Raw genomic sequence first — 144,179 nt, forward strand, 5'->3', positions numbered from 1 at the left:
GGAGCTCAGAGTCCTGAAATAAGACCTTCGGCACCTCCCGAACTTTACGCATAATCGCCTCCTTCAACTGGTATCTGTGCACCCTGCAAATAACATCACGGGGCCTATTGTCATCAGGAGGGCCCGCACCCAAGGAGCGGTGCGCGCGGTCAAGTTCGATGGGTGAGTCCAGAGGGGCCCCCAAAATCGAATTAAAGATGATGCGCAAGGTGGCGTCCAGGTGCTGAGACTCAACAGATTCAGGCAGTCCTCTCACCCTTATGTTATTACGTCGATTGCGATTCTCCAGGTCATCCAACATATCAGATAAGAACCGCAGCTGCCGAGTATGAGAGGCAATGGTCGCCTCCAGGTTAGAAAGCTGGGAATCATGGGAGGCAGAGGACGCTTCGAGGGAATCCACTCTGGTCTCTAGTTGTTGTACAGAGGAACGGACCGCAGACAGCTCCGATTTGTAAGACTGCTCAAGTCGAATCACATACTCCTCCATATCAGACTTAGTGGGAACCGCCGCCAGATGAGCGCTAAGGCGACGTAGTTCAGCCAGGGTATCAGAAACAGAAGCAGATGAAACGACAGTTCCAGCAGAATCAGAAGCAACACACAGACGTGGTCCACCAACCACAGCAGCAGTAGGAGAGTCCAGGGGGATTGGCAGGGAGGTAGCAGCAGCCTGGCGACCTTGAGGAGGCCGGGAGGGAGCAGCAGAGGGGGGGGGCAGACCCCGAGGGGGAGGCAGAAGATGGGGCAGAAAGTCCATGGGCCGCATGGATGGCACAGTCAGGAGCCAGGGGGCTCGGGGGCACAGACAGCACATTCAGAGTCTCAGGTACAGGGCATGAGGGAGACGTTGGAGCCACTCTAGGGGAAGAGGGCTCAGGGGAGTACCAGCCATGTCCTCCCTCCCCCCAAGCAACAGACCCAGAGGAGGCATTCATGGGCTCCAGGGAGGGGGACATCAGTGGGGCAGCAGGAGAAGGCGGCAGGGATGGCCACTCACCATCCAACCCAGGAGCAGGTAGTAGAGAGGGCGAGGCAGATTCACAGCCTACCTGCCCATCATCCATCAGGCCGGAGGAGATAAGGGGGGGGCCGCCGGAGGTATGCGCCGGCGGACGGACATCCCCGGCATGCAGCTTGTCCGGACCGCCGGAGGAGGGAGAGCACGGCCGCGTGTCCTCAGGATCCCCAGTACCGTGGAGGGCAGCAGATGAGAGGCGCACGTCGCTGGAGGCAGCCGGGGAGAGCACCGCAGCTACAGCAGGCCGGCCACGTGGAGCGGCCACAGGAACAGGCGCCATCTTAGATCCGGCCGGAGTAGAGGAGTCCCCACAGCGCGGCACCCGGAGGAAGCGGGAGATAGAAGACGAGCCAGAAGTCCCCGGAGGAGTTGAAGAGGACCGCTGAGAGGGTCTGCGATTCTTCCCCATCACCAGGCAGGTAAGTTCAAACGTGGTCAGCCGTATAAGGTGTCTCTACCAGGAGCCAGGGACGGAGCAGAGACAGCACACAACCTCACTCCGCCATGGCCAAGCCACGCCCCCTGCTAATTCATGTTAATGCTATAATTCCCTCCATAGGACAAGGATTCCCTGCTCCTCCAGGCAAGCAGCAACCATATCCAGACTGAAATGAATGGGAAAGTAGCGTCATGCCCTTCTTGTTTTAGGTCTACAGGAGTCAGCCATAGCCCTGCAGAAATGCTATAGATCTTACATGCTAGAATCTCTATAATGTGCGTTTCCTCTGATGTGGTAATGCTATAGATTGACCACAACACTAAATCTTCATGTGACTGTGACCTATAGCAGTCTGAAAATGTACAGCTGCTACTCGGAGATCAGAAAAACAAGTCAACACTTATGTGCCAAATATATTCTTACCTATCAATCACTGTAGACATCAGGGTGGCATGGGCAACCAAAAGGCTTGTTGTCACCACTCACTGCCCATTATAGTAGTACTGATGACAATGAAATAAAGGGAACTGGCATATAATGTATGCAGAATAACGGGAAATGTATTCAAGTCTAAGCACAAAACATAAGCAGAAAGTAATCACGTTACCCAAGTGGTCCGGCATGAAATATCTGGATTGCATCCTAACATTCTGCAGACAGTCTGAATGTCATCTGCTCCTACGTGCCAATACTTCTACTTGTCAGCACCTGGCATATTTGTGGCATCTCACACACATATTCAGAGAACTTGGACAGAGAAGAATGGGACAGGTTCCACATGTCACAATATGATCCCTGTGGCAAGTTCTTATGCATATTATTTCCATTCTAATGATATTTATTAACAAGAAACTGTAACAGATAAATGTGATGTGAACCAGATTTATAATAATCAAACATGCAGCCAAATAACATGGAATGAATCATCGGCCTCCCCAGTGACACATGGTTGGGTGCACGCAGGGCATCTGAGTAGCTATTCGTGTACATTGTTCTTACATGTAAATAAAGGAGCAGTCGGTTGTAAACCTACATTGCAACATGAATTCCTATTCACATACTGTATTGGAGCATGACCTATTCCTGGAATGTCTGTAGCATTCTTCCATTGTCTTCAATAGGACATAGAATTACAGCACACTTTAAGTCCTTGCACAATGTCACCCACAGTGTGAGGATTGGAGCTTTGATTATAGATAATATATTGCCAATTTTTTACATTTATTTTATATAAGCAGGTATTGAAATACAAGGAAACCTCTTGAGACAAACCCTTTGAGAAGACTCCCTCTCAAAGACTGTTTTTTTTGTCCCATTGTGCTCTATGGAAGCTGCCTCTCTACAAGCAGACGACCTCCTTCCCCAACAAAAGATCATGCTTTTGAGCAAATTTTTAACCTTGAAAGGACCACACATTGGACTTACACTTTGAGACCAATATGGCCCCAGCTCTGCACTGTTCCACATCATTAAACGGCAGCAAACAAGAGACTTTCAAGGGACATCTGGGGAAACAAGGATCCCAGTATCTCATTGGAGTAGAGCAGGGGTGCTCACACTTTTTCAACGTGTGAGCTACTTTTTAGCTGACCAAGTCAGAAGAACTACCAGGGCGGGGGCGGGCCTGTGGGTGGGGCAGGTGTGTCTGTGGGCGTGGCCAGGTAATTGGGAGGGGCCAGGCGGATCGTGACAGCAGGAGACAGCGGAGTTCTGTGGCTGCCCAGGGATCCCCGCTGTCTGCTTCTTCACAGCACAGGCTGAGAGTTATCTCTGGACACTGGCAGGCCGGGGCTGCGGCAGCCCCGCCTGCCAGTGTCCGGAGATGACTCTCAGCCTGCACTGTGAACAAGCAGACATCGGGGATCCCTGCATCCCGCGATCGACCCATACGTCCTTTGCGATCTACCAGTAGATCGCGATCGACGTATTGGGCACCCCTGGAGTAGAGAGTCGCTGCCATAGTCAATGTCATCTGGTACTGAGGGGCTGTTCACATATGACAACAATAACAATTTTGCAAGGACAATCTTGGGAACTAGGCCACAAAAAGGATGAGTTTTATGTATACTTCCCTAAAACAAGCAGTCTTAGCGTGTTCTCAAGTGGCCATTGAAGTTCTAGTTTTTGGCCTATGAAATGTAATCTAGTATTGTCAAAGTTAGCAAAGAAGGGGGAAAACGGAAAGAGGAGCCATAGGGCTAGTTCACACGGCGTAAAACTTTTCCGCTGACGGCTTTTTCGTGAGACTAGCTGCGACAGGATGCCAATGAAGTGTATCAGCATTCCGTTGTGACATCCCGCTCTTGATTAGGCCTAATCAGGAGAGAGTCTTGAGCCGCAGATTCCACCTGAAGATAGGGCATGTTGCTTTTTTTTCCCACTAGTGGAAAAAACTGCTAGTGACTCCCATTGAAATGAGTGGAAGGTGGTTTTTCATGCAGATTCTGCGTCAAAATCCGCCTGCAAAACCCTATGTGTGAACATACCCATATTAGGCAATAATAAGAAACAGGGGAGCAATACTAACATAGTGGTAAGAGGGGTAGCCATGCTGGGGTCCAGAAGAGGCACAAGGAATGAGAGGGAAAGGGATATTGTGCTGGGACAAGGAATGAGAGGGAAACCATGCTAAAGACCACAATTTAAAGGGATACTGTGCGAGTAGGGTCACTTGGAGCGAGTAGAAAGTCATACCGGGGACCAAGTTTTATAAAGATGCCATGCTGGAGACCAAGAATAATAGGGTCATCTTGAAGTAATAAATGTGCAGGCCACCAGGGAAGTACATGAGAGTTGGAGCTCTTATGGTTATGTGTGTGGGTTAGGGTGTCTTTTGTATAGTAATATGACTGTTTTTTTAGTCCACGTCTAGGTCTGGTTCTGTGTAGTATACTGATGTGATACCCGGTTCTCTGTAAAATGCGGAAACAAAAAATACATGATTCTTATCTCTTATATCATTATTGGAGGGTTTGGGTGCTTGCACTTGCTTTCTGACACCATTAGACACTTTAACCTGCATTCTTTATACCTTTTTCTTTGTTTTTATTTTCTGACTAGATTTTTTTATTCCATTTTTCTGTACGTGATTTGGGGGCTGCCATAGTAGAGTTCTTCCTCGGCTTTATTTTTAGCGATACGCTTTGCAACACAGTTGTGGCAATAGGCAACAAGAGAAAGGAGCTGATTCACTGAGGTTTAAGGGAGAGTTTTCTAGACATGGAGGGAAAGTAGATACACGGTGACATCATCTATTGTACATAGTGAATGCAATAATGGGTCAGTGATGTTATCTATAGAGGTGTTATCCAGTCCTGTCTATAATGTAAATCAGGTGACTGCAGCAAAGATAAAGCCTATACAACTGGCAATTCATTAGTCTTAGGCTGTATTCACACAGAGTAACGCCAGGCGTTTTTTGTGTGTTTTTTGCACATAGCGCCGCGTTAACGCCGCGTGTATACGCGGCGTTAACGCGGCGCTATGTGCAAAAAACACACAAAAAACGCCTGGTGTTACTCTGTGTGAATACAGCCTTAGTGTCCAAAGTGAACATTGCATGGTTATTTAATATAGATAGTGACATGGAAAAGTCATCAAAATCTTCATAATTATCACAAATATGTTTAACATAAAAACCTGGTTTAAAGAAATAAGCAATTTTTGATGATACATTCCCTACAGGAGACCCATCAGAGGAAAAATCTAGAAATTAACTGAATATTGTTTTTAATACGGAACCTCTATGCTACAATGTTATTTATTGGTCAGAGAAAAAAACAGGCAATGAAAATAATACTGTTCATATATAAACAATAAATCCACAAAGCCTTGCTATAGTGATAAAATGATATTTTGCATAAACTTGTGATATACATATCAGGCCAAGGCAGTATTTGATGGGCAAGATGGAGACATGCAGTATGCGCTTCACTTTCTTTACTGATGAAACCACAGACTGATGCTTTACTATCACACATTCTGAGTTTTTAATATTTCACAGAGAACAAAAAAGAAATAAATTGATGAATACTTCAAAAGACATGTAGAAAAACAGACATTAAGCCAGGCCTGTACAAAGTGCCAGTGACTCCAATGTGCATGCACCCCATTCATTGTTTACCAGGCACAGCTCTGTGCTTTTGGTAGTACTCTACCTGGTATAGCAGCTCTAGGCACCTCAGTCCCAGAGAACTACATTGTCTTCAATCAGCCGACTGGCAGGGGTGCAGGGTGTCAGACCCTTGGCCAATCCTATATTGATGACCTATTCCATAGGTAGGCAGTCAAACTTGTAGCCTCAGATAAGGATTCTGTACTTCAGTTAATATCCCTGAATAGATTTTACGCTGATAATAAAGACTCTTTTTATCACATAATGTCATTTCTGTTTCTTGCTATGCGGCTTGCTCTGGGGTTGTCATAGCGGTGTCAAAACTTCTGTGAGTGAACGTACTGTCACGTGACCTCCACTCCTATAATTGTGGAGTAAGAAGAATGACCACATGGCAGAAGGTCTGGGCACAAAATTTTTTGACATTACATGGAAACCCCAGAACAAGAGTAATGTAAGTTACATTAACATTACTGTAGCAGCTAGGGGATCAACAGAGAAAACAAGACAAGGTGCATATGTATGTATATTAGAGACAGTAAAGGGTTTGGTAGACCTGAAATGGAAAACAATCTCTGTACGGTAATAAGTCAGTCTATTTTACAACATCCAGGAAGTTGGTGTACAACATTTACTCATATGAAATCCATTATTAAAATAACTATTCAGGTGGCATTAGAGAACAGCGTGACGTCCTCCATAACTAAGAAACATCATATAAAAAGTTACAAAGGTTGTACCTAATCAATATTAAATACTCTGTAGTACACAAACTTCTCAGTATTTGCAATGATACTTTACTTTGATACTTTAGTATCTCCTTTTTGTTTAAAAAAAAAGGACAGTAAAATAAGTAAACTATACATATATACAATAAAACAGGGCCAAATTAATCTGGATCAATTAAAAAAAATAATAATAGTAGCAGATACTGCACAATAAATGTGTTGCAGGATCCCGAATCCCGTGGATATCCAAGAGACTACTGCAAAATTGTCCCTGAGAAACAAAGTAGTAGAGTTGATATTATTCACACGTTGTCATAGGGCACTGCCAGGCCAATGTTGTAATTGTACCCAGTCACTTCATTATAAGAGGAGCGGCAGATTGGAAGGATGCTCTCTACAGATGTCTGATCCACAGAGAATTCATATACATTGATGGTGCCTCGATGTCTGAAATGAGAAAGAGAAGTCATGCCTGACCATTTAGAAAGCTTAGGCTTTTCTTATAATTTGGTCACTTAGCAAGTATGCCATCTAGTGGTGGATTGTTTTCTTACACATGTGAAACAAATGTATATACTGTAGATACTGAATTTTATACTGGACACTGTAATGACAATTATAGGGCAAAAATATCAAAAATATCAAAACCATCTGTACTTGGAAACAGTGGGGGTCCCAGTGATCATATCCCCACTGCTCAACAATTTATGAGCCATCCAGAGTATAGCCTGGTTTAGTGGCACAACCCCTTCGAAATGCTGATCACTGGAAGTCACAGTACTAGGACACCCTGAGATAAGTTTTTCCTGGGGGACCCATCTAACACAATGGGATTGTACAAAATAGACAAAGACTTTCCATGTACACAATTTCTGCATTGAATTTTCTGTCTGTAGTTTGGATTTGGACATTGGATTTATTGCAGATGTTCCTGCAGATATACTGCAGAATTCAACCACACCACATGTTTGTCCCATATGGACATACTCTTAACTAGTATGTCTACCACTGTCTGCAGGAAGGAAGCGTCTGTGTACAGACCCTGGGGGATTACACACAGATTGACACACACACTAGGAATAAGGATACTACTCCAAGAGGTGAAGTTTTCCAGTATCATTAGTATTACCTATTTCATTTCACACTATTATAAAATAAGGGGATGTTAACAACGTGTAAAGAGGAATTTGAGTCAGTCTTCTCACTGGCTTTCCTCTCACATTGGCTTTCCACCATGGGTTTACTTGCCAATTAGATTTACAAACACTGAGGCTAATCCGCTTTGGTTCTGTGGCTGAACCAACTGAGACATTTGCGATGAAATCAGGTAGAATGTCCTAAAAAAGAAGTGTTCGCCACTATTTCCTATTGAAAACATTGGGAGGCATCTTCAGGTTGGAATTCAGAGCTGTGTGGACATTCCCTAATTGTCCCTGCTGTTTGCTAACCAACAATATAAATAGGATTGGGTCCTCAGCTAGCAAAAAAGTCTGTTCTGTCTGGGTTTGGGGCCAATTTCTAAGGTGTTAAGAGATATGCATTGGTTACATTATCACCTGCACCTTTTCAAAGGTAGGTGAAAGGTGACAATGAAGTCTCATAGTGTCACATTTAGGAACTGAGCAGGTAAATCCAAGAGACAGTGACAGCAGTTCTGAAGAGCAGCAAAAATCTTGCTAACTGCCTATTAAGACTCATTCTAAAATCAACTGTTGAAAAGGTAAGCCAGGGTACAACATACTGTAATAGTACTACATGGCATAGAAATTATTATGGAAGAGATCTTTATTGCATAGGTACAAGTCACGAGATGAAAGAATACAGATGGGAAGCGTTAGACTACCTTCTGTGAGCGGTAAGGTCATCATCCATAATGCTGGCCCCTCGTGGATGCTTCTCATCAGGAATGTTTGCAGTGATCAGACTCTGGTGGTTAAACCAGATATAGCGGACTGGGTGTCTGCAATGAGATAGATACATTTGCACAGTAATATTTAGATATAGTTAGCAAGAGAAATGAAAAAAATGCATAATAATCCCAATAAAATAACAATAATATATGTAATTTATTTTATAAAAACCTCATGATTTAAAGCTCTTTAATAAAAGTTGATTTTTGAAGTAGTGTGTGATCCTGTGTGTATAAATAACATGCACGCAGCACCATCTAGTGTTATAGAAGTAGAATGCAGCAGGAATACACATGAATAATGCTCAGAGAATAGTTCCCCCACATAAGCAGTGCTGTTGTAGTAGATTAGACAGGTTTTGCACCTATCTTTTATTGAAATGTGGTCGATAAGAAAGAAAGCCTTCCTGCTACGCCTTCTTGCCTATTCTTTGTCCTCATTTAGTTGATGTTCTTTCATCTAAATACAAACTGAGCCAGGGTTAATGTGTTTAGATGTGCATTGTTTGGGCAGCACAGTGGCTCAGTGGTTAGCACTGTAGCCTTGCAGCGCTGGAGTCCTGGGTTCAAATCCTGCCAAGGGCAACATCTGCAAGGAGTTTGTATGTTCTCCCTGTGTTTGCGTGGGCTTCCTCTGGGTACTCCGGTTTCCTCCCACACACCAAAGACATACTGATAGGGACTGTAGATTGTGAGCCCTATATGGGACAGGGACTGACAATATCTGTAAGGCGCTGCAGAATATGATGGCGCTATATAAGTAAGCATAATAAATAATAAAATAAATAAACTGTGGACGTATATCTGGGGCAGAAACCAGAGATTTAATTTATCACCTCTGACTGACATCTATGCCGTGTCGTAGCTGGCATAGTTCTCAGCCATTATTTACATCAGAAAACTAGAGTAAACAATGATGTAACTGATGATATATTTTATAGGGTCACACCAGAGCATGTGGTAAAAACGCTATTGCGCCAATGGTGTTTAAAAAGTCACAGCCTGGTATTTTACTGCTTATTTACAGCAGAAAAGATTGAAGAAAGATGAGAAATATTCGTCATATCTCTAAAAATCTGTTTACTGTATTCACTGCTAGCTGTGGACAAAGCCTTTTCTAGATCTGTTCTTCTGCCGTATACTGTCTGCTCCAAACACCACTTATGTTACCTGATCCTGCAGCTTCTCATTTACTTACTGTCACTTTAGTTAGTAAGCTTTCACTAGTAGGGTCCTCTCTGCCTTTGTCTCAATATAAATGTTCACTGGTTCTCATTACTAGTCAGGTTATTGTATCATTACTGGTGTAGTACTGTGCCCCCCTGTAAACAATCTAAGGAGAGGTACTGTATAATCTCTCTCCTGCTGAGAACTTGGGACTTACTAATAAATTTAAGTATCAATATTAATAATGGAAATAGTCAGTAGAATATATTATACGTTTCCCAGACATGGATACAGCAGCTAATACAATACAATCATACAGTACCTTGCATGCATCTCCCACAATTTCGTACCCATCCTTTGATCCCATGTGCAGGTTAAACCCTCCTCTCCTCCAGAAACCACCTTCCAGTCATCCATTTGCACTGCAGACACTCCCAGTTGATGGGCATAGAAGGAACAGAGAGATTTTTTACATCGCAGGTCATATACACGCACCCTAGAAAAAAGAAAATCATATGTTCACACAGGTACATAGAGGAAAATACATGCACTGAAAACTCAAAGCGGTTTGTGCCATCAACACTACATCTTAAACCATGAAAAAAAGACCTCAAGCACATCCATCCGCTGCTTACTATTATGAGATCCACTACTGATGAACTCTATGGACTGATATGAAAAAGCAAAAATCCAGAAACACTGGCTGACATCTACTAAGAAGTTTACATCATTTATCCATATTGTACTTACTTATCTTCGAGTACACTGATACCTTAGTTGGTAAACGCAGAGCATTTAAGCCCTCCCCAACTGTGAGAGTACTGCTCTTCCTACTCTGCGTAATACAGAAAAAAAGAGAAAAAAAAAAAAAAACCTACTCACCTGTCCTCAAAGCTTCATTTACATCCCAGGGCGGTCCAGTCCTACAGCTCAGCTGCCTTTTTCCTGTGGAATTCCTGTGACATCCAGGTTTCCCATCTTGAGGTCACTTATTGGCTTCAGCGGCCACGTGTAGCAGATACTTCCAACAGAAGACATCAAAGAAGCTGCAGGACCGGACTGCACAGTAAAGTACCAGAGCAATGGGGACATGCAAATATGGTATTCTTTTATTTTGTTCACCACCCCCAGCTTAATTAACAAATAAAATTTTAGCCTGGACAATCCCTTTAACCTATACCTGTAACAAGAAACCCACCTCCACCTCAGAGCCACAGCTCAGGACAGGGCATGACTTTCATTAACTACTTTTGCTTTTGCGTTGTGGAACAGGATTATTATATAAGGCACCATTAGGACTGGCACTGCAGTGTCTGTGTCACATTAGCTATATCTATGAATTGCATCAATCACGGGGCACTGCTATGTCAGGCACTACCGGTATTATTGGGTACTGATAATGTACACAGCTTCTACTGGTGCTATAAGTTCAACTATCTGCCATAATTCAAGGCTTTACATTTCATGGCCAGTCTAGCTGAGATATGCTAAGTGTGCCCAAAGGGTAAGTGTGATTTTGTTACTGTCAGGAGATTCAGGGGTTAATAATATAATAGACTTATGAGGCAGCACAACTTTTGTTTGTCTTTCCCGTGCCTATGCCCTATCCCTGTGCAATTGTGAATGGAAAAATATATAACTGGATTAAAACCTTGTCATCTATGAACTCTGTAGTCATAACTTTACATTATACCCATCCAGGGAAACAGTCAAAGTGCCAGCAGCAGGGACTGTAAATAGCACATTATATGAGATCATATGAGTGAATGTCCCTCAGGTGAGAAGCTCAAACATTTCCAAAATGAACGTCTTCCAGCATCCTTTTAGCTGATTAGCAAATGTCTTCCCGTAAACATTAACCTCACCCCTCGGGTGCCGTCTACAATCCTTCACCAGAACGTCCTAGCATACACACTTTACTGTCCACATGGTCACAGAACTTTTCTTCAGATCCTTTACTCATCTTGCCTTCTCTTTGTGTCTCACATGGCTCTGTTTTATGACACCTACTCTTTATACCTTCGGCCTGGGACAGCCTAAAGAGTTCCACTTTTAGTACTGCTTTCAGGGATGACACTCAAATACATCCCAGATGTTACCTCTCTCAAATACATCCCTCTGGCCCAGATGTTACCTCTCTGCTCTTCAGTGTTTCTCAGTTACAGTCTTCTCCAGCTTTTTAAAACTCAACATGGAGGGAAAAAAAAACTAAAAATGTGTAATCTTCACCCACCCTACATCAAGAGACCTATCAATCACACTCTACCCAGTCTTACAAGTCCACTGCCTCAGGATAACCATTGTCCTTCAAACCACATAAACCCTAACCCTTAACATGTGCTGCTGTTCACAACTTAAACTTATTTGGAAAAGCCACTCTTTCTTTAACCTTCAGTTATGAAGAATTCTAGCGCATGCCCTCATCAAATCCCGCCTGGATTATTGCAACATCCTTCTTTGTATCCTCTCATCTAATAATCTTGCTCCCGTCCAACCCACTCTTAACTCTACTATCTGACTAATTCACTTCTCCCTTGTTTGCCTTTGCTTCCTCAATCTCTCCTTCACTAGCTACCTATTGCCCAGTGAATCCAGTATATATTATGACACACAAGGCTGTGAATAAACTGTCCCCTCCATACATCTTAACCCTAACCAGGTACCTCCCCACATGCAATCCCTCTGTCTACTGGCCACGGTGACAGTCACGCTAGGGCTATAGTGCAGCCACAATTTATAGGCCTTATGTGATTGTGACATAGTGAGCCATTGTGATGTTTATCCTTATGACACATTCTTCTTCATCTGGCACAGCGGTGTAGTGAGGGGTTAGAGTGAAAGCAATGGAACCCCTCAGGTATTGTGGTCACATCTGACCATGGTACCTGAAGGGTTAAGACATCTTTGATCGCAGGCACTGCCGCCTGGTCTCTACTGTGTGAAACAGCAGAGGTCCCATGGCTATGGCACCTGCTCAGCTCACACTCAAGGCGCGGGTGCTATGTTTAAAGCCTGGCGGATTTTGGGAAAATCTAATTAGAGGATTCTGTTAAAAATAGAATTGTCTTAATTCAAATTACTTGAATTAATTTAATTCATTGCCCAGCTCGAAGTGCATGTATGATGCATGTTGTATGTACAGAGTGTGTATACCGTGTGTATAATGTATAGAGTGGGGGAAATTTTCTACGAATTTTAGCATATATGCACCAAAAAATTGTCAAACCTGACACGTCTAAAAATTTTGGCATATTTTTTCTGGTGTAAATTAAGTAATCTAATAGGAGGTGTAAAGTAGGATCAGAAAGTCTGCAGTGCATTCATTCGGCATTCAGTCACAGCTACCCGTATTTTGGATCGGAACCTGCGGCAGCCTCCGCCTCAGGTTGTGGTCCAAAATACCCCATGTGATCTTACCCTTAGGGTCCAGTCACACGGAGTAATGTGTCACGTGATGTGGCACGTATACGGCGTGTGAGACTTTGCTCGCCGTAAATGCTCCCATTGATTTCAATGGGAGTTCGGATCGTATATGCTGCGTTATTTTGCGGCCGTGATTTTGCAGCCGCAAAATCACGGCCGCAAAATCACGGGGCGTATACGATCCAGGCTCCCATTGAAATCAATGGGAGCGTTTACGGCGCGCAAAGTCTCACACGCAGTATACGTGCCACATCACGCGGCATGTTGCTCTGTGTGAACTCCCCCTTAGACTGTCTCCTTCAGCTTGTTAAAGACTTGATTAGACTTGATTAAAGACAGACCAGAACATCTTCGTTCACTGCTCTATATAGGTGCTCTCACACTATACAGCCCCATACACATCACACATTTCTATCATGACCAATTTGCACAGTAATTTGCGCTACAGTTTCTCTTATGTGGAATCAGACCACACTGGCTAGCTATTACCGCCCACACACATAAAAGTATTAGAAAGTGAAGTCAATAGTGTGTTTCAATATAACACTGTACAAAAAAATATATCCCAGAAGGCTGCATATGTCTAGCCATGCAATCTGTGGAAGCATATCCAGTGGTCATTACAAACCCAGTGTCGCAAAGAACTGGAAAAGTGCACATTTAGAATATAAAGATTGTAACCTGTCATCCTTGGAGGGCTGAACTTATTTTAGAGACCTCTGAACAAGAATCTGGTTCTATCCTTTGCTGACAGGCAATGAATTTGGCAGATCTTATAATGCTATTGTAATTCCTAATCTACATTTTAGCTAAAAGTAACTTACCATTCATTTCATTGCCAAATATCTGGTTGCAGGCTGCGTCCATTGAAACCAATAGGACTGATATATCAAGACTGGTGTTTTGCATGCTTGTCTTGATAACCCCTGTCCTGGCAGATGTTGTGTCTCATTTATGATGAGATAAATCCTCCGTTCATGCGCCTAAACAGAAATTTACCCCAGTTCCTTGCTGGCCTAGACTTGTGGCATAATTTACACAAGAGAACTGGTGTAAATGATGATAAATCTAACACGGCCAATAGCCCCGTCTCCTTTAAGCAAAGTGACAGGTGGGGTACAAAACATAAAAGACACAATAATTTTGCTATTTTGTACATTAATTATTTGACTCTCAACCTATAATAAAATATCCTAAAATGTGTCACTAAACATCCTCGAAAAACCTAAGTACAATTCTTTTCTCCAAAATCTGTTGTATGCAATATCCCAAAACCCAGCCAAGAACTCATCACTGTGAGAACAAAACTGAAATAGCGGTTTCTTATAAATGTAAGAAAATATGATTATGGAAAGCTTGTTCTGTTATCTTGGGGATATAATTAATGTAGCCATGACATATACAGTCCTGAATATGCTACTTATCAATCTGGTAAATCCATGTTTTGGAAGGGAACGTGGACTGAAATGAGAAGAATAATTTATCAAGTATGTCACGATCCAGTGCACTGAAATAACAAGCTCTGGCTGAAGTCCAGAACTCTGTGGCATCTTTCCTCCTGTGATCCTGAGGATTGGGGAAGGGTGCAGGTGCCTGGAAAGGGAAGGTGGTAAGTGTCTGCTTGAAAAGGCGAGACACGGCTTTTCCAAATCCCTCTTTCAGAAGAGGAAGAGCAGGAGTAGATTGCCAAAAAAGTCATCTGGCAACGCGTTCTGCTGCTTTACTGCCCACGCAGTTTAGACCTGTTGTGAAACCTTGAAGTAGTAGAAGCTGAAGATATCTCCTGCTCTACTGTAGAGAGGCAACATTTCTACAATTTTTAGTTTAAAAATGGAAAAATTCCATATCCATCTATGAATGTTTTATGACATGTTACCAGTTATTCCCTGTCCCTCCCATTCATTCCGATGAAGAGTAACTTCCACTCGTGAATGTTTTATGATATATACTAAAAAAAACTCTTCACTATATAAACCTGGAGAATAGCATACAATAAGAACTTCCTTGAAGGAGTAAAAGCATTAACATCTCCGGTTTATACCACCTAAGTGACCATCTTATGAAGGTGTGCGCTGCCTTTAGAGGAGGTTTTCAGAGATGGGTTCATTATGGAATAACTATTATGGAGATAAGATAGAAAGATGCTATATACTGAGATGTGACAACATCAGACTTTGTGGTATTTGGACTGCAGTTTAGTTTTATGTTCTATAAGCCTATGCTGGAGAGAAATGCTGCAGTAACAGTACATGACACACAAGCAGACCATAAATGCCCGGCTACCCAGTGAAGAGGTGTGAACTGCAGCCATTCATGCCTTTTGTTGGCATATTGTAATGTACCGTAGTTTTGTATTTGCTTCATAAAAAAAACTGGAGTCCTACTTTGGGTAAACGGAACCACCTCCTAGTCCCCTTGTTGCTCTTCTTCCTCCCTCCCTCCTCTGTTTTCAAATGTACTTACATGTGCTATACTGCACTTCACTATAGTCTGCCAGTCGCAATAGCACAGGTAAACTACAGAGGAGGCAGAGCAATTTGGGGCCTGGTGCTGGTTCCGATCACATGACCGGGAAACCAGCCTGGAACCCCCATGTCCAGCATGAAGCAGAAGCTCTCCTGCCAATGTCCACCAGGCTCCGGTGTTGTAATTGTTGAACGCCAAAGGCAGTCCATAAGATTAGGAAAAGTCAGATAACGTCAGATCTTCAGTCTACTAAACTAAACCTTACAAATTAATACAATGAATTTTATGTATGTGTACAAGCATTTCAAATGAAAAAAATACAGAAGTCAGGAGAATACAAAAAACTCAAGAGATGTAATGTGAATAAGCCTCTAACTTACCTTCTGTCCCTATTTCCAGTTACCAAAAAATGAGGAGGGCTGTCTTTCAGATTGATGCAAGTGAAGTCCCCAGTAGAGTTACCCAAGGTTGTGAGGCACTGACCAGTTTGAAGGTTGTATACATGAATCTGTGAATATATTGAAAGATGGATATGGTAAGTACAGTGTGTACTCGAGTAACACTAGTAATTGGGTCTGGAGTGCTTACTGTAAATTAAGAACAGTGGGGCAAATTTATTAAGACTGACACTAGTCTTAATAAAGGCCCTGACAAGCGCAGGAAACCTCTTCACAAACCAGCCAGCAGAATTCTACATCAGTTAAGAACTGGCATAGATCTCCATATACGCCAGAAAACTGGCATGAGGTATAATGTTAGTCCGAGGGCATTCTCACACCTACCCCGCTCACATTCGCACAATGTGGTGATGGCATGGAATGGAGGTTGTGGTGCACATTTAGTGCAAGTAAGGACCATTAACTTCTATAAAGCAAGTCCTTAAAGAGGACCTTTCATCAGATTGGGCACATGCAGTTTTATATACTGCTGGAAAGCTGACAGTGCGCTGAATTCAGCGCACTGCTGGCTTTCCCGATCTGTGCCCCGGGTAAAGCACTATCGGTCCCGGTACCATAGCGCTTTACAGTCAGAAGGGCGTTTCTGACAGTTAGTCAGGTACGTCCTTCTGCCCAGCAGTGCCTATCGCGCTGTACTGTGGAGCGGGGAGGAACTCCCCCCTCCCCTCCTGATAATACTCGTCTATGGACGAGCACTGTGAGCAGAGGGAGGAGGCGTTCCTCCCCGCTCACACAGTAAAGCGCTATAGGCGCTGCTGGGCAGAAGGACGTACCTGACTAACTGTTAGAAACGCCCTTCTGACTATAAAGCGCTACGGTACTGGGACCATATATATATACAGTCCTATGAAAAAGTTTGGGCACCCCTATCTTAATCATTTTTAGTTCTAAATATTTTGGTGTTTGCAACAGCCATTTCAGTTTGATATATCTAATAACTGATGGACACAGTAATATTTCAAGATTGAAATGAGGTTTATTGTACTAACAGAAAATGCGCAATATGCATTAAACCAAAATTTGACCGATGCAAAAATATGGGCACCTCAACAGAAAAGTGACATTAATATTTAGTAGATCCTCCTTTTGCAAAGATAACAGCCTCTAGTTGCTTCCTGTAGCTTTTAATCAGTTCTTGGATCCTGGATGAAGGTATTTTGGACCATTTCTTTCTACAAAACAATTCAAGTTCAGTTAAGTTTGATGGTCGCCGAACATGGACAGCCCGCTCTCAAATGATCTGAAAACAAAGATTGTTCAACATAGTTGTTCAGGGGAAGGATACAAAACGTTGTCTCAGAGATTTAACCTGTCAGTTTCCACTGTGAGGAACATAGTAAGGAAATGGAAGACCACAGGGACAGTTCTTGTTAAGCCCAGAAGTGGCAGGCCAAGAAAAATATCAGAAAGGCAGAGAAGAAGAATGGTGAGAACAGTTAAGGACAATCTACAGACCACCTCCAAAGAGCTGCAGCATCATCTTGCTGCAGATGGTGTCACTGTGCATCGGTCAACTATACAGCGCACTTTGCACAAATAGAAGCTGTATGGGAGAGTGATGAGAAAGAAGCCGTTTCTGCACGTACGCCACAAATAGAGTTGCCTGAGGTATGAAAAAGCACATTTGGACAAGGCAGCTTCATTTTGGAAACAAAAATTGAGTTGTTTGGTTATAAAAAAGGCGTTATGCATGGCGTCCAAAAAGAAACAGCATTCCAAGAAAAACACATGCTACCCACTGTAAAATTTGGTGGAGGTTCCATCATGCTTTGGGGCTGTGTGGCCAATGCCGGCATCGGGAATCTTGTTAAAGTTGAGAGTCGCATGGATTCCACTCAGTATCAGCAGATTCTTGAGAATAATGTTCAAGAATCAGTGACGAAGTTGAAGTTACGCCGGGGATGGATATTTCAGCAAGACAATGATCCAAAACACCGCTCCAAATCCTCAGGCATTCATGCAGAGGAACAATTACAATGTTCTGGAATGGCCATCCCAGTCCCCAGACCTGAATATCATTGAACATCTGTGGGATGATTTGAAGCGGGCTGTCCATGCTCGGCGACCATCTAACTTAACTGAACTTGAATTGTTTGTCCAAAATACCTTTATCCAGGATCCAGGAACTGATTAAAAGCTACAGGAAGCGACTAGAGGCTGTTATCTTTGCAAAAGGAGGATGTACTAAATATTAATGTCACTTTTCTGTTGAGGTGCCCATACTTTTGCACCGGTCAAATTTTGGTTTAATGCATATTGCACATTTTCTGTTAGTACAATAAACCTCATTTCAATCCTGAAATATTACTGTGTCCATCAGTTATTAGATATATCAGACTGAAATGGCTGTTGCAAATACCAAAATATTTAGAACTAAAAATGATTAAGATTAATAGGGGTGCCCAAACTTTTTCATAGGACTGTATATATATATATATATATATATAAATATATATAGTAAATCTATCTATGATTTGAACAGAGAACATAAAGATCTCTATTGTACAGATATATCATGTGGTGCATGTAGACTTTATAGGCAGTCTCTCTGTATAACTGTATCTCTGCATACCTCTGATTTATACATAGAGAATTATGGCATGTTTCAGAAGCAGTGTGTCTAACAACAAACGGAGTGTCTACTGACTCGTGTGCCACCATAGGCATTAACCTAACACGGTTTCAAGGCTAGAGCTGAGAAAGTAGATGCATACCAGTTAACATTCCACATTAAAGCATGGCTATTGAAATGATGTTTTATGTTACACATATTAAACTTGTAGCAACAAAAAATGTTTATGATACATGAATAATAGATGGTGAATGTAAAAAGCTGCTTGCTACAATCTGATGTCATTTTTGACAATGAGCCAGAGTGGCTTTGGGGCCACTTTGAAGCAGATATAAAATATTGGGCTTGCTAACAAAGACAGAATTGACTCAAAGGTGATACAGAGCTGGCAACAATAAACTTTCTAATCCACTGCACTTAGATGGCTGCTATGATCACAAGAATAGGCCTCGTGAGGGTAATATCTGGTGTTCTTACTGCGGCACCATCATGTCAGGATGCCTAATTACCTTCTTAAGGGTAAAGTTATACAGGGAGAAATAGCATGGCTTGGCTTACCTGTATAATAAATTGCCACGCAATCAATAGGAAATTCTTTATGTGTTTTACCATAAGTGAGATGAAAGGTTTCATCATACCCCTCTTCCCAATCTAATGCATTGTGTTAGCAGAGAAAACTTCTCTACATGCATTTCACCTTCAGTCACATATGCCACACACATTTTTAATTAATCAAGTGCAAAAAAAAAAGTTTATTACAATCTATTAAAATAATTTCTGTGCAAAACTTGCCAAGACTTTCACATTGGGCAACATGTTTCTGGATGGCTCAGGGCCATTTCATTACTTTAGTGGCCCTCTTCAAATGTATGTCCCCTCAAGTGGAACTGACATAATGCCCCCTATCCACTCAAATTGCCTCCACATAATATCCACTACCTCTCTCTTGTATATTGTATACAAAACTAAAAAAAAAAAAGTTCTATTCACCAAGCCCCATTTTCCATGGAGTTTCAGGCAGGCTCTGGCTGTGGTGATGTGTGCGGCTCAGCACTCACTGCGCCTCCCTTCAGAAGACATCATCAACTGAAGTCTGGATGGTGGACCATAGGTAGTTTGCCATCTGTAACGGCAGGACAGCACCCAAAATGTGATACTGTCCCACTCAATCTGGGTTGGCCGAAGAGGCCCACGTTACGATAGGGCACGATGCAGATGCACTAAAATGGTTGGAAACTAGGACATAGCCTTTCACTAAACACTGTAACCAGAATGTAACCTTGCAAGTTGATAATAGACAGTAATGTGCAGCAGGTAAAGACTGGAGTCTCATAAACCACTCAATGGTGGAATTTTGTCTAGACTAGTGTAGGAAACCCCAGTCTTTACCCTGTGTATGCCATGAGTGTACATGTGGTGAATTTATTAAAGGCATTTTATGGCTAGGAATCTGTTGGCGCTCCACTGGTTAGACTACGTGTCCCTGTCAACTACTGTGTTAAAGACTAAAATAAATGATATTATCCAGCAAGAACGTGGTCCTAGGTGCCCTATGGGAGTTTGGCTTAAGACTCTTGGTCCCCCTTCTGTAGGTCTCTCATCGGATAGTGTGTTCTCTCCAGGCCTTACAACACTGTTCCGCATTCAGTATGATTCCCAAGAATCATCATAGATAGACAATAGAAATACAATTGAAAAGATAGGAAACTTCTAGGCACACAAACAAATCTTGGGATTTGTCCAGATCTGGTATGTAAGATACTTTATTTAATACCACACAAATGAGTACTGAATGATTTTTCACTATGCCTCTCAATGTTTCCCTGATATTAGCTTTTTCCATTTAACAGGACGATATTCTGCAGTGCAGTCAATATCATAAAGCTTGGAGTGCTAATGAGTGTTGTCGCTGCCATCGGATGCACATTACTCACAAGTGACATAAAGCTAGTGAGATTCAACATGACAGACTTATGATCAAAGAGAAAAGATGTAAAATTATTCATTACTAATTATTTCAAAAAAATATTTCCAAACGCAAGATGAACGTGAATATGGGAAAGGTCCAATCGCAAAGCTCCCTTCCACTTCAGTGTGCAGAGAGTAATCATTGTAAGAGGCGCAACCTGATTGATTTGCAGGGTGATGTCAGCTGGGAAAGCCGTGCCAAGCACCAGTCCCCTGCACCTAGCACACTGCAGCCATCTGGATTACTTCATTTCTGTGGCTATGATTCGTTTACACACTAATGATTATCTTAACCCATTCAGTGTAATTCATTACAGCAGCTATTGTAACTAAATACTCATCTTGGCAACAGGTTTTATCTCTGTGCATTATAAAATGAGAACAAAGCCTATACAAAAGAGCGGCTCATATATCACGGCGTTATTGATGTAATACAACGACTTTATGTGTGCCGCAAATATACTCCTATATGATTGTATCAGTTAGACTTCTACAGTTTATGACCAGACATTTCGGACAGAAGCAGAGACGGGGATGTGAACCAAGCCTGAGCATCTCCATTAGAATTTTTTTTTTTTACCTTATTGCCATTATGAGTGACCCATCCATAACTTTTTACTCCAAATGCAGCCTGATGTGTTGAAACATCCAAGCAGGTGACCGGTTGACCATATGTAGAGTGCAGAATGTTTTCAGGCACATCTGGCTTTAGGAGGTAAACCATTTCCTCAGCGGCTGCTACAGTGATAGGAGATCCTGCAGAGTCATGAACCAAATGAAGAAAATTCACCTAAAACAAAGAAAAGAAAAGCACTATAACAAAACATCACTATTAATGGAGAACTCAGATGCATTATATAGCAATTTTTTTATGATGTTTTTTTTCTTCTATGAATTTTACCCATGGAAAAAATCCACTACAACACTATTATTCGTGCTGCTTACAGTGGCATGCAAAAGTTTGGACATCCCTGGTTAAAATGACTGTTATAGTGAACAGTTACACAAGTTGAAGATGAAATTATCTTTATAAGGTATAACATTAAAGATTAAACACACTCTATAATGTTAAAGAGGACCTTTCATGGGTTTGGGCACAGGCAGTTCTATATACCGCTGAATTCAGCGCACTGTCGGCTTTCACGATCTGTGCCCTGGGTGAAGAGCTATCGGTGCCGATACCGTATCTCTTCACAGTCAGAAGGGTGTTCCTGACAGCAGCGCCAATAGCGCTGTACTGTGACAGCAGTGAGGAACGCCTCCCCCAGTACTCATCCATAGACGAGTATTATCAGGAGGGGAGGGGGCGTTCCTCCTCGCTCTCTCAGTACAGTGCTATTGGCACTGCTGTGAAGAAGGACGTTCCTGACAGACTGTCAGGAACGCCCTTCTGACTGTGAAGAGAAACGGTACTGGTACAGATAGTTCTTCACCCGGGGGCACAGATCATGAAAGTCGCACTGTCGGCTTTCCAGCAGTATATAAAACTGCCTGTGCCCAAACCCTTGAAAGGTCCTCTTTAAGCAATATCAGGGTATTATTATTTTATGACTACAATTTTAGAGTGAACAAGGGAAAGAAGTACCTTGCAAAATTTTGGAAACTTTTGTAGATTTGTGTGCTCAGATAAGTTTGACCAAGGTCTCAGACCTTATTTAGCCAGTTAGGGTTATGGCTTGTTCACTATCATTTGGCCCCCTAAATTTGTGCCAAAATACAGCAGCCATGAGTTCTTTTAAGCACTCTGAATATGAAAATGGTGGAGGCCCACAAAGTAGAAGAAGGCTATGAGAAGATAGCAAAGCGTTTTCAAGTTATCCATTCCTCAGTTTGAAATGTAAATAAGAAAAGGCAGTTACAGGAACATTGGAAGTCAAGATAAGGTCTGGAAGACCAAGAAACATTTCAGAGACAGCTGCTTGTAGGGTTGCCCGAGAGGCAAACCAGAACCACTGCTTCACTGCAAAAGACCTTCAGGAAGATTTGCAGACTCTGGAGTTGTGGTGCACTGTTGTACTCTTCAGCGATACCTGCATAAATATGGCCTTCATGGAAGACTCATCAGAAGAAAACCTCTCCTACGTCCTCACCATAAAATTCAACGCAAGAAGTTTGCAAAAGAACATCTAAAGAAGCCTGATACATTTTGGAAACAAGTCCTGTGGATCGATGAGGATAAAATAGAAGTCTTTGGCCACAATGATTAAAGGTAATGTAAAGCACCATGGAATTAATGGTGCTATATAAATAAACAATAATAATAATAATAATAATAATAATAATAATAATAATAAAAAAGGTATATTTGGAGGAAAAAAAGGGCACAGAATTTCAGGAAAAGAACCTCTCTCCAACCATTAAGCATGGGGTTGGATCAATCATGCTTTGGGGTTGTCTTGCAGCCACGGGGGACGGGGAACATTTCACAGGTAAAGGGAAGAATTATTTCAATGAAATTTCAGCAAATTCTTGAAACAAACCTATCATCTGTAAAAAAGCTGAAACTGAAAAGAAGATGACTTCTACAAATGGATAATGATCCTAAACACTCATCAAAATCCAACACAGACTACCTAAAAAGGTGCAAGCTGAAGGTATTACCATGGTCCTCACAGTCCCCTGATCTGAACATCATTGAAAATCTGTGGCTAGACCTCAAAACACCTCAAGACAACCCAGGAATCTCACAGAACTGGAAGTCTTTTATAATGGATGAAAATCCCTTAAACAAGAATTGAAAGACTCTTGGCTGGCTACAAAGAGCGTTTACAAGATGTGATACTTGCCAAAGAGGGTACTACTAACCATGCAGGGTGTCCAAACATTTGCATTGGCCTTTTTAATTTTTTGTTATTTTGAAAAGGTAAAATATGAAAATAAATTATTTTTTTTCTCCAAAAAATACAATGTGTGGTTTTTAATTTTATGTCTTTTCAAGATCATTTTATCCTCAACTTGCATAACTCTTCACAATAACAGTCATTTTGACCAGGGGTGTTCAAATTTTTACACGCCACTGTATGTGAAAATCTATAGCATGCCTTAAAACATGGAACAGTCTGCACATCTATAAGGAGCGTATATACTTGGGATGCCCACTGCATAGTATACAATAGCTACAGATTTTTCAGTAGGTTATTTGCTAATGCAGCAGTTTCAGACACATTAGACATAAGACATGCCAGCAGACTCCTCCTTTCTTATGGATGCAATATTCTTGCCAATTCAATCTATGTTCATCTAGCGGCAATTTATCATTCCCATACAATTTACTGCTGTGATACTTTAATTCGGAGCAATGAATTTATCTTTATGGGGCCACAGTGCACACTATTGCTGTCGGCTTTTAACACGTTAGTCCCACAATTCCCAGTTTAACACAATTTAATACACTCCTCTTCTGGACACTAATAATTTAACGTCCATAACTAAGCTTATGTATCTAAGTGTAAGGGTATGTGCAGTAGGATTCCCTTAAAGTGACACTCCGACATATATTTTTTTAGCTATGCACGGAAGTCACCAATGTAGATTCAAAATATGCTATTACAAAAATTTGCTATTGTAAAACACTACAAAACTAATACTGAAATATACTTTCAGGACTTCATACTGTGAGGATGAAGTCATCAAAGGTCCTTCAAGATGCACCAACTATTGCTGATAACAGGGGACGGTAATGGGGTCATGGTGACCTGACTGTGACAATGAGGGCAAACTATGAGCAGTATGTCAGACAGTGGGCTATAGGAATCAGACTACGTGAGCAGGAAGGAGGCATTTTGACAGAAGAGGTAAAACACAAGAACAAGGGATGGAGCACATGGTAACTCTTAATACTATATAGGGAGCAGAGCGAGATCTCATGTTTATATCCATGCTAGAAAAAAATAAAGGTCACATTCTGATCACGCAACTTATTAAAAGCAAGATAAGGAAAGATACTGTGAGTACTATTACTATTGAGGGGATAGTCTTTCAGACAATATCATTAGTAAAAACAAAACAAAAAACAAAACACTGGACCTTCCCTAAAAAAAAGCTCACCAATAAGACCTGATACTGCATAAGTCACATGTATATGGAGAGAACATTCTGGTATACAATGGGAGCAGACAAATAAACTGAAATTCCTTTACCATGGGCATATCCTGATGATTGAGGCACCACTGAAAAGAGGGTTCTCCAGAAGGACGCTGTAGAAATGGTTATACATGTGAGAGCTCAAAGTCCTGCTTGTCTGACTTTGTGTCCATGCAAAAAAATGGTTTCACAGCAGAGAGGCTGCATATGGACACTGTTGATTTGCTTTAAAAACCCATTGAAATTAATCGTTTTTTAAACTGACTGCCATTAATCTGTCCCCAAGCGGCATTCCTGGGATTTAGACGGAATCACGATGGACAGGTACATGGTACAAGTGTGAACGTCCCTTTAGTTGGCTTTTTCCATCCTTAAAGCAACAAAGGTCAAAACCACTACAGACGATTTTGGCTTGTTCTGGTTAGACATGAAAGTCGAAACTCGATCTCATCTTAACCTATCTATCTAAAATGTAATTTCCAATCTGTATTTACAATATAAATTCCAATAAAATGTTTTCCTCAGGAATGCTGAAGGATATTCCAAACTATTGGGCGCCAACAGTATATGCATGTGTACTATATACTCTATGTAACTGGTCTCTACTAAAAGTAATGGGATACCACAATGAAATCTGTGAAGCTGCCACTTGTACTAGAGCCAGCACCAGCATGACGTCACTGTCATCTGCAGGTAGGTCTATGCTTGTGTTAGCCCAGCACAGGACTGTTTTTTGCCATATTATCAGCGAGGTATAATTGGACTGCATTATGTCAGATTAAATACATGTTACCCAGGGCTAAAAAGCCATACACTGTAGAATGGCTGTGTTTGGCATAGCAGCTCAGCCCCATTCACATGAATGGACTGAGCTGCAAAGAAGCCACGTTTAAGATGAATGTGACATCTCTGGCCTGTAAACAGAAGCAGTGTTCATGGGTGGACCGCTGCCGCTTACGATTAGCTAATCTGTTGTAGGGGTTGCTTATGTTGGACCCCTTCCAGCTAAGATCATCAATATTTTTAGTCCTAAAAGGTCTAAATAAAGAATTCATTTTAATACAGGTCAGTTATAACTTTCCATTAAAAAAAACATACCAATTTCTGGGTCTGGAAATTGCAGCTTGTTCTCCAATATCCTTTATCATCAGGACTTTCCACTCTGATTTGGAAACTAGATGCTGTTGCTATAGCAGCTGTTTCTGGGCACAGAGCAAGCGCTTGGATCTTTTGGTTGTGTTGATAATGATGGATAGGTTCTCGTCCAACCAGAAGGCTCCAAACATCAATGGTACCTGCACAAGAACAACAAAATCCTTGTTACTGCACCGAAGACAAAGCACGGCTCTTCTCTTTCAGTTACCTTTTAACACATTTCATTTATTCTACTTGCTTTATTAAAGTGTCAACCTACATTACATAAAAAATCCATACTAACCCCCATATACTCAGCATTTAATAGGCACAGGCACATTTATGTAGTTTTGATTCAAAGAGTACAGGTGTGATGCAAACATAACATTAAATGTACCCTGCTCCGTTTATCAATAGAAGGTCTATTGGGTCTAATCTGTCTGGGTTTTTGCCAGAAACTTTACAATAGTTACAACCTAGCATTATATTATGTATTGTTAAGGGTAGAACATTTTAAAGGGTGGGGGCTACTGAGGATAGCATTATAAATGATAGGGCCATGGGGGAGAGCATTATATAAATTGGGGTCAACTGGGAAGAGCATTATAAAAGGTGAGGACCACTAGGGACTGAATTATAAAGAGTGTGGGCCACTGGCGTGAGCATTATATAGAGAGGTGGCCACTAGAAAGCGCATTATGAAGGAGGGTACTGTGGACAGCATTACAAAGGGTAATGCCCACTGGAGAGGACATCATTCATTTAATGTGGAGCAGACCACTATACTGGGTGGTGGGGAACCCTGTACTGGGTTGAGTGCACTGGGGAGAACATTATACTGTGTGTGGTCCACTGGCGAGCATTATACAGTTTGGGACTAAAGAATGGTTCCTAGGTATTTTTTATTTTTTTGTTACTCAACAGCAAACAACCTGACGATTGCAGTTGTCTTGAGAAGCTCCTGACAGCTATGTCCACCTATGTGTAACTATGAACCAAACACATATTATTTAAATTGCACATACATTTATGCCCAAAACTCACATCAAAAGTATACACTCAAAAAACTATGAAAACATAATGGGCCACTGTGAACAAGGTTGATCTATATGCCATAAGCATCAACATCAACAAGAGCTTGTACTGCTAGAAAAACTGAAACAGAAGCCATGCAATATTCGGCTGTCACCTACAAATGAGTTAGAAAATATATACTACACACCAAAAACAGCTACTATCAAACAACCAAACTCTATTTTTTTCCTTAGAGTGACGGCATACTATGTATAAAAATACAACCACAATAGTTAATGCATCAGACAGTGATTATATGGAACTAAAGTGCATACTCAAGCAGACCACTTAAACAAACAAGATGTACTCTCCCAAAAATTTTAAAATGTAAGGAAATCCTATATACCACATGTGTACATTCATACTTACATTTGCAGGGTAATTTGTATATCAGTTATTGTCAAATTTTTTCATACTACACTTCTACTCCTTCCAAAATAACTTTTTTAGTTTTCTGTTGACAGAGCTAAAAGGGACTTTTTCTTTACGTTAAAAAATGTACTTTCATTTGGCACAACTTTAGGATACATATAATTGGCTAACTTTTGTTAACGTTTTTTTTTTTTTTTTTTTGGGGGGGGGGGGACTCACAATTCTATCCTTATTTTTTGCATTTTGTTCCTACGACATTCACCATTAAAAATGTCAGGGCAAACTGGTCATTATGATTATGGCGATACTATATTTCTATTGGGTTTTATTAGGTTTACTAATAAAACATCATTTTTTTGAAAATGAACATTCTCCTGGGTTCTGACGACTAGAACCTTTTAGTTGATGGAAATATGTCAGGGCACGGACAGGAAAAGCACTTTCACTATTAGGCTGCATTCACACAGAGTAACGCCTGGCGTTTTTTGTGTGTTTTTTGCACATAGCGCCGCGTTTACGCCGCGTAGCGTCGCGTTAACGCCGCGTATACGCCGCGTTAACGCCGCGCTATTTAGCGGTGGCGTTGCCCGGCGTTAACGCGGCGTAAACGCGGCGTTAACGCGACGCTACGCGGCGTAAACGCTGCGCTATGTGCAAAAAACACACAAAAAACGCCAGGCGTTACTCTGTGTGAATGCAGCCTTACTGTAGCACAGGGTTCAGGAACCTGTTTGCACTGCGTGTTTTGTAAACCTAACCCTTCCCAGCAGGCACACTTCCTCCGCTGTTCTTGGAAGTTCCTTCGACTGATGTTTATCTAGAGGGGTGAGTCTTAGCAAGGGTAAGGGTTTAGCGATATTTTTATCCCGCTGCAGACAAGGAAGGGCAATGAGGCTCCTGCTGCAGCCAGTTATCTTACAGCCAGGCAAAAGATGGAGGGAACGTGGTTGAGCTCTGAGACACATAGACAAGATGTCCTTAAATATCTCTCAGTTTGTAATATTAAAAAAAGTTAGGTCACAGGAAAGATGAAGAGAGGAAATTCTGGCACGGAAAATTAATAAATAATAAATAAATAATTCTTTCAATGCATTTTCTGTTTTAAATGTCCCCTTAAATCTACATTGCTGAAAATAAAAGTCTTCCTTGTAAGCATTAGAAAAAAGAATACACAATGTACAGATATCATGGTGTTTTATTATTATGATAACCTAGTCTGCTTACACATCCATTTGCAAATAAATATGACAAATGGTAATTTTTGACCAACTTTTAAAAGACCAATATGACATATGAAAGAAGAATATAGAAGATACATTAGCATTTTATTGAACCTAGAAAAGTAAGAAAATGTGATAAAATACGACATAAAACACTAGATTCAGCTGTTGGCCCATGCTCCTTGTCAACCATCTCGGCAGAAATCATACTCCATCAATTCTCCCCAACCAGACGCCTGTTCCAAATACCCTCCAGCCCCTCCTTCCTGTCCCTATTATAAGGCAGAAGAGAGGACATAAATCATTCTTTCTAGAGCTGTACCTTTAAAATGTGGCAAATTAGAACTTAAAAAGCATCATAACTGTAAAAATCTCGTTATGTGCCAACTTAATTAATGGAGAGGTTTTAATAGGATCTCGATCTTTTCTGAAACCAGTTAGACAATTATTTACCTTTTAAGCAATTAATGCAATTACAATTTTGCGAAGAAGTTATCCAGGAGCAGTTCTGCTGAAAGCGTCAAATCTCCTTGGGGACCCTTTAGACTTGGGGCTCATCTTTAGACGGAGGACTAATTGCATCTTTGGCTTTGTGCTCTCAATACGAGGCAGCTAATTGTTTAGGTAAATAGCAGATTAATTTAAATATGCATTGCTAATAATAAAAGCAAATGGCCTCCATTACGTTTGTCGCTCCCAGGCCGATTGCTATAAATCTTCCACCCAAGAGCCATTAGGTTGGCGGGGGAGGCGTGGATGGTCCGCATTACTTCACAGCAGTAGCACTTTCTAGACATCAAACAGCACTTTTTGAGAGCGAGCATAAATCAGCTTAAACTCATTAGGTACCATTTGCGCTGCTTACTGTTTCATTATTGCTCTCCTTAGGGAGAAGCAGCTGGCATCTCTACCCGATCCATAAAGATTTTTTTTTTCAAAACGGTGAACTTTAAAAAGGGTGAGATATTGGTGATGGATAGTTATGAAGGATCTTTTTTTTTTTTTGTCCAACCAAAAATGTCTGGAGCAAAGTTCAATACGTGCCCTAAGTGAGATATTGCTGATGCTTTGTCCAACATGGTGAATGTGTCGTGAAATTTCACATTGGTGCAAAGTAAAACTATTTACATAATCTAGAATGGGGAACAGGTTGCAGTAAAGATATCAAACTCTAGTAAAGTCGCAACAGCCAGGGCTCCTAAAGTCACGTTGCAGCAATGCTATGGATACCTTTCAATACTTAGCAAATTAAACATTAAACCGGAGGAACAGAAGGCACCGCAAATACTGGACTGCTTCACTCAAGAGCTGTCATATACAGTGTTGGAAGCCTGTGGTGGTACATATCAGCATAGAGAAAAAACTTCTAAAAAGGGGCCATGTCCCCCCTCATATCCAATCTGCGACACATGGAATGAGGTGTGATGTATGAAAGCTACAGGCTGCTTTAGTTCCCTCTGATGTGGCCAGCAGCCAAACAGAGCCAAGCCTGGCAGCAGATGGGGTCTTGGCATCGCCCTACCAGTCCCTGCATTAGCAGCATCTGCTCATTACCTGGCACGACGCACGCTTCCATCCACCTCCCCCTCCTGCTTCCTGCCCACCCTACGAACCCCAATCAAAGCAGCTATGAACTACATTTCAATTTTATTATCTGGGGTGAACAAAAGTATATTCCCCAAAAAAATGGAAAAAAAAAAAAAACATCAACAAGTGTCAGAAACACTACTTCATACTATAGGTAGAATGCTAGAAAATATCAATGCAATAATGTGAGAGCACTATATACTTTTCTGTACTATTTATATGTTTTATTTTAACAAATAGACTCTCATAGTGTATTAATAGTTATATTATTATTATTAGTTATATTATTATTATTATTATTATTATTAATAGTTATTATATTATTATTATTATAATTCTTGCATTGAATGCAAAAATGGAACCCTGCTAAAACGCTTACACACAGTCACAAAATAATTTTTATTTATCCAGAACTATTGTAGCATGTAAACATGTATCTATGTACTGTAGAAAAGATATCCAGTAACGCTATACCTATAGTGACACTATGGTATAGGAAGTGAAAGACTGTTGTAAGTAATTATCACAATAAGCGTTACTGTGTCTATTTATGTTGGTAAAGTTCCAAGCCTAAATATGGGTATTACAAGACACACGTTCATAGATATAGATATGTATATATATATATATATATATATATATATATATATATATATATATATATGTGTGTGTGTGTGTATTGTGTATACATCAATTGGATTAAAGATTATATGATTAAAGTGTCCCAGTTGGAAATATTGACAGGGTTAATATTTTGCCATTTATTACCAGACAATGTTGGCTGCAGAACATACCTGGCACCACAGAGCCTCAAAGCTCTAAGCCTCAGAAGAATTGAAAACGAGTTTAATGGGTGCTGTGCTTGTGTGCTTTTCTAATGCACATGAAAAAAAATAGACATGGCAGCCAACGCGGCCACTCAGAGTAAAAAGAGTGTTCTTGTGTGCATAGCGCAAAGCAAGACACAGCTGTTTTATTGTCCTCACTAAAAGACCTTCATCCTACTATAAAATTAACCTCTTAGTATTAAACACATGAAACAGTTTTAAGTTGATACTTGTAAAGGACGAGCAGAACATGAAAAAGGTTTCTAAAACCATTGTACGGCCTGACACAGTGCTATCTGTGCAGGTGCACAATATGGGCACGCTATAGTGTCTATAACTGTCTATGGCGTTTTCTCTTTATCAGCTTTTTAAGAGGTTTTCTTGTAAGGTCATGTGACATATACAGTAAATCATCTGCTTTATTAGGATGTTCTGCACTTCTGTTCCCAGTAACCTGAGGTTCCCAAATCTCAGCATTCCTTGCAAGGGCGTAACTACCATAGAGGCAGTGGAGGCGGCTGCCACAGGGCCCGGGCCATTAGGGGGCCCGGTGACAGAGGCCACTATTGGGGATAATACTGTGTGCAGGGGCCACTATAGGGGATAATACTGTGTGTAGGGGCCACTAATGGACATAATACTGTTTGCAGGGCTTACTAAGGGACATAATAGAGTGTGGAGGAGGGGGTCGGTCGAGTTCTTCGGTGTCGGTTGGGGGGGGGGGGCATGTCAAAAGTTTGCCACGGGGCCCCATGCCAAAAGTTCGCCACGGGGCCCCGCCATTCCTATTTACGCCACTGATTCCTTGTATCATATCGCAACCATACCACACTTCCAGTGAGCAGCCTTATATTTCTCTGACAACTATTCTCAAATCCTAAAACAACTATCTTCTGGATCCTAACAGTGAAAGGTTTGCAGATACATTTCACTTTATCACAAGGAAGTTCTTTTTGATTCCCGGGGAGTAATATATTTATTAATTTTGCTTTAGGTCATTAAAGGGGGTTTCTGGGTTCAGGATAGGTCAACAATGCCAGATTGGTAGAGGTTCAAATGGTAACGGTAAAAAGAAGCGACATGCCCTATCCGGCCATGGATTCTGAGTCAGCTGTGGTGTCCGCGGCATGAGACTCCCTCCTGATTAGCCCCATTCATTCGGTCCTAATCAGGAGCAGGATGCTGCGACAGGATGCTGATGCACTGCATTGGCATCCCGTTGCGACTAGCTGCACAGAGAATTTACACGGCGGAAAAGGTTTCCGCCGTTTGAACATACCCTAAATGAAATGAATGGGTGTGTGGAGGGCACAAACGACACAGACATGTGCCGTTCAAGTCATTTTACCACGAGCCCATTGTGGGTGTACATGTAGCCACAGGCTTTCAGCTTCTATCTCTTTCTGACTGTGCTCACTTCTCCCCCTTCCCCTCTCCACAGAGTTCTATAAGCATGTAATCTGAGTCATGTGACCTGCAGTCTGTTTTGAAATGGAGATAGCAGTGAATTTCAGAATTAAAGTCATTTTAGCAGATGGAGGGGGAGCAGGAAACAGTCTGATAAAAGGAGGAAGAAGCAGTTTTCTTTGTTAAGATATATCAAAAAGTTTATTATAATCTTCTGTACTATTGAATGATGTAAAACCTGTTGCACCATTAGTGCCTTTTTACTGAATAACTACTGAAAACTCAAAAATCATTTAAAGTTGATGGGAGAGATGTAAATTGATCAGAAAGAAAAAAGAACTAACAATTTTTTTCAGTAGATATCTTTTTCAATGATATCATTAACAATTTTCACTAATGACATGCACGTTATTATCTCTTTTATAACCAGATTAAACTCTGCCAAAAAAAAACAACAAAATACTAAATGTGTGTGATATTTACTAATACCCCCATGTTTATGTTTTCCTATAAGAACTAAGTATACCCTATTCAGCCTCTAAACTGAGATAAGCTGAATTCTGCCCTAACAGTAATATAACTGGCAGAGTAGTTATCCAGGGACGTAGAATAACTGTTCTAATAACAGGAATTCTGAGTATCGGATAATCTGAGCACATGAAATCCTGATTGTTTATTAATTAGCATCAAGGACATGTGATAAAACCATAGCACTGGCCAGCTTGTGCACTCTTTGTCAGTAAATTATTGATCAAGATCGTCATTTTTAAAAACATTACCTGGCCCATTTTGCGTGAATTTTAAAATAATTTTGAATTAATTTTTTTGGCCTGTTGGCTTAACAAAGTTATACTTTGGCCCTTTCTTAAAGTTGATGTCCTATCCAATTTTAAATCAGCAGGGACCCTTGCAGATCAGCTGCGGGTGGCAGTGCTCACTTGCGGTACTGTTGAATAGTATTGTGGTTGTCCCATTTAAGTGTATGAGACAACTGCTGTAGTGCTCACTATGGAAGTATGGCAATCAGCTGATCTGCAGGGATCCTAGCAGTTAGAGCCCTGCGTATTCAAATCTGATGTCCTATCTATGGATCTGAGATACAATTTTTAAAAGCTGCATAATCCCTTTATATGTCTTTAGATAATGTTAGTGTTCCATCTTAAAGAGGACCTTTCATCAGATCGGGCACATGCAGTTTTATATACTGCTGGAAAGCTGACAGTGCGCTGAATTCAGCGCACTGTCGGCTTTCCCGATCTGTGCCCGGTGTAAAGCGCTATCGGTCCCGGTACCGTAGGGCTTTACAGTCAGAAGGGCGTTTCTGACACTTAGCCAGGAACGTCCTTCTGCCTCGCGTCGCCTATCGCGCTGTACAGTGTGAGCGGGGAGGAACGTCCCCTCCCTCTCCTGATAATACTCGTCTATGGACGAGCTGTGTAAGCAGAGGGAGAGGGCGTTCCTCCCCGCTCCACAGTACAGCGCTATAGGCGCCGCAAGGCAGAAGGACGTTCCTGGCTAACAGTCAGAAACGCCCTTCTGACACCAAAGCGCTACGGTCCTGGGACCGATAGTGCTTTACACCGGGCACAGATCGGGAAAGTCGATAGTGCGCTGAATTCAGCGCACTGTCAGCTTTCCAGCAGTATATAAAACTGCATGTGCTCGATCTGATGAAAGGTCCTCTTTAAACAGAAATGATGCTTCACATATTTTATTGTTTATTGCTAATAATAGAATAATAATAGACAAAGAAATATTACAATTTAATGCAATCTTAAGAGGGTATCAGATTGGGTCAATTAGTCCCGATTAGGTATTTCAGCCGCCGGAAACCATATACCAGGTAAACGGCGGTTAACAGCCCTGCTTCATTGTACAGACCAAAACCTGTATACATTGTTCAGAGCTAAATTCTCTATAGTGGTGGCACATTCACTTGAATAGGAGCAGGGCAGCTTCTGACTGTATATGTCGTATATGGCTTCCAGCAAACAAAACATTTGATTGGGACAGGGTCCAAGTATCGGACCCTACCCAATCTGGTAGTGATAATCTATTATGTTGATAAGTCATCAGTATCAATTACCTTCAGGTCCTGGACAACCCCTTTAACCCCTTCCCGCCGATGGCATTTTTTGATTTTCGTTTTTCGTTTTTGACTCCCCTCCTTCTAAACCCCATAACTTTTTTATTTCTCCGCTCCCAGAGTCATATGAGGTCTTAATTTTTGTGGGACAATTTTTTCTTCATGATGCCACCATTAATTATTCTATATAATGTACTGGGAAGCAGGAATAAAATTCAGAATGGGGTGGATTTGAAGAAAAAATGCATTTCTGCGACTTTCTTACGGGCTTTGGTTTTACGGCGTTCACTGTGCAGCCAAAATGACATGTCTCCTATATTCTGTGTTTCGGTACGGTTCCAGGGATACCAAATATATATGGTTTTATTTACATTTTGACCCCTAAAAAAAATTCCAAAACGGTGTTAAAAAATTTTTTTTCTAAAAGTCGCCATATTCCGACGGCCGTAACTTTTTTATACATAGGTGAACGGGGATGCATAGGGCGTCTTTTTTTGCGGGGCCGGGTGTACTTTTTAGTTCTACCATTTTCGGGAAATGTTATTGCTTTGATCACTTTTTATTCAAATTTTTATCAGAATCAAAACAGTGAAAAAACGGCGGTTTGGCACTTTTGACTATTTTTCCTGCTACGGCGTTTACCGAACAGGAAAAATATTTTTATAGATTTGTAGAGCGGGCGATTTCGGACGCGGGGATACCTAACATGTATATGTTTCACAATTTTTAACTACTTTTATATTTGTTCTAGGGAAAGGGGGTGATTTGAACTTTTAATACTTTTTATATTTTTTTTTTTTGCATTTATTAGACCCCCTAGGGGTGCTGAACCCCAGGGGGTCTGATCACTAATGCAATGCATTACAATGCTAATGCATTGCAAAAAATCATCATCTCTTTTGCAGGCTGTATACACCAGCCTGCAAAAGAGAGAATTTGCAGACCGGCTGGGAGCCTTTAACAAGGCTCCCGGCTGTCATGGGAACGTGATGTCGGCCCTGGAGCATGCTCCAGGAGCCGGCGATCCCTGCCAAAATGGCGCCTCCGGCGCCTTTGACAGCAGCGCCGGAGGTGGTTAATGCCTCCGATCGGTCCGGGGACCGATCAGAGGCATTAGAGCCGGTTGTCTACTGCTTAAAGCAGTAGACACCCGGCGGCTATGACGGCCGCCCGGCTCCCGGGCAGTTGCCATAGTTACAGACCCGACACGCGCCGTACTATTACGGCGCATGTCGGGAAGGGGTTAAAACTAAACCTGATCTTATACCTAACAATTAAATAAACCTACACAGTCTATAGAAAAAATGTTTAAAAATATACTACCATTGTCATACGCGGCCACAGCTAAAGACTTGCTTATCTGTACGAATGATACATGGTGGTTTACGCCAGATTCATCAGATGCATTTGAGGTTACCAGAAAAGATTCAGCAAGACTTGAGGTTCGCGTATCCCACAGACGAACATCTCCAGAGGTGTATCTAGAAATTAAGAACGATGAATAAGTGTAATGCAAAATTTTGTATTAAGTAGCTATAAGAAAATGAAAAAATACATCTAAAAAAAAAAAAAATCAATAAATCTAGTAATTAGTAATAATACTTTACACACAACATCTGGGGTGTTATGATATACCGTATATACTCGAGTATAAGCCGACTTTTAATTTTTTTAATTTTTTTTTTTTTTGGGGGGGGGGGTCTATGACCAGCCGCAATAGTAATGTATAGAATCTCCCATAAAATAGTGGGGAAAAAAAGAAGCTTAAAAAAAAATAAAAATAAAGTAAATAAAAGTTATAAATCCCTCCTTTCCCTAAAATACATATAAATGTAGAAAATGACTGTGAAACACATACACATTAGGTATCCCTGTGTCTCAAAATGCCCAGTCTACTGAATATAGAGTATCTGCAGTGCACCTGTTCCGTCGGGAAGGGGTTAATAGCAGCACTGCAGATACCCTATATTCAACCAGGCTGAATTCCAAGTGGGGGGAAAGAAAACTCAGTCCTCAAGCTCCGGGAAGGGGCAGACAGACAACCAAAACACCCCCTCCCCTTCCCCAGCACCTACTGCACCCAAAAACTCCGACCATTTTAATTTTTGAAATTTTTCGGTAGCTTCTGCATTCCCCCCCCCCCAGGCTTATACTCGAGTCAATAAGTTTTCCCAGTTTTTAGTGGTAAAATTAGGGGCCTCGGCTTATATTCGGGTCGGCTTATACTCGAGTACATACGGTAATATTTTCTCAACTTTGAAGCATCTAAATAAAATTTAAATGCTAATAATCTGGAATAAAATTATTCTAATTTTTTTGCTTATACAGCTCTAGTGAAGATCTATGTGTCTCCATGGTTACAGACAACAAAAGGCACTAAGAAAAAAAAAGGTTATAAAGGTGAATTGTTGTGTTCCAGCCCTATTCACATCTGCATTCAGGTTTCTGTTCAGGGAGTCCTTTTGGGGACCCCCGAATGGAAACCTATGTGCATAAAAAAGCAGTTACCTAAGGAAACCCGCGGACCTCATGAACTATAATGGGATCTGTGTGGTTTCCGCACAAAACATGCTGAGGGAAAAGTTCTACTTGCAGTACTTTTCTCTCCACATGTATAGTGCGTATAGTGCGGAAATAGAGCGGAAACCACACGGACCCCATTATAGTCTATGGGGTCTGCGGGTTTCCTTAAGTAACTGCTTTTTTATGCACATAGATTTCCGTTTGGGAGGGGGTTCCCAAGATAACTTCCCGAATGGAAACCCGAAACAAAAAATATGAATAGGACCTTAGATACTGTCATCCCTAGCCATGAACAGAAGAGGTGGAACATTATTTGGCAGATGACAACAACCTGCTAGTACAATTCTCTTACTAGGCTATTAAGAAAAATAAATTATTGAAATAATGAGGTAAACTATGCAAAAAATAGTGCTTTTATAACAGACGACCAGAAGGATTCATCATCAGGACATGTTGCAGAATTCTTGAGGAAAAATAACCTACACCTTGAAAACAGACTCAAAAGTAATTGTCTTACAGGACCTCCAGAACGAGATTTAAAGAATTCTTTTTGGACACCACAAAAATATTGGATGAGACCTTATACCAAAGTGGTTCAGAGCTCTTCCGTTTGCATCACAGTGATGCCCCTTTTAATGCAAATACAAAATCCCTATTGAAACTGGTGGATGTGCCTAGAACATGTATACTGGTGCAGTGGAAGGTAGTGACAGATACCTTTGAATGACAGAAAATGTGGGTAAATTGGAAAATATTTTAAAACTCCATAGATTATCAGGCCGGTCTACTGGGTTTAGATTAGGAGGGTGAAAGGGGGTTCCCCCATATAATTTATTTATTTATTATTTCTTTATCTTTTTGCTTCTTTTATGTATTTTTTTTATTTAAAATCTCAGGGAATATTATATTTGGATTATAATTGAAATATTTTGTAACCCTATTTGTGCTTTTTGAAAAAAAGGAAACTTAAAGGGGCTCTATCATTGGGAAAAGTAATTTTTAAGTAATCACATACATGCATAGCCTTTAGAAAGTCTATTCCACACCTACCTTTTGTATGTAAATTGCTTCAGTGGTTTTTGAATAAGTCAGTTTTTATTCATATGCGAATGAGCTTCCAGTCAGCACAGGAAGTTCCCAGCAGCACTCATCTCTGTTATTATCTCCTTTGTTTGTGTGCAAACAGGAAGCTGAGTCATCAGCAGCAGCAGCCTGTGCTGTATACACCCATGGGAAACAATAGCAAAGAGGGTGCACGTTGCATCGTGCACCAGTCTATTTATCATATGAATAAAAACTGACTTATTCAGAAACCACTGAGGCAATTTACATACTAAATGTAGGTGTGGAATAGCCTTTCTAAAAGCTATGCAAGGATGTGATTAGTTAAAAATTACTTTTCCCAATGATAGAGCCCCTTTAAAAGGCTTATTCCCATCTTGACAAATCTCTGCCAAAATTGGAAAAACCATCTGCAAGTCCTGATTACCAGGACTTGCAGATGGATTTAGGAAAACATGCAAGGGGCACTGCTCTACGTTGTTTCCATAACTAGAGGTGAACTACATAACAGCGTAGCTAAGCTGTGCTACATGGCTTTAGTAGCTCCCACTCACCTCTATAAGAGTCACATAAGCAGCATAGAGCAGCACCAGTCACCTGTTTCTGTAAGCCCTGCCTTGGAGGTTGGGAAACTGTTGGCTGAATTGGGAATATCTGGGAATTGGGAATTTCTCTCCAGATTAGGCCCAAATGAATGGGCCTAGTCGGGTGGGAGGCGTTGCGCCGCAGGCACTGTGGTGTATTTTGCCGCGGAATCCGCGGCAAGAAAGGGCAGGTCGCTTCTTTTTTTGCGAGTGACACAAAACCGCTAGTGGAAAAAAGAAGTGAACGGCTCCCACTGAAGTCAATGGGAGGTGTTTTTTTGGACCGGTTTCTGAGACGGATTCCGCATCAAAATATGGTCCAAAAATCCCTGTGTGAACCCAGCCTTAGATCCTACTCATGGGTTTAGCACTAAGCCAGATCCATTGCTACCCAGTGGGTCTGCAACGTTCCTGCTGAGCCTTGCTACAATTTTGTTCCATATCCACAAAAATAATCATACTAACAGGAAAATTACTTTTTTTTTTTTTTTTAATTAGTCACTACAAATGACAAAAAAATGACCAATATCACAATAGACAGGATCATTCAGCATTATTTAGATGCACACAGAACCCAAGTTTGCAGAGACTAAGGTCACACCTGGTTCACATCTACCTACCACATTTCACTCTATGTTAGCTAAATAATTACTCAAAAAAAACCTGGAATTAAAGAGCCCGGGCTGAGATGTGACATGGCACAGTTGCTGATATTTTTTTAGCATGCCTCATTAGGAGACAGTGTGGTTGTGCTTTTGTACACATATAGCAGCTGAGTAGCTGGTGACAGCTGAGGAGTATAGTAGCGTAATCTGTCTAATGCATTTCCTGGAACTAGTAGGTCACACTGGCAATGTCCCCTTTATGTCCCATGCTTCCAAAGTGAGATAAAGCTTGACCAACAAAGTAATGGTAAAGAGGAGAAATATATAAAAAAAAGTTTCCATTAAATCTGGCATGTATTGCAGTAGTGAGCTGGATTGTATACCTAATGAAGTGGCATTGAAAAAGCAAAGAGGAAGTGTCCAGGACAGGAAAAATTTAATGCCAGCTTTTAAGCCAGCCTGGCTAACATACAGACAGATATCATCCAGTACAAAGAGGTCCAGCGGTGGGAGAAAAATAGCCGCAATCTCCCTCCAGGGCCCCAGATGTCTTCATCGAGGTCTCATGCCAACCACAATCAAATGATGGAGAAATGGTGCTGACAGGCCGGCTAATTGTCAGCCGTTGGGCACTCAATTTTGGCCTACACATTTTTAGCCATTTTAGCATTTACTGCTAACAACACCTTAAAGGTACCATAACCAAACATAGTAGTATAATGGTGCAATAGTATACAAGTCGCTAAATCAACAGTAATGTATAAGCTTTCCAAAGTTAGGGTAAGTATTCTATAACAAAGAGCCTTGTTCCATATAGAAGACACTAAATCAAATGTGTACACTAGGTGGTAGACCACAAGATAATAAAAAACACTTAAATTATAGACACATATGCATAATAACAAGAGGAAGAGTTAACTAAAAGCAGATTGAGAAATTTCAAATTTTTCATATTCCCCAACCTATTTTTTTTTTTTTTTTTCAAGATTTCCACTAAAAACTTAAAATAGCCTTACTTTAGTAAAAGAAATGTTAAAATGGACAAATTTGGAAGAATCTTACAATATATTGTTTGTGACCCGCCAAAATAAATGGAGCTGATGACTTTTGCCATACACATTAGAATAATGGCGGCAGAACCCATTCACCATCTAATGTGTATCGTGGCTTTGAAAAATAATGAGGATGTAGACAAGGTCCAAAAATATAAAGTTTGGCATATGGTATGTAAAGTTAGCATGGTAAGTTATATGGTGTCCTAAATAAAGTGAATAGAGATGAGCGTACACTGTTCGGATAGAAATGAATGGAAGCACCTGTGACGCTGACTTTGCTGGCGGCAGGCGGGCGGCGTCACAGGTGCTTCCATTCATTTCTATGGGGGCGTGCTGTTCGGATCAGCTGATCCGAACAGTGTTCGCTCATCTCTAAAAGTGAACTGAAACCCAACAAAATGTTATAAAATAAAAACTCCGACATTATGGTATCACAGCCTCTACATTTTGACAACGGACTAACCAGGCCGTGCAGACAACTTTATGTCATTTATAAGGGCAGTAGGTAACTACGTGCCAAGGTAACTTTTACATAGAGATTGTAATTGTAAACATGGACCTTGTTGAGGTAACCGGCATCTCACATTACTAAACCCCCAAGACACTTAAAAGCTCCTTTGAAAGAGATAGCAAAGGGGTCAGGTGCGATGAGACGACTGGCTTCTGTAAGGATATCTTCCCATCTCTGAGCCTCTACTATGCTTCAGGGTGAAGTTGTCAGCATTCACTGAACACTTACTGTAACTGGAGCCTATTCTTTGTTTAGTAATATGATCTTCTAATGGTGATGTCATGTCTTTCGATAAGAAAAGAAGACGACAAGCATGTAGAAAGATGCATCTGGTGCAAGAAAGCCACTACTAAACAAATAGGTAGGTGGTTGGGATATCACTGGATAACTTTCTTATCATGCACTCTTATAAGGATGTAATAATAATAATACATTTTATTTATATATGGCCAACATATTCCACAATACAATTTGTAGGGTTCAAATACAGACAGAAAGATACATTACAAAGAAAGTCATTTCACAGAATGGGACTGAGGGCCCTGCTCGCAAGAGCTTACAATCTATGAGGTAGAGGGGGTGACACAAGAGGTAGCAGGGGCGGCATTGCTTATACAGAGGTCAGACAATATTGTAATAGAGGTGACTGTCATTACATAAACATAAAACTTTATGAGCCGTCACCAGTCGTGTCCTTTAACATGTGGATGGAGCTTGGACCTATAAAGTTAGCCTGAAATGGCATCATATCATGTGGGGTAATGTGGAAGCAGGGACAGAGGAGGGTTAAATTTTGGGGATTCTAGGGTGCAACACGGTGGCTCTGTGGTTAGCACTGCAGTCTTGCAGCAATGGAGTCCTGGGTTCGAATCCCGCCAGGAACAACATCTGCAAGGAGTTTGTATGTTCTCCCCATGTTTGCGTGGATTTCCTCCCATTCTACAAAGACATACTTAAATGAAAAATAAATAAATGTACACTGTAATCCCTATATGGGGCTCACAGTCTACATTAAAAAAAGGGGATTCTAATTATAGTACGGAAGGGTTTACATTAGGAATTGTGATAGGCCTGTCTGAAAAGATGTGTCTTTAGGTTGTGCTTGAAGCTGTAGAAATTGGGAGTTAATCTGATTGTCCGGGGTAGAGTATTCCAGAGAAGTGGTGCAGCTCGGGAGAAGTCTTGTATACGAGCGTAGGAGGTTCTGATAATGGAGGGTGTAAGTGTTACGTCATTGAGTGAACGGAGAACATGGGTTGGGCGGTAGACAGAGATGAGGGATGATGTATTTATATTCTAATAAACTACAATGACATAGAAACAAGTGTGACAATATAAAGCCAAGAAAATTAATACATAACCTTTCAGCATTATACAAAGTCTTTATATCATATGCGTCAATACTTTATCTGTGCAGTTTTTCAGGGGTTGACCTAAACCCTTTAGTTCCAGGGATGGAAAATCTTAATACTTTAGCATACCAAGTCATTTTGTACTAGGCCTTCCCAGAAGAGTGGAAGCTGTTTTATCAGCCAAAGGGAAACCAACTCCATATTGATTCCTATCTATGCTCCTGTAGCTGTCCCTATATTTTTGTCCATTTAGTGTATGCAACATAAAACAAAAAAACAAGTACAATAAATGTAGACAGAATGAGTGATACACTGCTATAGAAGGTATAAACTGTTAAAACTGAGGGCTTACAGTCTACAAGGGGAAAGTGGAATGGAGACAATAGGTGAGGGTAAAAGCTGCTCAGATGACAATGGGCTCTCAGCAGGGTTATTGTACGTTGTATTCTTTTCTGAGAGGTGGATTTTCGGGTTGCTTTTAAAAGCTTCATTCATGGAGCATAGTCTGATGTGGCAGAGTAATGAAATCCAAAGTATGAAAGAGGTACAAGAAAGAACTCGGAGAACATTATGTCACAGTACAGCAGAGAAGATGGACTTGTGAGGATCAGAGATTAGGCTAAAGTTGTACAGGGGGACAGGTTGTGGATGGCCTTATACTGAATGTCATTGTTAGTATTTTGAACTGAGATTTTTGGGTAATGGGTAACCAGTGGCAGAACTGTCAGAGAAGAAAGCTGAGGTAATATTAGGGGATGAAGTGGGCAATAATGCCGAATGGAGAGGTGCAAGACAGTTAGATGGGAAGAGAGCCACAGAGAATGATGTTGGTCATCTACGTGGGTAAGGACTAGCATTTTTGTTGACCTGATGCTAAAGAAAAAGTTAATTAAAGAAATGTTTATCAGTCAAGTTTAACAGCAGGAGGTGATAAGGAATTGGATGTCTGGCAGGATAGAATCAAAGAATATTTCAAGGCAGCAGACCTGTGAGACCTTGAAAGATGTCTAGTAAGGGGAAAGGGGTTTGGTAAGATGGGGAAAGAGGATGAATTCAATGTTCTGCAGTGGCAACATCTGGGCCAATGAGTTAAATTTGAGTGCCAGCATTAAAGTGGTACTAAAAGTTATGTAACGACTGTATATGAGCTGTCCAAACACAGGCCAAACATATAGATAGAGAGCAGCAGGAGTCCTAAGATGGACACCAACAGAGAGCAGATGAGACGAAGAGGTGATGTGTGAACCGGAGATACTAAATGTTTAGCTGGTAAGATATAAGGAGATCCAGGAACGAGTCAAGTCTGTGATGTCTAGGAATGAGAGTTTGTAAAAGGTGGGAGTGTTGGACTGTGTGAAAGGCAGAAGTGAGATCTAGAAGGAGCTGTATTGAGCAATGACATTTGGCAAACAGCAGACCACTAGCAACTTTGGTTTGGGTGGTTTCAAGTGAGGTGGATGGGAAGTCACACTGCAGTTGGTCAAAGAAAGAAGTAAATTAGAAGTGGAAAGACAGTTCGAGGTGGATATGTTGTTCAAAGAGATTTGTGGCAAATGGGAGTAATGAGATAACTGGGGTGATAACTGAGCGAAGGGGATGAGACAAGGGACTGCTTATGATAGACGAATGTTTATAAGAAGAAGTGGAGACACCAATTGTTAGTGAAGGGTTGATAAGGTGGGTCACGGTGAATACTATTATCTAAAGTATTTACTAAAAGCGAAATAGAAAAGTTGACATATTGTCTTCAAGTACTATATAAAGGCCATTCATTCTGGTAATGCAAGATTACATCTTCTAAGTTGTATCTGTGAAACATCAGAAGATATTTTTGATTTAATCTTGCCATTAAATCCCTTACTAAGGCTGATTCCCCCACTAAATGTGTGTAACTCCCTGATGTGCTCTTCTTACTGGCAGGTTAGTAACAGGGATTTTTAGAATTATTCAGCTTTTTCTGTCAAAGAAACCATCTCTCCATGCACTGATGTACTGAGGAGAAAGAACTGCAGGGGTAAAGCAGCAGTCTGAGCCATTGGTAAGACAGGGGGTGTATCTAAGGCCCTCGCTGTCCGCACGAATCATGCAGAGAGAAAAGTACTGCATGACCGGAAACCACACGGACCCCATTATAGTATATAGGGTCCATGTGATTTGTTAGCTAACCGCTTTTTAATGTGTTTGGCATTCCGTTCAGGCGTCCCCACGCAGATGTGAACCAGGCCTGGGACTATTTTGGACTCCCTGTAGGGGCTGTAGCTAAAATGTAGTAGAAATCACACTTTTTCCTTACAGGAACATAAGTGGAAATATCTGAGAAAAATCCATAGCAGGTACTTATCACTTGAAGGTACATACGGAGAATAGGGGTATGGCATATTAATAGTACAAATAGCAGGAGAAGGATGCGAGTCCAGTCATTATGCACAATGCAAAATATATAGCAATTTGACGGAATATCACAGCATACGTGACACCTACAGTAGGGAGTAAAAAACTCATGTCCCAAAGTGAACTCATACAAAAAGGTATCATGTTCTCCGAATAAAAGACAGAAAGCCCTGTGGCTTTAAGAAGCTCCTGCGGGAGATGTAACTGTAGAACGGCCAGTGTATACAACATTGATTGGGAGTGAGGTAACCGCAGCCAACTGTGTCTCAAATGAAAAGGGATTGGAGGTCTGACCCAGAAAACAAGCATCGTAACCGCCTGATAAAACTTTAATGATCAACACAAGATTCTCCTTCTCTCAGCCTCTCCGTACAAACACATTACTCTTATATCCATGCCTTGCACAGACGATAATCTCAAGAGGAGAAGATTCTGAAAAATGTGCACAACTGTATAAAATCAATAAGTAAATCAGCACTTCTGAGGATTCTTTATCTTACTCCTAATAAATGAATATTATGGATGAGAAAATGAAAAATTGCAGTATATAAGCTTTGTGCAGGCTACATATTTCGGCAAAATTTCTCCTCTGTTGTTATCTGTACCTTGTTTTGGTTCTTGGTTTTAATAAGAAAAGGGACTTAGCAATGTCTTTTACAATTTCATGGTATTATCATTGAATTATTATTAGTTTTCTTTTTATACATACAAATGAAAACATATCTATTGCAAGTGACCTGGCCATCCACATTCTCTCCCAGTCCCCCCATATACAGCACTGGGCTATATTCGGCAGTCCTATTGTGTTGAATGGAGCCCCAGCATACAGGCATCACCACTGCAGCATTCACACGGCAGAGAGGAGAGCCCCATTCTCGTGATCAAGTCTTGGAACAACCCCTTTAATAATACACATATTTTTCGCCATAATGACCATTAAATGACAATGGCTTATAAATTATTTTCTACCGAATAACTTTTTTACATTTTGTTATTTATACAATTTGTTGGATTTTAATGCAGTTGTCATGTAATGTGATCAAACAGAGCTGGAGGCACTACCAATACCTTTATTGTATTCCTAGTGTGTGACTAGATTTTATTATAATTTTTTTATAGCATTCTAAGCTTTAATGGGATTTTCCTACTAATGACATTTATCCGCTATCCACGAGAAAGGGTATAGGTATCCGATTGCTGTGGTCTGACCACTAAGACCCCCAGCAATTATGTTAACAGAGGTCCACAAGTACTTATGTACTGCCAATCCATTCACCTCTTTGTGACTGCCCCAATGTCTAACAAGTCACAGAGAAGTGGATGGAGTACAGGCTGAGCATGTGCACCAGTATTCCACTCACAAAGGGTTGGACTCCCACTGATCAGACACATATCTCTTATCCTTTGATAGGGAAGGATTGTGTATATAATGGGAAAACCCCTTTAAATGTGCTTGCACCCACTGGTGGCAACTATTTTACATCACTACTACAAGTAATCTGAACAAGAGGCAATGTATAGAAACACAATAATGACTTCTTCTGATCCCCCTTTCCTCTGCATAATACAGAATAAATGTTTTTGTGGCAAGTTAATTGAAAATCAGTTAGATGACTTGAAAACCAAGTAACCCATTCCCTGCCTCAACTTGTAGCTATAATGTGAACTAGAAATATGAAATGGCCAAAATAATGAGTTTATTCTGTATCTGTTTAGTAGTGTTTTGCTTTTAGTCTTAGCTCTTACCCTGCAAGGACCACACCATCATATGCATGAACGTCACATAGCACCTTCCCCAGCTCATACTGCAGTTGGCTAACAGCTCCATTACGGTTCTAAAATAGAAAAAAACAAAACCATATTGTTTAATCATTTTCTCTACAATTCTATAAAGCATTACAACTAGAAGGGAAGCTGCAAATACTGAGAAAAAAACAACTATCTTATCCTTTAGAGTATGTTCACACAACTGACTTTGCAGCTAATTTTAGGGCAGAATCCGCTTTAAAATCATTTCCGAGTTCCAGCTAGTCAAGTGTTTCTTTTTTACAGGACACTGAAGAAAGAATCATCCTGCTCTGTATTCCCATGGAAAGCTCAGGTTAAGCAAAGTAGAAGAGACCACTGCAGGATCCACAGGGCCAGAAGATCACCTCAAATTCCTCTCCAAATTCTGCCATGTGAACATACAGTGGCTTGCAAAAGTATTCATACCCTTTGAACTTTTTCACATTTTGTCACCATACAACCACAAACTTAAATGTAATCTATTGAGATTGTAGGTGATAGACCAACAAATAATTTTTGTAATAAAAGCTGTACAATTTTCCAAAATATGTTGTGTATCAATTCCCCAGTTTTCTAGATCTCTGCTTGTTGGCATTCATTCTGATTACCTCCAGTTGATGAATTTCTGACTATGTTAATGTGATATACAGTCCATGGTCATGTGATATACAGTCCATGGTCATGTGATATACAGTCCATGGTCATGTGATATACAGTCCATGGTCATGTGATATACAGTCCATGGTCATGTGATGAACACACAGGTGCCGCTTGTTATAGTCACAGCACAGTAATCAGATATCTGCCTGTTAACGAGCTGTGCACCTGTGTCCTCATCACATGACCATGGATGTCACCATATAAAACCCCAGTTTTTGGCAGCTTTCAGATGGGTATAACAGCGGGTGTTTGTTTTTTCTTCCAACCATAATACAAAAAAAACACCTGGACGTCCACTAGGTCATCAGATCTAGAATTAGGACTTCCCAACAGCAGTAATGATGAACCGCAGGAACTTCAGAGGTTGTGTCTATAATATGTGAGCAATAAAGCAGTCTTGTTACGCCATTCTGAAACCGGTCCTAGTTATCACATTAGTTAGGTATAGAGATTATAATTATTCATTAGAGTTACAATTTTTATAGGGGGGATAGAAAATTATATTCTTATGTAAATTCCTATTTAATTTGCATGCACAAAATTGGTTGGTGCATTTCTGAGATATTGGTGTTTCTATAACACCGCACCTGTAAATATAGATATGGGTGGTATGTATGAATGCCTCACATATTGCAGTTTTTTGGAATGTACATTTTGTTTGTAAAAAAGGATTGCTTGATTTTGCACTTTAGTGGCAAATTAGAATTTTTGTGCAATTTTTGTTTGTAATATCTGTTTGCTACAAAGTTGCACGAACATGGTTGTATATATGAAATAATAAGTTGTGTTTTTATATACCGTATGCTGTGCAGTCTCAAAAAAGTTAGGTTTTGGTATCAGTTACAGTTTGCTATTTGCAGTATAAATTTTTAACATAATGTATTAGTGAATAGAAGCAAAATATTGCTTGTTTTTTGTATTAGTGTTTTTGAGAGTCCAAGCTCTTGTAGTTGATGTTTGTGAGATATATATATATATATATATATATATATATATATATATATATATATTGTATACACCTTGATCTATCTATTATTTTATATGTATGTTGTGTGTGAATGTAAGACTGCATAGGAGTTTTAGGTGCAAATATATGTTTTAGTGCGTTTTTTCAAAAAATTATTTGTATTTGTCACAAAGTTACATGAAGGTGGACATGGCTATTGATAGAGACATTTGTAATTTTCAGGTTGTCATATATATATATTATATATATAGTTCAAAGGTGTAATTGCTTTTCGAGGTATGTAATCCCTACATTTTATAGGATGATACATTTTTAACATTTTCAGTTTCAAAACAGATTTTTGTTTCTTCCAATTCTGGTGATTTAATGAAGATATTTGCATTCAAGTGTAGGCCTTTGTGATACGAATGAACTCTGAATCACTGTACAGTAATATAGAATATGTATCTCCTTTATGTAAAAATAAATAAATAAATACATTAATGCTTCTAATATAGAAATATAAAGTGAATAAAATGTAAACCCTGCACACCACCATCTTCACAGAGAATACATTGTGCAGGGGGAAAAAAAGCAAAGGTATGAAAGATGAATAACATTTCTCTCCCTGTAACTAGAGGGCGGTGAATGACTTTGGAAAAAGCTTAAGTATTGAATTTAATCCTGAAGCCTAGGAAGTTATTGATTATATTTTATATTATATGTTTTGATATTTATATCACTTTCTCTATGTCCAAAAATCCAATAAAGAATAGATATTTCTTTATAATCAAAGATGCTACCCAAGCATGGCTGTTTAGTAAACAGTGCTGTGGACTGGAGCTGAAATTATAATCCTATACATATACAGTATATAATGGCTTGAAATCCAAGGCCCCATTTGCCACAAACTATAATATAGTTGATATTGTAGTGGTGATAGAAAGTTGGTTATCACGTCTCATTTATTCTCTCCTCTCTCATTTAGCCTAAGAATCTTCATCTGACTGTTCCAAATCTGTGCAGCACATGCTCAGTAGTAATTATTATTAAACAAATATCAGAAATGTATATATTTTTTTTAATATGGTAAATCTCAACTAAAATCTGAAGCGTTTGTTTTTTGGTTGGTTTTTTTTTGCTATTGCAACTTGCAGAGCATCATGTTGCCGAATTTAGCCATGGAAAATTCTTCAATGTGTTTGTCCTATATGTCTCTGACCTAATAGGATGAACGTGAGACTGCGGCATTTATTTAAAGGCATTGACCAGATATTTGAGCGACTGCTGCAGAGGCTTGGGCAGGTGTTAAAATATACTCAGATCAGCTGGTGTCCAATCTGCCTCATGTCGGTGCATTGTTGCCGGAAGTTCTAAGCGTCACATGACTGCTGAGACCAAACAGTGGCCTTAACCCCTTCCCGCTGATGGCATTGTTTGATTTTCGTTTTTCGTTTTTGACTCCCCTCCTTCTAAACCCCATAACTTTTTTTATTTCTCCGCTCCCAGAGCCATATGAGGTCTTAATTTTTGCAGGACAAATTTTTCTTCATGATGCTACCATTAATTATTCTATATAATGTATTGGGAAGCAGGAAAAAAAATCAGAATGAGGTGGATTTGAAGAAAAAATGCATTTCTGCGACTTTCTTACGGGCTTTGGTTTTACGGCGTTCACTGTACAGCCAAAATGACATGTCCCCTATATTCTGTGTTTCGGTACGGTTCCAGGGATACCAAATTTATATGGTTTTATTTACATTTTGACCCCTAAAAAAAATTCCAAAACGGTGTTAAAAATTTTTTTTTTCTAAAAGTCGCCATATTCCGACGGCCGTAACTTTTTTATACGTAAGTGTACGGGGATGCATAGGGCGTCTTTTTTTGCAGGGCCGGGTGTACTTTTTAGTTCTACCATTTTCGGGAAATGTTATTGCTTTGATCACTTTTTATTCAAATTTTTATCAGAATCAAAACAGTGGAAAAAATGGCGGTTTGGCACTTTCGACTATTTTTCCCGCTACAGCGTTTACCGAACAGGAAAAATATTTTTATAGATTTGTAGAGCGGGCGATTTCGGACGCGGGGATACCTAACATGTATATGTTTCACAGTTTTTAACTACTTTTATATGTGTTCTAGGGAAAGGGGGGTGATTTGAACTTTTTATATTGTACAAGGTTCCCAGCTGTCATGGCAACGGGACGTTAGCCCTGGAGCATGCTGCAGGAGCCGGCCAAAATGGCGCCTCCGGCGCCTTTGACCGCGGCGCCGGAGGGGTTAATGCCTCCGATTGGTCCGGGGACCGATCGGAGGCATTAGAGCCAGTTGTCTACTGCTTAAAGCAGTAGACACCCGGCTGCTATGGCGGCCGCCCGGCTCCCGGGCGGTCGCCATACTTACAGACCCGACATGCGCCGTACTATTCCGGCGCATGTCGGGAAGGGGTTAAAGGGATATTCCCACAAACATAATTTTTAAATTTATAGATAATTAAAATCTAAAAGTTAAACATTTTTGCAAATATAAGTAATTAAACATTTTGCAGCGTTTTAAAGATTTTCTCTAAGTATCTTGTGGTCACAGTCTGTTGTATTCATCAATTGCCAATGGATATGACTAGAGATGAGCGAACAATATTCAAAACAGCGGTTTCAAATAGCACTCTTCCATAGAAATGAAGGGACGCAGCTAGAATGCGGGGGGTTAAGCGGCCGGCCGCCGGCAAGGTCTGCGTGCCGGCCGCTTCCATTCATTTCTATGGGAGCGTGCTATTCGAAACCGCTGTTTCGAATAGTGTTCGCTCATCTCTAGATATGACCATGAATGCAGGACCCTTCTAAGGTCAGAAAATCATACGTGATTTCCTTATTGTGGCCTGAAATCTTCTGATACATGTAGCGTTTCTGCATGATATCCCAGCTACAATAAGAAATCATAGCTGGGTTCCTGACAAGTCCCCGACCATAGAAAGTTTCTGTATTTGTGGTCGTATCCATTAGCAACTGAACAAGACATTAGACTGTCATCACTAATACGGTTAAAGAAAATCTTTAAAACTCTGCCGAATTTTTAACTACTTACGGTATATTTTCAAAAAATGTTTACTTTTAATTATCTACAAATATAGATCTGATTATGTTCATGGAAATACCGCTTTAATAGTCGTTGGTAAGACAATGTGATAATAGTGACAACAAGGCACCGTCACCAGTGTGATTGGACACCATGGGCAGATAAAGGAGCACCAGGGATAGGTGAATATGCTTACTTTTCTATCTAGTATAAGGAAAATGTCTGTTCTCGTACCGTGTTAGCCAGTGGGTAGGAAGTATAAAAAAAAAAAAAAAAACCTTGATAGTCTTCAGTAGTTGATACCTTTTTAATGGCTAACTAATAATGATGACAGATTTACAACGTTTCGGAACTCTAGGCTCTCTGCAATGAGGATCATAATATCACCGATCACATGAAAATTTTGTTTTTTAGAGGGAATTTCAAATCAAAGAAAGAACGACGGATTTATGAATGTAAATTTATGACCCTGCTTCAAACACTAGACAAGGGGCTAAATCTGTCACATGGTTTTATGTCAATTTACAGAAATCACTGACCTGAGACCCTGAGAACTGATAAAAACCTGGAATGTTTACATTGTTTCTACCAATGACTAATAACCCTCTACCCCCCTTCCTCCTGGAATTCTATCCCTATGTGTCCTTTTGTACATAAATATGCATCCTTCAGAAATGGTTTTTAAATTTACTTGAGAAAGGAGCCTATATGTTCCGAAACGTCGTAATCTGTCATCATTATTAGTTAGCCATTAAAAAGTTATAACTACTGAAGACTATCAAGTTTTTTGTTTTTTTAATATTTCCTACTTTTCTATCTTACAACTCCCCACAGGGGTTGCTCCAATTCCTGGACAATCCCTTTAAGTAGAAATAATCTTGTTACTTCAGGTCAGGTATAATATTTAATCTCACAGTATCCATGTGCTCCCTAAATCCATCTATTTCGTATATCAATGTGAAACTTTCACTGAGCGGGAAGTGTAAGTTGACAATGAATGAAATGGACAGATACATGGAATCATATCAGCAATTTGCAGATATTCCGTGAATGCTGCCATTTCTTCATATTACCAGATGCTATGAAGCGGTTTGCATTGCTGGTACACGCCATTTAATTGAAATAATTGATTTTAAAATTCAACTTTCCATAATCTCTTTAAAGCCCCTTAGCAACTTGAGGCAGAATTCACACAATATAAGCATGCTTCCTATCCAACCTGCTGTTAAAACATATGTGAACAAAACAGTAATAAGGGATCTCTAGTTCTGATCTTTCACAAAATAATTACCAACATCAAAGCTGAATCAGACTGAAAAATATTCCTCAGAGCGATCCTCTGAAAAGTCAGGGAAAAAAAAGAAACCTTCATAAAATTTTAATGAAATATTAATAAAGTCTCGCTAATACATCACATGTCCCTAGGGAGTGGCTAGAAATTGGCAACACTTGATGTGGGATATGCTTAATGCTTCATTGGGAACAAAATCACATTATGCAGAACATGTGTTAGGTTCTGCCAATTTCAGGAGGTCCCTGCGGGTGGGAAATATGTTGGAGAAAGTGCAGTTGTTTGCTTATTATAAAACTTTCAACACAAAGTGCTCTGGACAGGGATGTAACAAACGACTACATCTAACTTCTACAAGGTACACTATCACATTTAAAGGAGCTTTACCACCCTTTAAAACTCCATTTCTGGTCCCCTCACTAAGCTTGAGCTTTTCAGGAATTGTTTCCAGCCACTTGGTTGTGCAAGGAGGTGCAGCTGGCTCCAAAGACTTGAATGGGACTGTATTACATTTCCCTGCACAGTGGGCAGCTGGGGCACCACTGTGCAGCGAAAGCAGTAAGGGCGAGTTCACACCTGTACCCAGTCCCCACTTTGTGGGTTTCCGTCTTCTGTCCAAGAAACTGAGTGTCTTGTGCTTCTCCGTGGCGAACCCGGTTCTTTTAACCGGACACAAAGTCCTGCATGTCCGACTTTGTGTCCGGTTAAAAAAAAAGTTTTCGCCGCGGACAGGCACATAACACTCACGGGCGATCACTTTGAAAACCCATTCAAGTGAATAGGCTTGAAAACTAACTGCTGGCTCCGTCTCCTGTCCAGTTTCTCGGGCAGAAGATGGAAACCTGCAAAGCGGAGACCGGGCGCAAGTGTGAACCCACCCTAAATGGGGCTGCACCAGTAGAGTCGGGGGCCCAGAGACTGAACAACCAGCAATTATGAAGTGATGGTATACTCTAGTTTAAATCTTAAGATCGGAATACCCCCTTTAATACTGTCCTTTGACAGGTAAAGAGCAATCTATGAATAAGCAAATTATTTCAACAATAAGAATATTCTGATCTTGAGAAACCTTAGTGCCATTATGAGGTGGAAATATAGACAGGGCTACAAACCATGTGTTATGGTAGAACTTCACTATGACCCCAACTCATTGTCTGTGAGCATTCAATTCTTAAGTAACCAGAAGACAGATACGACAGACAGATAGACACATGATGTATGGCTAGATTGGCTCCCACAGCAATCCCTTTATTTATAGTGCCAGGACTTACAGTTCAGACTAGGTGACATCATATCCAATCAGAATTGTGATACAATATCAGATGTGCACACAATAACCATTTAATGCTTACTTATAGATTAGATAAGTGATAAATACTGTGACCTACACAAAACGCTATAATTCACACTTCACTGTGAACAACAAAAATAGCCGTCAGTGATTGATCACAACATATGCAACTGTCTAAAATAAACCAAGGATCTACACAGTAAACTTTATGTCTAACCCTTTTAGGGGGTGTTCCCAAATCAGCAGCAGATTTTGCCTACCATTTTGTTCATTTGTGTCATTAATAAAATTTGTAATATTATTAATAAATTTTGTGTAAGGATTGGAGTCAGGGTCAGGCAGGCAAAGTGACACAGCTGGGAAAGCAACACTGTGCAACTAAGGACAAAAGGGGTCGTAGGCCCTGCGGCTATGACTATGCTGTAATATCTGAGATTAGGCAGACCAATGCACTTCCTAATTGAAGTGCACCTGCCACGACTCCTTACACTTCTATCCGGCGGCTAGGATAAGGGGAGAGGAGGCCCTGAAAGTCCTAGGGACTGGAGTCACGGGGTCACACCTAAACAGAAAGCACAGTGTAACTGCAATGCAAAACAAAAGACTAAACAGCATGGAACCAGGGAGGACCACAAGTCCCAGCAAGACACAGAAGAGAAATCGAGGTCAGACGAGCAAGAGGTCGAGCCAGGAGATATAATAAAGGTACCGAATCAAAACACAAGGGATAGTCAAAAATACAAGCCGAGTATACAAACCAAGAAACAGACTGAATACAAACAGACAGGGAATCAGACTGAGCAGGGGACCAGGAAACCCAAAGTGAATGGCTGGCAAGGATCCATGCCTGGGTGGGGTTTAAATAGCAGCAGAGAACACACCTGATGGCTAACGGCATGGAGACTGAGAGCAAGGAAAAGATTAACCCTTAATGACCTAAGCACACCCAATAGAACTCCTAACACGTCTCCCAGGGAGACGCCGCGCAGCAAGGAGACCACGGCGACTCCGTATCCTGACATTTTGGTTCCTTTCTGTGTTATCCTGCACTTTTTTATTTCACATTTATATGTTGGGCATTATAAAACATATAAAACTTTTGGTGTGATATGAAAGGGGGAATTCTCATATTTTATATGATACTAAGGATGCAGTTCTATCCATATTATTTACAGAGATATAACTGGTTGAAAAAACAGTCAAGAGTAAGGGCTAGTTCACACGGGGACATGGACGCTGATTTTGACAGCTGATTTCGCAGCCAAATCAGCCTCCATAAAATGTAGCCCTATGTGAATTGCTAGCTTTTTTTTTTCTGCTAGCTTGCTAGCAGAAAAAGAAGCGACATGACCTTTCTTCAGGCGTTTAACGCCTGGAAAAATGAATAGGAGTCTATGGGGCGCTGAAAAAACCGCTAGCGGTTTTTGGTCGCTTATTTTTTGCAGCTGTTTTGGCAAAAACAGCGACTGAAACCGCTAGCGGTTTTTTATCATGTACTTTTTTTGTAATGCAAAAAAAAAAAGCTTCAAAAAAACAGCGACTGAAAAAGCGTCAAAAACAGTGTCAAAAACAGCGTCCAATGCAAAAAACAGTGTCCAAAAAAAGCGACGCTGAAAAATCAGTGACAAAATCAGCTAGGCTTTTAGGGTAAGTTCACACAGGGTTTTTTGGTCCGAAGTCTTTGCAGACTTTGCAGACCCCCCCCAAGTATAATGATCGGCGGACCGGGAGAGGTAAGGGAACGTAAAAAACATGTTAATTACCTCTCCACGATCCTGCCAGGCCTCCTTCCTACTTGTCTGACGTTTCTGACGTCACATGAACCCGGCCTGCTTCCCGGGTCATGTGACGTCCGACGTCATAGAAGAAGGACGGTAGTGGAGAAGACAGAGTAGGAGCTGGGGGACAGGTAAGAAACAGTAATTTTTTATGTTTTATTCTCCCGGGTCTCCGATTATTATACTCTGGGGTCTGAAACCCCACAGTATAATAATTGTTTATGGGTGTCCACTATGGGCTATAATACTGTGTGCAGGGGACACTATGGGCTATAATACTGTGTGCAGGGGACACTATGGGGGATAATACTGTGTGCAGGGGACACTATGGGGGATAATACTGTGTGCAGGGGCCACTATGGGGATAATACTGTGAGCAGGGGCCACTAAGGGACATAATACTGTGTGCAGGGGCCACTAAGGGACATAATACTGTGTGCAGGGGCCACTAAGGGACATAATACTGTGTGCAGGGGCCACTAAGGGACATAATACTGTGTGCAGGGGCCACTAAGGGACATAATACTGTGTGCAGGGGCCACTATTGGGGATGATACTGTGTGCAGGGGCCACTATGGGGGATAATACTGTGTGCAGGGGCCACTAATGGACATAATACTGTGTGCAGGGGCCACTAATGGACATGATACTGTGTGCAGGGCTTACTAAGGGACATAATAGAGTGCGGATGAGGGGTCGGTCGAGGTCTTCGGTGTCGGTTGGGGGGGAAGGCATGTCAAAAGTTCGCCACGGGGCCCCGCCATTCCTAGCTACGCCACTGGAGTACACTATACATGGCATTTTGACCAACTGCATTGCCACCTTCAATACACCAAGATTGCAAGCTGTGGGCACACCTCTTGTTTCTCCATTTCACAGATTGTGAAATCCTACTAAAGCCAATGACACAACGGAGGGGAGTGGGGGGGAGGGGGGGGTGTTTGGGGGGGGGGATTTACGAGTCTATGTCAGTTTTTTTTGCATGATTTCCTTACTGTGGGCAGGTTATCAGGCAGAGGCACTACATACACAGTAACATAATCCAGCCTCAAGAAGGAAATGATCACTGCGTTTCAAGTACAGAAAGTTCTTGCATTCATGGTAGTATCCATTGGCAATTGATCAAGACAACAGAATTTCACCAGTTAGTTGGAGAAAATCTTTAAAACTTTGCTAAATTTTTAATTAATTATATTTGCCAAAATGTTTAACTTTTAATTAGCTACAAATCTAAATATTGTTATGTTTATGGGGAAAACCCTTTAAGGCACATCTTGCGCTAGCAAGAGAAAAGATTAAGATCCAACCAGTACGTCAAGAAAATCCAACATTTCATGGGTTCACACTCAAGTCAGTATTTGACTTTATATAAAAAGTTTCAAAAGTTGAAGAATTGCTTCCAGAAGTCACTAAGCTACCGCAAACATGTAAAATGCTAAGCGAATAACAATGGGTATTGGGTTCACAAGAAGTTGATCTACTCTAGTCACTACCTGCTTTATGTCTGACTCCAGGACATTGCAATTTTTTTTTTACTAAATTAATAGCGATGTTTTAAGAAGCTACATATTCAGAGATAATCACGTCTTCATTACCAAGTTAAACTTTAACACTTAAAGCAAATATATCCATATCCTTGGAAAATGAGCGGAGTGTTAAACTCTATGAAGTGAATGAAAATGTACAAATTTCAGATAACAATAAGGCTTTTAAGGCGGTTATTTAATCCAGTGATATCAGCAGGCTTAGCTGTTCAGCTCAGCAAGAGATTTGTTTGGAGCGTGTAATGTTGTTACAGAATTGTGCACACAGAGTGGGGCAAGCTACCTTCCAGTTCGTCCTCAGCATGCTCTCCCGAGTGCGTCTTTCTTTCAGAGCTTCCTTCCAAGACGAGCGTGCTGTAACTTGTGTGTCAGTCAGGTACCCTTCCCGTTGGCACATACGGTACCACAACATCTCATCTTCAGCAAGAACCCTCCAAGCCTTGCTCACCTAAAGAGAATCAAAATGATAAGGCACAGAAAACATACTTGGCTTATTATTTTGATCACATAGCAATGATAAATAATGCAAGTCTTACAACTCATCTCATTCCAAAGAGTGTTCAACCTTCTTTCTAATCCATGAGACATAAAGAGATGATACGACTTTGTCTGCAGTGTACAATCTGTATTTAATTTGGAGTTAAAACTCTTCTGACTTGTTACTATCAGAAAGTCAATCCTAGCAGATTCTAGAAAATTGTCCATATATAGTAATCAAATTACAGTGAAATGGAGGCATTGTGACAATCTGTATGGGAAGTTTCACTTGCTTGTAATGTTGCTACAACACTTTTACCCTGTTCTAGTGAACCAAATTTGGTCTAATATAGATTGTCTATTCTATGGATAGGTAATCCATAGTGACATCCAAAAAAAACGAAAAAAATCCCTTTGCATAAGTTGACGGGGCCAGTTTTTAAAGGGTCAGAATGACAAAAAAAAAAAAAAATGAAGTGTAATATTCAAAGTCTCCGCTGGTCTCCTGGTCCTCCCCAACATGCAGGCAGTAATCAGTGTGGGGAGGGTAACTCGGTAGAAGCAGCAGTGCGGACCCAACCAGTCAGAGACAGGAACAGAAAGTCTGTAGCAGTCAGGTTTAGTTAGAAAAAACAGGAAAAATAAATAAACCTTCACTTCAGGCACACTAGAAGCAAAATAAAATACAGCCTTAACATCAGACAAATGGCAAAACAAAACTCCTGCTCGTCTGAGCACTAACTAGTCAATAAGTACTAACTGTACGGGTAGCTTATTACCAGCCAAACGAATCAACAAAAAGAGTGCGATACTGTCTTACCAGACTCATATTGTCAGGACAGACCCAGGCACCTCTTTTCTCTCCAAGGATCTGCCTTGAAGTGCAGGCTCTGCAGACTTTTATGGCCCAGTAATGAGCCTGGGACCTACATTTGGGGTGAGACCTATTCAAGACCCGAACTGGACCACACATGTCGGGAATCTGGGGGAGGTATACCGTGACTCCAGCACTCTGCCTGTCACCTTCTCACATCAGTTAGCCAATTACTGATTGAGGTAGTCACAGCTGAGGCCAGTGAATTTCCTGTGTCTTAGAGGGACAATGAGACCAGTCAGGACTCAGGAAGTGTTCAAACGGAAATGTTGTGGAATCGGTAAGATGTCAACTTTTTGTTTGGTTTTATGCCATTCCCCTTCAGGACAACCCCCTTTTGGTCTGTCTTTTTTCTGGCCTTACACCAATCATGTGCATATATCCATTAAGTGAATCTTGTAGCCGAAAACGGAAAACTATCCTTTCCATTTTTTAAACTTTCCTTACCATGAGTTTGCATTCACCTTGGGCAGGATTTCCCCCACACTGGATCTCTAAATTAGGACTATGGAAGAAACAGGGAGTAGTCCAGTGCGAGCTGAGGTTTCCCCAAGACAGAGGTCTTGTTTTCACTTTAATAATACACTGTGTTTGCATATCAGCAAAGCATACATATTAGCCTGGCAAAGAATCATTAAACTCAGGAAAAAGTGAAGCATGTATGATGTTCTGACCCAAGAGAATTATGGGTATTTCTATAATATAAAGCAGAAAAACAGAGGAATGAGAAAACTTTTTGCCGTTTGCATACTATGGATTTTCAATCAAGGCAATAAAGTCCCAGAGGGAGTGGACGTAGTAACCATTACATAATCTTTCCGAGAAGCTTGGGTAGAAGAGTTAACCAGCAAAACCCTGATGTATGTTGGTTATAACTTAATGCACAAGAATTGGCAGGGAGCTGCCCTGTAAGGGCCTTGCAGAGCCAGGCTCAGCTGTATGAAGTCTCTAATAAAACCCTCTTCAGCATTTTAGTTCATGGCACCACTGAGACTTCATGTGTAGAAGGTATAAAAAGCCACTGGCATCCTGTCAGATTTATCAGCTTCCTGAGACACTTGGAGGTTCATGTAAGGCTTCATGTGGAACAACAATGATTTCATCCCGCACAAATCTAATATCCTCTAAATAAGCCTTTGTGTATTTGGAATATAAAAGATTTTCTTCATAAAAGAAATATAAGCCAATCTGGATTAAAAAAACACCAGGAGCATATTAATAGCAATATTACTGCAATGTCTCGCTTCGTGAACCGCAGCAACTTTTTATGAGCTGTAAGTGGCCACTTTGCTAATAAAACCTAGGCTATGTCTCGCCTGCAAACAGTGGTCAGCCAATCCTTATCCCCACGCTAAACGTCAGGTCCCTGTAGCTCCCGATCTTGTCCGCCTGCCAGTATCAGCTCTCCCTCCAGAAGATTCTCTTGTATAGGAGGGAGAGAGAACAAACATGGTGAAAAAAAAAATTATCTACCTAAAAAAATAAGACTAAAAAGGCTGCCTGCACAAATAAGGTAGATTTATTTTTATTATAATACATTTTCTTTAAAATGGTATTCCTGATGCAGGGGGGAGAATCAAAATTATTAAAACGTCAGCATTAGCTGTCAATGAGGTGGTGACAAGGTGACCGGCTGCAGAGACCTTCAGCGATTATCTATGGAGCCACCGCAGGGAAATGACACATTACACAGATCACATATTATATCTGACATGGAAATCACAAGTCTGGGGAAAAAATCCAAAGCTTGCAACTCTGTATTTGTGGATATGCCCCAGTTCTGTACTACAGTTTAGCCACACTGTTGTTCAACGGGGATGCTCTGTGACTTTTCTAAGCAGACTATGAGAAGAACAAGCATGCCCATTCTTCTAGCAAATTTTTTAATCCAAGGCGTAGACAAAAATCTAAACAGATTTTCTTCCACAGTGTATGAGTTGGGTAAAAAAATACTTCCCTCACATTGGATGAGGAATGTTAGTGGATATGGTGAGTATATAGGCACATGATCCGCAGCTAAATCCTGAATGTCTAAATCTTAATGCATGGACAGGCCAAGACATACTGATTGTAGCCACTGTAACCAGGATAATAGAGATGTCCTGACATGTGACCACCTTATAACAACTCAATATCAACAGAACTCCTAACAATCCATTTAAACTGAGTCTTGAAATTATTTTCCTATTACAGTGGAGAAAAAAAAAGTATTTGTCAGCCACCAATTGTGCAAATTCTCCCACTTAAAAAGATGAGGTCGGCCTGTAATGGACATCATAGGTAGACCTTAACTATGAGAGACAAAATGAGAAAACCAATACAGAAAATCACATTGTCTGATATGGAAAGAATTTATTTGCAAATTATGGTGGAAAATAAGTATTTGGTCAATAAGAAAAGTTCATCTCAATACTTTGTTATATCTCCTTTGTTGGCAATGACAGAGGTCAGACGTTTTCTGTAAGTCTTCACAAGGTTGGCACACACTGTTGTTGGTATGTTGGCCCATTCCTCCATGCAGATCTCCTCTAGAGCAGTGATGTTTTGGGGCTGTCGCTTGGCAACACGGAATTTCAACTCCCTCCAAAGGTTTTCTATAGGGTTGAGATCTGGAGACTGGCTAGGCCACTCCAGGACCTTGAAATGCTTCTTACAAAGCCACTCCTTCGTTGCTGTGATGGTGTGCTTGGAATCATTGCCATGCTGAAAGAAACAGCCATGTTTCATCTTCAATGTCCTTGCTGATGGAAGGAGGTTTGCACTCAGAATTTCACGATACATGGCCCCATTCACTGTTTCATGTACCCGGATCAGTCGTCCTGGCCCCTTTACAGAGAAACAGCCCCAAAAAGCATGATGTTGCCACCCCCATGCTTCACAATAGGTATGGTATTCTTCGGATGCAACTCAGCATTCTTTCTCCTCTAAACACGATGTTTCTACCAAACAATTCTACTTTCGTTTAATTTGACCATATGACATTCTCCCAATGCTCTTCTGGATCATCCAAATGCTCTCTAGAAAACTTCAGACGGGCCCGGACATGTACTGGCTTAAGCAGTGGGACACGTCTGGCACTGCAGGATCTGAGTCCCTGGCGGCGTAGTGTGTTACTGATGGTAGGCTTTGTTACATTGGTCCCAGCTCTCTGCAGTTCATTCACTAGGTCCCCCCGCGTGCTTCTGGGATTTTTGCTCACGGTTCTTGTGATCATTTTGACCCCACGGGGTGAGATCTTGCGTGGAGCCCCAGATCGAGGGAGATTATCAGTGGTCTTGTATGTCTTCCATTTTCTAATTATTGCTCCCACGATCGATTTCTTCACACCAATCTGCTTGCCTATTGCAGATTCAGCCTTCCCAGCCTGATGCAGGGCTAAAATTTTGTTTCTGGTGTCCTTCAACAGCTCTTTGGTCTTCACCATAGTGGAGTTTGGAGTGTGAGTTTTGAGGTTGTGGACATGTTATCAGTATAAAAGACACAAGTTTAAACAGGAGCCATTACTACAGGTAATGAGTGGAGGACAGAGGAACCTCTTAAAAAAGAAGTTACAGGTATGTGAGTGCCAGAAATCTTGCTTGTTTGTAGATGACCAAATACTAATTTTCCACCATAATTTGCCAATAAATTCTTTCCAAATCAAACAATGTGATTTTCTGGATTTGTTTTCTCATTTTGTCTCTCATAGTTGAGGTCTACCTATGACATCAATTACAAGCCGACCTCATCTTTTTAAGTGGGAGAACTTGCACAATTGGGGGCTGACTAAATAAAAAAAATTTTCACTGTAGCTGCTGGCCTATGGACTACTGAATTCCCATATGCCTATATTGCAGAAGATGGGAGGGCAAAATTTCTGATTTTAATTTATCCCCCTTCTCAAAAAACGAATACAAGCTAATTCACAAGTTGCATGTACCTAAAATGATACCACAAGTTATACTGATAAAGACAAGTCGGGTGATAGGAAAAATGTTATAGCATTTAAAGGAACATTAAACGCTGAAAAAAAATAAAATCTGTCAGCCCTATCTCCATTAATCTTCTACTTACACTTTGTTCTTTTTTGCTTCATGTTATGTGACTGTCTGTTATACAAGTGAAAGTTATAGGAGTTTCCATTATATACCATGTACAGCTTACGAAGCCCCACCTCATTAATTATGCCCCGCCTCCTCTGATGGTCTGTGCCTAAAGATGGAGCAGCTTAGCAAGAGATGAACACTTCTGTTCACGGCAGGTTTTCTTTAAGATTGTTTGTGTGAGGATCACCAAGAACATTTTTCAGGCTAACAATAGTTAGGGCTACTATATTCCTTAGCTTTTAATTCTGAGTTTAGTGTTCCTTTAAATGTTGTGATATTATTCTTGTGCAAGAGCTGGAAAAAAAAATAAAAATACTATATATAAATTTGGTATTGTTGTAATCTTAATGAACCATAGAATAAAGTTTGCAAAAATACTGCATGATGACTGCCATAAACACAGATCCCAGAAACAACAGGGGAGTTAAAAACTAATAAAAAATTATTCAATGCAGTATATAAAAAAGTGTCATTAAGGCCAAGACCTCAAGTGGCGACCCGCATCGCAGTTCCGCCCGCAACACTTTACACAGAAAGTTCAAAGAGGTTTCCTCTACGGACTTTCTGTTTCAATTATACTTATGGGGAAACCGTTGGCATTTCCGTAGGTATAATTGAGATGCTGCGATTCCCATAACTGCGCCTTTTTTCAAAATGCCATGTATCCGCAGTGTGGTTTTTACCACAAAGTGGGCATGAGATTCGCTAGAATCCCATCCACTTTACGCTAACTGTAAAATGCCACAAATTTTTCTTTGCCGTTTATGCCATGTGGGTCCCCGGCCTAAAAGTGAAACTTATTTTGCAAAAAACAAGCCCCAATACTGCTATTTTTTTTATATTAAAAGGTTATGGCTTTTAGAATATAAAAAAAAAACTATGTTCTTTAGAGTTTTCCCCCACCTACAGGATGCGACTTAAATGTCTGATTGATTGGATTACAACCTCTAGGACACAAACTTATACCATGTTAAGGCAGCAGTCACATCCAGGCATGTTTGGGGTTCCTTTTAGAGGCAAGGTGTCATTAGAAAATTACCTATTTTTCAAACAAATTTTATGTTAAATATACAGTGCCTACAAGTAGTATTCAACCCCCTGCAGATTTAGCAGGTTTGATAAGATGCAAATAAGTTAGAGCCTTCAAACTTCAAACAAGAGCAGGATTTATTAACAGATGCATAAATCTTACAAAGTTATGTTGCTCAATTAAATTTTAATAAATTTTAAACATAAAAGTGTGGGTCAATTATTATTCAACCCCTAGGTTTAATAATTTGTGGAATAACCCTTGTTACCAATTACAGCTAATAATCGTCTTTTATAAGACCTGATCAGGCCGGCACAGGTCTCTGGAGTTATCTTGGCCCACTCCTCCATGCAGATCTTCTCCAAGTTATCTAGGTTCTTTGGGTGTCTCATGTGGACTTTAATCTTGAGCTCCTTCCACAAGATTTCAATCGGGTTAAGGTCAGGAGACTGACTAGGCCACTGCAACACCTTGATTTTTTCCCTCTTGAACCAGGCCTTGGTTTTCTTGGCTGTGTGCTTTGGGTCGTTGTCTTGTTGGAAGATGAAATGACGACCCATCTTAAGATCCTTGATGGAGGAGCGGAGGTTCTTGGCCAAAATCTCCAGGTAGGCCGTGCTATCCATCTTCCCATGGATGTGGACCAGATGGCCAGGCCCCTTGGCTGAGAAGCAGCCCCACAGCATGATGCTGCCACCACCATGCTTGACTGTAGGGATGGTATTCTTGGGGTCGTATGCAGTGCCATCCAGTCTCCAAATGTCACGTGTGTGGTTGGCACCAAAGATCTCGATCTTGGTCTCATCAGACCAGAGAACCTTGAACCAGTCTGTCTCAGAGTCCTCCAAGTGATCATGAGCAAACTGTAGACGAGCCTTGACATGACGCTTTGAAAGTAAAGGTACCTTACGGGCTCGTCTGGAACGGAGACCATTGCGGTGGAGTACATTACTTATGGTATTGACTGAAACCAATGTCCCCACTGCCATGAGATCTTCCCGGAGCTCCTTCCTTGTTGTCCTTGGGTTAGCCTTGACTCTTCGGACAAGCCTGGCCTCGACACGGGAGGAAACTTTCAAAGGCTGTCCAGGCCGTGGAAGGCTAACAGTAGTTCCATAAGCCTTCCACTTCCGGATGATGCTCCCAACAGTGGAGACAGGTAGGCCCAACTCCTTGGAAAGGGTTTTGTACCCCTTGGCAGCCTTGTGACCCTCCACGATCTTGTCTCTGATGGCCTTGGAATGCTCCTTTGTCTTTCCCATGTTGACCATGTATAAGTGCTGTTCACAAGTTTGGGGAGGGTCTTAAATAGTCAGAAAAGGCTGGAAAAAGAGATAATGAATCCAAACATGTGAAGCTCATTGTTCTTTGTGCCTGAACTACTTCTTAATACTTTAGGGGAACCAAACAGAATTCTGGTGGTTTGAGGGGTTGAATAATAAATGACCCTCTGAATAAACTTTTCACAATTTTAAAAAAAATTACACAAAGAAATAACATTCTTTTTTGCTGCAGTGCATTTCACACTTCCAGGCTGATCTACAGTCCAAATGTCACAATGCCAAGTTAATTCCGAATGTGTAAACCTGCTAAATCTGCAGGGGGTTGAATACTACTTGTAGGCACTGTATTTTTAAATAATTTTTGGTGAGGTTTTTAAAATTTTTCCATGTTATTATTGGTATTTAAAAAAATAAATAAATCCTAAAAAAGCTGCAGTTCTGATTTTGCCCACTAGGCAATATTATATGCTGAAACTTTTTGTTATTTGTAGGAGATTTATTTGCAGCAGCCAAGATAAGACAATGACCTCACCATAGATTTCACAGCTTATCTACTCCCCTCTGTGTGCAATGACCTCTGCCCAATGGAGAGTTTTCTAGGTGACAGAGAATGCCTAGAAAACTCTCCATTGTGTCTATGGGCCATGGTTCTTCTTTAGGAAACAGAAAGTCATAGAATGTTTTTTACTTTAATGGCAAAATTTGGAATTGCAAGACTTTTATTGATTTATTTATTTTTATCATTGGGAAAATCTATCATTGGGAAAAGCCATTTTTAACTTATTCAAAAACCACTGAGGCAATTTACATACTAAAGGTAGGTGTGGAATAGCCTTTCTAAAGGCTATGCAAGGATGTGATTAGTTAAAAATGCCTTTTCCCAATGATAGAGACCCTTTAAATATAGATATTAATTTGGAAACATCACCAAAATTTCCTAAAAAATAAGCTTAATATAACAATGTGACACATTCCCTTTAAAACTCAACATAATGATCTAATTTTCCTGAGCCAAAAATCGGTCCATTGAGGGTGTTGACTACTTTTGATGTGGAAATTAAAAGAAAAAAAAAAGGAAAATAATAATCTATCTTATTTTACTTGTGTTGCCACCGGCATAGGTGAAAGGTCTAAGAACAAGGAGATGTCTCCCCAACAGTGAGTTTGAGGAAAACATCTGGTCGTCCTTGGGCGTCTTAGTACCTATGTTACAGAAAACCTATGACTATAATGGTAAAAATGTATTTTACTACTAAAAATCAGAGAAATAAAAGATGCTGCTAAATGTTGAATCTGGCTGATACTAGATCTCCATATCCATAATACACTCAGCTGCCCTTCAGAAAAGTCAACCTGCTAAGAAGTTAAAGTTAATGCATCAGAAGAAAAACAATTATTCCAAACATTTGCAGTCATTATGTATAGACAGATGGCGGAGGAACATTGTCATTACATTACAGCAAATCAGGATGCTCCCATCTCAGTAGGTTTATTTTGCCTTGAGGAAACTGTCATACCTGTCTCTGCATGTTAACCCTTAACATATACACTAAAGCCGCTCACTTCGCACTGAAAGACGCTAGACTGCTTTGCAAAATGCTGCCACAGATAACCCCCTGGGAGGAAGAAAAGAAAGGCATTGAAAATGGAAAAGGATGCAAGTTTGTTGGGTGTGAGGACTGAAGTGTGATTAAGCCTGAAAAGGATCCCTGCCATCTCTTTGCTTTACTGTTTTTCGAGAGAGAAATTTGGCGAGATAGCTAACTAAGCAGGCAGGTCCCCTCCAAGGCCACTAGTACAGCTTAGGATGCCAACTCCTCAAAACTGGCCCAGTCTTTTTTTTGCTCCCAAGGCCCCTTCATCTGAAATCTCTTGTAGTAAACACTCAAAAAGCAGCGGGGCATTCAGCTGAACAGAAGCGCTTTCGGCTTCTGATAAATATAGAAAAAAAGACAAACACAGAGACGGGAACAATGTTTTTGTGCTGGTTTCTTGTGTTGCTACTTTATTACTTGTTGTATGAAAAGCAGCACGATGAATAATTTGTAGAAAACAAGATGGAGAGAAAGAGAATGTTATCACGTCGGCTAAATACCGAGCACAAGCATCTGAAGGCTTAGAAAGTGTGGCTGCATTTTCATTGTATTAGGTGATACTCACCATACAGGGGGCGTTACACTACAGAAACACATAAAACATATCATACAACATAATAAATAGGGAATGTTACAATGACCGCTCTTTAATGCTCATGTTATGTAAGCTGCAGTGACAGGTGACTTACTCTAGCACCATAGTGCAGAGCAGATGTGCTAAACCTGTCTAATTTATAGAAAGTGCTAACTTACACTAGACAGTGTTAAAATATGCCATATTTATCACAGTGACTGATACTGTGTGATCAATCTGGACAAGGTGAAAATGTCTAAAATGCAGAATAAATCACAGACAGGTCACATGCGAATCCTCAGTCATTCATGCCCTATATTGTGCTCTATGAGTGCAAAGCAAAGCGTGTAACCCCCTATGACACACACACATATGTAGCCCTAGGATAATGTAAATCTCTTTAGGTGAATCTGATCAAAGAATGATATTGAATTAATTTAATAATTTATTTTCCTGCTGGATTTTTTTTTTTATTTTGTCAGTCTTCCTGAGTCATTTTAGAATATATTAACTCATTTCTTTCTGCTAAAGAAAGTGTGAGAAGTAGCGCTATCGTAGGTCCTTCCTCCCAACCACGATCAGGCTACATAATCTACATCAGACCAAGCGAAGATCACTCCACACAGAGAACTAAATTACTTTGAATTCTTCCTTCTTTCTTCTCTTACTCACTACGGACTCCTAGTATATCTTCTTTTTCTCAGCATATGCGTGTCTACTTCTGTAATATATTGCTGTGTATTATCCTGTATCTATATTACTATGCTGCTGTTAGGCTGCATGCACACGGAGTTACGCCGGGCTCGTAAAAATACTCATTCACAGCCGTACACGCGAGCGCAGCGGACGGCTCCCGAACACTTCCCATTCACTTCAATGGGAGCACTCGTAATGTCGGCGTTACGAGCGCTCCCTTTAAAGTGAATGGGAGTTCGGGAGCCGTCCGCTGCGCTCGCGTGTACGGCTGTGAATGAGTATTTTTACAAGCCTGGCGTAACTCCGTGTGCATGCAGCCTAACAGTGAAATTTCCCCACTGTGGGACTATTAAAGGATTATCTTATCTTAAAGAGTATAATAAAAAAAATTGCTGGGAAATCTCTTGAAAATGATTCTTGTCAACATGGACAACTCTATAGAAAAAAAAAAGTCTTCCTACAAATCGTATATAAAGTGTATTCTTTATATGCTGCTTTTTTTAAAATCTGAAAAGCAAAAGGCTACATATTGTCCCATTCATATGAATAAAATAAAGATATAATATAATGAACAACTGCTATACAGTGCATAGTGCTAAGGGCCAGTTCACATCTGCAAATGGGTTTCCATTTGGGGAATCTGCTTGAGGACCCCCGAAACGGAAATCTAATCCGTATAGAAAACGGTTACCTTAGGAAACCAGTGGATCCCTAGACTATTATGGAGTCTGTGTGATTTCTACTCGGTTTCCATGTGAAAAATGTGGAGAGAAAAGTGCTGCTTTTCATGTGGAGAGGCGGACGGAATGGCCCGAATGCAGATGTGAACGGGGCCTAAGCTTGATAAGTAGCGCTTCCCAAATCACTTTTTTTTTTTTTTTTGCTGTGGCCCGCTACATGGGTTTTCCAAGCCCAATTTTTTTCATCCTGATAATCTATCCACAGGACAGGTCATCACTGGTAATCTGTGGGGAACCCCATATAGATCAGTTGTTCCAGGAGCCTCCAAGTGCCAGACGCTGATGCAGTGGATAGGGAGCGTATGCAAGCTGATACTATCCAAGTAATAAGAGATGCGCTACAATTCCCGGGAACCACTGCTATGGAGTGGACAGGGCTGCAGCACTTCTCCTATTACATGAACATCCTGTGGATAGGTCCTTAAGCATAAAAATTTATTTGAACCCCTAAAACCCCTTTAGAGGGATGCTGGTAAAGAACCAGAAAAGTCTTTTGACCAAAGTAAAAACACTGGTGGGTTCATTCAATTTTGCAAAATTGGAAAGAAAAGAAAATAGCAATGAAAGAAAATCCATCCATCATGTAGTTTGTGCAATCCAATAACTTCATAAAATATAACATACATACCTGTGCACATCTGCCAAGCTCTGTCATGCCCAAGTACTGAAAGATTTGTAGGGCGATTTCATAAGGCAGCTGGATATCAAAGAATGGAATCTCATTTATTTCATTCTGGAGGAAAGCAAAAAAAAATAATAAAAGTAAATGGAAATTTGTTCTAATATCTATGTTTTTATCTGTTATTCCTATATCAGCTTTCACTGACATCCAGAAAAAGTGTTTACTGTCTCTGGCGTCCTTACATAGATGTTCTTTATGAGCACATATGCGCAAACAATTCTGAGTGATAGAATATATCGGACATGGAGTCCATTGGAGCATAACACAAAGAAACCCTTTGTATTAATGTCTATGAAATCAAAGGCATAAAGAGATAGAGTAGACCCCAAATGGACCTCCATATACAAAACTGAGCCTTAATACAACCTAAGTACTAAGACTACTTGGAAACATCTACTGTTGGTCCATCACTACACCACTTTGCAATGCTGCCTATAGATTTAACCCGCTTCTTGTGCTACACAATATGGCCTGGAAAATTGTGAACCTGTTAAATTCTGGCGAAATTCCTCTGTGGTGCTTCAGGTTTTACACTAAGAGCTCTTTTATACCGGTGATAGCCATTTATCTCAATATATTTGAAGGGTTCCAAGATACTGCGAATGGGGATTGATATGCATTCACAATACAGATCGATAGAAGCTGCCATAATAATATTAATAGCCATATTGACTTTTTCCATTGCACGTGCAAGTCTATGGATGTCAAAGTGTATTCAGGTGGATTCAGCAGAAGTGAATGGAGAGCGTCGCTTATCCAGCTATTTTCTTCTTGGATGTGCAAGCTGACAGATGCCATTTCAGATGGGAAGGGGGATCGAGGGAACCCTTGTTCTGGAGAAAGTGCGGGTCTCATGAGGTCGAACCTTCATTTATCAGATATTTATGGAACATTAGGTGGATATGCCATTATAGGAACAAAAAAATAGAAATCCCGTGGGGGATGAAACTATCACATGAGGAAAACAAACAGATCCCTTTGGACTCCATAGATACTAATAGGGTCCCAATGGGTTATCTGTTATGTTGTCAGTCATTTTGCTGATCGGCAAAACACATAACCTTACAAGGAAAGGAAATGAATTACAGACTATTATACACTTTAATAAGACAACAACAATATTCTGGGAGAAAAACAAAAAAGCAGCAGCATCTGGAGAATTACTGTGATTCTTACTTCATAGGAAAGTTTAACCTTCGCTTCATCTGCCTCAACTATCAACCATGTTTCCCCCTTTCTAAAAACATATACCAGATGATATCTGCGCCTTTTATCTCTATTGTGTAGCAGTCTGCTTTTTTCTGAATATAAAATTTGTAGTAAAACAATGATCCTTTCATATCCAACTCCACTAACCTTTAAAAGGTGCCTCATAGACAAAGCTCTGTGATTTTATTATATTATATTTACATTTTTAGAGCCTTGCACTGCTGGAGTCCTAAGATCGAATCCCACCAAGGCTAACATCTGTTCTCCCCATGTTTGCGAGGTCTTTCTCCGGGTACTCTGGTTTCCTCCAGTGTTTATATCACTGTTGAGGAATTTCAAAGGGCATTAAGTTACATATAACGTGAGCACTGTATAACGGCACCATTATATGAGCACTGTGAACGTCTGTATACATATATATGTATAACATATATAGAAATATTAGGTGGCCACACTGACTAGGTATGGACACTGTGTAGCTGGGACCACTGTAGAGATACATGTTGGCAATTGTTTTGTTAACAAATATGGGGATCAAATACATAAATTTCTATGGGCTCATATACACAGCCGTAATTTTTGTAGCTGTGTGTCTGGGCCATAAAATATGGAGCAGGACCTATACCTATCTGGATTTGCGGTTCGGACTATTCAATTCAATCAATGGGTCAGTGAAAAGCACAGATGACACATGGAATGGTATATTTATAGGCTCTTACGCTGCACATAGTTGTGTGAAAGAGGCCTAACTGTCTTCCAAGAAATGGCACTTAGGACAACCTCTTATTGGTAAATGTTGTGTGGTCTGTCAACTATCAGACTTTTATAAGGGGTCGAATTGACATGGCATAAAACACACTATGAAGGATGTCCTGGGACAACTCATGTACTTCACATTAGGAGAGTAGCAGTGTTATGTAGCTGCACCAGAGTCAAAGGACCACAAGACATAAAGCACAATAAACTAACTAGTCAAGTTTAATAACATTTCCTCCCTAGTGGAAAGAAGCACAAAAGTAAGTACCATAGAAACATATGTGTATTAACAGGAGCAAAAGAAGGTGCTTATGCTTTACTTTTACTGATAGGACCCTGGTTAATAAGTGCTTCACTAGTTCCCTGTGTGAACGATGTCTATTCACACAAGCATTTTGAGGTCATGTTAACAAGCTATAAATTTCAACCCAAGAATCACACATACATACATACATACATACATACATACATACACAGCCCTTAGAGCGTTTCTAAAGCTTTTATTAATTCCATACAGTAAGTCCATAGAGCAGGAGTTGGCAGTAAATATTTTAACAAACAGATGAAGTGAAGGTAACCTGAACTTCTGCAATTGGGTAAACTGCTGCAGTGTGATATCTTATCAGAGGAGATAACAAAAAACAATGAAAATTAGAAAATGTTTTTCTGCAACATTTATATGTTATTTAAAGAATACCTTTCCCCCATCGCAATCAATTCTAGTTCTCAATATCTCTGAATCATCGGCGCTCCACTGATTTCAGTACAGTTGGAATTTTCTCTCTAGCCTCCACCATTCCTGAGCAACAAGCGCAGTTAGTTTTGGTTCCTGATGTGCTATTTAAGCTCTTTAATGTTATAAAGGCAGTGTCAGGGGGAGGGGGGCATCATTCAGAGCTACAATCAGAGGCAGCCAGTATCCGAGCTCAGAATCGCACCTCTTTCCTGCTACTGCCTGACACCGCCCTCTTGACAGTACAGAGAGTAAATAGCATATCAGGCACCAAAGCTAAAAACATTGATTGCTCAGGAATGGTGCGAGCTAGAGAAAAAAACTCTACCAGAATCAGTGAAGCAGCGCCTTTAGTTTAATCCAATATTATGTAAAGAGCTGGACTTTTTCAGGGTGGTGAAAGGTCTGTTATTTCCCTGCCCTTTAACTGTACTGATCAGTGCTCTTTACTCCCTAATCTTACCCGTACCCCAGCAGTCCATCCACAGAGAGCAGAAAGTTAAGGAGTGGTGGCTAAATCTTAGAATGACTTAAAGGGGAAAGAGGGGTCGCAAGAGTGAGCTAACATAGAAAATAGTGATATTCACCTACCTCCGGTCCTCTGTTTCGGTACTAAGTCTCCCATTTCATTCTACACCTGCACTGGCTGGCCCATATGTGGGGTAGCTCAGTCGACTGTTACAGCTAACCAATGGCCTAAGTGGTCACATGTTAGATACCAAAGACATTATCTAAAACATATTGTAGATTAGTGATGTCACCATCACCCTACAAATGACTGTGGAGTTCAGTGAATGGCTGCAGTGGTCACCTGAGCTGCTCTATTTCTAGCATGACCAATGCAGATACAGAATGTATCGGGGGATCCGACATTAGAACTGAAGAACGGCAGTGAGTATCACTACTTCTTTTTTTTATTATTTTAGCCCCCACCTCAGGTTTTATACCTCACCTGGAAAACCTTTAATTGAGCCTTCACACTGAGTTTACACTCCGCTCATTCAGACATGTAAATATTAGAGATGAGCGAACAGTGTTCTATCGAACTCATGTTCGATCGGATATTAGGCTGTTCGGCATGTTCGAATCGAATCGAACACTGCATGGTAAAGTGCGCCATTACTCGATTCCCCTCCCACCTTCCCTGGCGCCTTTTTTGCTCCAATAACAGCGCAGGGTAGGTGGGACAGGAACTACGACACCGGTGACGTTGAAAAAAGTAGGCAAAACCCATTGGCTGCCGAAAACATGTGACCTCTAATTTAAAAGAACAGCGCCGCCCAGCTTTGCGTCATTCTGAGCTTGCAATTCACCGGGGACGGAGGTTTCCGTCCAGTTAGCTAGGGGTTAGATTCTGGGTAGGCAGGGACAGGCTAGGATAGGAAGGAGAAGACAACCAACAGCTCTTATAAGAGCTAAATTCCAGGGAGAAGCTTGTCAGTGTAACGTGGCACTGACGGGCTCAATCGCCGCAACCCAGCTTTCCCAGGATCCTGAATGGAATACACTGTCAGTGTATTCCCGTATACCCGATATATACCCCCGATACCCGTTCCAACGGTGTGCCCCCCCACCTTCACCCCAGAAATACCCTGCAAGTCCCCTAGCAATAGGATTGGGGCTATATACACCCACTATTTTTGCTACTGCCATATGGTGCCATTGTCTCACTGGGAATTCAAAGAATATATTGGGCTTACATATAACTTCAATTCCAGGGAGAAGCTTGTCAGTGTAACGTGGCACTGACGGGCTCAATCGCCGCAACCCAGCTTTCCCAGGATCCTGAATGGAACACACTGACAGTGTATTCCCGTATACCCCATATATACACCCCAAATCCCCGTTCCAACGGTGTGCCCCCCCACCTTCACCTCAGAAATACCCTGCAAGTCCCCTAGCAATAGAATTGGGGCTATATACACCCACAATTTTTGCTACTGGTATATAGTGCCATTGTCTGACTGGGAATTCAAAGAATATATTGGGGTGACGTGCACCCACAATTTTTGCTACTGCTATACAGTGCCATTGTCTGACTGGGAATTCAAAGAATATATTGGGGTTATGTGCACCCACAATTTTTAATACTGGTATACAGTGCCATTGTCTGACTGGGAATTCAAAGAATATATGGGGGTTACGTGCACCCACAATTTTTGCTACTGCTATACAGTTCCATTGTCTCACTGGGAATTCAAAGAATATATGGGGGTTATGTGCACCCACAATTTTTACTACTGGTATATAGTGCCATTGTCTCACTGGGAATTCAAAGAATATATTGGGGTTATGTGCACCCACAATTTTTACTACTGGTATATAGTGCCATTGTCTGACTGGGAATTCAAAGAATATATTGGGGTTATAAATACCCTCATTTCTTGCTACTGCCATATAGTGCCAGTTTCTGACTGGTAATTCAAAGAATATATTGGGGTTACGTGCACCCACAATTTTTACTACTGGTATACAGTGCCATTGTCTGACTGGGAATTCAAAGAATATATGGGGGTTATGTGCACCCACAATTTTTAATACTGGTATACAGTGCCATTGTCTCACTGGGAATTCAAAGAATATATTGGGGTTATGTGCACCCACAATTTTTACTACTGGTATACAGTGCCATTGTCTGACTGGGAATTCAAAGAATATATGGGGGTTATGTGCACCCACAATTTTTAATACTGGTATACAGTGCCATTGTCTGACTGGGAATTCAAAGAATATATTGGGGTTATGTGCACCCACAATTTTTACTACTGGTATACAGTGCCATTGTCTGACTGGGAATTCAAAGAATATATGGGGGTTATGTGCACCCACAATTTTTAATACTGGTATACAGTGCCATTGTCTGACTGGGAATTCAAAGAATATATGGGGGTTATGTGCACCCACAATTTTTACTACTGGTATATAGTGCCATTGTCTGACTGGGAATTCAAAGAATATATGGGGGTTATGTGCACCCACAATTTTTAATACTGGTATACAGTGCCATTGTCTGACTGGGAATTCAAAGAATATATTGGGGTTATGTGCACCCACAATTTTTACTACTGGTATACAGTGCCATTGTCTGACTGGGAATTCAAAGAATATATGGGGGTTATGTGCACCCACAATTTTTAATACTGGTATACAGTGCCATTGTCTGACTGGGAATTCAAAGAATATATTGGGGTTATGTGCACCCACAATTTTTACTACTGGTATACAGTGCCATTGTCTGACTGGGAATTCAAAGAATATATGGGGGTTATGTGCACCCACAATTTTTAATACTGGTATACAGTGCCATTGTCTCACTGGGAATTCAAAGAATATATTGGGGTTATGTGCACCCACAATTTTTACTACTGGTATACAGTGCCATTGTCTGACTGGGAATTCAAAGAATATATGGGGGTTATGTGCACCCACAATTTTTAATACTGGTATACAGTGCCATTGTCTGACTGGGAATTCAAAGAATATATTGGGGTTATGTGCACCCACAATTTTTACTACTGGTATACAGTGCCATTGTCTGACTGGGAATTCAAAGAATATATGGGGGTTACGTGCACCCACAATTTTTGCTACTACTATACAGTTCCATTGTCTCACTGGGAATTCAAAGAATATATGGGGGTTATGCGCACCCACAATTTTTAATACTGGTATACAGTGCCATTGTCTGACTGGGAATTCAAAGAATATATGGGGGTTATGTGCACCCACAATTTTTACTACTGGTATACAGTGCCATTGTCTGACTGGGAATTCAAAGAATATATGGGGGTTATGTGCACCCACAATTTTTAATACTGGTATACAGTGCCATTGTCTGACTGGGAATTCAAAGAATATATGGGGGTTATGTGCACCCACAATTTTTAATACTGGTATACAGTGCCATTGTCTCACTGGGAATTCAAAGAATATATTGGGGTTATGTGCACCCACAATTTTTACTACTGGTATACAGTGCCATTGTCTGACTGGGAATTCAAAGAATATATGGGGGTTATGTGCACCCACAATTTTTAATACTGGTATACAGTGCCATTGTCTGACTGGGAATTCAAAGAATATATGGGGGTTACGTGCACCCACAATTTTTGCTACTGCTATACAGTTCCATTGTCTCACTGGGAATTCAAAGAATATATGGGGGTTATGTGCACCCACAATTTTTAATACTGGTATACAGTGCCATTGTCTGACTGGGAATTCAAAGAACATATGGGGGTTATGTGCACCCACAATTTTTACTACTGGTATATAGTGCCATTGTCTCACTGGGAATTCAAAGAATATATTGGGGTTATGTGCACCCACAATTTTTACTACTGGTATACAGTGCCATTGTCTGACTGGGAATTCAAAGAATATATGGGGGTTATGTGCACCCACAATTTTTAATACTGGTATACAGTGCCATTGTCTGACTGGGAATTCAAAGAATATATTGGGGTTATGTGCACCCACAATTTTTACTACTGGTATATAGTGCCATTGTCTGACTGGGAATTCAAAGAATATATGGGGGTTACGTGCACCCACAATTTTTACTACTGGTATACAGTGCCATTGTCTGACTGGGAATTCAAAGAATATATGGGGGTTATGTGCACCCACAATTTTTAATACTGGTATACAGTGCCATTGTCTCACTGGGAATTCCACAAATAATTTGGGGATTCATTCACCCTACATCTCAGGCTCTTGCCATATTCACCCAGGTTGTCAGTGCTGCACCAGCTCGTTCCCAGACAGCTCGTCCCGAAAAACACGTTACCTATATAGAGGATTTGGACAATGAAGACAACATGTTCTAAATCTAATGTCTGCACCTTCTCCAGAATTAAAATAAAGGCAGCGTTTAACTTTCAAATAGCACTGCACAAAGGAAGAGCTTATCAGCTTGTCTCATGACATGCTACTGAAAAGTTTCATTTGTGTATCTTAATGTAAATATAGTTGTATAAGCTTTTTGGGTTTTAGGCACTGCCAAGTTATTTATTACCACCCGCTCCCTTATAATGATGATGACGCCAAAGTCACTGTGGGTGTTCAAAGCTCACAGCTTTGGGTGACATTTGTCTTGCTCTCTGTCGGTACCAGCTGTCTTTTTGGATACCGTAAAGTTATGTTGACTTTATTAACAGCTATAGAAGCTTTAGCCAGGTTGTGACGGTGTGTAACCCTAACAACACTAAGTGGGATACACATTAATAGTCAGTCTATGTACGCTAAACGTATCACTGAAGTAATTTTTTTTCCCTCTCCCCTAATATAAGAAAGGAACAGACATTAGACCTAGACCGGGGTTCGAGGCTTGAAAAAATCCAGTATTATTTGTTCTTCATGATGTGAAATATGTGTTGAAAAGCAACCCAAGATGAAGTCATCCATGTGTGCCAGTGTGTTACTTGGCATGCCTTTGCTGGCCCCAACTGTAAGGGTCACTCTCCATTTCCTCCATTTTCCACTCCCCTTCACACCATTTGTGGTGAAGCAATGGGATGCACTGAAGTGCACCCTCTGGCCTCGTGTGGGATAGGGACATCAGATGCCACTCCAACCCCCTCGTCTTCCTCCGCCAGCCAACGGTGCGAAGATGAGAGGAGTGTGCTCTGAATGTTTTCTGCCTAGCAGAGGCTAGTTCTCACTTACGAAAATGGCCCCACTTTGACCTGTATATCAGGCACAATGGTGTAGGTTTCAAAGAAACATGGCACCAACAAGTTGGAAAACGTGGGCCATGCGTGGACCGTGTTTGAGTCTGGCAAGCTCCAGATCTGCTACCAGGTTCCAGCCATTATCACAGGCGCAAAAATGCCAGGCCCCAGGTGTAGCAGGGAAAAAAAAATGCCATCTCAGCCAGGATGGCATCCCTGACCTCGGAGGCACTGTGCTGTCTGTCCCCCAAGCTGATCAGTTTCAGCACGGCCTGCTGACATCTCCCCATGCCAGTGTTACAGTGTTTTCCGCTAGTAGCTGGGGTGGAGGTTGCAGCTTCGTAGGGTTTCAGTCTACTCCTGCCATGAATTTTGGCCTGGGAGAGGAGATAGGCCACCCCAGTTTGCACCCGGGGAACAGACTCCACCACATTCACCCTGCCTGTCATTAAAGATAAGCACTGCAGCATCCCTGACCACAGGCGCTTGTCCATGTGTCGGTGGTCAAGTGGACCTTGCAGCAAAGCGCAGAGCTCTGGGCCCGACTGATGTTATGGGACACATGCAGGCGCAAGGCAGAGACAGCACACCAAGAGAAGTAGTAACGGCTAGGCCCAGCATAGGGAGGTGCCCCAGCTGCCATCTGCTGACGGAAGGCCTGGGTCTCCAGAAGCATAAACAAACACCAACATCTCCAGGGCCAGCAGTTTATCGATGAGGCTGTTACAGGCTTGGGCATGGGGGTGGGTTGTATTGTACTTCTGCCTGCAATGAAAAGCTTGGGAAATGTGGAGTGGCTGGGAAGAGGCGCATGATGGTGCAGGCCAAAAGGGCGCATGAGGGTGAACTCCCCAATGTGTCAGAGATAGGTGTGTAGGTGTCCTTGCATCATATACTTGCACCATATTTGGCTTTGGAAGTTAATTTTGTGCCAAAAAGTGGTTAAGACAGCGATCCCTCAGCTACTCCCGTTACACTGTCTATTGAAGTTACCATCTGTGGAAGTGGACCACCATTTCTAAGATCCCAAAGGAAGCAGGCAAGAGATGTGCAGTTCAGAAAAAAAGATGAGAAAATAAGTTTAGGCTGTAGAGCACAGAGGGATCGGAGAGGACAGAGCTGGTGTCGGCCAGGTATTCCCACAACATGCGCCTATACTTGTCCCTCCTGGTGACACTAGGCCCCTGAGTGGCAGTAATTTGTCCAGGGGGGCCATTAACGTGTTCCAGACCTAGGAATAAGTCTTCCAACAGGGTAGAGTTTTGCATGCCTTTGCTTCTACCCACTGTTTTTGCTGCTTAGCTTCCCTCCACATCTACTCTGCTTTCACCCCTAAACATCACCCCAGTTTATGCCTTTGCTTCTACCCAGGTTTTTTGTTGATTTAGCTTCCCTCTACATCTACACTGCTTTAGCCCCTAGACATCACCCCTGTCCATGTGGGGTCGGTGGCCTCGTCATCCACCAACTCCTCTTCCAATTGCGCACTGCCCCCTTACTGCAAACCGCACATGACCACAGCTTGCCTTGATGGCAACTGTGTCTCATGATCCCCACTTAGGTCCAGACAAGTCGGTGGCGGGTCCAAAACCCCAAAATTGGAAGGAAATGGCAGATGCTGCAGTATTTCTAACACCTGTTCCTGGTGCTCGGGCCTGGTCTGTGTTGTACCCTGCACCCTGCTTAACGCATCTGCCATATCCGAAGTTGTGCTGAGCGCATGCTAATGTTTCGTGTCCAGTGCAATGGATGGGATGGGATTTCACATAAGTCTGCCACCCATGGCCACTCATGGTTGAGCAACTGAGGGAGTTGACTTTGACGAACCCGAGGGTTTTGGAGTTGGAACTACATCAAAGGTCTGTGCTGCTCACACACTCTGCTCAACACATGATATGTTTAGTGCCAGCAGTGTGGAGACGTCGCACAACAGCCGTTGTTCCAGCAGGTACAGGCGTTGTAGGAGTGCATAGAGGCTAGCAGTGGCAACTATACACTTTAAAAACTATCCGCACAAGCGCCACACTTTCACCAGTAGCTCAGGAACATTGGGGTACCTTTTTCAAAAGATTAGCAGCAATGAGTTAAAAACGTGGCCCAGGCATGGAATATGTTGCAGGCTGCCAAGCTACGGAGCCAATCCCAGGTTACGGCCATTATCACACATGACAACATGCCTGGGCCCAGGTGCAGTGGCAAAAACCACATTGCCGTCTCATCGAGGATGGCATGACTCACTTTGTAGGCAGTGTGCTGTCTGGCCCCCAAGCTGATGAGCTTCAGCACGGCCCGCTGACGTCTCCCCACACCAGTGTTGCAGCGTTTCCAGCTCGTAGCTGGGGTCAATTTAACAGCGGAGGAGGGTGGTGTTTCAGCCCTCCTCCCAGGAATGTTGTGTGGGGAGACAAGTCAGGCCACCACATTTTGCGACCCGGTCCACGCCTCAACTACATTCAACCACTGTGCCCAAATTGAAAGGTAGCGTCCCTGTCCGCATGCACTTGTCCATTCGTAACTGGTCACATGGAACTTTAGGGCTAAGCGCTGAATTTAGGGACCGCCTCATGTTTGGGGGAAAGTGCTGGTGTGGACGGCACAGTGCGGTGGCGCAGTAGACACTCTGCCCAAAAAGGGCAGAGTGTCCCCCAGCCGGGATTCCAACATCTCCTGGGCCAGATTTCTTGAGATGAGGCCGTTGAAGCCTTGGGCATGTGGGTGGGTTGCGCTGTACTTTAGCATGAAATGAAAGGCTTGGGAGATGGGGAGTTGCTGGGAAGAGGCGCATGATGGCGCGGGCAAAAGGAGAAATGGCAGGAAAAGGTGAGGATAAGGGTGAACTCCCCAAAGTGTCAGAGGCAGATGTGGAGGTGTCCTGGCTCCTGGTCTGGACTGCAGCGCCAGCCCTGTCAACAGTGGAAGAGGCAGTGGCCGCCAGGCCAAACGACGATTATCCTGCGCTTGCTCTCACCCACTGAGCCCAGGGCTTGCCTTCCAAATGATGGCACCCGCAAGAGGTGGTGAGATTCCTCTCCGCAGATCTCCAAACCATCTTGGACTTGCAAATTGCACTAAATTTGTCATGTAACTGACATGTATATGATGAGTCTATCCATTGTCTGTTCATTTTGGTGAAAGTCAGCCTGTCAGCTGACAGACAGCTGTGCTTGTCAGTGATGATGTCACCGGCTGCTTGTACCCCCAGTTTTTGCTGCTTAGCTTGCCTCCACATCCACACTGCTTTTGCCCCTACACATCACCCCTATCCATGCCTGTGCCTCTAGCCATAAGTCTGCCACCCATGGAAACTCATGGTGCAGAAAGTGAGGGAGCTGACTCTGAGGAACTCTTGGGTTTTGTAGCTGGTACTCCATCAAAGGTCTCTGCTGCTCACACACCCTGCTGAACATACGGTATCTAGGGTTAGAGCGTGTGGTGACCTCGCACAACAGTAGGTGCTTCAGGCAGATGTAGGCCTTGCTGGAGTGTATTGCGGCTAGCTCCAGGTACTGTAGACTTGGGAAAGTGGGTGTCCAAGTGCCGCACTTTCACCCTTAGCTCAGCTAATTTGGGGTATGTTTTTAAAAATCATTGCACCACTACATTGAACATGTGAGCCAGGCATGGAACGTGTTGGAGGCTGGCAAGCTCCAGAGCCCTCCAACAAGCTAAAAAACCTGGCCCCAGGGGCAGCGGGGATAAACAAATTGCCATCTCATCCAGGATGGCATCCCTGACCTCAGAGGCAGTGTGCTGTCCGTCTCCCAAGCTGATGAGCTTCAGCCCAGCCTGCTGACGTCTCCCCACACCAGTGTTGCAGCGTTTTCAGCTCGTAGTTGGGGTCAATCTAACAGCGGAGGAGGAGGAGGGTGGTGTTTCAGCCCTCCTCCCAGGAATGTTTTGTGGGGAAACAAGTCAGGAAAATTCTTGAAACGGGAGAGTTTTGCATCTTTGCCCTTGCTGCCTATGGACATCCCTTTGTCTCTAGCCACCATTTTCCCTGCTTTGCTTGCCTCCACATCCACACTGCTTTTGCCCCTAGACATCACCCCAGTCCATGCCTTAGCTTGTACCCCCAGTTTTTCCTGCTTAGCTTGCCTCCACATCCACACTGCTTTTGCCCCTAGACATCACCCCAGTCCATGCCTTAGCTTGTACCCCCAGTTTTTCCTGCTTAGCTTGCCTCCACATCCACACTGCTTTTGCCCCTAGACATCACCCCAGTCCATGCCTTAGCTTGTACCCCCAGTTTTTCCTGCTTAGCTTGCCTCCACATCCACACTGCTTTTGCCCCTAGACATCATCCCTATCCATGCCTCTTCCCCTAGCCATAACTCTGCCACCCCTGGAAACTCATGGTGCAGAAACTTTGGTTGCTGACTTTGAGGAACCCTTGGGTTTTGTAGATGGAACTCCATCAAAGGTCTGTGCAGCTCACACACCCTGCTCAAGATATGGTATTGTAGGGTTTCAGCGTGTGTGAATGACGGACAACAGCCTGTGTTTGGACAGATGTAGGCCTTGCTAGAGTGTTTTTAGGCTAGCAGCGACTCCTGTGCACTTGCAAAAGTGGGCGCACAAGCGCCGCATTTTCAACAGTAGCTTCGGTACATTTGGGTATGTTTTTAAAAAACTTTGCACCACTAGGTTAGACGTGGGCCAAACATGGAACGTGTTGGAGGCTGGCAAGCTCCAGAGCCGCTACCAGGTTCCAGCCATTATCACAGGCGTAAAAATGCCAGGCCCCAGGTGTAGCAGGGAAAAAAAAATGCCATCTCAGCCAGGATGGCATCCCTGACCTCGGAGGCACTGTGCTGTCTGTCCCCCAAGCTGATGAGCTTCAGCACCGCCTGCTGACGTCTCCCCACACCAGTGTTTTAGCGTTTGCCGCTAGTAGCTGTGGTGGAGGTTGCAGCGTCGTAGGGTTTCAGTCTACTCCTGCCATGAATTTTGGCCTGGGAGAGGAGATAGGCCACCCCAGTTTGCACCCGGGGAACAGACTCCACCACATTCACCCTGCCTGTCATTAAAGATAAGCACTGCAGCATCCCTGACCACAGGCGCTTGTCCAAGTGTCGGTGGTCAAGTGGACCTTGCAGCAAAGCGCGGAACTAAGGGCCCACCTGATGTTGAGTGACACGTGCTGGTGCAAGGCGGGGACGCCACACCGGGAGAAGTTGAGACGGCTAGGGACGGCATAGTGAGGTGCCACAGTTGCCATCAGGTCCGGGAAGGCGGGAGTTTCAACAAGCCGGAACGCCAACCTCTCCTGGGCCAGCAGTTTAGCGATGTTGGCGTTCTAGGCTTGCGTGGGTGGGTGGTTAGCGGTGTATTTCTGCCGGCGCTCCAATGTCTGAGAGATGGTGGGTTGTTGTAAAGAAGCGCCTGATGGTGCCTTTGATGGTGCAGGAGAAGGAGATAAGACAGAAACAGGGGAGGATGAGGGAGAAGTCAACAAAGTGGCGGAGGCAGATGAAGTGATGTCCTGGCTCGTCCTCTGGAGTGCATCGCCAGCACTGTGAGCAGAGGCAGTGGCATGAACGGCGGGCGACGTTTGTCCTGCCGTTGCTGCCTGCCACTGATTCCATTGCTTGGATTCCAAATGACGGTGCATTGAAGTGGTGGACAGGTTGCTCTTCTCAGGGCCCCTACTCGATTTCGAGAGGCAAATTGTGTAGACGACACTATATCTGTCCTCGGCGCATTCCTTGAAAAAACTCTACACCTTCAAGAAACGTGCCCTCGATGGGGGAGTTTTTCTGGGCTGGGTACAAAAGGGAACATCTTCGGACATTCCGGGTCTGGCCTGGCTTCGGCAAAGCAGCTGACCTCTGCCTCTGGACATGTCTCTGCCTCTAGCTACCCTTTTTGGTGCTGCACCTGCCTCAACATCCACACTACTTTCCCAGCTTGACATCTGCCTTGTCCAGGTGGGGTCGGTGTCCTCGTCGTCCACCACCTCCTCTTCCAACTCCTGTCTCGCCTCCTCCTCCTGCACAATGCGCATGTCAACTGGCTGCCCTGACAGCAACTGCGTCTCATCGTCGTCGATGAGGGTGGGTTGCTGGTCATCCGCCACCAAATCGACCGGAGATGGAATGGAGGAGACTCTAGTGTTTGAGCATCTGGACACAGATACTCGTCTGTTAGGTCCGTGGAATCGCGAAATGGAGGGGCAGGTTGCGGTACAGTCAAAGGAAGGGAGAACAGCTCTGGGGAGCAGGGACAGTTGGGGTTATTGTTCTGGGAAGATTGGGAATTTTGGGTGGAAGGAGGACAAGACTGTTGGGTAAGAGGAGGTAGAGGCTGCCTGGCTGGTGGACAATGTGCTTTAAGCGTTATCCGACAGCCATTGCAAGACCTGTTCCTGGTTCTCGGGCCTACTAATCTTTGTACCATTCAGCCTAGTTAATGTGGAACTTTTGTGCAAAGCGCAGAACTTAGGGCCCGCCTGATGTTAAGGGACACACGCTGGTACAAGGCTCAACTCACCCTAAGTGCCAAAAACACTGCTGGTGCAAGGCTCTACTCATGCCAAGGGCCTCAATCTCTGCTGGTAGCTCAGCTTAAGGTCATGTAACTTTGTTTGGAAGGGCTCATGTTAAGGGCTAGAAAAGTGAATTTTGGAAGGTCTTACCACATCACACACACACACACACACACACACACACACACACACACTCAAAATGACAGTTAAGGGTGAGGGCTTTTGGAATTCCCATTGCCTATTCCATTTGTGGTTGTCATGGGGAACGTGATTTAAAGGGGTGGTTGTTACTGTTTGTTGAGCTTAAATTGGGGTTTGTGTCCATCCATTTGGGGAGTAAAGAAGGTTTCCAGGTATTTTCCCACTTTGATAGAGGTTTTTTTGAATGTGGAAAGTGTGTAGTTGTTAGGCAGTGATGTTGGGGTAATAGAGGGTCTTTGGTGTGTTAGATGCCCCCAGACATGCTTCCCCTGCTGTCCCAGTGTCATTCCAGAGGTGTTGGCATCATTTCCTGGGGTGTCATAGTGGACTTGGTGACCCTCCAGACACGGATTTGGGTTTCCCCCTTAACGAGTATCTGTTCCCCATAGACTATAATGGGGTTCGAAACCCATTCGAACACACGAACATTGAGCGGCTGTTCGAATCGAATTTCGAACCTCGAACATTTTAGTGTTCGCTCATCTCTAGTAAATATGTGTCAAAGTGCCCGCTGTAAAACACAATCCCATAGACTTCAATGTGTGCCGGTCTTACGCGCACTACACATTAAAGTCAATGGGTTTAAAAGCTTCCCATTGATTTCAATGTGTAGCGCGCAAGACCAACACACATTGAAGTCTATGGGATTGTGTTTTACAGCGGTCACTTTGACACGTGTTTACGTGTCTGAATGAGCGGAGTGTAAACTCCGTGTGAAGGCTCCCTAATTCCTTACATGTTTGGTTAATGTTTCTCCTGAAACTCTGTAATAAGTCAAGTCTATCACTTGAAGATTGAACCAGCTCTCTTTATTCATCTGTACAAATTTCATCCAGATACATTCCGCTGCACACTGGGCCCAACATAAGAAGCACACTCGATTGTGTGCATGGGGTCTTCGCTCAACACGTAAAATGTGACACAAAGAGTTAATAGTGTCTCTAGATTTCATTCACCATGTTTTCTTTTCATGGCAATAATCAGCATTACTCAAACTTTAGTGAAGGTTCCAGAACTCTGACAGTCATCGCACGAGCTGGCATGAGCTTCAGAGGGAGGGTAAGTTATGCCACCGATTTGGTATAGTGCCGCCACTCACTACTCTGTTGTCCTTATGAGTTATATGTGGTTTGAAACAAAGGGATGACCAACCATGGGTCCCATAAATTAGTATGAAATGAGAAATAGTTTGGCCGCTTTGTTTTTAGGTCCTGCCATTCAAGCACAGCAAGCGAGCACTCTGTGCAGCCGAATCTAAGCACAGACGTTTGTTATCCATTTAAGAAAGCAAATGGGAGCCGGCTCAAATTAACTGCTTAATTTATGTAATCAAAGCCTGTTGACTTGGCGATTAGAAGGCTTCTCCGCTGTTAGTTTCCGAGGCTGGCTAAATGACTCTTTAGCGTTGCCAGGCCAATTAGGAGCGCACAGACAAACATTAAAATATTAATTTTAGATTCTAGTTAATGATGTGGCTCTTTGGAAAGTCACATTTGAGAATCTTTTGTCCACTGAAAGATGGAAAACTGCACACAGTGCAAGCCAATGCAATGATATTATTAAGAGAATAGCTCTGCCTACTGAAATTACTTCCATGAAGTCAAGCATTTCCAAATCCTGCCTATATTTACTGTCGTATAGAACGTTGTCATTTAGCTGCACTTAAAAAGTTATTAGAAATGAAAGTATCACCTTTTTTTAATAATAATTTGTAATCAGATGTGAAATATATTACTTTTTTCTCGTCTGTTTTATTAGTCTTAGTAGCTAAAGTGAAAATTGCAGGATTTTAGTTGTTAGTTCTTTTTTATAAATAAAGATATTGACAGAAAAATACAAAAAAAAATTAAAATATGTTTAAAAATGAGTTTAAATTAAAAAGTTGGTTTAAAATGTAGATCATAGGAGATTTTCTTGCTACATATTCCTTTTAAAATCTTTTTCATTTGGGTTATTCCTTTATAAACCATGGCAAGGCAGAAAACGTAAAACAAATCATGGAGTATGAAGGTACATTTACACAATCAGGTTAAGTGCAGTTTTTTTTTGCTATTTGAACTATAATATTAAAAAAGAAAAATAACTACATTAAAACCAAATACTTTTTTGGCAAAAGTTTCAACTGCACCCAACCTGACCATCTGAATGCACCGAGGCTAAAACCCCAATTTGTGGAAACATAGCTTTTTTTGTTGCAGATTTTGTTGCGTTTTTTTGAGCCAAGGCCAGTGGTAGATTGAGAAAAAGGTAGAACTCTATATTTCCCATTCCTTTTGTAAGAAAACAGAAGAGAGAGCACCGCGCGGCACCTTGTGCATTACCCTTTTAAAGTGATTCCACAAAGTATTATTCAACATATAATCACCTTTAAGCGCTGTGAAGTGATCACAGCACTCAAATATCACTTCATAGACAAAATGGCTAGTAGCTGGCAGATCTTAACCGTGAAAACACGTATGCATGGTACTATACAGAAAAGGACCTATTGTCCTTTGTGCACCTGAAGAAGAAACCAGCTTCCGGTTTCGAAACGCGTTGTGTGTGAGGCTTTAATAAACAAATGCAACAAGAACTACGGTTGGTAAGCGCGGATCCTTTTATCCATTTGATACTTCTGTAGAAGTTGGTTGGATAGGTCCTTTTCTGTATAGTACCATTCCTTTTGTAGCCATTCTTGGCTTTGACTTAAAAAAAAAAAAAGCAACAAAATCTCCAACAAAAAAAAGCTACGATTCTGCAAAGTGGGGTCTTAGCCTAAGACTTAGGCTGAAGCCCCACATTGCGGAAACACAGCTTTTTTTGTTGCAGATTTTGTTGGGGCGTTTTGGAGCCAAAGCCAGGAGTGGATTGAGCAGAAGGTAGAAGTATAAGAATTCCCTATATATTTCCCATTCCTTTTGTAGCCATTCTTGGCTTTGGCTCAATAAAACGCAGCAAAATCTACAACAACAAAAAAAAGCTGTGTTTCCGCAATGTGGGCCCTCAGCCTTACTGCCTCAAATGCACTTTGGAGCTGTGTTTGATATATGTCTCATGACATCCAATTAAACCAATTATATCCTTCAGCATTTTATGGGAAAATTAGTATAAAGAAATAGAAAAAAAAAAAACCATTGGAAAAGGATGGACATGTATTTCATTTAATTGACTAAAACTCTCCCACTATATACGACAGAGATATGCTACACTGACTACTCCTTCCACGGTATAAGGCGCAGCCACTGTATTGCATATGTCTGTCCTATACACAGGGAAATACGGGACTAAAATCCATTGGCCATATTTTCAGCTTAAACCCACTCTGAAGGTCTAGACTCCATGTGTGATCTATGATGGTAGACGTTTCTGCCTCCCCTAGGATCTAATGTCCCACACTATAGACAGAACAAAACAGCGAAGCCATGGTGAGGCAGGGACTCCTCTCATTATCAATCATGCAGACAGTTTCAGTCGAGGAATTACAAGCAATATATATTCTGGATTTTCACGTCTGCAGGGGCCATAGAAAATCAGGATTCCAAAAAATTGCCAGATGTATCCAGAAGCAGCACCACACATGTCTATGGTTTGTGCCTGGTATTGGATCCCCAGCTCCAATAAAGTAAATAGGGATGATCTGCAGTACCACACATAACCTGTGGACAGATGTGGCACTGTTTATGGAAGAAAGCACCCATATTTACATATTAATATTATGCTGTATATGGGGAGAACCAGAAAACTACGTTTATGAACCATTTTTTTCTGACATATAACAATGTGTCAGGGAAAGCATCTGACGCTTTACAGTTGTGCCAGGTCACTCTGCCATTTTGATTAACAGGGCAGACACCTTGCTGCTAAAGCTGGCACTCACTGCTCTAAGGGAGAGGCAGGGCGCATGGTGGCGCAGTGGTTAGCACTGTAGCTTTGCAGGAGATGAAAGCTGCTATGCAATGGGTTCCTACAGGCAACTAAAACAGCTTTCATAAGGTCTACCACAATAAATATGCTCCGAGCCACCAATCAGCGAGCTTATATCATTTTGTAAACCACTGTGGTAAGATGACAGCTGTAATCTAATTGGTTGCTAGACAGTCAAACATCCGGCTATGTGACGTCACATCCCCCGCCCCGTGCACAGTATTTACCAGGTCACTGATGAGCTGCTCCACCAGGCTGGGCAGTGCGGGCGGCCTCTGGGGAGATCCCGGTCTAGCAGCTGCGGGCACCGGCCTCTCCTGCAGCAGGCTCTCCGCCAGTTCTAGGTACCTATTCTCCGCTGCCTCCGTATCTGGAGGCGGTGACCCGGGGAGACGTCTCCAGGCCACATCCCCTTCACAGGGAAGCTCGGGCTCCGGACTGGATGCAGAGCGTCGGCGCTTCGGAGGCGCAGGGGCTGCGATTCTTCCCCGGATCTCTGCCCTCCAGCGAGTGCGGAACTCTTCCAGGGAGGTGTCCAGCGACATCGTGCCCAGCGGCCGGGACCCTCACTCAGCACCGCCGGCTATGGCCATCACGGACAGCTGGCACGGCGGGGTGCTGGGGCGCAGGAAAAGTTACATTGCTAGGGTAACAGCGAGCCCCTCTGTGCCTGCTGCACGACCCGGTGCAGTCTGTAGCGTCTTCCGGCCGGGAAGTGTGGGCCGAAATATTGGTTCCTAGGCTGATGTTCACATCTAGTTAGTGTGCGCTGTCCACTAAGGTTGTAGTAGTAAGAAGGCCGAGATTCCGGAGCTATTCTAGTAATGTCTGCGGAGCGTTAGAAATGTCTCGGGTTAGGATAGATATGTTACCCCTCGTGGGCACAGCAGGTCTTGCTTCTTTATTTGCATACTCTCAACTATATATATATATAATATATACATAATATTCACTGATGTGCCGTTCTGCCTGTCTCCTATGTGATAAAGGATGTAGAAGATGGTGTGCTGGAAGCAGAAGGCACCATGTAGCTGTGCTGGGTACTGTAATGCTGCTCCTATTGGAGTGAATAGATGCAGAACTGCAGCACATCCTCTTTATAGCAATGGTGCCTTCTGCTCCTGGCACCAACCCTTCTATAGCTTTCAAGGTGCAGAGGCAACAGGATCAGTAGATAGGTCAGTGTGGGGTCCAGGCATCGGACCACCACTGATCAGATACAGATGGCCTGTCCTAAAGAAAGGTTGTCCGTATGAAAGCTATCTGGGTGGGCCTGGAAAGTTCCTTTTATCATTCTCTTTGACTGATGATGTATCTTCAATAAAGTTGAATAAATATGTGCATTTATTATTTATTTATTTTTAATATTTGTTGTATATGCGTTGAATCCCAGGAATCACACTGCTAAATGTTCTGTTATTCACACTCTACAGATTTTTGGATTGAATCCAAAATATGAAAGAGATGCAGATCTTTATACTTTTTTTTTTATTTTTAAAATTTGTTTGGTCTTTGTGTGTTACACTTCTAGTTTTCACTGATATAATACTACTGCATGAAATTGGCTTGAGACTGGGGCCCCACGTTGCGAAAACGCCATGATTTTTGCCATGGCTGAAACAACCGCAGTGTTTTACAGTACCTGCATAGTGGATGGGATTATGGCTAATCCCATCCACACATTGCAGAAAAATATCTGCAGCAGAAATGCAGTGATTTTCAAAAACCGTTGTATTTTTGTAAATTGCAGCATCTTAATGAAACACTGGCGGTTTTCATGTAGGTATAATAGGAACAGAAAGTCTGCAAAGAAATACTCTGCAAATTATCTGTGAAAGTGTTGCGGAAAAAAAAAAGCAATGCGTTTCCGCTGTGGTTTATGGCTGCAGCTCGCTGCATGGGAGCATTCTGTTGTTTCTAGTCATGATACTTTTATTTTAATGATATTTTTACTACATTGAGGTTTTTTTTGTTGAACTGTAGTTTGCAGTAAGTGGGAACGTCAGTAAACCCTTAAGGATATAATGACTGACATTGAAGATTTTTTGATCCCACTTAGCAACATGGCTGCAGAATCAGAAAAAAGTTACTTACAAATTAGATTATATATTTTTCTTTTACATTTTTTAGCATTGTATAATTAGATGTATAGTTTGTTACATATTTTTTTAAAGGAATTCAGTGATTTTTAATGAATTAGTGGATTTTTACTGCTTCTGATTGACCAGGTGTCAGATGGGGCTGTGGAAAAATGGAGGAGTTCTTGGTTTGGCCTACCAACGCCACAGCCCATTGCAGATGTTGCTTACAGCTGTGCTCCTTAAATTGAATAGTATGTGTCCCTTACTGAGCTTTAACTTGTGCCCTCTTTCACACTTGTGTATTTAAAGTAGGTCAGTATTTCTATGCTAGAACAAGCAATGGATCCTATACACAGTGTACTGTTTAAAGAGGACCTTTCACCATATCTGGGCACAGGCAGTGTTATATACTGCCAGAAAGCTGACAGTGCGCTGAATTCAGCGCACTGTCGGCTTTCCCGATCCGTGCCCGGTGTAAAGCGCTATCGGTCCCGGTACCGTAGCGCTTTACAGTCAGAAGGGCGTTTCTGACCATTAGCCAGAGACGTCCTTCTGCCTCGCGGCGCCAATCGCGCTGTGCTGTGGAGCCGGGAGGAACTCCCCCTCCCTCTCCTGATAATGCTAGTCTACAGACAAGCTGTGTGAGCAGAGGGAGGGGGCGTTCCTCCCCGCTCCACAGCACAGCGCGATAGGCGCCGCGAGGCAGAAGGACGTTCCTGGCTAATGGTCAGAAACGCCCTTCTGACCATAGAAGAGCTACGGTACCGGGCCGTAAGCTCTTCACACCGGGCACAGATCGGGAAAGCCGACAGTGCGCTGAATTCAGCGCACTGTCAGCTTTCTGGCAGTATATAACACTGCATGTGCCCAGATATGGTGAAAGGTCCTCTTTAATATTAGCACCTCTTCTGTGTTTTGGACTCAAAGATTTTGTCTCTCAGATACTGATACAAACCACATACTTGATGCTTCCCCATATTACGTATACATGGACAACATGTGTAATATGGAGCAATGTCCTAGTGGGCAGCTGCAGGTAACGAATCACAGACCTAGATCTCTGTTGTAAGTCAAGATACTACCTTTTATGGCTATATGTCAGATTACTGTTCCCTTGTGGTATTGTAAGTGTACAAATATTTTAATGGCTTAGAATTCTGACAAAGTAAGTGACTGAAACATTTCAATCTGGAAAGATAAGAGGTAAAGACAGGACACTTTTATTTAGTAAAGTATATTGCAAAGTTTGTGCCGCTCACCTGCACTATTGATTTATGAAACACTTAAGGTAAGTTCACACATAGTTTTTTTTGGTCAGGATTTTGAGGCTGTATCCGCCTCAAAATCCTGACCAAAAAGATGGCTCCCATAGAAATCAAAAAGAAGCGAGATTATACCGTAGATTATTTTTTTTTCTGCTTCCAAAAAAGCTCTGAAACTATAAATGAACAATTGCCAGATGCTAGGTTCACACCAGTGTCAACTCTCTGTTGTCAGGGTCCGTAATGGACTCCAAACAATTGGGAGGTAGACCTCTAGAACAGTCTGGCTGGCCCAATTGAATGTAATGGCGTCTGTCATTTTTAAGCTGAAACCATTGGAGGATAAAGTTCCTCTGTACAGGACTTCTATCTTTACTGTTCTTTGGCAAACACTGTGACAGAGTCTGCAACAGAACCTCTGGTACAAATGCGAATATAACCTATTTCCTCTCCATATATCTGAGTTGGATTGTTTCTACAATATACACATGGATTCAAGCAAACCCAATTCATATGAAAGGGACCTAAAAACTTCTACCTGAAATCTGTGTGCCAATTTATCCTAATCCTGAATCTCTACCCAATGAAATTTACAAAAACCACTTGTGTGAAAAAATGTGTGGGCCTAAAGAATGTGGGGCAAGGTTGAGAAGTTTATTAAAATTTTTAGCTGGGTGCGGATGGGAGGATGTGGCCAGTGTGGCTCCGGCCCCCTCATATGTAGATCTAAACAAATAAAATATATTATTTTTATTTCTGCAAATAGTACTTTGTTTACCAAAATGAAACATTTGATGCAAAATGATGATGCATTAAGCAGACTAAAAAATATGTAGAATCTTTCCTAATGTATCTTTGGTTTTTATAACAGTAAATTATTTTTACAGTTAATCTACAGCCTAAAAATCCATAATGTATATTCTCGGATATGAGATCACATAATGTTGGCATTGAATACCAGGACAGAAGCCAGATACTAGTATCTGCAGCAAAAATGGCTTGATCATGATCTGCAATGCTGAAAGATGAGATTAGAAATATGTGCTGTAATATAATATTAGCATTGATTGTCCCTAATGACCCCACCCCAAGTGCCATGTATTACTGACTGCACAGTTAGCAATATTCTAATGTACAGCAAATCAAAATGGCAACTAATGCATATGTCACTGTAAAGGGTTTTTATAACCTATTATTTTTTTACAAAAAATTTAGGTACCCCCGTTTTACTGACCAGCACATGGAACCCTCATAGGGTTAATGGGACGTCCTATTTTTTGACAGTCCATTAAAGTGGCCCATCAAAGAAAAAAAAAGTCATGTAAATGGATTAATTGAATTCCACTATTTTTAATGCAGCCATTTGATGACCGTTATAAACAGATGTGACTGATGTTCTTTTGAATGTAGACTAAGGCCGGGGTCCCACAGGCCAGAATCGCCACACTAAAGCGCTGCGGGAACAACCGCGGCAGGAATGCATTGTGGTTCTTCCCGCAGCGCTTTGAACAGAAAGTTCACAGAGTTTTCCTCTGCGGCATTTCCGTAGATATAATTGACATGCTGCAATTTTGGAAATTGCCTTGTGTCTGTGCTGCGGCTTTAAACACAAAGTGGGCATGGGATTCGCATGAATCCCATCCACTTTGCAGTTACTGTATAACACCGCAGTTTTTCCCCGCGGCCTAAGACCCCATGTTGCAGAAACATAGCTTTTTTGTTGTTGTTGCAGATTTTGCTATGTTTTTTTTGAGCCAAGAATAGCTACAAAAGGAATGGGAAATATATAGGAAGCTCTTATATTGCTCCCTTTTGCTCAATCCACTCCTGGCTTTGGCCAAAAAAAACGTTGTGTTTCTACAACGTGGGTCCTCAGCCTAATAGAGCCAGTTGAACTGGTCACTGCATGACTTGGCTTGTACTCTTGCTACCCAAACAGGTCCCCTACAGTATGTACCAAATATATGCTATGAATATCCCAGCTCTTCTGGCGCTCAGAGCCTTTTAAAATGAAGGCAGCTGCATCATAAGACAACTGCAATTCAGATTTTTGGCTTTTTTTTTCAGTGTACCTTCCCAGAATGACCAGGGCTAATAACAGCCCTGGGCCAGGGAATAGTCATTTTACATATCACTAATTGATATACAGAACTACAATATACAATTTGTATGTTGAGTAGGCTTGAGAGCTTTTTTTTTTTTTTTTTTTTTTGAGGCATGAGGGTACAAGGGCTATGGTAAAGCAGACCTCTTAAAGTTAGGTATGTTCCACTTTGCATAAATGAATGGTGCATGACTATATGACAATGACAAACATTTGTAATGTGCTTTCACGCAAGAGACTAAAATAGCAGGGAGTGTTGTGCAGTAAGGGAGTCAGTGGCTTCCATAGTGGCACTGCTTTCCAAGGGTAGTTCTTTTATGGGGATTTTTTTTTTTTTTTTTTGCTCTGTGGGTCATGTCTGCAAAAACAGCCAAATTTGAGACTTTTCTTTTTGGTACTACTGAGGATTGTTTATCTTACTTTCAAGTCTTACAAGGCCAAGATGACTATATTGTGTTTCATGCTTGATGTGAAGTTTTCCTTGAAGGCATTGAAAACTGATGCCTGCTGGAGAGCCAAAAGACAATGAGGAGTCTTGGTTAACCTGGCTCATAAAAGACACAAGGTAATGGACGCTGTTACCCACGGGTGGTTCTACAGAGCCTCAGCAAGGGAAGGGGGATGCGTTACACCACTTTCATCTATAGTGTAACAGGAAAATATCAGCCACAAAGCATGGTCCATGTCAGATGGAGGAGTACAGCACATTATACTGGATGAGCATGGATCTTGGTTGGTGGAGAATATCTAACAATAAAGGTCCAGCTGCTAGGTGGCACATCCATCACTTTGTAATCCCAGGCAGTGGAGAAGCCTGAACTAATAGTGGTACCCATAAAAAGAGTATTGATGCTGAAGTATTGAAGTACACCGCATAATTGTGTTTGACTTGCACTGTATATTTACCCTGTGTACATGTTGACACCCAAGGAGGGTCTGGAAAAAGGAGGTGATGTTACTAAGTGGGCAGACATATGCGACAGTGCACAAGTGTAGGGTTGGCCCTGTGTTAGGGGTTAGTGGGTTTTTACTGGGTTCCTGGTTTTGTCAATATATAAATGATGAACAGGACATGAAGCATTGGAGTTTTACACACTTGCTGCTATGTCACATTTTACTAGGTAGAAGAGGTATTACTGGGTTGAGGTAGCCCTAGGTGATCATGTTGATCCTAATGATATAAGTTGATCTATGTTATTTTATATTAAGTGAGGTATAGGGGTGATGGAACCAACCTTAAAGGCTGTTTTTACCTTTAAGTAGATAGATAGATATTTCTCTGGGTTACTATACCCGTGAAGCTCTCTGACCCCAATGGCACTTTGTTATAATGGTGTTGAATTATATTATGCATGTGCCTGCTTACAGATACATATATGAAATAGTTACTGTTATACTGGCTTTATAGTAGTGCTCCACAGTACAACTGTGCATAGTTGGTCTATATAGTAGTACAGACACACTATATATACTGGTGCCGTGAGCTTCTTTTGAGTACTTTTGCTTTCGAGGTGTATCAATACCACCATGCCTTATTTTGAAGTACAACCTTGACGCATCATCAAGATATTGATGTTTCCCATACTTTCCATTGAACTGCTGTGTTGATCTATTTCATGGACTACGCCTTCCATAGGCCTTGCCCTGCCCAATGAGAACTTGGAACTAAATGACGAAACTGAGCCGCAAATTCTTAACAGATAGCTACAGTTGTTTAGCAGAATCCTTTATCCCAGGAGGTTTGAACAAGCCTTTTCTGTGTTTTTGTCATAGACGCTAGTGCTAGATTCAGCAGAGCCAAAGGATGGAAACTCAACCGCTAGTGTGAACCTATGTGCAGTGACTATGAGCTGTTTGAGTTAAATGAACACTGAGAGACTTTTTGTACTTGTAAGAGACCATGTTACCATGATTTATGCTGCTCCTAAGATGATATGTACCTGACTGAACTTGTTTAAATAAACTACTACTTCCGATTGTGACAAGTGTGTCAGAATGTTTTTCCTGGTTGACATAATACCCAGTTATATCGTATACCACACAATTCACAATGAGATTGCGGGGATTGGGTAAGGGCAACCCAAGGAGCACCACTATAGAACATATTTATAAAATTTAAATAAATAATACTTAGGTTAAATGGGTTGTCTGGAATTATAAAAATGTGAAAAAATAGAGAATATTTTAAATTAAAAAAAAAAAAAGATATTTACCTGGTAATTCCCTCATGTTCCACCATTACCTCTCCATGTTGTGCATAGACTTTACCTCTGTAACCAATCATTTGCGTCAGGAGTGATGCCAGCTTGGCAAATGATCACTGAGGTTAGTGTTTGGTTGTAGCTTTCATGTACATGTAGGCCAGCAGGGACCTCCAGGGTAGAGGCGCTTGAGCGGTGAGGGACTGAATAAGTGAGTACAATTTTATTTGTTCCAATAAATGTTATCACAGTATCTGCTTTTTGCCTTATTTATTTGATTAAGGTCTCCATATAGTGTCCTTTTACAGATATAATAATATAAGGTCACTGTAAAGAAGTATTTTCTAGACATAACAATTGTAATAGTTACAAATTCACTGCTAACTATAGTAAAAGTTCCGCTGCCACAATGATAATTTGGAAAGTGCACTGTTCTCTGTAAGATAATAGGCTGACATTATGAGAAGACCACATTATTAGAAACCCCAGTGCAGAAATTATATATCTGGCATTTTTTGTTCTCAGACGCCACAATGAACCTCTCTTGCTTAATTTATTAAGAATGTAATTTCCTTGTTTCTTAGTTTCTTTCTTATTAATAAACCATTGAGATGTGTGATATTAACCGGACTAAGCACTTTTGTAAGATTTGCGCTGCTATTAATACGGCAACCCCATGGACTGACTCTGTACATTAATGAGGGATTGATGATAGTCTTGCTGGAAACTGTTGATCACTTAATTAAAACTTGATCTCCATGACTCCATCTACTGGAGTATGTTGTCTTCGCCAATTGTTAAGAAGTTTTGGGTAATGACTCCCTAAAGATATGTCTTTAGTCATTCTTTATACATCTCACCTACTAGTCATCACGGTTAATGACTACACTTGCTCTTTAATATGTTTAATACAATACTTGACTGTTGTAAGTACTTACATGTGTGCCTTCTAAGCTTCTAAATGCTAGCCTAAATGCAGTATATCTGATCATAAAGTTCACTTATTCAGAAAAATAAACTTCATTTTTAGCAGTTTCTTAAATCTGAAATAATAATATTATCATTATTATTCAATGTCTCAGCTTTCTGTCAGTGGCGTATAGGTGAAGTTTTCACTGCCATGTCCCACATGATGGTACTGTAGGTTCACTGATAATAATATTCATATTATTATTGTTAAAACTTAAATACTATTATTTACCATCTGCACTAGGACTTTTGCATAGCTTATACTTGGAGTATTACTCTGTAACAAAGATAATGCAGTACAGACAAAAAAATGTGTGTGTAAGGTACGTTAGGTTGGACCCGTGCCCCAATGAGCATACAATCTATATAAGAAATTTGGAATAGACACAAGAGGTAAGGGGGAAGGTGTAAGAATTCAGTTCCTTTACAATAAACCAGCTGGAAGCAACATTGAAATATAGGAAAGTGGAAATTAATTTATTTATAAGCAGTATTGTACTTTAAAACTGTAGGATAAAATCTCATTTACTGTGTTTTCCTTTAACTAACACAAATAGCAATGTGATTTGGTCGAGAAAATGTTGGAAAATGTAATATACTGCTAAATAAATGATAAACAAAATTTTATATTTTGCACTGCCCAGCTCACTAAGTCAATAAATCTCACAGTGGGGTCTTGGTGTAAAAGAGGAACATACACAGAAATTTTATTGCTGCGCATAAATAACAGATCACTGTCACATAAAATCAGCTGCTGAAGGAGCTCACCCTGTGTTTTAGATTAAATTCTCTGTGAATAGCAATTTATAAAAACTGATATATAATGATATTTTAGCAATTGAGGTTCTTCAGCAGTTTAACACCTTTGAAGACATTGTACATTTTGATATGGCACCAAAAATGTCACATTTCACTGACTTTTGATTGCTATCGTGGATGGAATTTGACAACAATACACACCACAACGGTTATAATGTATGTGTTAGTTTCATCATTTTTATATAGATTTTCATATTTTTATACACCTATAATCAGGGTCTGGTTTTAGATAATGTGCGGCTTTGGACAAAATGAAAAGTAGAGCCCCAAATGCTGAAACAGTATACCAACAACACCATCATATTCAGAAGGAAGTGCAGCATTTCCAGAGGCAACTCTTTTTTATAATGCCTCCAAAAAATTGCCCCCAAAACAGTAATAACAACCTCTGTTTTTTCCCCACACACAATTCAGACGACCACCCCACCATTGCACTGGTTAATAGATTTTTGTACCTCCTTATTGGTTATTATAGTCCCTTCTTATAAATAATACAATGACAAGAAAAAACACGGCACTGAGCCAATCCTAGCGTAGTAACCTTGGTAATGGAATGGCAATACAGGTGACTGCTCACCAATGTGGATGGAGAGGGTAGCTGCTTGTATCACATCACAGGACAAATGGAACAAAGGACCAGCCTATGGGGGGACCCTCAGTGAACAGCGCTCACCCAAATAGTAGAGAAGACGACCTTTTTATTTGGCACGACGCGTTCCGGGCAATATAGCCCTTTCTCAAGTGCAATAAAAAATACACATTGAACTTATTTTCAGCATAAAATACAGATACACAGCATATACAAACACATATAGAAACATTCCTAACATGGAAACGACCCTAAACAACAACAGGTAAGTTGAGGTAGGCTTTGTTACCAAACAACTTGTGGATTCTCACACAGTGGAGTGATAGTAATGAATAAATAAACATAATACAATTCAAAACTACATCTTCATAAATAATAGGACGGAACGTCATTCAATTTTGACCAGTTTACAATATATATCCTAGATATTAAATAAATGACACTTGAGTAATGAATGCAATAACAATACTGGTGTATCCTCTCACATGAACTAGTGTATGTATGAGGGGGGCTGGGTAATCCCCAAATATACTGGACCATGATGATAATAAAATAAGGTGCCATCCCAGCCCCCCTCATATGTGCACTAGTTTAGGTGAGAGGATGGTTCATAATGGTACCATTTATTATTCTGTACAATGTACAGGGAGCTGGAAAAAATAAACAGAATTGGGTGGAATTGGAGAAAAAGTGCATTTGTGCGTTTTTGTTTTTTTTTGTTTTTTTTTACAGACTTTGTAGCTAAAATAACATGTCACCTGTATTATATGTTTCTGTAGTATTCCAGGGATACCAAATGTATATAGTTGTATTTACATTTAAACCCCTTAACAAAAAATTCAAACTTCAAAAAATTTTTTTTTCTAAAAGTCGCCATATTCTGAGAACTTTAACTTTTTTTTAAATATTTCGTAGTACAGGAATTTTTGTGGCGCCGAGTGTACTTATTAGTTATGCCATTTTTAGTAATGTCTATTGCTTTGCTCACTTTATTTTTTCAAATTTTTATCACAGGCAAAACGGTAAAAATTTGGCACTTTGGATTTTTTTTCCAGGGATGGTATTCACAGTACGGGAAAAATATTTTTATGGGTTTGGAGATCAGGCATTTTTGGACACAGAAATAACTAATAAATATATGTGTGTATGTATGTGTAGGGAAAGGTGGGGAGGGGGAGAAAAGCTGATATAATATCTTTTATTTTTTTTATTTTTCTTGTAATGTTAATTAGAACCACAAGGTGTCTTGCACCCCAGTTGGTCTGATCATTAATGCAATGCATTGCAAAATATCAGTACTTCTATTGCAGGCTGCATAAAGCAACCTGCAATACAAGATAATGACAGACAGGCCTGGGAGCCTTCAAAAGGCTCCTGGCTGTCATGGTAATGGGACGTCGGCCCCGGAGCTTGCTCTGGGTGCCATCAATCCCCGGCAAAATGAATGGTGCCTCGGTTGTCTTTGACGAAGGTGCCAGAGGGGTTTATGGCTGCGATCAGTGTGCTGGGTTTCTGCTGTATAATACCCATTCTATTATTGCAGATGTTGGGAAGGAGTTAATGGAGCTATCTGTACAAGATGGCACTAGTGAGATAACTCTCCACAATGATAATAGTTGACTACCGGTAGTACAGGGCTCTCACACATAGATTGGGTAGTCCCGCTAGCATCACAGCTAGGAGTATAAGTCTAACAACACTGTTTTTCACATTGACCTCCTTCCATGCTGGTCTTGGTTTCACCTCTGATTAACCTCTACTATACATAACTCAAAGGAAATGTGTCAGCTGTTATACAATTAGGCATTATTGGAGACTTATTGAGGGACAAAAACCCAGAATATTGGCTCTATATGCAGGATATTGACAAGAGAATGATATGCACGAGGCGACTAAGTAAGAGTTAGTCACATGGCTATCAATGAATCCGCTTTTAAGACTTAAATGGAAATACAATGGCCATGTCTTTATGTGGAAACCTGTTATAGTGATTACAGGGGAGATTAGTTGGCTAGTGAGCCCATTTTTAAATAATTACCAATAAAGGTGTTTTTAAGGTTCCTAGTCAGGTACTAAATATATATTCAGGTGTGGAGACTGAATCTATTGGCTTGTTGCTTTGCCCCCCCCCCCTCATAAATAATAGTGCTCCCTTATAAATAGTTCCCCTCTTAGAATTCATAGATCCCCCTTACATATAATACTAGTAGAATACCCGTGGCTTCGATCGCAAAAAATATGTTAAATTGTTGGTCATGCAAGCTAATGTAAAATTTTTAGTGTCACACTGAAATTGACATTTTCAGAGCGCTACAGTAAATCTTTATTTCCCACTTAAAATTTTTATTATTTTGGCATTTTACTAATTTGTCGTAACATTGATATGAACAACAACTTTTTTTAAAAAAAATTTCAACATTTTTATTCATTTTATATATTCAGTACATATTATGTAGTATAAACTATGACTAGAGATGAGCGAACAGTGAAATATTCGAGATTCGATATTCGTTTCGAGTAGAGCCTCAATATTCAACTACTCGATCGACTATCGAATCCCATTATAGTCTATGGGAAAAAACGCTCATTTCAGGGGAAACCATTATTCGACTAAAGGAGAGTCACCAAGTCCATGATGAATAGCTGGAGGAGAGTGTTTAGGAGGCGCGCTGTGCAGTTAAAGCACACAGACCTATTATAGTCTATGGGATCTGTGCCCTTTAACTGCACAGCGCTTGCAGTTGCGCTGATAAAAAGTAAGCTTCCTCGTAACAGCAAGCTGCCATCTCTCCCGACTAGCAAGGACGAGCCTGCTGCAGAACCAGCGTTGATTTGCCGAATGCTATACACTGTATAGCATTCGGCCAATCAACGCTAGCTCTGAATTGAATATTTACTGTGAATAGCTAGTAGTATTCGATCGAGTAGAAATATTTCGAATACTGTAGTATTTGATCGAATACCTACACTATCGAATACTACTCGCTCATCTCTAATTATGACCCTTTAGTATTCACCAGACACTGATAAGAGATGGAATAGGATGAATAGTAAATACAGAGCAGCCCTCACACAGTGTTACTAGGACCTGAAAGAGCTCAAATCTCAGCAATGAAAACCGCCTCACAGGCTGAGGCCCCACATTGCGTAAAAGCAGCTTTTTTTTGTTGCAGATTTTGTTGCAGTTTTTTGTGCCAAAGCCAAGAATGGCTACAAAAGGAATGGGAAATATATAGGAAGTTCTTATACTTCTACTTTCTGCTCAATCCACTCCTGATTTTTACTCAAAAAACTGCAGCAAAATCTGCAACAAAAAAAGCTGCGTTTCCGCAATGTGGGGCTTTAGCCACAAGCAGACTTGTGTATTTGCCCATAGCAACCAATCAGAGCTCAGCTTTCACTTTACCTCAGCAGCTTCAGTGATGAAAGCTCCCTGTATAGTAAGCAATACTGACAATCTTACTATGGGGCAGTTTTCACCTGACCAATATTGCTACTTAGTAAGGCTGCTTGCACACTACAGAGTTTTTCATAAGTCTCCAGGCTGTGGATTCTACAGCTCAATAGACTTCTATGGAGCCTGAAAAATTCTAAGCTTTGTGCACAAAGAAGTCTATGGAACCGCCAAATCCATGGCCCAGAGGCCCGTGAAAAATACTGCAGTGTGCAAGCAGTCACTAAGAATACCAGACGTGTTTTGTCAGTGCGTGCATGTACTTGTGTGTGTACACGCGTGTGAGCCATATGTATGTATGCATGTTTGCATGCACGTGTGGTCCGTGTATATGTATGCGTGTGATCCATGTGTTTGTGCGTGCGCAGTGCAAGTGTCCATGCGTGTGTTAGTTGCGTGTGAGTGTATGTGTTCTGTTCGCCTATGTGTGTAGTGCGCATCCATCTGAGTGTGTTTGTGTGTTGTTTGTGTGGTGTTTTGTGGCATTTGTGTGATGTTGTGCTTGTGTGTTGGTGTATGTGTGCTGTCTATGTGATGTTTATATGGTGTTTGTGAAATGTTTGTGTGTTGTAGGGTGGTGTGGCTCCTTTAGCAACGACTCTTTGGCGCCGTCACTATAATCCGTCCCTGTCAGTTACAACTGTTGTCTTCCCCTCAGCACTTTCATTTTCACATTTTCCCATTATATGTATAGGGCCTAACTTTAGGGGTCCCAATCTCATGACGGGGGGACGCTAGTGAGATTTAACATGCACAGTATTCTGCTCCTGTGGGAGGAGAAGGGGCATGCCAAATTTCACCCAAATTGAGCAAGAACTGTGGATTTGTATAGAGCGGGATACTACAGATTTTGAGTTTTATATACAGTGCCTTGCAAAAGTATTCGGCCCCTTGAACTTTTCAACTTTTTGCCACATTTTGGGCTTCAAACATAAAGCTATCAAGTGGGAAGAATCAACAACACGTGGGACACAATTATGAAATAGAATTAAATTTATTGGATATTTGGATATTTTAAACTTTTTTGACAAATAAAAAACTGAAAGGAGGGGCGTGCAATATTATTCGGCCCCCTTGTGTTAATACTTTGTAGCGCCACCTTTTGCTGCAATTACAGCTACAAGTCGCTTGGGGTATGTCTCTATCAGTTTTGCACATCGAGAGACTGAAATTCTTGCCCATTGTTCCTTGCAAAACAGCTGGAGCTCAGTGAGGTTGGATGGAGACGTTTGTGAACAGCAGTTTTCAGCTCTTTCCCCAGATTCTTGATTGGATTCAGGTCTGGACTTTGTCTTGGCCATTCTAACGCCTGGATACGTTTATTTGTGAACCATTCCATTGTAGATTTTGCTTTATGTTTTGGTTCATTGTCTTGTTGGAAGATAAATCTGTGTCCCAGTCTCAGATCTTTTGCAGACTACAACAGGTTTTCTTCCAGAATGGTCCTGTATTTGGCTCCATCCATCTTCGCATCAATTTTAACCATCTTCCCAGTTCCTGCTGAAGAAAAGTAGACCCAAACCATGATGCTGCCACCACCATGTGTGACAGTGGGGATGGTGTGTTCAGGGTAATGAGCTGTGTTGCTTTTACGCCAAACATATTGTTTTGTATTGTGGCCAAAAAGTTGGATTTTGGTTTCATCTGACCAGAGCACCTTCTTCCACGTTTGGTGTCTCTCAGGTGGCTTGTGGCAAACTTTAAACAAGACTTTTTATGGATATCTTTGAGAAATGGCTTTCTTATTGCCACTCTTCCATAAAGGCCAGATTTGTTCAGTGTACAACTGATTGTTGTCCTATGGACAGATGCTCCCACCTCAGCTGTAGATCTCTGCAGTTCATCCAGAGTGATCATGGGCCTCTTGGCTGCATCTCTGCTCATTCTTCTCCTTGTTTGAGATGAAAGTTTAGAGGGACGGCCGGGTCTTGGTAGACTTGCAGTGGTCTGATACTCCTTCCATTTCAATATGATTGCTTGCACAGTGCTCCTTGGGATGTTTAAAGCTTGGGAAATCATTTTGTATCCAAATCTGGCTTTAAATTTCTCCACAACAGTATCTCGGTCCTACCTGGTGTGTTCCTTGGTCTTCATGATGCTCTCTGCACTTTAAACAAAACCCTGAGCCTATCACAGAGCAGGTGCATTTATACGGAGACTTGGTTACACACAGGTGGATTCTATTTATCATCATCAGTCATTTAGAACAACATTGGATCATTCAGAGATCCTCACTGAACTTCTGAGTTTGCTCCACTGAAAGTAAAGGGGCTAAATAATATTGCACGCCCCACTTTTCAGTTTTTTATTTGTTAAAAAAGTTTAAAATATCCAATAAATTTGGTTCTACCTCACAATTGTGTCCCACTTGTTGTTGATTCTTCCCCAAAAATTTAAATTTGATATCTTTATGTTTGAAGCCTGAAATGTGGCAAAAGATTGTAAAGTTCAAGGGGGCTGAATACTTTCGCAAGGCACTGTACATAGATAATAGATCCCCCTTATATATAATAGTCCTTCCTCTATTATAAGGGGGCTGTTAAGAAAGAATTCATTATTTATAAGAAAGGGTCTATAATATATATAATCAGAGGACTATTATAAAGGGGAATTGTTTTATATATCTATATATATGAATATATATATATATATATATATATATATATATATATATATAGTGAATGTGTGTGTATATATATATATTGTAAGCCGATGGCTGGTCAGGTAATGGAGGGGGTGCACATCTCACCCAGACTACTCAGGTGGGGGAGATGAAAAACTCCAAAAAGACTGGTTCTCAGCAGATAACTTTTGTCTGCTGGGTGTTATTTCAAGTTCTCTCTATTGGGCTGGATTTTTAGGAGTGGCAGGTAGGTTGGTAGTGGGACCTGTCATTCCAACCCGCTCTGCAGTGTGTCAGCTCCTGTGAATTGTCCTCATCAGTGAGGTTAAAAAGGTCAGCTCCAGCAGCAAGACTTTGGACAGAGCTTGGCTGGAGAGCCAGCAGGAAGATCAGACTGTTGGTATTTATTTTTGTATTGTTTCCTTTTGTTGCTGCACTACCCTTTTGAGTGAAAATAAAACTCTACCTTTGTTTTGGACTAAAGAAACTGGACTTGTGTGTCTATGCCACCCCACCTAGCAACCCCAGACCCTGACAATATACATACATATATACTGTGTATATATATATATATATATATATATATATATATATATATATGTACACTCACCGGCCACTTTATTAGGTACACCTGTCCAACTGCTCGTTAACACTTAATTTCTAATCAGCCAATCACATGGCGGCAACTCAGTGCATTTAGGCATGTAAACATGGTCAAGACAATCTCCTGCAGTTCAAACCGAGCATCAGTATGGGGAAGAAAGGTGATTTGAGTGCCTTTGAACGTGGCATGGTTGTTGGTGCCAGAAGGGCTGGTCTGAGTATTTTAGAAACTGCTGATCTACTGGGATTTTCACGCACAACCATCTCTAGGGTTTACAGAGAATGGTCCGAAAAAGAAAAAACATCCAGTGAGCGGCAGTTCTGTGGGCGGAATTGCGTTGTTGATGCCAGAGGTCAGAGGAGAATGGCCAGACTGGTTCAAGCTGATAGAAAGGCAACAGTGACTCAAATAGCCACCCGTTACAACCAAGGTAGCCAGAAGAGCATCTCTGAACGCACAGTACGTCGAACTTTGAGGCAGATGGGCTACAGCAGCAGAAGACCACACCGGGTGCCACTCCTTTCAGCTAAGAACAGGAAACTGAGGCTACAATTTGCACAAGCTCATCGAAATTGGACAATTGAAGATTGGAAAAACGTTGCCTGGTCTGATGAGTCTCGATTTCTGCTGCGACATTCGGATGGTAGGGTCAGAATTTGGCATCAACAACATGAAAGCATGGATCCATCCTGCCTTGTATCAACGGTTCAGGCTGGTGGTGGTGGTGTCATGGTGTAGGGAATATTTTCTTGGCACTCTTTGGGCCCCTTGGTACCAATTGAGCATCGTTGCAACGCCAAAGCCTACTTGAGTATTGTTGCTGACCATGTCCATCCCTTTATGACCACAATGTACCCAACATCTGATGGATACTTTCAGCAGGATAATGCGCCATGTCATAAAGCTGGAATCATCTCAGACTGGTTTCTTGAACATGACAATGAGTTCACTGTACTCCAATGACCTCCACAGTCACCAGATCTCAATCCAATAGAGCATCTTTGGGATGTGGTGGAACGGGAGATTCGCATCATGGATGTGCAGCCGACAAATCTGCGGCAACTGTGTGATGCCATCATGTCAATATGGACCAAAATCTCTGAGGAATGCTTCCAGCACCTTGTTGAATCTATGCCACGAAGAATTGAGGCAGTTCTGAAGGCAAAAGGGGGTCCAACCCGTTACTAGCATGGTGTACCAAATAAAGTGGCCGGTGAGTGTATATATATATATATATATATATATATATATATATTACCCTATATTTGTGTATATATTGTGGAGAAGGTAGCTCGGTAGAAGCAGTGGTACGGACCTAAACAGTCAGAGACAGGGGCACAAATCTTGCAGCAAAGACTGGTTTATTTAGAAAACAGCAAAATAAATAAACCTTTATGTCAGGCAAAGGATAAGCAAAAATAAAATAAAGCCTTAACTTTAGGCAAAAAGGCAAAACAAAACCTGTTCGTCTGAGCGCTAACTAAACAGAAAATACTAACTGTATCTGTGGCTTACTACCAGCCACATGAATCAACCAAAACAATAAACAATACAGTATCGTCTCACCAGACTCTCAGGGTTTCAAGACAGACCCTGCCACTTCCTCTCCTCCCAGGATCTGCCCTGAAGTGCAGGCTCTGCAGCCTTTTATGACCCAGTAATGAGCCTGGGACCCAAACCTGGGCTGTAGCTTATTCAAAATCCACCCTGGACCACACATATGTCAGGAATCTGGGGTAGATATACCGTGACTCCAGCAATCTGTATCCTGTGGTTTCCTCTTATATATAACAGCCTCTTTACATATAATAGTTCCTCCCTTTTAAATAGTTGCACAATTATTTATGCAGATGTATTGTATAGGGCATCTTTTTGGCGGCGCCAGATGTACTTTTTAGGTTTTCCATTTCTATTGCTTTGATCACTTTTTTTCAAAGTGAAATGGCGGAACAAACAGAGGTTCGGCACTTTTGACAAGTTTGTAGACCAGGCATTTTCGGACACAGGGATACCTATGTGTTTCACAGTAACTTTAAAATTTTATATGTATTCTATGGAAAGGGGGGTGATTTGAACTTTTAATTATTATTTTTTTTTTTTAGACATTTTTTCTATTACAGCAGAGACCCGGCAGCTATGGCAGCTGCTCAGCTCCTGAGTGGCCACCATATTTAAATACCTGACATATTACAGCAGATGTCAGGTTAACCACTTCAGTACCGGGCCAATTTCTGGTCCACGACCAGACACATTTTAGGTTTTTTTTTGTATGTGCAGTTTTGAGGGCTGTAACATTTTTCTCATATGTCTCATTCAACTAATTTCTGCATCTTTTTTCGGTGACACATAGGGCTTTATTTTTATGTTGTTTTTATATTTGCATGTGTCTTTATATCTGGGAAATATAAACAAAATAGGAGGGAAGTGTTAGGCTCCGTTCCCACGGAGTAATGCACCGCTCATTCTGACACGTAAACACGTGTCAGAGTGAGCGCTGTAAAACAGAATCCCATTAACTTCAATGGGTGCCGTCTTACGCGCGCTACACATTGAAATCAATGGGTTAAAAAGCCTCCCATTGATTTCAATGTGTAGCGCGTGTAAGACGGCACCCATTGAAGTCAATGGGATTCTGTTTTACAGCGCTCACTCTGACACGGGTTTACGTGTAACAATGAGCGGCGCGTTACTCCGTGGGAACGGAGCCTTACTGAATCAAATCAAAGTGCTACTGAAAAACTTTATAAAATAGATTTCCCACTCGATTATGGTAATTTTTATTTTGTATGGTGTCGCTGGGGGTGGGGCTATAACTTTTAATAACGGCGTTTTATTGGTGTATTATTTTATTTATTTTTTTAATTATTTTATTTACATTTTTTTTTTAAAAAAACTTTTCTATATTCTTTTTCAGATAGTGTCCCCATAAGGTCATAAGAGACCTTTGAGTACATCTGATCACTTTTTTTTGTATTAGAGACTGATCTCGCCTGTAACTGGGGCTGTTACATTTAGCCCCAGTTGCAGGAGGAATACAAGCCTTCTGCACGCTACTATACACCTTACTACAGCTGATCTGGGTCCTGTAGGACCCAGCAACTCTTGCAAGACACTGAGCCCGGTGGATCACGTGACCACCGGGTCAGAGGGCTGCCGCATCATGGCGGCGCCCATAGCTGTGTATTCAGCGCTCATTGTGCGCTGTATACACAGTGATCGAGAAGGCAGGGAAGGTAATTGAAAATATAGATAGTGACTTTGAAAATTAAAAATCAATTAAAATCATCAAACATTTTGCAAAAATATGTTTTTAGTTTAGAACCAGACATTTTTCTAGTATTTTTCGTACACGTGTTTTTCAGTGTTGTAACATTTTTTTCCTTAGGATTATTTCATAATTTATGCACTTTCTGGGTGATAAATAAGGCTTTATTTTTATTTTTCTAAGTTTTTCTTCTTTATTTTAATATGTAAGACTACGAAAAGAAATGGTTAAATAGTTTTCCCTCTCCATTATGGTATTTATTTTTGTACTCCTGGAGTCAGAGCTACAACCTGTAATGTGGGTAGTGGCATTTTTTGCCACTTTTTTTTTTTTTTTGCTGTTTTATTAGTTTTTTTCACATTGCCCCAGTTACAGGATGAATGCAGCCTCCCATCACATACTGCAGAGCTATTGCAGACAATACTGCTGTGTCTCCACTGTGCAAAACAGCAGAGATTCTGTGGCTATGGCACCTGCTTTGGTGGTGAATGTTGGGAAGGGGTTAAAGGGGTTGTCCCACGTCGCATACTTACCCGTTTTCGTTCCTCTAAAATCTTCTGTCTTCCGGCTTTGTTTCGTCATTGATGGGCGGGGTCACATATGCAAAGCCAAGCGGCGAGATGCCGCCGGCGCTGCGTGCACGCTCATACACCAGTCTACCCTTCACAATGCGAATACAGACCCGACACCCTGCGGGTCTGTATTAGCATTGTGAAGGCTAGACTGGTGTATGAGCTTGCACGCAGGGCCGGCGGCATCTCGCCGTTTGGCTTTGCATATGTGACCCCGGAGTGGAACAGCATCACTTCTGCCGCTGCTGTCTTCATGCAGGGCAGAAGCATAGCGATGTGCCTGTGCCGGCGTCTAACAGTCCCCAGCATCCGCCTATTACAGCGGATGCCGAGGAGGGTTAGACGCCGGCACAGATGCCTGCAACATCGCTATGCTTCTGCCCTGCATGAAGCCAGCAGCGGCAGAAGCGATGCTGTTATTCCGCTCCTCCGCCCCCCCCCCCCCCCCCCCGGAATAACAGCATCGCTTCTGCCGCTGCTGGCTTCATGCAGGGCAGAAGCATAGCGATTAGAGATGAGCGAACACTAAAATGTTCGAGGTTCAAAATTCGATTCGAACAGCCGCTCACTGTTCGAGTGTTCGAATGGGTTTCGAACCCCATTATAGTCTATGGGGAACATAAACTCGTTAAGGGGGAAACCCAAATTCGTGTCTGGAGGGTCACCAAGTCCACTATGACACCCCAGGAAATGATACCAACACCCTGGAATGACACTGGGACAGCAGGGGAAGCATGTCTGGGGGCATAAAAGTCACTTTATTTCATGGAAATCCCTGTCAGTTTGCGATTTTCGCAAGCTAACTTTTCCCCATAGAAATGCATTGGCCAGTGCTGATTGGCCAGAGTACGGAACTCGACCAATCAGCGCTGGCTCTGCTGGAGGAGGCGGAGTCTAAGATCGCTCCACACCAGTCTCCATTCAGGTCTGACCTTAGACTCCGCCTCCTCCGGCAGAGCCAGCGCTGATTGGCCGAATTCCGTACTCTGGCCAATCAGCGCTGGCCAATGCATTCTATTAGCCCGATGAAGTAGAGCTGAATGTGTGTGCTAAGCACACACATTCAGCACTGCTTCATCACGCCAATACAATGCATTAGCCAGTGCTGATTGGCCAGAGTACGGAATTCGGCCAATCAGCGCTGGCTCTGCTGGAGGAGGCGGAGTCTAAGATCGCTCCACACCAGTCTCCATTCAGGTCCGACCTTAGACTCCGCCTCCTCCGGCAGAGCCAGCGCTGATTGGCCGAAGGCTGGCCAATGCATTCCTATGCGAATGCAGAGACTTAGAAGTGCTGAGTCAGTTTTGCTCAACTACACATCTGATGCACACTCGGCACTGCTACATCAGATGTAGCAATCTGATGTAGCAGAGCCGAGGGTGCACTAGAACCCCTGTGCAAACTCAGTTCACGCTAATAGAATGCATTGGCCAGCGCTGATTGGCCAATGCATTCTATTAGCCCGATGAAGTAGAGCTGAATGTGTGTGCTAGGAGAGCCGAGGGTGCACTTGAACCCTTGTGCACCCTCAGCTCTGCTACATCAGAGCCGAGGGTGCGCTTGAACCCTTGTGCACACTCTGCTTCATCAAGCTAATAGAATGCATTGGCCAGCGCTGATTGGCCAGAGTACGGAATTCGGCCAATCAGCGCTGGCCAATGCATCCCTATGGGAAAAAGTTTATCTCACAAAAATCACAATTACACACCCGATAGAGCCCCAAAAAGTTATTTTTAATAACATTCCCCCCTAAATAAAGGTTATCCCTAGCTATCCCTGCCTGTACAGCTATCCCTGTCTCATAGTCACAAAGTTCACATTCTCATATGACCCGGATTTGAAATCCACTATTCGTCTAAAATGGAGGTCACCTGATTTCGGCAGCCAATGACTTTTTCCAATTTTTTTCAATGCCCCCGGTGTCGTAGTTCCTGTCCCACCTCCCCTGCGCTGTTATTGGTGCAAAAAAGGCGCCAGGGAAGGTGGGAGGGGAATTGAATTTTGGCGCACTTTACCACGCGGTGTTTGATTCGATTCGAACATGGCGAACACCCTGATATCCGATCGAACATGTGTTCGATAGAACACTGTTCGCTCATCTCTAATAGCGATGTTGCTGGCTTCACCTGTCCCCCAAAGGGTAAACTACCCCCCCCTCCAGGCTCGCTCCCGTGTACTTAGCCCCTCCTCCCTCCCCCCTGAGAGCAGGCAGATACATCACTTGACTCAGGAGCAGCTAGGTCAGGGCTGTGGCCACAAAAAAATGAATAAAGTGAGATAGTGGCCAAACAAAGCAGTTTTGCTGAAGCATTGTATTTAGGAAAAATCTTACATTCACATTAATAAGCATTATAGATAGGATCCTTGTGACGGGACAACCCCTTTAAGGATCCTCTCTCCCTAACAATAAACAAGTCAACAATATTTATCTGTCAGCAAACTAAACCATAATAACTAGTGCCAATTAGCTGCTGCCAAGGCATATAAAACCTTGGGATGCATCAAAAATCACATGCGGCAGATTAGTTGCAGAAGTTTTTCTGACTGCCTTATTCAGATGAATAAGGTTTACAGAAATCCATGAACCTGAAGCTAAAATCTGACTGCCACTCAGATGAATAAAATAGATTTTCAGATATTACCTTTTAAGGCCTTGTTCACATCTGTGTTCGGGGGGGGCGGGGTTCCCCATGCGGACTTCCCAAATGGATTACCAAACGCAGATGTGAACCAAGGGTAACAGTTCTAGAAAGGGCAATATTGAAAACTAAAATCACCTGATACGGTTAGATATTTAGAAAATGTGAACAGAGGTCCTGTGTGCAAGAATGGTAGAAGACCTTGCGCAAAGAGACTTTCTGATATTCTTCTGAATGTGTACTGTATATTGATATGTAGTGAGTGCATGCACTTGTGTGTGAAGTTTTAAAAGTTTATATTTGGTAAATGACTAAGTTAAGCGAATGAACAAAAGAATATTTGATGTGACAACCCTTTGGAGAAGGAGAGAGCCAATGGCTGAGGGTGGGGGTCTGCGCTTACTGGTCTGTGGAACAAAAAAACCAACATGATTTCTCAAAGCATTCTTACTTTTCAAGATTATTTCCACACCTGTCTAATATTGCACAGTACTGTGTGTGCATACAGTATTTTCTGTGTATGTTCACATATGTAGTAAGAGTGCTATTCAATATAATATGTCTATATATGCTTGGGTCAGGGGATAATCGTACACATTAGGGAGAGTGTTTGCCTACATAGGCAGTACGGAGACTTACAAGTCATTCCTGCTCCGCTAGGGATTCTGGTCATGTATATGCTTGGTCATGTAGACCCTACATACATGGGTGGGCTACTGCCATTCAAAGTTGATGTTTATTCACAATCTAGCCATGGGTTTCTTCACTGTTAGTGCAGTGGGAATATGGAACTTACTACTAGTTGAAGAAAGTTTTTCAGTCATAGACCCAATGGGGGCCCAACTCCATATTGGCTTGCATCATTTTGGAACAGGGTATCCTGCATTCTAATGTACTGTAGGTGTGATGGTCAGCTGACTCTGGAGTTTTTAGTTGTACAATACAACTACTATATATTACATCGAACAATACTTATTATACTGTATGTACTACATATATCCACCAACAATCAGTTCACGACCACCAATTGTCAGAGAAAGTGTAAGGAAAGTAAACAAGCTGTGTGTATGTGAACATCAGCTAGGAATATTGTTTGAGCCGCTGCAGTTCTGTTTCTCTGTTTTTGTTTATATGAAGGTTAGAAGAAATGTGCTAGACAGAAATGATAAGCTTCTGTCATCCACTCCTGTTATGTCTGTTTTCATCTCTTGTTTATGTTTTCAGTTCTATCGTTATATATTTATGAGATTTTACCTTTTAATTGGCAGTTTTGCACTTCTCTTCAAACTACTAAGAATATTATTTTCTGTTATCTTTGTATCATTTTTTTATTGCAACATTATATCAAGGGCGGTTGCCTACCTGATTTTTGAGAGTTATAATGTGTCTAAGGCAAAGTTCACACTACCGTTGAATTCTGTTATGAAGGAGTCCCTTCAAAAATAAAAAAATGGACACTTGCTGTCCGTTTTTTTCTAACAGACAGAAAAGTCCTGCATGTAGGATTTTTTTGTCCGCTGGAAATAAAATTGACTTGGATGTAAATGGACACAAGATAAAATCCCATTGAAATGAATGGAAATTTTAAACAGTTTAGCTAGTGTCCGTTGCTAAAATCTTGTAAAGGACAATAGCCACATACTCTGCTGATGGTCACCAATGGTAGTGTAAATGCCCCCTAAGGTGATATAACTGTTTGTGTATTGCCAGGCCGTGATTAAACGGCACAGACGGCAAAGAGATGACATCGGTGTGACGCCCATGCTTCCACCGCCCTATTCAACATGGTCAGTGAGAGCGGGCCACAAAATGGACAGGAATAGGAACTTTCCTTAGTCTTGCTCCAGACTCATGGCCTCATACATGGGACTGTAAATGTACATGGTTGTGTGTATGGAGCCATAAAAATGGATGGGTCAGAGTGGTAGCCATTTTTTTTTCTTTTGGCACCAACAGTATGGTACAGTATAGTGGAACATGATGAACCGGACCACAGTGGAATCAAACCCCTAGGTTAACCACACACTAGGCTGCCACTCAGTTTTATGTATTTTAACATTTAAAAATGCTTCAAAAATTACCCTTTTGTTTTGAGAAATGTGCCTACCTGTGTTTTTATAGACACCAATGGCAAAAATCAATGGTTTTATAGAAACATTTATGATGGCCTGTAAGTGCTTCAGGCTTGTTATTTGGGAGACAAATTTGTGGCTTTCTGTTTAGCTGAAAAGTGATGAAGAATTGGCTTTCCAAAACACAAAGCCACCAAAAATTATTGTCGGAGGAGATGTGGATTCAAAATCGTGCTGGTGTTCACAAATGCAATGCAGTGGCGACTTTTTTGATGTAGGGACCTTTTTCAATTTTTTTTATGCCAATACTGGCACCAACAGTGTGGTATAGTGGAATGTGATGGACCAGGTAGAAGGACATGTCTGGCTGAGTGGTGGTAGCTGTGGCAGCATGAGTGGCAGGCAGTAATGTATAGATTAATATAATGGACAATGCTGATGGACACGTCTGGCTGAGTGGTGGTAGTTGTGGCAACATGAGTGGCATAACTTAAGGGGGTGTTTTTCCGTGTAAGTAGAGCCTGGCATGCTTGCAAGCATGTACACAGACTCAGAAGCATGCCATAGTCTTCTTTGACAGCATGGTCATTGTCATCATCTTGAAAGAAATAAGGATCAGTCTCCTCCCCTGGCTATGCTAGTGACATATCAAAGGCCTCTTCTACATCCAAAGGAGAGTCTTCCACCTCTTAGTCAATGTCATGGACCTGGGTTGATGCAAGGGGAACTGGAGGAGAATGAGGATCTGTGTCAGGGTCATTATAGTGGAGGAACTGGAACTCCAAGACTGGAAGTCCCTCCTTTTTCTGTCTAGGAGTTCCAGTTCCTCCACCATAATGACCTTGACTCAGATCCTCATCCTCTTCCAGTTTCTGTTGCATCAACTCCATCAACTCCAGCATGTTTTCGGTGGAGTTCATAGAGTTTTAATGTCGCTGATAAGCCGGTTCAAAGTCAAGCAGGTTGGTTTTAGTAACAAGAAGGGTTGTAATGCACAGACACTTTTCAGACCATGAGCAGCACCTCTTTCAAGCCACTATACATGTTAATAAAGCGGCGCACCACCAGATTCAGTGCATGTGTCATACAGGTACAATCTGGTGTTCAACCCAACTGCAAGTGCAGCAACATTATGCAACAATATGGGTATCATTGTCGCTGACAACACTTTTCAGTTGTAGTTGGTGACAAGTCTTCCAGCAGGATACTTGCTGCAGGTTACAGTGGAACAGCCCCCTCCCCTGTGTGGTTTCTCTGATCCAGGTTCAATAACTCTAAAATTGCATTGCCTGCATTTCACCTTACACCTATGAAACAAGGGAGAAAGTGGAAGCAACACCTTGTCCTGGTGATGATAGGGGCTGGAAATGGTTCATAGATGAGGATCCCGAGGAGGCAGATAGGCCCTGCATGGTGCCTACACAAACAAGGTGGAACTAGCACTTGGCCTTGTGTTTCTGAACTGGGTGAGTAAAACCCTTAACAAACGGCAATTTTTTAGATTGGCACAGGCTGTGAGACTGTTTATTGGGTAATTAAAAAATCCCCTTAACCCTTTCCTGCCATAGGCATTTTTCGAGTTTTGATTTTCGGTTTTGACTCCCCGCCTTCCAAAGCTTATAACTTTGTTATTTTTCGGTTCACAGAGCCATATGACGGCTTAATGTTTGCGGGACAAACTGTACTTTGTAATGGTAACATAAAATGTTCTGAATGTTCCTGTACTAGGAAGCTGTAGAAAAAAAATTCTGAATGGGAGGAATTGGAGAAAAACTGCATTTGTGCTACTTTCGTATGGGCTTTGATTATACGGAGTTCACTGTGCAGCCAAAATAACTTGTTTTCTATGGTTTGGAACGATTCTAGTGATACCAAATGTGTGTGTGTGTATATATATATATATATATATATATATATATATATATATATATATATATATATATATTTATATTCCACATGGGAAAAATATGCCTGTAGACCGGGTGTTTTAGGACATGGGGATATCATTTGTTTCTGTTTATCTTTATATCAAATCTAGGGAAAGGTGGTCATTTGAATTCTTAGGTTTTTATGTTTTTTGAAATATTAAAAAAAAAAACTTTTTCTTTTTTGTAACTATTTTATTAACCCCCCAGGGAACTTGAACCTGCAAATTGTATTGTAGTCTATGGGACTTTTACTACGTTACTACTGAGGCTATTCATAGACTTTTTTTTTTACTTCAGGGGGCAGGGTGAATCGGTATCTAATGCTTGCGATCAGAGTGGACTCTTATGATGGGCATTAGCGCTGGATCTCCACTGTTCATTATATGTTTAAAGACCTGGCATCCGCTATAATAGTAATGGAAATGGAATGGACCCCCTACATCCAACAGCAGCACAGATTGGGGTATTTCTGCCCCCTGTGTGCAGTTAGGACAGATGGAATATTTAAATAAACTAACCTTCCCCTATAGGAGGCCAGTAAATTAAGCTGAGTCCTCTCCAGCTTTTCCTTTGTGTTCAGTGCAGAAAGTAAAGCACTAATATCTATTGTTATGAGCACTCTGTCAGCTTCCTGTTGTTTTTTGTCAGCGCCCATGCGCACTCACCTGGACTACAGTCACAGTCTTGGAAGTCGATTCACCACCATTATGGTAAGATCCAACCAAACTTTTTTGATATGTCTTGCAATTTTTCAAGGTGCATTTAGTTCCTAAGTGGAGACCATATGCTGTGGACTAAAAATAGAGTTTCACATATACCTGTGTATTATCATACGCGCGTATCACATTGAAACCAATAGGGAAAAAAGCAGCCCATTCATTTCAATGGGGAGCGCTCGTATGCCGGCTCCCATTGAAATGAATGGGATCTGCTTTGTACGCGCTGATTCTGAACGTGCTTTACGTTCAGAATCAGCTCAGCGTATATTTAGTGTGAATGCACCCTAAGGGTACAGGATAGCCTTCTGACTCTCTCCTCCCTCCTACCCCCATGGGGAAGTGGCGGTAGGAGGTCGACTAACAAATTATTTTCCGGCTTGGCTGAGATCTATTCAGCACCCCTGGGTCCTTCAATTCATTCAGGGTACAGGATACCTTTCTCTTCCCGTCTGCCAAGCAAGTATGTGGAGACTAGTCCCCTTTTGGGGATCAAACAACTCCATTTGGAAAGAGCCATGCAAGAATACGTGGACAAGGGTGCCCTGGAACCTGTGCCCCGTGGTGAGCAGGGTCGCGGCGTTTATTCTCCAGTTTTTACTGGAGCTGAAGGCATCAGGAGGCTGGAGGATGATAATCGATCTGTGATATCTAAACCGTTTCATCCGCAAGGTTCGTTCTCAGATAGAAACCATCAGAGCTCTCCTTCCATTCCTGCAGACAGGCGATTTTTTCGTCACTCTAGACTTGAGAGATACTTACCTCCACGTTCCTATCTTTTCTCCTCACAGGAGGTATCTAAGGATAGCAGTTGTCATAGACGGAAGTCTTTCCCACTTTCAATTCATGGCTCTTCCTTTAGGGATCTCTTCAGCCCCCACACCTTTACAAAGATAGTGGCTCCAGTTGTAGCCACCCTGCGCCTCCAAAGAATATACATCATCCCATATCTGGACGACTGGCTTCTAAAGGCCCGGTCAAAGGATGTTCTTGTCGCTCATTTGCAGACTGCAGTAGCGTTTCTTCAAGAGCTGGGCTGGCTAGTGAACTGGCAAAAGTCGGTCATGGTTCCATCTACCCGGATTCAATTCCTGGGATTCATAATAGACTCTCTCACTGAGGATCTCAGTCAAGCAGTGCAACACCTATCCCTAACCTGGAAGGTTTCAATCAGAACCGCTATGAAAGTTCTATGACTTATGTCCGCAGCTGTGGAGGCTGTACCCTGGGCATTATGGCATATGCGCCCATTACAGAATGAGATCCTGAGAGTCTGGAACCACAGCCCTGTAGGGCTTAAAAAGCCAGCTAACCATCAGTACCCGTTGATCACTTCAATGGTGGTCTCAACTCAAAGACGGGAGGTCCACGGTCCAGACATCCTGGACCCTGTTGACCATGGATGCTTCCCTTACAGGATGGGGAGCGCATCTCTGGGAGAGACCCCGGCAAGAGGAACCTGGAACCATCTAGAGAGAGCCCAGTCTTCAAACTGGTACGAGCTGAGTGCCGTCCATCGGGTACTTCTGCATTTTGCACCCCTACTCCAGGGAAAAGTGGTAAGAGTGAGGTCGGACAATTTAACATCAGTCCTTTACATCAACAAGCAGGGAGGAACCAGATCTCTCTCCCTCCTAGAGGGGACGAACCAGATTTTCTCCTGGGCCGAGAAGAATTTGATTCCGCTATCGGCGGTCCATATAAAGCAGTGGTTCTTAACCTCGTTCAAGGTACTGAACCCACCAGTTTCATATGCACATTCACCGAACCCTTCTTTAGTGATAAATCAAATATGATTTTTTTTCCAAATTCAAGACATAGGTATATGTTTTTTTACTGGTACACAAAATGAACCGTGCATAGGGTCTAGGGTTCGATCAAACCCTGGTTAAGAACCACTGATATAAAGGGACGTCTAAACATCCTAGTGGATCAGCTGAGCAGAGGCCTTACGGTAGCATGCGAGCTGTCTCTCAACCAGGATGTATTCCATCAGCTCACCAGGATGTGGGGTCTCCCCGAGGTGGATCTGATGGCCACCCGCTGCAACGACAAGGTGAAGAGGTTTTGTTCCCTCTGCCGGGAGGACAACCCCTTGGCGGTAGGTGCCCTGTCAATACTATGGAGGTTCAAACTGGCTTTCATGATACTGAAGGTATTGGCAAAAATCAGGCAGGACCAGACCTCAGCAATTGTGATTATGCCGTTCTGGCCGAAAGGGCATAGTTTACCCACTTCATTTTAATGAGTCGAGGGACTTACTGGAGGCTTCCAACGATTCAGAACCTGGTAACCCCTGAACAAACAGCTCTGCCAGGACATGAACAGACTCAACCTCACTGCCTGGAGGTTGACTGCACCATATGCGGAGACAGAGGAATGTCCCAGGCCGTCCAGGCTGTTGTTTTTCCAAGACAAGTTAAAAACAAATTGGGCGAACTTTTCCCATCACAAGTTCCTAAAAGTGTGGTCCCCATGGCTGAAATATAGAGAGACGACCACACCTCTTGACCAACTCCTAACAAACTCTTGAATACTTTACACCATGTACCTTGAGTTCTCGGACCTGTGCCCTGTTACCCCATATCACATATTAGAGACAGCTGTAATTAATACCCCCCCCCCTCTCCACCCCTTCTTTTACTTTACCCTAAAGTATTTTTGTTAAACAGTTGATTGTGGAACTTAGTTATATCATTATGTCATTAAGGTACAGTACTGCTTGCTGACCTGATATTAGTTACTTGAGTGACATTTAATTGTTAATTCTTTCTAGTAATAGATTAGATATATAGCATCTACTTAGATCCCTTTTTGTTAATTTCCTTTGCTGGGATTGTAGAACTCGTGTGTATATGCAAGTTACTCTGTGGATGATTGAATCTACTACTTGACTCTTATCTATCTACTAGCTGGTACCCGCGACTTCCTCTGTGGTGATTGTAGAAGTGGGTAAATACAGACGCGAGTAAGGTTTTAGTAGTATGTAAAAGGTATGTGATATGAAATGTAACTTTGTATCTTGTTGTTGCTGTAATTCTGAGAATACGTGAGACTTTTGTGTTGAAGGTAATTTGTATTTCAGCTGCTATACGGTGTTCTGAGAAACTGTACATAGTGTCTTTGGGACAGAGGTATTTCAAGTTAATATACTTTGATATACGACATTGTATGATTTGTTATTTTCTGCCAGTACATGTACGTTTTGGGCACAGGATACTCTTGAGCAAGCAACATAAAGTTGTCCATGTGAGAAGCCTGGTGTGGCCAAATGTATTCCTGCTACTCTCAGCCTTTGTCCTTGGGATTTATTAATGGTCATTGTAAAAGCCAACTTAAGGGGAAATTGTACTCGTTTGAATTGAAATGGGAAATAATTTGGTATAATTGGAATGCGTGTAATTAACACACTGTCACCTTTAGCTGCTCTGTAAGAATAGTGGCTTCAATGATATTTGTTCCTAGTTGTGTGACACGTAGCCTCGTGCCATTACACAATAGGGGTGCATCGAGATTACGCACGAGAACAGGGACGCCAATCTTCAGTTCTAGTTTATGTGAAGGGACGCCGGGTAATTCTAAGGTGGGCAGTAAGGCAGATTGGTGACATTATTGTTGACCGTTACATGTTCGTGGTGTGTTTAAACGGTACATCTGAGTATACAGGCCAGAAGTAGACTCAATGCAAGCATGCTATCGGAACTTACCAGTGTCGTTGGCATGGAGACCTATGGAAGGTGGATGGGTCGTAAAAACGAAACAGCAGTGAGGTGAGAGTGCCGTCGGGGAGTGTGGCGGGCTGGAGAGAGTAGTTCGGGTGCTGCAGGCTACGGTGGAGGTGCAAAATGGTGGCGTGCTGGAAACACGTTCTGTAGGTGGCTAAGATGCGCATGCTCCTGGCAACAGAGTGGAGTGGCTGGGTGGGCGGTGTCGCAGATCGTCAGAGCGGTGGGGGTCGGCAAACATGGCTGCTCCGGAGGGTTAAAGAGGTAGCCTCCTGGAGTATCATTAAGGTGAGGGTGAAAGTGGTAAAGTATATGTAAATATGATTGTGTGGGGTTAGGGGTTAGGCTGTAGAGGTAATATGAATTTTGTGGCTTGCTATGGTCCAAAGTGTGTGAGATTGCAGAGATAGTGATGTGAGTTTGGGTTTTGTTAGGGTCCTGGGAAAAACGTATGTGCACTATTGTGAGGAAAAGTAGCCTATTGCGCAATCCAGTGTAGTAACTATGTTTCTGGAAAATTTCAGCCAAATCGGTGGAGCGGGTTTTGCGTGATTGAGGAACAAACATCCAAACACACAAACCCACAAACATCCACACTCACAAACTTTCACATTTATAATATTAATAGGATTATGTTATTGTAAAACTTGTAAAATAATATAATGAGATTTACAAAAAAAAGAAGTTAAAAACAAATCAATTGGTTCGCCCATCTCTACTGACAACCATGCCCAAAGATTACTTATGGCTATCAGATACAAGGCTCCTATAATAAAGGATCTTCTGTCCTCAGTTATCCTGCACTATTCTGTACTCCACAGACAGTCACATGTACAGTAAATAAGCAGATGTGTATGTGATAGAATATACATGTTTTTGATTAGCTCTTAAGAAGCCTCAGCTGTTACTTAGTTGTATCTGTAAAAGCAGCGTGACAACCAATGGGACTGTCTTTGGAGCACTCAAGGGGGTTTTGTTCACCATTACAGACCTGCACTGTATATAACCTTTATGTTAGACGTAATGACAGTTATACCGAGACACTGGTGAGCAACTAATGTATATAACTGAGAAATATATAAATACATGTTTTATTAGGAAAACATCTTGGGAAAGAGCATTATTTTGTATAAATGTACTTTTTTCGACATTAAAAGTTTATTGAAAGTTTTTTAACATTTTATGACAAGGGACAGGGTATAGGAGGGGAGGGGGAGAGGAAAACCAGGAACCGGTAAAGGGTGGAGGAAACAGGGTAAAATAACAAACTCTGACGAGTCATAACATCAGCATGTGCAGAACAAAATATGTGGATGTAAAATCAAAAGGCATAAGTACAGCAAAGGGAAAGACAACATTACAAGGGAACAGAGGGGAAAAAGGCTCGAAAATCGGCGGAATAGTAGAAATGGTTCCAGAGCAGCCATGTTTGTTGGTGTGTACCATCATCCGGGCGGACTTCAGCCACCAAGCTTTCCATGGAGCGTAAGTGAAGGAGCTCCCTCAACCAGGAGAGGAGCGAAGGGGGCATCTGGGACTTCCATAGTCTGGGGATCACCGATCTAGCTGCTACCAGCATGAATCCCAGAAGCCTGTGAGTGGGCTTCCGGACCTCACGTGAAAATATGGAGAGGAGTAGAGGAGCAGGGTTGTCCGCCAAATCCACCCCCGTAACCTGTGAGATGACCCGCCTAACCCCAGTCCAGAAGGGGCGTAGGAGGGGTCACCGCCACCAGATGTGGGCCATCGTGCCTCGATCAGAGAGACATCTCCAACATCTATCAGACGTGGAGGGATAAATTTCATGTAGGAGAGCCGGAACTCTGCACCACCTGGAGAGGCTCTTATAATTAGTCTCCTGAGCTCTACAGGAAATGAAGAAATTATGGCACAAATTGAAGGCAGATGACCATGCACCCGGCGGGAAAGAAGTCCCCAACTCCCTCTCCCAGCCTCCCAGAAAAGCAGTTAAAGAGCCTCCCGAATCCTCCATCAACAAACCATACAGAAGAGAGACAGTGTGCGCAGGAGGTAAGGAGAAGAGGCATAAGTTCTCAAGCGGAAAAGGAGGCCTATGGAGATCATTAGAAGATTTCAGAGAGGAGTAGAAGTGGGATAGCTGTGAGAAGTGCCAGTGTGAAGAGACCAGCTCACGGTGTGACAGCCGGGCCATTAATTCCACGCGGGGGAGAAGAGAGGAGGTCGATGTGACGTGTCTGAAGCGGAGGACCGGGTCACCAACAAAGTGATTCAAAAAGGGCGAGTGAAGTGCCGCAGGAAAGTCTGGATTGCCTGAGATCGGAGTCATGGGGCCATCATTTATAAAGAGATTCCGCATTGCACCGTACTTACGGCATACTCCCAAAGTCTGCTGTGCAACATAGGGGAATGGGTAAATTCTGCTGTCAGACCAGAGCCTCTTGTGGAGCCAAGAAAGAGCAGTGAGAGGCAAGGGGCTCAACGATTCCTCCAGGGCAACCCAGAGCTTCGAACGTGCCAAGTTGTGCCAATCGAGGATATGTGAAGTGACTGCAGCCAAAAAATACTTTGCGCAGTGGGGGGCTGCCAACCCTCCCCTCCGTTTGGATCGGGCCAGTGTGCTACGAACAATATGCGGGGGTTTCGACTCCCAGATAAATTTATTGAAGGCTTAACCCACTGTGGAGAAAAAGCATGAAGACAATATACAGGGGACCATCTGAAAAAGGTACAACAACCAGGGGAAGACATTCATCTACAATAAATTGATGCGTCCCAGCCACGAGAGACCCTTAGTGTCCCAGCACTCAAGGTCAGGTGCGTAAGATCAGGAGAAAGTTCAACGAGTAGGTATTTTATAGGTAAGTGGGAAGTTGCACTCCCAGATATTTAATGGATTTGTTAGACCAAGCAAATGGAAAAGAGGAGCGCAGGGCACTGAGAACCATCGCCGGCAAGGAGATATCAAGGGCCATGCTCTTGGACAGGTTAATTTTATAATTGCTGTAAAAGTTATAGGCGCCGATCTCCCGAAGAATAGAAGGAAGAGAAGTGAGTGGGTGGGTAACAAAGAGAAGGACGTCGTCCGCAAACGCAGAGACCTTTAGGTGCAGTTTCCGAAACTGCAGCCCCCTGATGTCGGGGTTCTTTCTAATCGCAACTAGAAGATGTTGCATGACCAGGGTGTATAAGAGCGGTGAGAGAGGGCATCCTTGTCTGGTGCCGTTGTGGATTGTGAAGGGGGAAGAGAGTGAGACGTTAATTCTAACCCGCGCCATGGGGGAGTTGTATAGCGCTCAGGTAGGAGTGAGCATAGCAGGGCCGAGGCCAATCTGAGACCGAGTCGCCTCCAGGAATCCCCAATCAACCCTATCAAAGGTCTTCTCCGCGTCCAAAGAGAGTAACAGCATAGGTGTCTGTGAGCGTTGTGCATGGTGGATCGCGGAGAAGACCTTGAAAGTGTTATCCCGAGCTTCTCTGCAGGGGGTGAACCCCACTTGATCAGGGTGAACAAGGTCCCCCGTGTATGGGCTCAAACGGTTGGCAATTAGTTTGGTGTATAATTTGGCGTCCGTATTGAGAAGGGAGATCGGCCTATAGCTAGAACAGAGCATTTGGTCCTTACCCTCTTTAGGAAGGACTGTAATATGTGCCTGGAGAAAGGACGAGGGGAAAACGACGTCAGGGGAAATGGAATTGAAAGCTGTCAGGAGTGGCGGGATCAACTCTGTCTTCACGACTTTGAAGAACTGAGCCGTGTAACCATCAGGGCCGGGGCTTTTGTCCTCGGGGAGAGAAGAAATGTCCTCCACCAGCTCCTGAGCCGAAAAAGGCGCCTTGAGTAGAGCCACATCCTCAGGTCGAAGAGAGGGGAGGACCATGGAAGCAACATATTGGGATAGGGAGAGGCTGGGAGTGGGCACCGGATGGATGGATCCCGGCGTGGGCAGGCGGTAAAGCGAGCTATAGTACTCTTGAAAAACGGGGGCAATGGCTGCCGTGATGTGAGTGGTGGCTCCTGAGGACTTTTTGATGGCCAAAATATGTGAGGCCACTTGACGCTCCCTCACTGCCCTCACCAGGAGGCGACCTGCATTGTTACCCCATTCATAAAAAGAATGTTGGCCCAGCTGCCGCAATCTCTGTTGTTTGTGTTCCAGCAAGGATTTAATCTCCTGACGCGTGGCCGTCAGAGAGGCCAGGGTCAACTGTTGGAGAGTTTGTCTGTGTTGGGCTTCCAGGGAAGCAAGTTTGCCCAGAACAGAGCGAAACCTCAGACCTGCCTCTCTCTTCAGGCGAGCACTGTGCTTAATCAGTACCCCACAAAGCACGCATTTCAGAGCTTCCCACTGTATTGGCGGGGCAGTAACATCCCCTGAGTGGTCCTGAAGAAAGTGGGAGTCTCAGATCCTCTAAACACTGTGCATCAAAGAGGAGCGACTCATTTAGTCTCCAGGTGTTGGCACGGGGACTGGAAGATGGGGGGCGGAAAGTGCAATAGACAAGGGAATGGTCAGAGAGAAAAGCTTGGTCAATTCTTGCAACAGTCACTAGAGAGAGAAGATCGTGGGATAGCAATATATAATCAATCCTGCTATAGGAGTTATGTAGGTGTGAGAAAAAAAGAGTAGTCCCTATCAAGTGGATGGAGGATCTGCCAGTCGTCGCATAGAAGCATTGAGTTGAGTAACTTCCTAACCTTGTTTAAAGCGCTATAAGAAACTTGAGACCTACACGTTGATGTGTCAAGTGGGGGGTTCAGAGGAAGGTTAAAGTCCCCGCACACAATTGACCATTAGCAAAGGACTGGAGAGCAGTTAGGGCTGACAGGAGAAACGGGAGCTGTTCAGAGTTGGGGGCGTATATATTGGCTATCGTGTAGACCAGTAGTCCCCAACCTTTTTTCCACCAGGGACCAGTTTTCAGCAAGACAATTTTTATATGGCCCGGTGGGGGCAGGAAGGGGTGTGGATGGGGAGGGGAAGGGGTGTGGTTGGGGGCAGAGTTAAGCATGGGGTTGTAGATTAGAATCTTGTACATTTGAAAACACAAGAGAAAGTTTGGTAGGCGAGTGCGGGGTGGAGCCAAAACCCGCTGCATTTCCTGCATAGTACTAGAATCCCGGACGTACAGCGGGTCCCGGCTCAACCCCGCACTTTGCTCACCTTATCCCGATGAGCAACAACCAAGCGTTAGTGTTGTGGAGCCGGCTGGCGGGTCCTGGCTCCACAACACTGACATGCAGTGATAGTACGGCAGACCGCGTCCGCAGTGGAGCTCTGAGCACGGCCCTCCGCTCTCCTTGTTATTCCACTTGTGACAGGCAGCGTGCCTGGGAGAGGTGACTGGCTGTCAGCCACTGGACCTGGTAGACAGAACAGTAGACCGCGGCCATAGCGGACCTCTGAGCACGGCCCTCCGATGTGGCCTCGTTCTGCCGTACTGTCACTGGATGTCAGTGTTGTGGAGCCGGAAAGTGCCCGGGGCTGAGCTGGGACCCGCCATTTGTCCGAGATACTATACTGGACAAATCCCGGGTCCTGGCTCAACCCTGGGCACTCGCTGGCTCCACAGCAGTTTCTGACTCCTCACCGCCGGTACGCGGACTGGTGCAACATGCCCTGCAGCCCGGTACTGGTCCGCGGACCGGTGGTTGAGGAACCCTGGTGTAGACAGTACCAGAGATTTCACAGATCAAAAATAAGTATCTGGCATCCCTATCAGACATAGAATCTAAGACCTTAACCGGAAAGTTTTTGTGGAAGAAGGTGACAACCCCCCCAGAATTTTCCCAATGTGTTACTACTATGGAACCATTGCGGAAAGTACCGATTTTTGACCACAGGAGCACGTTCGGATAGAAGGTGTGTCACCTGCCGGCACAAAACCTGCACTTTACGTTTGTGGACATCATATAAAACTTTGGAACTTTTCTCGGGATCATTAAAACCCTTAACAGTAAAGGAGGAGATAGAAATTTCTGCCATTAGAGAAAAAGAAAGAAAGAGAGAAGTGGTATAAGAACTGAATAAGGACAGAAGGGACAGACAAAACTAGCAGGGACACTGAAGAACACAACAGATGTAGGGAACACAATGGGAGAGAGGGCTGATAGAAGGCCCTCAAAGGGGGCTAAAGGGTAAGAGTGCAAGTCTCCAAGCGGCCCCACACTACAGGGTCCAGGCTATGTGGGGGCAAGGAAGACAGACCACGAGCCGGAGTGCGGCAGGCAAAGAGGACTAAACGGGGAAGAAGAAACAGAGCATAACTGCTTCGGCTCCGACATGTTGAATGAGAGATGTCTTAAAGCATAATAACACCAGGTGTAAAATAAACATTGAAAAAATAAGAGCATGGGCATGCACAGTATGAAACAGTAGTAAAACATTTGAAAACTGCATTGAACAGACTCACAAAGTCCAACCAGGGGTGATCAGCTCAAGGAAGACAGGTCAAGCCGGAGGGTCTTGGCCCGAGACAGGTCTACGACATTGCTGCGGCCTTTCAAAGCGTGGAAGATAGGAAGCCTGATTGTCGGCCGCATCCCATTGTAGGCACAGTGGGCCGGAACAGTTGGGGTCTGCTAGCAAGGAGAACCAGTCCGGAAGTTGTAGAGAGGGGAGACCCAGAGAGTGAAGAAAGGCTGGCAAATCGTCTGGATGAGCCAGGGACAGGACCTGCAAATCACATCCCGAGGCTTGCGTGGATCCGTGCTACGGGGCCTGAGAGCATGATGAGCATGGTCCATCTCAATATGGGAAGTAGAAGGGCGGCCCAGTAGCGAGTTGAAGATGCCCGTGAGGGTAGGAACCAAGTCCGCTGTTTGAACAGATTCCGGGAGGCCGCGTATGCAGATATTATTGCAACGATTTCGTTTTTCAATATCGTCCATATGAGAAATGAGGTTGCAAACTTGAGAGGAATGGGTGAAAGAATCTTGATGCAGGGTATCAAGAGAGGCAGCCGCCGAGGTCTGGGACTGCTCAAGTGCCTGCATACGTTGTTGAAGATCAGAGATATCAGCTTTTATCACCCGCAGATCCTGGCGCCATGCCCGCTTCAAATCGGATGCAAGACTGTCCATGTCCCTCCTGCTCAGGGCCAGTAGAGCCTGTAGTTCTGGATATTTCTGCAGAGTAAGCTCAGCCTCCTCTGGTGGCGAGGGGCGAGATACAAAATAAGGTGCCTCACGAAGGGGTACCGATGCAGCGCTGGGACTAGGAAGCTTTTTGCAAGTGTCAGGAGGAGGTTCCTCATCTGAGGAAGAGTCCATGTCTGGTAAATTGGGCCGAGGCAGGAGAGTGACACAGGGTTCTCTTATATGGTGGGCTGATGCTCCAGTCAGTTCCCTGGCTGCGGGTGGTGGGTTGAGTGACACCCTGTTTGAGCTGTGGAGGGGTCAGTTGAAGGGACCTCGGGGTATCTCTGAGGTCAGTTAGTTCAGTTGCTGCTGCGGAGAGCTGATCCCTGTTGAGATGCGGCCTGAGGAGAGGAAGAGGCCGGGTCAGGGTCTGAAGCGGGGCCTAGAGCGGGGGAGGAGGCTGTAGTTGGGAGGTCTGGAGTGGCTTCATCCTGGCATCTCAGGTCCGGCAAGGAGGCTGAGATGCCACTGTGCTTCTTTACTATGCGCACACGTGGAGAAGGGGAAGATGGCGCCCGGCTCTCACAGGCCTAATACACCCATACATGATGTCCTAATACACCCGTAGGGTCAGAGCACGGAGCAGAGCTCTTACAGTCTGTGTCCGCTGGCGTGCATGCCAGGCCATGCCCCCCATAAATGTACTTTTTATTTTATTTTAGTATGGTATTTTTTAACTATTTATATTCCCTTTTTAATGTTTTTTTTCACTCTAGTTTTAACATTCTACTCTATGCCATCTAATATTTGCTTGGATGTTTGTACTTCCATCTGCAGTAAATCATGTATAGCCAATGATAATCTATTCATTAACGAAATATCTGGAGGTCAAGTAAAACGATGACATATATTTATTAAGAGTGAAATTACTTGCATAAGTAAACAGAAAATCAATGGACCTTTGCCTTATGTGAATCATATTTCTACTGTATAATCTGTGTAACATTCAACTAGGTCTAAGGGAATGTGATAGATTCTACTCAACAGATGTATTATATTTGTATGTATTCAGCTGCGAGTACTTCTTAATATTCTCAAGGATTGTTACAGATTTTTCTCAATGTATTGCACAAATATAAACCCACTTTGCTACTCGAATACCAGTTGACACGTACACAGTGTAGATGGCTATCTAGCCAGTTACAGTGAAGACCTCCATTTTGTGGCTAATATTTTGCTTTGTTTTTTTTTTCCACTATACCTGTCTATTTGATTCCAATCCCCCAGTTGAAGGGGTTGTCTGGGATAACTTGAAATTGCTACAATAATCTAAACACCCTCCTACTTTCTAAATAATGTTATTAATAAAAAATATAGCTACTCATATCCCTGGCGCGGTCATATGACTTTTCTGATTATCCAGTGATGATCCGTTTCCCCATTTCTGGTAATGGGTCGTCACTACTACTCCACACCCATCCACTCCATTGTACTTATGATTCGGCAGGGTGCAAGTGCACGTGCGCAGTAGAGGTGGATCATCACTGGAGGAGAAGAGCTCACTCAGATTGAATCAATATAGGAGGAGGGGCCGTCTCACAGGAAGAAGCGTGGAGGGTAAGTATATAATATGGGTCGGAAGTTGACCTGAGTAGGAAGGGAAGAACAAGATAACTAGAGAGACAAAGAGGGGATATATGGGAGGGAGGTTGGAGGGGGAAGTAAGGTGAGAAGAGTTAGTGAGGAAGTTACATAGCAGGAAGCAGAAGTATGGAAACAAATGCAAGAGATACCAGGGGCTCCAAGAGACACCCAGAATAACCCAAAATGTGCTAAAGGTATATGGGTGCATTTATTAATCCATTAATATCACTAACCAACATTTTATTTTTTTATTTTTTAATATTTTTCCCGGAAAACCCATTTAATTGAGGCTACATTCACACAACTTAGGTGCAGGACGGCCATGAAAAATGGATGTTTTTCACAGACAAAATTAGAACATGACCTATATTTTGACGGTCTGTTACAATGTCAAAATAATGGTCATGTGAATAGCCCCCATTCACAGACATTGAATGCGATACTTCTATGTGATGTCCGTTAAAAAAAAAAAACGGACGTCACATGGGGATTGCTCACTGTCTAGGCTTACAGAGTCCCAAACCTTGAAATAGTCACCGGAAAAGGCCTACTCCTGGCTGCCTCTAACCTAAATTTAGACAGTCATAGTCCTGATTCACTGACAAAGTATTCCTGAGCCTATGCAGTGATTTACATTACAGATTCATGCCTGTTTTTATTGCAGCGCCACCAGAGGGCTTTGAGAAGTAGGAAAAAACCCAGTGCACCTGCAGTGAAGGGATCTCCTCATATGCAGGTAAGACTATTGGTGCACTTTTTTTTTTTAATTCTACTTTTTCAGAACATATTCAGTTGCAATAACATAAGTGAACTTGTAATACTGTCAGAGTGCTATCTAGTTAACTTACAGTTAGGGAGCAGTCCAGCAAAAACATTCCCTATCCCCTCACCTAATTGTCTCAGGCACCCTGAACTTCTTCTTTGTATATTGTACCTATGTCTCTACAATCCAGATTCTTGTCTGTTCCTGATCAGACTCAAGCTTGGTTTTTAAATTGTACTTTCTCTGTGCTCTGCTATCATTCCTATAAGGCCACAGCATCACATGGACAGCTAGAGACAGACCAACCCCTGCCTGTTAAAGGACAGTGTGATTATCCTTCTCTATATACTCTCCTATATACGGGACTGAAACTATACAGTCAGGGCGGATGCCTTGTCATATTAAAGAGAACTAGAGATGAGCGAGTACTATTTGAAATGGCTGTTTCGAATAGCACGCACCCATAAGAATGAATGGTGCCGGCTGTGTCCATTCATTCCTATGGGTGCGTGCTATTCGAAACGGGAGTTTCGAATAGTACTCGCTCATCTCCAAAGAGGACCTTTCACCTCCTGGGGCACATGCGGTGTAATACACCGCTAGAAAGCTGACAGTGCACTGAATTCATTGCACTATCGGCTTTTCAGTTCTGTGCTCCCGGTGAAGAGCTATCGGTGCTGATACTGTAGCTCTTCACCAGAAGGGCGTTTTTGGCTGGTTGGTAAGGAGCGCCCTCTCTAACAGTACAGCCCAATAGACACTACTGTGAGGAAGGGCGTTCCTGACTGCCTGTCAGAAACACCCTTCTGCCAGTGAAGAGCTCCGGTACTGGCACCAAGAGGGTCCCTTTAACTCAGCACCACATTGTTTTGTCTATCCATCCATTTGTACAACCTTACCATTTTTTTTAGGTTTAAGCATAATTAAAATAATTTGCAAACTGAATTTTCGAAGACTGGGTCTGTAGAAAAATGAAATGGGTCTCTTAAAAACTATCATCATAAAGTAGGAAGGTTTCATTCCTTGTAATGGGGTACCAAGAGCACTTGGTATTTGAGGAACAGTATGACATCATGACACATGGCTAAATGAATTGCATAACTGGAAGATTAATAAGGGTGATAATCAATTTAGGAGAAACAGGATGGATAAAGGAGGGGGTGGGTTTTAATATGTAAGTAATGACCTGAAAGTGAGTTTAAAAGATAATGTGATAGATGTGCCGAGTAATGCAGCGATGTCAGTATGGGTGGAGCTTCAGAAATAGACAAAGTCATTGCCAGAATATTTTGTACATCCACTATCATAGATCAGCAGTCTGAGGTTGTACTGCATGAAATGGAAGCAAGCTGCACAAAAGGGAAAGGTAATCATTTTAGGGAATTTTAACTATCCTGATACAGACTAGATAAATGGATTTACTAGTACAACCAAGGGAAGACATTTAGAATAACCTGTAGATCATATCTCTAATTCAACAATAAGGGAAATAATGACAATAATGTCAATTGAATGTGGCAATTGAATGTATAACTAGTATTACAAAGAATAAGCTCTTATATAGCTAGGTCAGCAGAAAATAAAGAAGTTCTGAATTTTGGAAGGCCAAAAAAAAAGTCACCAAGCCTTAACACTCAAACTACTCCTGCATCCTCCATAAAGGGTTAAGGATTTCCTATACACATTGGATAAGTTACCATGTGCTGACAAAAAGCTAATGTTATCCCTGTATTAAAAAAAGATTCCAGGAAAAAATCTGACAACTATAGGTGAAAAATTATGAAGGGATGTTGTATCAAATCAATTAACTTGCTTTTATGAAGTGGTAAGAAGAATCTATCCAAGTGATACGTCAGTAGATGTTATATACTTGGGTTTTCTAAACCATTTGATCATGTCCCTCAGATGCGGCTACTACATAGTAATACTTGTAACTGGATCCAAAACTGGCTAAAATACTGTATTCAAACACAAGCTTTAAATTGGTCATATTCAGACTGGACTAATGTTGGAGTGCAGTCCACAAGAGGAAAAAGGAACCCATTGAAGTCAATGGGAGGCTTTTTTCCACATGGATTCAGCGTCAAAATCAGCGCCAAAAACTCTGTGTGAATGGACCCTTAGAAAAGGAATGGCTTCTAGAGAAGAAAGAATTATTTTACCCCATCAGAGTACACTGCCCAGTATTATGTACCAGTTCATGAAAAAAAAAAAAATTAGAGATCTGGATAGTTCAGAGAAGGGCAACCAAATTAATACATGATAAGAAAGAACTTACTTATGAAGAAAGGTTATCAAAACCTCTGGAGGCTGGACTGGACAGGAGCGGGGATTGGTGAATAAAATATCAGCTTCTACCTGTTGGAATAATCGACTAGGTAGTGGATGATTAAAAAAATGGCACACATCAGTTTATTTCATAGGGAACAGACCTTTTTTTATATGAAGGTGCAGTATTTCTGCCAAGAAACTTGTATTCAGATTAAGGCTAAGGCCTGACATAGCGAGCCACAGCCAAAAAACTCTGCGGAACAAAACGCGACAGCAACGCATCTTGTGTTTTTTTCCTGCAGCATTTTTCATAGAAAATCTGCAGAGCTTTTCTCTGTGGACTTTCTGCTCCTATTATACATATATGGAAAATGCCAGCGTTTCTGTAGGTATAATTGACATGCTACGATTTTTCAGCTTTTGCTGTAGTTTTTTTGAGCCAAAGCCAAGAATGGCTCGAAAGGAATTGGTTGTATGAAGGAAGTTCTTATACTTCAACCTTTTGCTCAATCCACTCCTGACTTTGTTTAAAAGAAACGCAACAAAGCCTGCAACAAAAAAAGCTACATTTTTAAGGCTTTAGCGTAAAAACAAAAAAAAGATATTACACTAACTGTCACTACAATAGTATTTAAAGGGGTTGTCCCATCTCAAGGATCCTATCTATACTGGTATTTTATGTAAATTGAAGCCTTTTTCTAAATATATTGCTTTAGAAATTCTGCTTTGTTTGCCTGGTATGTGAATTTATTCCTCCCATTGTTTACACAGCCTTCCTATAACCACGGACCTGGGAGATTATTATTCTGTGGCGGCAGGACAATCCATTCAGCTAATTGCACTTTGCTGATAAAGCCGAGTCTGTTATCTTTCTATGTAAACACACAGATATCAGTGAGTCCATTCTGTACAATAAGCTGCAGATTATTTGACCTGCAGAAGTGTTCTGTGTCCCATTCAGCAGGAGGGGGGTAGGTAGAGAAACACAGGAAGTGAGAAGCAGACACTGCATGCAGCCTGGATGATACACTGGGATGGGAGAACCCCTTTAAGGAGTTATGGTTGTGATAGATTTCCTTTAATTCTTACATTATAGGAAATGTGGCAAATATTAAACCTAGATTCATAGGTTTACACCTAAGGCTAAGCTAACGTTACACCTTCAAAATGCTTCAAAATGTCTTCAAAATCGCTCTAGTTAAAGAGGACCTTTCACCATATCCGGGCACATGCAGTGTTATATACTGCTGGAAAGCTGACAGTGCGCTGAATTCAGCGCACGGTCGGCTTTCCCGATCTGTGCCCGGTGTGAAGAGCTTACGGCCCGGTACCGTAGCTCTTCTATGGTCAGAAGGGCGTTTCTGACTGTTAGCCAGGAACGTCCTTCTGCCTCGCGGCGCCAATCGCGCTGTGCTGTGGAGCCGGGAGGAACGCCCCCCTCCCTCTGCTCACACAGCTTGTCCGTAGACTAGCATTATCAGGAGAGGGAGGGGGCGTTCCTCCCGGCTCCACAGCACAGCGCGATTGGCGCCGCGAGGCAGAAGGACATCTCTGGCTAATGGTCAGAAACGCCCTTCTGACTGTAAAGTGCTACGGTACCGGGACCGATAGCGCTTTACACCGGGCACAGATCGGGAAAGCCGGCAGTGCGCTGAATTCAGTGCACTGTCAGCTTTCTGGCAGTATATGACACTGCATGTGCCCAGATATGGTGAAAGGTCCTCTTTAAGTAATTCACTAGTATATTTTTCATTGCTATACTCAGGGATTTCTGAAGGATCGGCTAAAGTAGTAGCAGTAGAATTTTTTTTTTCTCTCCACGTCTCATTATGAAAATTCTTGAACATCATATTTTTTCCAATTAATTTATAGAAAAAAATCTTACTACAAATATTTTAGCTATACTGTAGCGTGCAAATACAAGGTTTGGTGACATCATTCATTATTCCAGAGAATGTGTTTAGTGATGCTATGTGAAACACCACCATAATAACACCACAATAATGTATTTCCAATTGCACATAGACGTATCACATGGCTAGTCAATGAAACCTTTGCAGTTCACTTTGTTCCCTGTCACATTTTCTTGTGCTTTAAATTCCATATGTCCCATTTTATTGCTAGCTTTGTCTGATGCAATGCTGTGCAATTGATATTATGGTCATATGGTAAATAATAGTTGTGGTTGCTAGCACGTTCCATCATAGTCTGATAAAGTACAGGACAAACACATTCATTCTTTGGATGAAGAGTGAAGATACAAAGCAGTGAAATAGAAAATCAGACACTAATATGACTTCAGTTCATAAATTGTTCCCAATTGTCAAATAAAAATAAAACTACAGATAAAGAATAAATTAAAGCCTCAACGTAACAGTTCAGACACCTATTCATATGTGAAAGGATGTGTAAAATGCTGAGATACTTCTGCTGTTTAACATTGAAAACTACTATGATACAATGAAACTCAGGCCTAATGTATCAACATAACACATTACGGTGCACACAACAATGCAAAAGAGATCCTCCCTTTAGAATAATATCCATAATACACAAAAAAGTAGTTAAATTCAGAGAACACCAAACCTAAAGGGGAACCACTAGAGCCAAGACTAAAATATGTACAAGGATGGCTCATGTCGTATGCAACTTTCAGAATCATGGTTGCCTTGTAGGAGCCATTAACTGTATACAGTACAATAGCCTATAGTGAACTTCATAAAGAAAACACAGGATCTACTCTCCAGCTATTCAGTGCCTGTGCACATTTACTTTTTACTGCCTCATAAACAATGTTGTATAAATTATAATAGACTCATTGTAATATTGACAGCACAGTTGCTCAGTGGTTAGCACTGTAGCCTTGCAGCACTGGAGTCCTGGGTTTGATTCCTGTCAAAGACAACTTCTGCAAGAAGTTTGTATGTTCTGCCCATGTTTGTGTGGGTTTCCTTCAGGTACTCTGGTTTCCTCCCACACTCCAAAGATGGGGAATGTAGATTGTGAGCCCTATATGGGACAGTCTGTCAATATCTGCAAAGTGTTGCAGAATATGATGTTGCTAAACAAGTAAGAATAAATAAATAATATTATAATAGAAGCTATAGTCACCACTAAATGAGGTTGTCTTCTGCTAGACCTTTAGGTCCATTCCCTCTGGTAGTCATGTGGGTTAGTCTATTATACAGATTGTGATTTATATTATAATTGTTTCTGCTTTTTAAAGTGTTTATCCCATGGAAAGATCTTATCACCTGTCCACAGGATAAACATCTGACTACTGGGATCCCAGCGATCATATAAATAGGGATCTTCAAGTGCCCTTTGCGAATGCAACAGTTGTGTGCATGTGCTTGGTTCTATCTTTGTCAGTCCTACAAACATGAATAGAGTTGTGGTTCCACATGCACACTGTTGCTCTTGACCACCAATGTTCTCATCATCACTAGGGGTCCATAAATCATTTTGGTTGGAATCAATGGAAAGATTCCAAAAACAACATTGTATTAAAGGATTGCTGATAATACAGTCACCCTAAAATAATTGAAGAGGACTTTTTGCTACCTCACTAATTTCAACTTCTTGCATCCCTAAACACGTACCTCTGGTTACAAACCACTTTGTATAAATGAATAGTTCAAGAAAAGAAAATAAACTTTGTAATATATATTATTGAAGAAATGAAGAAATATGTTTTCCTCTACACTTCTCAGGCTGGGTTACTTTTTACATATTAATCTATGAAGAGTGGAGGGGTACAATAAAGCTGCTGGAAAATACACTGAAATAATTACATCTGCTACTCTGTGCTCTTTTTACTCTGCTAGGCTTGTAGATAAGAGGCTACCAGTGCACAGAATGAAGTAATAAATCAATTAACTAGCCTTCAGTAGCCCCATACTCCAACCTCTTCTTTCTCCATAGAGATCAGTATATGAGGCTGATTAGGGAGACAAATATAATGTAAACAAGAAGTCAGATTAAAGATAAGGCGTAGGAGAACAGCTTAATAAATGCTGAAGTAAACTGACATCCTTAATGAGATATATTACAAAGGTGCTTATATTCATGTGCACTATTCATTTAATGAGCACCACCCACTTTTTCCCTTGCAGTTGGAATTTTCTGTTCCTGAGCAATCAGCGCAATTAGTTTTGGTGCCTGATATGATAATTAGTCTCTCTAGTGTCAAGTAAGTGATCTTGGACCCCAGCAGTACTGAAACTGTCTGCCTCTAACTGGACAGTGCCAAAAATCTTAGAATCGTGCCTCCGTTCCTTCTCTTCTTTGACACTAACCATTTGACAATAGAGAGGCTGGTTATCTAGTCAGGCACTGACTGCTCAGGAATGGTGGGGGCTAGTGAAAAATACTAACTGGATCAGAATCAGTGGAGTAGAGCCAATTAAATGATGCAAAGAATTGGAGTTTGTGAAGGTGGTGAAAGGTTCTACATAATGTATCATTACGGTACAGAGTCATTGTATTATAAGGTATACTGTAAATGTAATGGTACTATAACAGAGACCATGAGTAAGAGTGATGTGACTTGAAACGCATAGGTTTTTCCTGAGAAGATGTACATCTGTTTTATAAAAAGTGATGCAATAAAATGTCCTTTTATGTTTTATGGCTGAACACTGGACATTTCTTCAGCCACTACTTATCTGGGCCCCTGAGCTCTGTGCGCCCCTCTACTGTGCCACATGGATATCCAGCCATAGACATGATAGTGTTTCTTTACATATCGGGGTGGTGAAAGGTACTCTTTAAAGAAACTTTACACTACTGTGTCACTTTTATTATAAGGTATACAGTAAATGTATTTATATACTGTAATATTTAGTAGTGCTACATAAATGTTAAATAAATGTTACATAAATCTGTTCTGTAGCAATAATAAGTCTGACATATCCCACTGGTTCACCTCCTGAGATCCTCTGGGAGTCCCAATATTTCTATGTTTCGGTGCTTTGGGTCAGTAGTCTATAGAGTCACTTCTCAGTAAATCATCCACCAACTTTTTTTTTGGGGGGGTCCTCTCTCCAAGTTGGTGCCAGTGTAGCATTGTATTCCTGTCCTCCTCCTGGCTTGTAATTGGCTGTACATCCATAGGAGGTAACTGCAGGGAGCAGCTCACAGACTTTCATGTAGCAATTGCTGGGCAGATTTGTACAAGATGTCGGGATATAAATACACATAGAGACACTTTCAGGTGACGTGCTCTTGCAGGGCTCCTGTGATGTATGCCAGGCATGGCAGATCAGGAGCCTGTTGCCAGGCAGTTTTCTCCTGAGCAGGCAGCCAGGCAGGGGTTAATCTCACCTCCCAGCTCTCATGTAAAGGTTCCATTGGGGGAAGATGATGTAAACTCTCCTCATTCTCCTCCCTTGTCCCTCTCTCACCTCCCCTAAACTCCACCATGTGACATGTGAATTAATAATGGAGCTGTTAGCACAATAACAGCTCAGCACACGTTCCCCCTCATGTCTGGAGCTTTGATCTCAGCTGGAAAAAAGTAGAGCCATGTGCCCGCTGCCTTTCCATGCCAGCCTGCCAGAGGTGTGTGTGTGCAGCTCGGAGCGCCCAGGAGAGCTGTGTTCCCGGGTACAGCTGACAGCTGCCCGGCTCAGGATGGTCGGGGACGAGCTGCACCAGCTGACAGTGCGGAGGAGAACCAGCCTGGGCAGAAAGAGGCTGTGCACCTGCTTCTACCTGCTCTACACTGCCACCCACCTGGCAGCACTGGCACTACTCATACAGGGCAAGAGGAACCTGTAGGACCCGGCCACGAGTGGAGCTGTCCATTCAGCACCAGCAACAGGTACTGGGAGAGCCTGCATGGGGACTGGGAATGCATGAGCCTATAGCTAACCTTAGGACTAAGCAGCTAGCTTATACAATGCTATATGTACACAATGATATACATTACTACTATATGTTATCACATCCTTCACAACAGTCATGATAGACCAGGGTCACCAGAGCTGGACCTATGAATGTACCATAACATATAAAGTATATAGTGTGCACTTAACCCTAGTTAGAGAGAGACTGCATGGGGACTGGAAATGCATGAGCCTATATCTAATCTTAGGACTAAGCAGCTATCTTATACAATGCTATATGTACACAATAATATACATTACTACCATACATTATCACACTCTTCACAACTGAAATGATAGCCCAGGGTCACCAGAGCTGGACCTCATGCATGCACCATAACATATAAAGTATACAGTGTGCACTTAACCCTAGTTAGAGAGAAACTAAATGTACAACTAGCTAAGAAAGTGGACTGAAAATGCATTAGCCTATAGCTAACCTTAGGAATAAACAGCTATCTTATGCAATGCTATATGTACACAATAATATACATTACTACTATATGTTATCACATCCTTCACAACTGTCATGATAGCCCAGGGCCACCAGAGCTGGACCTCACGCATACACCGTAAGGTATAAAGTATATAGTGTGTATATAACCCTAGTTAGAGAGACTGCATGTGACCTGGAAGTGCATTAGCCTGTATCTAACCTTAGGGCTAAGCAGCTATCTTAAACAATGCTATATGTACCCAGTAATATACATTACAACCACACTGGTGTTATCACACTCTTCATAACTGTTATGATATCCCAGGGCCATGAGACATGGACTTCATGTATACACCATAGCATATTAAGTATATAGGTTGAATAAGACATTTATTGTATACAGCCATTCAGCTGTAGGAGATTTTATTTTTTTTATTTTAAAATCTTAACTACCATGCAAATAAATATATACGTGTATCAAAGCTTCTTCCATGTTGGAACCTTTACATATTGTAATATAATAATGTAATGTAGTAATAATGATAAATAAAAAGTTCTATCTATCTATCTCCTATCTATCTATCTATCTATCTATCTATCTATCTATCGATAAGACATATACAACTGTGTCAGCTTTGGAGGATTACCCATAGTGTGCACAGCTATAGCCTTATCTATACTTGTGGTTAAAAAAATAATAACAAAGTAAATAATAAAAAATCTCCGCCACCATTGTAGCTACTGCTGCTATATTTCTATCTATCTCACCCTTAAACCCTTTGCTCACCATTACTTAATATTTCAGGTGCACACACTGACAATATTTAATTCAATACTTTATAATTGTAGCTCATGACATGATATTTGTATGTAGCACAATGTGAACACCATCAGGCACTTTGCCCCCTGGGTCTGTATTAATGTAATGTAATCTACCCTGTGAGACTTGTTGCTATAGTGGATAAGGATCTAACTGCATAGTGTCATGAAGTCATTATAGTATGTTTACTGGCTAGAACACAGATCCAGTATGAGTAATGCATTGCATTATACTAGGCAATTACATCAGATGTGTGACAGAACCTATGGCAGCATGGGAGGACTTGGTTTCGAGTTTCGGTATAGAGTGCATGTACTGCCATGTAGCTTCACTAGTATATAGATGAAGAGACTTTGTTATGGAGGCACTTGGTATATGACATATTACAAAGATCTAATCCACTATCTAATCCACTATAAACACAATTGGTTAACATTGCTTTACACAATGCCTTCATGTCTTTCTTCTCTGGCTATTCCCCGATCACTTCAACCTATAAACAAATATATCTCTACAGACCACACACAAAATATTTTAAGCACACAGAGTCCTGAGAGGCCTGTCCCTTCTAGGAATAACTGTAAATGGAATCCCTATAGACTTGCATATTTGTTCTCTGCAGTTTTGCTGGATCACAAGACTGTGTATTAGGTCCTTATGGACTGAATTAACAGGGTAGTTTATAACTGCATTTTCTCTAAGGCAGTATTATTTATATTACCTAACTAGAATGCATTAAGGACGGCTTTAACCCCTTCATGTGAAGGCATGAACTCAGCCCACTGTCGCTCATCACTTCAGACTAATGTTGTAAGTTGCTTTCACACTTCACAATAGACATATTATATGGCAGATCCAGTATTAGATCTTATCTAGTACTTGGTGCTGCTCCGTGTCACAGATGCAACCCACAGGTTAAGAGGTTCATATTACTATCGATAAAGAGGAACTTTTAGGTCAATGGGAATGAAGTACGTAGATTTTGGGGTAAAGGAGACCTATAATATATACTAAATATCAAACTTTAGAACTAAGCAAGTTAATTCATCCAGTTTCCCAATATATAGACAATACTGTAGACTGTAAATCTAGGGCATAAGCTATATACGGATGTGTAGGTTTTATTTGTACAATTGATCATGAACATATGATCAAATATAGATATCACAATTGACAAAAACACAACCCTGATAACAAAGGCAATACTACATACAAACAAGCTAAAGTACATCCTATATGAATTTTGTTTACATGACATATTTATCTCTTTAAGTTCTTGGGCTTTGTTATGAAATAATATGAGAATGCTACTGCTGATAGTTGTCCAGTATATCTATAATATATACTGTATGTGTGCTATACATACATATGTTTGCTATATACATACAAAAAGCTAGATACAGTATGATTCTAAATAAAGGGGAGAATAGGTATATCAAAAACACATAGTCTGAGGGCAAATGGCTATACATGCAGCACTACATAAGTAAAACACTAAGATATTAAAAATTGTCATGTAAAGTAACATTATGATAAAAAGAGTAACCTTATTATTGACTATAAGATACAATTACTTGGTACATAGTTGAATACAGATAAACATATCCCAATGCCATACAGATGTAGTAAAGATGAACCTGTCAATGTTTGTTCTGTGCATTATAATAACATTATATATTAACATAGCACATATGTTTTGCTGGCAGTTCTAGAAAAAAACTTTACTTACACCAACCATGTCACAATGAGTTTGGTCAATTTTAGATAACTATTAGTAAATCTTAAAAATTGCATTCCATAATGTGATAAACTTACACAAGAAATAAAAACATCTGTAAACATCTACAAAATTACAAACTTTATATAGATGAATTTCAATATTCCTTGGAGTGCTATTACATGTGCTGTTTTCACTCACCTTAATACAGTGGTTCTTAACCTTGTTTGAGGTACCGAACCCACCAGTTTCATATACACATTCACCGAACCCTTCTTTAGCAATAAATCAAATATGATTTTTTTTCCAAGTTCAAGACATAGGTATATGTTTTTTTTACTGGTACACAAAATGAACCGTGCCTATGGCCTAGGGTTCGATCAAACCCTGCTTAAGAACCACTGCTTTAATACATGTGCTGTTTTTATTCTACATAAATAAAATATTACTAACATTGACCAAAAATGCAAAGTGTGGGGTTTTAAATAAGAATACATAAATTACCACGAGTAAAAGGCTGTTGTGTAATAAACAGCACCTTTTGTTTTCTTACATACTGTTTAGGGGACATGATTATAAAGGATGATATAGCCTCATCCTACAATACTTGATTTGCTATTGCAAAGCTTCTCTGCACTTTCTACCAAATACTTGTCATTGGGTGAATGACATGTAAGTGTTAAATGTGAACTGTCAAGAGCTAGACAGCAACACGTCTAATAGACCTAAGTAAAGAGCTATACAGCTGACACATCCTGGCATAGAGCGAGACAACTACATGACTAATAGACTCTAATCGAAGAGCTAGACAACTACACAACTCATAGACTGTGTTGAAAGTGCTAGACAACTAAGGCAAACAATTAGACAGTAACAGAACTAATAGACCCTGGCAAAGACCAAGATAGTTATGAAACTAAAAGATCCAAGCAAATGCTAAAGATATACTTCTTATAGGCCCAAGCAACAAACTAGAAGTATATACTACTAACAAGCAAATAGATGAAAAAATCTAAGCAAAGAAACAGACACATATCCTTCTAATAAAGTCCAACAAAAAATATAGGTGCTACCAAAGGACCCAAGGAAAGAACTAAACAGTCAAAGTACTAACAGACCTAAGTAAGGAGCCAGACTGCTGCTCCAATAGACCCCAGTCTATAACTACACATGTACATTACTATAGACCAAGAATAGTTAGATAACTATAATACTGATAATCCCAAACAGACAGCTAGGCAGCCACACTACTAATAGGACCAAGATAAAACCTACACAAGGAGAATACTAAATCACTAGACACATGCACTACTATAGACCGTAGCAAAGAGTTAAACACACAGGTCTAATAGACCACAGTACTAAGCAAAGAACTAGACTGTAATGGACCCCAGTTTATAACTACACAGCTACATTACAATAGACCGAGAAATGTTAGATAACTACATTACTACTAAACCCCCACAAACAACTAGACAACCACATTACTAATAGATCCAAGCGAAAAGCTATACACATACACTAAATATAGACTCAAGCACTCCCACTATTAGTACACCTAAGTACTAGATGGATGCTCTAATAGACCCCAGTACTTTACTATAGACCAAGCAGAGGTAGGTAACTACCGATATCTAGATAGTCACACTACTAAAATCTAGAAGTGTAACAGTAGTGAGGATAGACCAGAGACCCTATAAAGAGATTCATCTAATTGGCTACACAGCTACACTAGTAATAGTCACAAGTATAGAGATTTACTCACACAATACACTCACAGAATAAACCCAAGTATATACCATACCTATATGTCTGGTTGAGCTATATAGCTGTACCATTAGTAGACTCGGAGCTACACTATATACACAGTTACATCCTATAAGCTGACACTACATGTCCAGCATTAGGGACATACTTTAGGTCTATCCATGGTGCTGAACATGTACAAGCAAATGAAGGGGATACTTCTAACTTCCAAACTGAAACAGAACTATCTATGTCCCCCTGTGTCCTGTAAGATATAATACGCTGTTCTAGTATGAATGTTCCTTCTTCACATATACTTCAATGTCACCTCCATTTAATAAATACCAAACATAATACTGTGTGGCTTTCTCCAGAAGAGAAAAAGTGATGGATAGGACAATCTGATGTAATGTCTGGCAGTGTCCAGATATTCCTACCAAATTTATGTCAGAGAAATAAAATGAGATGGTTTGCTCATCTATCAACATGGCCATATGTGATTGTATAGCCGGCCAAGCACCTGTGGTACATATTGTACGCAGTATATTATACTGATTGCAGCCACATTTTGGGGGCTCACAATGTTTATAGCCCCAGATGAAACAATGGCAAGGACTGTATTTCATGACCAGCTTATGTCATGGCTTTTATCAGTTTATTACATGCATAAGAGCTTGGTTGGACAGTTGCTGAAAAATAAAAAAAAGAACATATTTATGTGGGTTAAATAAAGTAGCAACTCGGCAAATTGGAAAAATGGATTGAATGTTTTGTTTGGCAATATGAGTTCTGACATAGAAACCTGGCATTATATAGAATGGATGATATATTGGGATACTGTAGCAGCATTTATATAATAGTACTGTACATGTAAATTACATTTTATTACAATGCACTTTAACATAATGTTACAAGTACAGATCTAGACCATGCCCAAAACACCTTCATACATGTGGAAAGAGCTCTTTTTATTAGGACAATGGACTCTCATCCATTAACTTCACAACATAAATTTGCAGGAATTATCTTTATGAATATTGAATGTCATATATATTGATATAAAAAGTAACATCCATGTACAAAAATGATGTTACTACTGAAAAAGAAGCAGACTCCTTTTTGATAATATCTGACAATTCCTCTATATATGGTGTAAACATAAGTGGTTAAACACATTGGTTGTAGTAGTAGAAGTTAAACATAATCCGCAGTATGTGAGTGTTGCTAAAAGGTGACAGGATAGTCATGTCCCTAGTGTTCAGGTTTGGGGGGAGTCTGTCAGACCCTTTGCCCCCATAGGCTAATAATATCATCATAGAAAGAAAACCTATATATATATATATATATATATATATATATATATATATATATCTCACCCTAAAAGAAAAAGTCCCTAGTGTCAAAGAATTGCTCCAAAGTCACACCAAAATGGACTTGTCTTGTAGATGTTTTTGGCCCATTATACAAATCAGTCCTGGCCCCACTAGAAGATTCTTCTTGTACTCTGGTGGGCCATTCTCACCCGGCCTGCAATATGCTTTTGCTATTTGACTTCATTGCCTGTAGTCCCAACATCTTGCCATGTGCTGCAGAGAATGACATAAGACTGTTTTGTGGATTGTGGACACCAGGCTGAGCACTTGCCACAATCCAGAACGTACAATAGGTACTTGCAGAATTAGCTTTTTTTCTTTTTACTCGCTCCACATGAATAAAGGTAGGCTTGCTGCAGTGTCTGATACCCATGTCTGATGATGTAATTAGTTTAATGGGGGCACCGGCTCTGCCAGACTCCATTTGAATCTGAAGACAAGAGACACAAAAGCCACCATATGAGTGACTGGCATGTAGCTTTTTACTAACACTCAAGGCATACCCATTTCTTATGTTCCATCAAAATACGCATGTACTGAATTACCAAATGTCCTGAAAATACAAGCTAAATCATATTAATTTCACATATTCACATGATAACATGAAGTCACAGACATGGGCGAAACTTTGACATAATGCAGCAAGGTGATAATATCACCTGAGGCCCGGACTCAGCCAGTAATTGTCTACCTGTGACCTGTGGTATGCCGACACCTTCACATGACTGAGGATACAGAGAATATAGTCACATAGGCACAAAATCCCTGGACTCAGATATGTCCCAACTGCATAGAAAATAAACAGACTCCATTCCCCAGCCTGAAAATCCCAAGTTACCAGAACCCCAAGTGTGTGCTCATATCAGCCATAGCGTGCCAGACACCTCCCAACCATACTGCCCTGTACATAACAGCAACAGGCAACCTCTAGGGATTCATGATTATACCTTCACACAATGCTCTATGAAAAGAGCCATGTGTACATAGAACTGTACAGTTATGACGTATTGTCACATTGTCCTGCATTTGGTGTTTGTATAGATAGAAATATACCTAAACATACATAAATAATAATACCTGTTCCTTCTTCCCTTTCAGGTTAGGAAGTATGGTGTCCTCGTGAGGAGGAGTATTTGAAGCCATTGGTGCCTGATGATGAAGAGGATATTCCTGTACTGAACATGAAGTGCAGATGAAGGAGCAGTCATAAGAATTGGCTTTGAAGGCTGATGATGGTTGAGCTTCAGTGCATGCAATGGACACTCAACCTTACTATCCTCTGATATGGGAAGGGGCAGCATTTCAGTAGGTGGCTGCCACTAGCCAGCAGTGT

At 41.8% G+C, this 144,179-nt stretch overlaps 1 protein-coding gene across 1 annotated transcript; it reads right to left on the reverse strand.

The window, feature by feature from the left end:
- Positions 1–5,340: 5,340 nt before the first annotated feature.
- On the reverse strand, positions 5,341–88,255 carry FBXW8 (F-box and WD repeat domain containing 8). The gene is made up of 11 exons (XM_075273470.1): positions 87,733–88,255; positions 68,494–68,598; positions 56,795–56,959; positions 45,885–45,973; positions 35,379–35,536; positions 25,447–25,643; positions 20,846–21,055; positions 15,648–15,775; positions 9,701–9,874; positions 8,146–8,262; positions 5,341–6,749 (listed from the first exon to the last, which is right to left on the reverse strand). Exons 1-11 carry the CDS (start codon positions 88,048–88,050, stop codon positions 6,605–6,607), a joined length of 1,806 nt encoding a protein of 601 aa, XP_075129571.1. The 5' UTR covers positions 88,051–88,255; the 3' UTR covers positions 5,341–6,604.
- Between the last annotated feature and the right edge of the window lie 55,924 nt (positions 88,256–144,179).

This window comes from Leptodactylus fuscus, chromosome 1, assembly GCF_031893055.1.
Source record: "Leptodactylus fuscus isolate aLepFus1 chromosome 1, aLepFus1.hap2, whole genome shotgun sequence".
Lineage (NCBI taxonomy): Eukaryota > Metazoa > Chordata > Amphibia > Anura > Leptodactylidae > Leptodactylus > Leptodactylus fuscus.

What these genes read in the sequence shown, in the direction of transcription:
- FBXW8 (XM_075273470.1), bottom strand. Translation starts at nt 88,050, where the DNA reads ATGTCGCTGGACACCTCCCTGGAAGAGTTCCGCACTCGCTGGAGGGCA. An exon ending in TCACTCATAATGGCAATAAG is followed by an intron (nt 15,776 to 20,845) that starts GTAAAAAAAAAA and finishes ATATATTCACAG; the next exon opens with ATTCATGTATACAACCTTCA. An exon ending in ACTGGAAATAGGGACAGAAG is followed by an intron (nt 9,875 to 15,647) that starts GTAAGTTAGAGG and finishes TCTTTTTTCTAG; the next exon opens with GGTGCGTGTATATGACCTGC.